This window comes from Rhinatrema bivittatum, chromosome 8, assembly GCF_901001135.1.
Source record: "Rhinatrema bivittatum chromosome 8, aRhiBiv1.1, whole genome shotgun sequence".
Taxonomy (NCBI): domain Eukaryota; kingdom Metazoa; phylum Chordata; class Amphibia; order Gymnophiona; family Rhinatrematidae; genus Rhinatrema; species Rhinatrema bivittatum.
Genome location: NC_042622.1, coordinates 141,766,317 through 141,883,250, shown reverse-complemented (window position 1 = coordinate 141,883,250; position 116,934 = coordinate 141,766,317). Strand labels below are relative to the sequence as shown.

The 116,934-nt window shown below is 47.0% G+C and overlaps 3 protein-coding genes and 1 long non-coding RNA gene across 10 annotated transcripts; 2 read left to right on the top strand and 2 right to left on the bottom strand.

Annotated features, from left to right (window-relative positions):
• Window positions 1-12,397: 12,397 nt before the first annotated feature.
• FAM89B (family with sequence similarity 89 member B) lies at window positions 12,398-26,237 on the bottom strand. The gene is made up of 2 exons (XM_029614937.1): window positions 25,359-26,237; window positions 12,398-13,893 (listed from the first exon to the last, which is right to left on the bottom strand). The coding sequence occupies exons 1-2, from the start codon at window positions 25,599-25,601 to the stop codon at window positions 13,609-13,611; spliced, it is 528 nt and encodes a 175-aa protein (XP_029470797.1). The 5' UTR covers window positions 25,602-26,237; the 3' UTR covers window positions 12,398-13,608.
• On the top strand, window positions 25,170-32,062 carry LOC115098372. The gene is made up of 2 exons (XR_003858478.1): window positions 25,170-25,335; window positions 31,783-32,062. It is a non-coding gene; the product is annotated as an uncharacterized LOC115098372 (long non-coding RNA).
• A 1,705-nt stretch (window positions 32,063-33,767) lies between these two features.
• ZNRD2 (zinc ribbon domain containing 2) lies at window positions 33,768-78,380 on the bottom strand. Of its 4 annotated transcripts, none has more exons than XM_029614936.1 (4): window positions 78,255-78,380; window positions 36,514-36,665; window positions 35,071-35,155; window positions 33,768-34,696 (listed from the first exon to the last, which is right to left on the bottom strand). In XM_029614936.1, the coding sequence occupies exons 2-4, from the start codon at window positions 36,661-36,663 to the stop codon at window positions 34,209-34,211; spliced, it is 723 nt and encodes a 240-aa protein (XP_029470796.1). In that variant the 5' UTR covers window positions 36,664-36,665; window positions 78,255-78,380; the 3' UTR covers window positions 33,768-34,208. The 4 variants fall into 4 exon arrangements, with proteins under 4 accessions (XP_029470796.1, XP_029470794.1, XP_029470795.1 ...); XM_029614934.1 differs by lacking the exon at window positions 78,255-78,380 and adding an exon at window positions 67,616-67,745; XM_029614935.1 differs by lacking the exon at window positions 78,255-78,380 and adding an exon at window positions 64,130-64,320.
• Window positions 67,428-113,463, top strand: PDCL (phosducin like). Of its 4 annotated transcripts, none has more exons than XM_029614932.1 (5): window positions 67,428-67,448; window positions 84,143-84,211; window positions 97,475-97,640; window positions 109,156-109,337; window positions 112,718-113,266. In XM_029614932.1, exons 3-5 carry the CDS (start codon window positions 97,481-97,483, stop codon window positions 113,264-113,266), a joined length of 891 nt encoding a protein of 296 aa, XP_029470792.1. In that variant the 5' UTR covers window positions 67,428-67,448; window positions 84,143-84,211; window positions 97,475-97,480. The 4 variants fall into 4 exon arrangements, with proteins under 4 accessions (XP_029470792.1, XP_029470791.1, XP_029470790.1 ...); XM_029614931.1 differs by lacking the exon at window positions 67,428-67,448 and adding an exon at window positions 67,731-67,966 and having other exon boundaries at window positions 84,146-84,211; XM_029614930.1 differs by lacking the exon at window positions 67,428-67,448 and adding an exon at window positions 67,731-67,966.
• Window positions 113,464-116,934: the final 3,471 nt, after the last annotated feature.

Below are 116,934 nucleotides of genomic sequence, written 5' to 3'. Positions count from 1 at the left end.
GCAGATCAGAGAAGAGCTCTCTACTCCAGGCAGCAGATGGGGGGGGGGGGGGGCGGGGGAGGGAACTGGAGCAGGGAGCTGAGTGGCATTTCTTTGCTGTCTTGTCAACTCCAAACTCACCTAACTCCTGTCCTCCACTGTTGCTGATTACAAATGGAATGGGGGGGGGGGGGGGGAGAAGAGGGATGAGTAGTAGAGCAGGGATAAGCAGAGAAAACCCTCTTATCCCTGCTCCAGCTCCTCCCTTCTGTCTGCAGCAACTAGCAGCACTGTCAGATCAGCATCTCCCTCAAGTCAGCAATGAAATTCCCAATAGGTGCTGAAGCTGGGGCAGAATGGCTCTCTGGTTCTGTTTTATTTACTTCCTGCTCTGGCCCCTCCCCTCTGTTCTCTGCAGTGCTACTCAGCTGTCATGTGATCAGGAAAGCAAGAGCCACATTTTGCATATGAAAGAGGCACAGTTGGCCACTCCTGCACTGGGGCATATTTAGATGACACTGATGTAACAGTCAAATATGGGATGACCATCTGACCCATTTAGCTAGGGTATTAGATTGGATCCGGGAGGGAAGCTTGACAATTAAACCCAGCACGTGTCAGATATAAAGAGTAGAAGACTAGTATCTACGACATAGAGTGGACATCAGAGCCTGAAACCAGCTAAACCTGTACCAGACTACAATGAAAGATTTGTGATGTAGACTGACGCCTCAACTTATGGCACTGGGGCTGTATTAAGTTAAATGGGTGAAAAGGGAGAAGCGCACCGCCTTGAGTGCTTAAGCTGTAAACTTGTGGTCAGAGAAGTGGCCTTTGCCACTACTGAAAAGTCATGTGTGGTCTTAGTGTGGGCCCTCAGAAAGCTGCAGATCACAACCTCTTGATCTGGCTGAAGGGCGTCTCAGGAGAAAATGGAAAATTGCTGTGCTGGAGTCTGTCATTGGAAATGTATTTATTTTCTGCTTTTTCAGGCACTTCAAAGTGCATTATATTCAGGTACAGTATTTCCCTATCCTCAGAGAGCTTACAATCTAGGATGATAATTTTCATACTGGTGCGTCGGCCTGCGCACAGGGATGTGGCCATTTTATAACTTGCGCATGTGTATCCACGCATGTTATAAAATAGTCTGGCTGCGTGCATACGTACACCAAATTTGGCAGGGGATCTCGGCGCGCAATGGGGTGCATATTTATAAGCGTATTTCTTGGTCAGGTCTCGACAGTCCCATGGCCTACGCAGACCGTGCTCACGCCTTGCCCCTTTTTGAGATGTGAGCGTTGCGGCATTTATGCATGCATCTGAGCACTTTTTAAAATACGGTTGGCGTGCACAAGCCCAACTTATTCTTGCATCCTGTAATTAATGCACATGCCAGCCTTTTAAAATTCACCTTTAAGTTTGTACTTGGAGCAATGGAGGGTGAAGTGACTTGCCCAAGGTCACAAGGAGCAGCAGTGGGGTTTGAACCCTGGCATTCCTGGCTCACAGCCTGCTGCTTTAACCACTAGGCTACTTTGCTCTGAATGTACTATAGGGATGGCCTATGTTTGTCCGACAGACCAAAACAGAAAGGTGTGCTCAGCTGAACGCACCTTTCTGCCTGCACTTAACGCACGTTTTCTGTGCGCAAGCCTTACTGCTGATGTAGCAAGGAGTTCTGCATGCAGAAAATGTGTGACCCTAAATGGGAGTACCGCTTTGCACCCTCACCTGGAAATCCCATGCAAATGAAGGTATTAAGCAGTACTCTCCCACGCAAAGAGGTGCGCAGGCCAAACACAGTCTTTCTTAGCACTGAAAGTGAACTCCTGGGTCAGAGATGGAGTTTAGTTTCCAATGCTACTGCGCTGGCATTTAAAACCCTCTAAAAAGGGGAAAAAAAAAGTTTAAAAAAAACCCCAATGTCTGGACTTATTGGACTTACCGCTGCCACTTAGCTATATAAGTTTAAGTTTAGACGGATAAGTGGTGGCTAATGGGTCTGCATCGGCCTGTCAGGGACGGGCACCCCCCCCCCCCCCTTCTCAAGCTAAAATGTGCGTTCAGCCGAACGCACATTTTACATTCAACCCACTTTTTTTTAAACTCTCAATGCATTTGCATAGCAATAGCTCACCTCAGCAGGAGCAAACATTTTTTTTTTTAATCTGGGCATTAAAAAAGTGCGCTGAAATCCAGTGCAGTGTTTTCATGCACAGATTACTGAATCAGCCTCTGAGAAAGGAACCAGGATCCTAGCTGAACGGCTCAGATCCTACATTATCAAGAATTTAAACTAGATGCGGAAGGGAGGTGGCACATGGAAGCTGATTAAATTGGACTGTCACACCCATCAAACAAATGAAGTTATGGGTGAGAAACACACACACGTGCCTCCCAAGATTACCTGTAAAGAACAGAGATGACCAGGGCTCAAGTATGAGGATAAGCAGAGGGAAGGGGGGAATACCTGGAAGACAATGAGCACAAATGTTCTTACTCAATTCTTAGTTACGTATTTGTCAGACTTATTGTTCACGTCCCCAGCAAGCGCTCAAAGTGAATCAGATCACATTACTAGGTAGAATCTCAGACTTGTACACTCTAATGGCAGAGACAAATCTAGATCAGGGGTTACTCAAGTCTGCTGTGGTGATCCCAGAGTCACTCGGGTTTTCAGGATATCCACAGTGAATGTGCATGAGATATACTTGCATATCTTAATCCCAAGCATATTCACAGTAGAAATCCGGAAAGCTGAAATGGCTGCAGAGTCATCAGGGCAGTTTTGAGTAACTCTGAAATAGATATTGCTGTGGTCACAGAGGCGTGGCTCAATGAGTCCCATGACTAGGATATGACCACACCAGACCATAATCTTTTCATGAAGGACAAGACAGTCAGAAAAGGGGAAGGAGGAGCATTATATGTAAAATAAGATACTATGAAAACAACTGAAAGCAGAAAATATATAGACAGAAGGAAGTGCTGTGAATTATCTTGGAAAGGGAAAATGGCACTTCCATCTACATCAGAGTAATCTGCAGATCTCTGGCACAGGTGGAAGAGCTGGACAGAGATCCAAGATATCCATAAGAATACAACGAAGGGGGAGGTGATGGTGGTGGGAAATGTTAATCGTCAGATGTGGAAAATTGGGCATCCAATTGGCAGATGAAATTTAATGTGGATAAGTGCAAGGTGATGCATATAGGAAAAAATAACCCTTGCTGTACTTACACGATGTTAGGTTTCATATTAGGAGCTACTGCCCAGGAAAGAGATCTAGGCGTCCTAGTGGATACTTTGAAATCGTTGGCTCAATGTGCTGTGGCAGTCAAAAAAGCAAACAGAATGTTAGGAATTAATAGGAAGGAAATGGTGAATAAAACGGAAAATGTTATAATGCCTCTGTATCACTCCATGGTGAGATCGCACCTTGAGTACTGTGTACAATTCTGGTCGCCGCATCTCAAGAAAGATATAGTTGCGATGGAGAAGGTACAGAGAAGGGCGTCCAAAATGATAAAGGAGATGGAACTGCTCCCCTATGAGGAAAGGCTGAAGAGGTTAGGGCTGTTCAACTTGGAGAAGAGACGGCTGAGGGGGGATATGATAGAGGTCTTTAAGATCATGAAAAGTCTTGAACGGGTAGATGTGAATCGGTTATTTACACTTTTGGATAATAGAAGGACTAGGGGGCATTCCATTAAGTTAGCAAGTAGCACATTTAAGACTAATCGGAGAAAATTCTTTTTCACTCAACGCACAATAATGCTCTGGAATTTGTTGCCAGGGGATGTGGTTAGTGCAGTTAGAGTAGCTGGGTTCAAAAAAGGTTTGGATAAGTTCTTGGAGAAGTCCATTACCTGCTATTAATCAAGTTGACTTAGAAAATAGCCACTGCTATTACTAGTATCAGTAGTGTGGGACATACTTAGTTTTTGGGTACTTGCCAGGTTCTTATGGCCTGGATTTGCCACTGTTGGAAACAGGAAGTTGGGTTTGAAAGAACCTTGGTCTGACCCAGTATGGCAATTTCTTATGTTCTTATGACTGACACATTCTATCTGTGGTATCAGTTAGGAGAGAAATGTGCGCAGGCCCAGTGGTGGTACTGCTCACTGACGTGTGAAGGACCTAAGTTCAATTCTTGAGTCAGGTCTTCTGCTTCAGGCTAGGAATGTCGCCGAGGTAGTGATCACAGCCTCCTTGATGGAGAAAGCCCCAGTCAGCATGCAATGGCAACACCTAGTGGCCAGGGTCAGATTTTGGTGCCCGTAGGCAGAATGCCTCAGCCTTTGAAGCTGTGCCAGCACATGGCCCTAAAACAAGCAGAAATAGGCTCTTTGGCCTGGATATTTGGGACGCTTGGCAGTTGCCTATGCCTAAATCCAGGCCTGCTAGTGGCCAGATTTAGAGCTTATGTTTGAAAGGTTCGGGAAGGAGTGCTGGTGTGTGGCTTCCGGCTAAGGATCGTCGCTGCAATGGCTGAGCTAAATGAGCTGGGGGTTGGGGTGGAGAGGGTATATAGAACTAGGAAAATATTCCCTGGAATTTGCAAATGAAGGCTCAGGGCACGGGATCCCAGGTCCGGTTCCACTTGAACTGGAAACCCAGAGGTGCAGGAGGAAAATGCCAGATCCAAAAAAAACATAGAAGTCGAGGGATCTTGGATTCCCTTTAAGGCAGTGGTCTCCAACCCTGTCCTGGGGGGGGCCCCCCAGCCAGTTGGGTTCTCAGGATATCCACATGCAAATTTTCTCTCATGCATATTCATTGTGGATATCCTGAAAACCCGACTGGCTGGTGGGGGTCCCCCCAGGACAGGGTTGGGGACCACTGCTTTACGGGACCCTCCGCAGGGAGATGGAACCCAGGAGAGAAGTGGCAGCACTGGACCTGGGGAAACCGAGAAAAGTGTTTATATTGTTCAAGCAGACAGCAATCCGAGCAGTGGTGAGCATCAGGCAGTATTGCTTTGATAAAACAGCTAAAGCAGAGAGAAGTCACAGAAATGTCAAAGTCTTGGACTTCAGGAACACCGACTTTGCTAAGATGGGGAAGTATCTTTGGGTGGGCGGGAAGATGTTTGTGAAACGGAAGAGTGGGCTAAACTAAAAGAGGTTGCACTAAGGGCTAGAGAGCTTTATGTTTGGAAGCTGTTTAGACGGATAACATAAGTTATCCGTCTAAATAGCAAGGTTTTGTATATTCAGCTCCTTATCCCACTAGATTTTTCTATCCGGCTAAAATCTAGCTGGATAAAACAAAGAGGCGTGCCAGAGGCGTTTCGGGGAGGAGTTAAGTTATCCAGCTCACTCAGCCAATTTTAAACTAGAACCGGCTAATTTAGCTGGCCTCATGTGGCTGGGTAACTTGCTACTCATCATTATCAGGATATCTTCAAAATGTATCTGGGTAGGTAGCACTGTTTTATAAATAACAAAATAAAGACATAAAAAGGTCTGTGTCCCGATCCCCTCCTCCTTGCACAAAATTTCATATGGCCCCCATTGAGTTGTGCATCCCCCTCCCTTCCAACCCCATAAACATTCAACATAGATCCCAGGGCTCACAGTGGGGTCCCCCCTACTTCAACTGTTCTTTTCAAAAATACAAATCTGTATGGCCGCCCCCCCCCCCCCCCCCCCCCCTCGCTGACCCACCCACTCTCAGTCTCCATAAGCTGCTTCCGCCCCACCCCACCCCCCTTCGAAGTCCCCTGAAACTCCCGGACTGGGAGCAAGGTACACATTTCTCCACTCCCGGCGCTGCTCTGTCAGAGGCTGGGCTGGAAGTGACGCAATGCAGCTCCGTGACGAGCAGAGGCTGCTGCGCTAGAAGCAAAAGCTATGGAGTAGCATACGCTTCCAGCCCAGCCTGACAGAGCAGTACTGCAAGCACCGAGAGCAAGGAAATGTCTACCTCACTCCCAGTCTGGGGATCCGGGATTCTGGGGAGGGGGCAGGACAGACTATAAGGTCTGTGGGTGTGTTGTCTGGGGGAGGGGTGGAGCCAGATTTATATATATTTTTTTAAAGAACGGGCGGAGGACCTTGTTGAACATTTAGGGTGGTTTGGAAGGTGGGGGGGTGCATGACCTGACAGGGCCATAATGAAATTTTGTGCAGGAAGGAAGGGATCAGACTACAGGCCCTTTTACATCTTTATTTTGTTATTTAAATAAAACAGCACTACTTACCCGGATATCTTTTGAAGATATCTGGATAAGTAACAAGTAATCCAGCCACACAAGATCGGATAACTTCAAAACTTAAATGGCTATATTCAAATATAGCTGGTTAGGTCAGTTAAGTTTTGAATGTAGCCGGATAACTGTTCAGCTGGACGTTTATCCAGCTGAATATAAGGGACAAATTATCCGGCTAACTTTAGCCAGATACCTTGTCAACTAATTGGCTTACTGAATATGGACCTCTAAATGTAAAAGGAAAGATAGACTGCTATGGTTCACTTAAGGCCCAAAAGATTAGCATTCAGAAGGTACAAGGGATCTCAGACAGGGAAGAATATCTGGAAAAGCTGACAGAAGCAGGTAAGGTTGTCAGGACAACAAGGGCGTGAATGGAAGAAAACAGCCAAGGCACATGATGGGGGTAAGATACTGAAGCAGGAGAGAGACCCAGAAGTGATCATGTCTGATCATCTGCCAGAGGGATATTAGGATTCAAAGGAAGAGGCATAACCAACAGGAACAAGATTGCAAAGGTATACGCCATGGAGTACAAAAATTGGCCAAGATGTTCTTGACAGCCAATTCCCCTTTCGTACCCCAGTTCCTAGATGCCCCTCAAGCCAATGTCCCCGTCATCCCCAGCCCTTTATCACCACCCCCAGCCAATTCCCCTCTCACCCACAATTCCTCCCCCACAAGTTGATTCAACTCTTATTGCCTGTTCCCCCCTCACCTTTCTCCAGGCTCTCATCTTCCCCCCTCCCCCCTTCCCTCTCCACTGATCTGGGCTGACAGTAAGAGGAGGGCAGCAGTGGTGGCCCCTCCTGTGCTACCTGCGGCCAGACTGGCACTCTGAACCACAAGGAACACTGTAGTGCCACGAGATTCAAACCATGACTTGGACTCCAGGCAGTAAAGGAGGATGTGGCCCAATGCACCACTGCTCTCCTTCTCTTACTGCTGGCCTGGATCAGCAAAGGTGAGAGAAGTATCAGCAGGGATAGCAGGAGAGGTTGGGGAATTGTTAATTGACTGGTATAAGGAGTGGCAGTCTTCTTCAGCTGGCAGTGGGATGGGCTCTGTTAGGAGTGTGTGTTTGTGTGTATATATAGGGGGAGAAGGGAGGAGCTGTATATCTGCCAACCATACTGCTTCCTCTGCCAGCTCCTCCCTGTTATCTGTTCTTGCATATTTCTTTTTAAACGTACCTGAAACATTTTCTGCTGATGGTATGGTTACATTCAGATGAAAAATAAGTCTGAGAACTGGTCAAGCACATAGAGTGTTCTTACCGATACTATAATGAATGCTAAAAGGGAGGAGATAATGTCTGTAGAATATTTTTTTTTCAGTATCTCTGGGTGGATATAGACAGGTTGGATGCAGTCCAGAGAATGGCTGCCAAGATGGTATGGAGCCTGCACCGAAGCCCTGAAACCTAGCAGTGGCACTCTGGTGTGCCTTCAGACCTGATCAGGAGTGCCACGGAAAAGTCAGATCCAGGCCAGCACCTAGACTCTGCTCTTAACACCTTGCAGCAACAAGGGATACCAGTGGTGGCTTTTAAAACACATAGGAGCTCTTTTCTCAGCACTTATGGAATCAGGCATTCTTCCTAGCTATGGCATGAGCACGGGCAACATGCGGGGCATGGATAGCCTAGAGTAGACCCACTTTGTGCAGCACACGCAGGGCACACAGCCTCTCCCCATCTTCTCCCTTCTAAGCCTCTTCCTCTGAGACCTGCTAGCCTCTGTATTATCCCCAGGTGTGGAGGGCATGCATTGGCAGCCACATGCAGCAGCCAAGACAGCTAACTGAGCCGACTGCCTGCACCACACTAGCATCTCCCTTATCCTGCACTGGTCCATCATGCCGGGTTCAGGTCACTGTTCCCTCTCTCAGTTTGTTTCAAAATTTAGAAGAAAGACCGGTGGAGGCTTTGGGGCTGCTCCAGCTGGGTTTTTTTTTGGGGGCATACGAGTCCTCTCCATGTTGCACTGCCTGCTCCATGGAGATCGATGAACCACATAAACTTTTTTTTAACTGAGGTGTGCTTAGGCTTGAAAAAGCTGGGAAATACAAGCCTAAGAGGTGAGTCTTAAGGACCTAAATATATATAGCTAGAGGAGATGCAGGGAGAACATGACACAGATATTCAAATACCTCAAAGGTGTAAATTTATGCATAAAAGACAAACCTTTGTCAAAAGGGAAGAATGCTGTCTAACAGTGCTTCTCAGCGCCTGGGCCATAGACTGGCAACAGTCCCCGGCAATAATTTGTGTTGGTCAACAGAGTGGCCGTTGTTCCAGGAGGATACAGACCCGTTTTGCAGCCGCTGTCTGCATCGGCACAGGTACTGGCTCCCAGCCAGTTGCTGCAGCTAAGAGCAGGACATTCCATACTGCCCCTAAACCTCCAAGCCAAAACGTCACAGACTGTGGCTCCGCTCCAGACCCCACAGCACTGCATGCTGCTTCTGGGTGCAGGAACCCCCAGGAGCAGCACTGCTGGCATGCTGCAGCGCGTCACTAAAACTGGCACGGAACAGCTGAATGAGCCGGTAGAAGATCGGGCGGATGATTTGAGCACCCGTTCTCTTAACGCACACCGATCCACCTCTCCCAGGCGCCCGATTTAATATTTATAGGGGCTGCTGCGGTAGAAAGGGTGGCTAGCACCGAGGAAGGGTGCTAGCCACCCTTCCTCGGCATCGGGCGCCCAGGAAGGGTGGCTAGCAGTGTGGGTTAGGGAAAATGGATGCTCAGTTTTACGAGCGTCCATTTTCCTAACCTGTGCACAGCCACCGGTTAGGACCCTGACCTAATCGCCGGCACTTTTTTTTTTTTTTTTAGGGTTCTTTTTCAGTTCCTCCGACTTAATATTGCAACACTATTAAGTCAGAGGAACTACAGAAAAGCAGTATTTTCTACTTTCCTGTAATCTTTTTGGACTCCTCAAGAATTAATGCCTGCTCTGGGGCACACGTTAATTTTTGACGGTAAAAATGAGCATGTCGGGCGCACATTTTGTTTTCTGCGTTGGGGGGAAATAGCTAATAGCCTCATCATCATGAATTTACATGGGACGAGCGCTTTTAGCTATGTGCTCGGTTGGATGTGCATTTTGGATACGCTAACCCCTGTTTTGCATTGGGGGGGGGGGTGTTACGGACGCACGACCAATCATGTGTTGAGCTGTGGCCAGCGCAGGGTATTGCATTGGCCTGCATATATACGAAGCTCAAGCTCAGCTCGGCCCCAGGCTACCCCTGTAAATAAAAATCGAAAAGGATTGCTGGGTCTGCAGCCACGAAAGCTGCTGCAAGCACCAGGTCCCCTACAGGACTTTCCTCCCACTGCCATCGGTGTTTTAGCCCCTGCCTACACTATCCTCTGAAATGAGACCTGATTTTTTTTTTCTCTCCCCTGCTCTGGGTGCCACCCCCCCCCCCCCCCCCCAAGAAGGGATCCCCATGCTCTTCAGCCACCGATGGGAACTCCTCTCCCACTTTTCAGGTGTCTCCAGGTCAGTACAGGAGCTCAGCCAACCCAGTTCCCGGGATGGAAAAGGCTGAGGAACACTGCTCTAGAACAAGCGATCACACGACGAGGCCCCAAAAAGGGAGACTCGAGAATATAAGAATGGCACAGAGAGGAAGAGAGGTCTTTCCCAAGCCTATCTGCTCGGAAGCATCATCAGAAAATATTTCTTCGTGGAATGTGCAGCGGATGCACAGAATGGTGGGGGGGAGGTAAAAAACAGTGAATTCAAGAAATCCTGGGGATAAGCAACGAAAAGCTGGAAGTGAGGGGAAAGCTGGAGCTGTACCTAGGCCAAAAGCACTGCACTTGGAAAGAAACTAGCCCCAAACGATCAGGCGGATACAGTAAGAAGCGAGGGTGCTCCGTGTTGAGCGCCCACTCGCCCGACGCGTGCCCAGCCCCCTCCTCTCCTGGGCGTGCAATTCTTTATTTAAATAAGGGGAGGTGCTAATAAGGAGGTTCTAAGGACTACAGCGCATCCCTAGCACCTCCTTATTAACAGTAGAGCTCAACCGATGCTCTATTGTACCGGCGTCAATTTCCAAACCCGCTGACAGCCACGGGTTAGGAAAACGGACGCTGGTAAAATTGAGCATCCATTTTTCTGACCAGCGGGCAGATTTTTTTTTTAAATTTTTGGTTCCTCCGACTTAATATCTCTAGGATATTAAGTGGGACGGTGTATAGAAAAGCAGTATTGTCTGCTTTTCTGTACTCTTTTCCGGGTTGCTCAGAAATTAATACTTGCCCTCGGGCAAGCATTAATTTCTGAGCGCAAAACGTGTGGCTTGGCTGCACATTTTACTTTCAGTATCCCGGAGACTAACTAATAGCCTCATCAACATGCCTTTGCATGTGATAAGTGCTATTAGTTTTCGGGGTTGGCCACGCATTTGCGACGCACTAAACCCCTCACTGTATGAGGGGTAATAGCTGAGCGCACCATACTGTATTGGCCTGTATATTTATTATTGTAGTTGTTCTTGGATTTTTTTTTTTAAAGCACCTTCTCTTCACGGTACTGAGTTGCTGCCATAGTCCCCGTTTCTGGGGGAGTACTCAAGAGCTGGGGTGGGGGAGGTAACACCTGGTGTTTGCGACCCAGGCTTGTCCTCAGATTTCCCTTTCCTGCTCAACTCCAGAGGCTCAGAATAAGAGGAAACGGCCACCATTGTGTGGGAAGAATGGAGGGCAGACAGGAGGTCACCAGCTTTGCTACAGACGCATAACAACAGCCTCAATATTCCTCCCCCTCACTCGACAGTGAACCAGCCCCCAAGAAGTCAGAAACAAGAGGATTGTCCTGAAAAAAAAGGCATCAGGATACACATCCTGCAAAGGGGGAGTGCTGGTTACACAGGGAATCTATAGAGTTACATTTATCAGTAGCTGGGAACACGGGGAAAGGACTATTAAATCTATAGAGTAACATTCATCAGTACCCAGGGAGAGCAAGACTCTATGGGTAACATATAGAAAAGAGCATTAGTACCCAGGGCAGAAGAGGACTGCAGAGGTAACACAGGGAACGGAGCATAAATCTATAGAGTAACACTAAGCGGGATAGACAGGCTGTGCAGGGAAGAGAGCATGAATCCAGAGTAACCCTGCTTAGTACTCAGGGAACAAGCACCTCACTCCCCCTGCCTCCTGGCCCTGCAGAAGTCCCTTGCTCAGACTGGTTCTCCAAGCCTAGCCTGCCCCCTGCAGCTGCCTCCCCGTCACTACCGCAAAGTCAGGAACTGCACAGCCTCAGGCAGCAGTCGCAGTCAGGGCAGAGCTGCGCTCATGAACCAGACAATGGAAGAGCAAGAAAAATCATCCTCAGCAGGGGGGGAACAATCCTTTCTGACCTGTTGCCAAAAAAAGAGCAATAATGCTAGTAGGGCTGTTAGCACTGTTGGGGTTTGGGGGAAGGTGGGGACTCACCCTTGATAAAATGATACAGAGGGGAGTGTCGTCCCCCCCCCCTCTGATACGGATGCTCCACAAGGTCCCTTTCCAATCGTGAATGCTGTGGGAGAAGGTCCACCGATCTTGGCACATCCCCTGCTACTACCGGTACTCACTGTTCAGTGGAAAATGATGGGACTGCAAGTATTTTCAAAGCTCACGGGCCGCTCCGCTCGTCTCTGGCACCACCAGAGCCAATATGTGAGTTTTAAAGATGGTTCGTAGTGCCAGCAATTTACAGGAAGTGCCATGCTAATAAGGAGGGCTTCCTCTGTCACAAAGGCGGTCACTGACTTCTGAGCTATGGGATGCTGGGCTTTTCATCCCCAGAGAGTCCAAGTGGGCTTTGGGCTTTAGACTTTCAGAGCGGATGGCCATCTGGCCCAGCAGCACACAGTGCATGCCTGCTTCTGAAGAGATTAATGGGATTTGGATGGATCAATGATACTATTATTCTATTACCAAGCACCACCTGTAAAGCAAGATACAAAGAAAACTGTGTGCTAGCAGGGGGCGCTAGCTGTGGATCGGGGCCTGCAGTCTCAGCTTCTTCCAGCAGGCGGTGCTATAGGGAACACTGCACGAGCATGGACTGTAGGGGGAGATATAGGATGACCTGGGAGGTCCAAACAAAAAAAAATAAATGTGTTTTTGCCTCCTCTTTTTCTTTCCATTACAAACACACAGATGCAAGATCTTCAGCAGACTTTTCTCTCTTGCCTTCCTCCACAATCACCTGGTGGAGCAGACGGTTTATTTAGGTTTTACTTTACACTCTCACCATGCACTGGTGCTGGGGAAGTTGGACTGTCTCCGGCAGCCCCACATCACAAAGGGAACAGACACTGGGGATGGAGATTTTGTCCGCCAGACTGCTAGGTGGACCTCCCTGGGACCAGCATCCCCCCCCCCCCCCTCTATAGCACCCTCCCCTTTTACCTTGCACCCGAGGCAGGCTCAGTTCTAGCTGCTAGTAAGATGCTGAAAGGAAACTTCCAAGGTGCCTTAAATATGTCAGATTAAATACATATAAGATGCTGTGAACACACAGACTTTATACACACACACATTTAAATACTGGCCTAAGACAGCCAATGGTAGGGGGGGGGGGGGAGAAATCTAGAATAGCATGGCTAGATTTTATATATTTCCCCAGCCGGCAGAGAGTGAACAGAAATTCTGGCCCATCATGCACCGCCGTACATTTCCAAACGTTATCACTCCGCCAAGAAAAAACACTTAACATTAAAAATAATTATTCGTAATTCTTTAAGACACTGAATGAGGCAAACATGTTTGTAAAATCCTCACACATGGCATTGCACACAGGCTGCGACAACGCTAGCCTGGGTACTGGGCGCTGGTGACCCACTTCTGAATTTGGCCTCCCCCCTTTCAGGGCTGGTGCACAGTTTAAAGAGAGTTATTTTCGCACAAAAATGGAGGAATTTCAGTAGGGCAAGTGACATGATCCCTGCCCCACAGGCATTTGAGAATATTATCAAGCGGGCAGCACGCTCTTGTTAAAAGTCTGGCTTAAAAGTGCTCAGTTCAGGGTCAGGGGTTTCCTTCTGGGAGCAGCTAATAGGCACTGTTGGATTTGGCGCTGTTATAAAAATCTTGTGGTGAGAGAAGCTGCATTTTTGCCTCTGAACACTGCTCGCCTCTCCCTTCTGGGTCAGTCTTCTTGTCTTATGATGTGCTGAGGTGGCTCTGGTGTTAATCCAAAGTGAAGGCACGGAGGTACATCGGTTATCAAATATACACCAGCGTCTGCTGCAGAAGCACAGGCTGTGGAGGGAGGGAGCTCACAACTCCTGCAGTCCCAGCTTCTTCCAGCAGGAGGAGCAGTAGGGAATGGTGCAGGAGTACGGGCTGTAGTGGAGGGGGGGGAAGCTGGAGGCGTGCTGGCTGTTGGGGATGAGGTTTATATGGTAATATGGAAGGAGTCCTGCATCCATTGGTCCCGCGAGTTGCGTGGCTGAGCCAGGCCAAGAGTGTGCAGTAAGGGGTCTCCCTTCCTGACGTCCGGGCTGGGCTGGTCCGTCTCAGAGTCTTCTTCCTCATCAGAGAAACCGTTCTCAGCAACGTAAGAGCTCTCGGAGTGCACAGAGGAGGACATGTCCTGGAACAGGCCCTTGTACTCCTGGATGGACTCGTAGAGAGACCAGAGCTGACAGAGCAGGGACATGTCCAGCTGCCGCAGGCCCACCTGTGAAGGGGAGAGAGAGAGAATAAGTCCCCACACTGTAAAGTTCAAATCTGCTCAGTTTATCTGTTAATCCTTGCTTTATGAGCAGTTTTCAACATGTGATGGTTGGTTCAATCTGCCAGTAGATACGATACATTTTGTTACATGGACTGAGCGCTTTCACACTGTGTGAAGGCCAGCCTTGGTCTTGGAATGCACCCTAGTGAAATCCACCAGAACCTGAAAAATGAAAGGTGCTTAAAATCCACACATAACTGTGTTTCTAAGTGCCTTGGTTTTTTTTTTTTTTCTGAAGTTACTGAAAATGAAGTTGCAGAGTGGGAACAGTCAGGAAAGTTGAGGATGTCTTCTGCCCTTGCAGAGACTTCATCCAGCCAGTGATGCCAGCTATCTCAGAGCACTGCAGGACAGAACACAGACCCCCAGAACTGGATCTCACTTTCCATTCTACAGTAACCAAGCTGGGCAAAAAAAAAAAAAAAAAAAAGAAAGAACTGAACCAGTAAACTGTGGTTGCAGATAACTGTGACAGTTCAACTTTAGGGTTATCAGTGGAGGAACATCTTGGGCAGTAACTCTACCCAGAAACACACTTCTTCCTTTGATAATGACATCTGCCTCTGTACATGGGGAGGGTTACAGCACAGGGCTGAAAACGTGGGCTCAGACCCCGCTTCTCCCACTGACACTCCCTGAGGCCTTGTTTCCCATCGCTTCAGGTACCCACGGAGATTGGAAGTGCTGCAGGGAAGGAACTTACGGTGCACTGACCCTGGTTAAGACACCATATAAATGCCTAAATTAAAAAATATATATATGCTTTGAGGTATTTGCCAGCCTGGTGGCATGCAGAATGGAAGAGTCCAATTCCCAAGCCAGGGCAGGTCTTCCGTTTCCTCTTCCAGTCAGGGCTGGGGATGTTGGGAGCAGGGCTGGTTCTTCTATTAGGTGAACCAGACAACTGCCTAGAGCAGGAGATAAGCCAAACTGGGGGGGGGGGGGGGGGGGGCAGCAGGCCCATCAGTTGGGGGCTCAAAGGGGGCCACAGTGGCTGCCCAATCAGGATGAAAACAAAATGGCTATGCTGTCACGTTTCGGTGCCATGGGAGGGAGGGGGTTGCCAGGATATAGTGACATCATTGTAAGCAGACCAGTGGAGAAAGGAGAGGAGTTGTATCTGCTGTGGCGGGCCTAGGCAGGGTGCCACTTACTCTGCAGCAGAACTGGGCATGGACAAGGGACTCGCCAGCGTGTTGTTCCACAGCCCAGGAAGAGCTCCTGCTGATGCCAGATCCCTACTCAGGGAGAGAGATCACATCTGTTCCCCATCAGGTGATAAAGAAGGGACGGGAATGGGCAAAGAAGCCAGAGAGAATGAGGACAAAATGTGTCAAATAGTTATAGAAGCAAATCAAAGCAGGAGAAAAAAAAAAAAGATGCGTAAACTAAGAAAAATACAAAAATAGGAAAAAACAGTAAAAAAATAAAATAAAACTGGGGGGGAACAGGATGGAGTTGTTTTTTTTCTAAAATATTTGACTGGTAATTATGTTTTTTTAAATAATTTTCAGCCCTTATTATTGTGGAGTGTGGCCTCTGTGTCTGGCTGTGTTGCGTCTGCCTGTTTTTGTCTGGCTGTGTCTTCCTTCTGTCTTGGGTGGTGTGTCTCTGTTTTTCTGTGTCTGGGTATGGGATAACTATCTGTTTCTATCTGCCTGGGTATCTATTTCACTCTCTGTTGGTCTGAGTGTGAGATATCTATGCCTGTCTCAGTATGAGGCATGTTTCTCTTTGTTTCTCTGGGTACAGGGTGCCTCCTTCTGTGCCTGTGCGTGTATGCATGAACTTACCCTTTTCAGCAACTTGAAGAGAAAAAAAAAATGAGGGCTTTGAGCCAGGTGTATATATTCGTCCATATTTAAAAGCCATTTACACGTATAAATTAATAGTTATCCATCTAAATGGCTTACCCTGCTATATTTGGCCCTTATCCGGCTAAATTCTAGCCGAGTCACTAGATAAGAAAGGAAGATTGGTTCTTACCTGCTAATTTTTGTTCCTGTAGTACCACAGATCAGTCCAGACAAGTGGGTTTTGCATTCCTACCAGCAGATGGAGACAGAGAACAAAACTTTGAGGCACTGCTACATTACCACCTGCAGTCCCCTCAGTATTAACTGGTACCCAAGCCAAGATAAATCTTAAAACCCCTCGCATGGGCAAATAGATCTAAAGGGCTGGAAACCCCCCCAAAACTGAAGACTTTACTCCTCCACAAATAAAAAAAACCCACTGGAACTGGAACACGTAGGTCCCGCCCAAAAAGGATTCCTCTTTCTTATTTTAAGGTAAAACTTGAGTATCAACCTGGCAGGAAATTCTGTCTTTTGGCATCAAAAGGGTGAGACTCTGGACTGATCTGTGATATTACAGGAATGAAAATTAGCAGGTAAGAACCAATTTTCCTTTCCTGAACATACCCATATCAGTCCAGACAAGTGGGATATACTCAAGCACCCCTAAACTGGGCGGGAATCCGAAAGACCCGTGCACAGAACACTCTCACCATAGGCCGCCTCGTCTTGCGCCCTCACATCCAATCAATAGCGTCTGGTGAAAGTATGAATCGAGGACTACACCGCAGCCCTACAAATCTTCTGAAGTGACAGGAGCTGACACTCAGCCCAGGACGCTGCCTGCGATCCTGTGCAATGCGCTAAAACCCACAGGAATCTGGTGACCATTACAGACGTACGCTGAACAAATCGCCTCTAAGGCTATCATGAAAAATGGTAGCCTTAAAGGCTTTGTCCCCTTTCTTCACTCTTCCGTAGAAGACAAAGATGATCTGACTGGTGAAAATCATTCGTAACTTCTAAATAATGCAATAGTGTCTGCTGCATATCCAAGAGATGCAACTCTCTGTCCTGTGGGGAATCTCTCGACCACTCTGGAAACCTCAGTAGCTCTCCCATCTGATTGACATGAAGACACCACTTTCGGCAAAAATGGAAGGCACTGTGCACAACGAAACCCTGTCACTATCAAGCCGCAAAAACGGATCCCTACAAGACAGGGCCTGCAGCTCCAGACTCCACCTAGCAGAACAAATGGCCACCAGAAACACTGCCTTCAGCGTCAAATCCTTCAGGGTTGCTCTCCTCAAAGGCTGAAAATGGGCCTGCACAAAGGATCCGAAGAAGAACTAAGTTTAGACTACAATCCAGGCAAATCCTTTGAACCGTAAGGCGCACATGCTTCACCTCCTTCAGAAACCTGATTACATCCGGATGAGCAACAAGCATCCGACCACAACACTTGCCCCTGAGCGAACCCAAACACAGAGACCTGCATGCGAAGCGAGCTGTAAGCTAAATCCTTGGACAACCCCTACTACAAGAACTCCACTATATGGGGAACATCCACCACCAGAGGGTTCAACTGTCGCTGAAGACACCACGCTTCAACAGCTCTCCAGACCCTAACATATACTAGGGACGTGGCAGGCCTCCTAGCCTGCAGAAGCATGGAAATGACCTGCTTAGAATGCTTCAGATGCTGTCTCCGCCGCTCAAAAGCCAGGCCGCAAGACAGAAGTGATCCTTCTGATCCGAGAATATGGGTCCCTGATTCAGCAACCCTGGGAGATGAGCTAGTCTGAGGGGTCCCTCTACCACGAGCTGCACCAGATCTGCGAACCACGGCTGATGCGGCCACTCTGGCGCCACCAGCACCACACTTCCGGGATGCATCTCTATGTGCTTCAGGACCCGACTGACAAGAGGCCACGGAGGAAAACGTACAGCAGCACACCAGAACATAGAGGCCCATCGAGCCAACCTCTTTTTGTTGACTGAAAAATCTCTGTCTGAGTTGACCCGCGTTGCCATAAGATCCAGCTGGGGAACGCCCCACCTGGCACAGATGTGATTCCAAGCCTCGTAGGACAAATCCCATTCCCCTGGATCCAGCTGTTGCCTGCTGAACAAATCCGCCTGCACATTGTCTACTCCTGCTACATGTGATGCTGCTAGCCTTCGAGATGGCGCTCCACTCATGCAAACAATTGCCAAGCTTCCAGCGCCACTGCATGATTCTTTGTACCGCCCTGCCAACTGATGTACGCCACCGCTGTCGTGATGTCTGAGAACATATGAACCATCCGCCCCTGGACCAGGGACAGGAACACTTCCAGGGCCCACCGGACTGCCCTCGTCTTGAGGTGACTGATGGAACAAGGACTTCTCCCCTGGTAGCCAAAGGCCTTGGGCCGACCGACCCAAACACACTGCCCCCCAACCTGAGACCGGCGTCCGTGGAAACCACCACTCAGTCCGGAGACTCTAGATCCATTCCCTTGTCCAAATTTCGATGAGACCGCCACCATGAGAGATTGGACCTAGATTCTCGTAGAAGGGGCAAAGGAAAATGTTACTCGTCCGACAATGGAGTCCACCTGGACAACAGCGCACGTTGCAGAGGTCTCATGTGCGCAAACACCCAGGGAATCATATCCAACGTGGAAGCCATGGATCCTAGAACTTGCAAATAGTCCCACACAGTCAGAACCGCCACCTGAAGGAGGCGCGTCGCCTGTGATTGTAACTTCACCACTCGGTCCACTGCCAGGAAGATTCTGCCCTTCTGAGTGTCGAAACAGGCCCCCAGATATACCAAGGATTAGGTCGGCTCCATGTGACTCTTCGTCACATTTATAACCCAACCCAGCAACTGTAAGAGTTCATCACTTGTTGAAGGGACCTCTCGCATTCCTCCTTCAACTTAACTCGAATGAGCCCATCGTCCTGGTATGGATGTACCAAAATCCCTTCCTTGCGAAGGGCCGCTGCCACCACCATCACTTTGGTGAATGCGCATAGCGCCATCACCAGCCCAAAAGGGCGGGCCTGGGACTGAAAATGATGATCCAACACCATGAAATGAAGAAAGGTCTGATGTTCCTTCCGAACAGGAATGTGCAAGTATACCTCAGTCAGGTCGAGAGATGCCAGGAACTCTCCTTTGTGAACAGCCACCACTACGGTGCGCAGCGTCTCCATTCGAAAACGCGGAACCCGAAGGGCCCGGTTCACCTTCTGTAAATCGAGAATGGGACGAAATGTACCCTCCCTTCTTGGGAACCACAAAGTAAATGGAATACCTTCCCTGCCCTTGTTCCGCAAGCAGGGATTGCGACTATGGCCTTTAGAGCGAGCACCCTTTGCAGCGTCCCCCACACCGCCTCTCATTTGTTGCAAAAGACCACATGGGATTCCACAAAGGCCTCATTTACCGGGCAGGAAAATTCTGGAGCACAGCCCTCTCTCGCCACCTCCAGGACCCAATGGTCCGAGGTAATCTTTACCCATTCCTCGTAAAAGCTGGACAAGCTGCCTCCCACGGCTTCTACACAGGAGTGGGGAACACTGGCTTCATTGTGCTGACTTTCTGCCTCCGGTGCCCTGACCGGCCCCCATCTCTGGCTGATCTGCGGGCTCCATAAAATAACTGCTAGTGCCCGCCATCCTGCTGGACCAAAACCTGCGGGAATCCCAAAACCGGGTACGAACTGGAAAATCCTTCCTGCTGGGCCTCTTGTCTTCCAGCAATCCAGTCCCCTTCGACTTCCCCAGCACCTTCATCAACTGATCCAAATCTTCCCTGAACAGGAGGTTACAGAGCTGAGACTTGGATGACAAATTGGCCGACCAACTGCGCAACCACAGAAGTCTATGGGCCGCCACTGCCAAAACCATGCTCCCAGCTGAAGAACACACCAAATCATACAGCGCTGAAACTGGGAAGAGATGATGAATTTGAAAAGAATAAAAGGTCTGAGGGACCCGCCCCTCCCCTGACGTCATCGCTCACGGAACTGATCCGCTAAAAGCACCAAGCCAGCAGGCGCCGCGCACCGTGCGTCGCGCAACAAAGGGGCATTCCCCTTTGTGCACCCCTTCGTGCATCCCCTAGTTTTAAATATTCCCCTTGTTATCTTTTATCCCTTGTTAACAATTTCTTCTTTATAATTGTTTTACATTTCTGACAAAGGTAATGTATGCTTTTTAGTATAATTTGTTGATTGTTCTATGTATATATAGAATTTGTATCCACTCTCAGAACTGCTATTGTCTTAGATACTATTTAGTTTTTGTGTTGGTTTGTTAAGGTTTAATAGTTACATCAATATTTTAATTGTATGTTATACTTTATTGGATGTTCCACAGTCTGTTTAGCCTGTTTTTCGTCAAAACTGTTATATGGAATTTAGTTTATATAATACCTATTAATAATGTCAATGTAAAGCCTGTTGCTAAGTTATTGTTAAATGTAAACCGCGGTGATGTATTTCTTTACGTACTGCGGTATATAAAAACCCTTAAATAAATAAATAAATAAATGTAACGCTCACAGGCGAAGTTATGTTTTATTGTAAACCGGTGTGATTTGTATTTTATACAGGAATGTCGGTATATAAAAGTTAAAAATAAGTAAGTAAATAAATAAATAAATACAGCGCATCTGCCACATAAGTGACCGCAGCCTCCAGTCGGGCTTCCTGCAAGGGACTGCTGTCTCCTGACACCGCACAGTCCAGAGCTATCTGCACCCAACACAGACAGGCCCTCTGCATCAAACTGGCACAAATGGCCACTCAAAGACTCAACGCGGAGACCTCAAACATCCGTTTTAGCTGAATCTCAGGCTTGTGGCCCTGACAATCCTTCAACGCTGCCACCCCCGCCACGGGGATGGTCGTCTTCTTGGTAACGGCCTATACTGCAGCATCCACTTTCGGTACCTTCAGAAGGTCCAAAGCCTCTTCCATCTGCCCACCTTCAGACCTGCATCCAGGAAGTCCCGCTCCCGGTTCACCAACTGCCGGATCTTCTTCAGAAAAAAGGAAAGGCGCTTGTCGGACCCCTCAGCCCAGCAGGACCAGGTTAACACCCTCGCTGTCAGACTCCTCCTGAGCCACATTCACACCCAGTTCCTCCAGAACCTGGGGAATAAGGGGCCGCAGCTCCTCTCGCTTAAACAAAATGCACCACTCTCAGGTCATCCCCCTCAGGTACCGGAAACTCATCTGAGTCAGGGTCATCCTTGGTGCCATCAGGTTCTGGCAACGGGGATTGGCGCCGCATCCAGATCCACCCATGCTGATCGAGCAGGACCTCCTGCGGCTCATCCGAAACATCACCATCCTCTCGATGTAACCCCAGGTGCTGCAGGTTATTTCTGGACCCCCTCTGAAGCCACCCTGGACTTCTTACCAGCGGGGCACAGCAGCCACTCCACGGCCTGCTTACTCTTTGTGCCCTTCCTGACCAGGAAGGCTTTATGCATGAGAAGCACAAACTCCGGGGAAAAATCCCCCAGATCATCCTCCCCCGGTTCCAGGAGGCTGACATCCAAATCCCCCCTCCTCATTAGGGGCTCCTTGCCCCACCAGAAAAAAAGGAGTAGGGGAATCACCGCCTCTCACGGCCAAAATCTCCTGGTCCTCATCTCCCTTGGGGTTGGCTGCCGTTCAAGGAACCCCCGATCCCCCTAACGCGGGCCTGGCCAAACGGAGGCCTTGTTTCCCTCTGAGGCCCCCCCCGACAAGGTTTCCACACAGAGGGTCCGGGTGTCCAGCCACACCGCATATAGGCCACAAGTGCAGCACACCACCATTTTCTACTTCGGCATCATTTTGGCTCACACCTGTCACGTGGCACACAACCAAGCTAGGCCGCATGATTGGCGCCAGCAAAGCGTGGCACACAACTCAAAGCCCTCGCAACCGCCGCCTTGCTGAAGCCGGCTTAATCTAGCATGCTAGCAGGCCCATGGTCACCTTACCAGTCGTTTGCTGCCGGCCTTCCGAAGGTGCGAGGGAAACCACAGGTGCCTCCGCAGTCCCCCCGAATGTATGCCTGTGCCTGTCGCTGCACTCACCCAGGTCCCCAGGCTGTTGGCACACCAGCGAAAGCAACGCTCCCTCCTCCCAGCACAGACTGACAGCTCCCGCCGTCTAGTCCCACCAACGTCGGGGCCAAGACAGCATTCCCTGCTGTTATCGTTCTTTTTTAAAGAAAACTTAAATGACTGAAATACTTTCCTGGCAGGACCAGTGGCACCAGAGAGGGAAGCCTTGGCAGGTCGAGGGAGCTAGTTCCCTGGCTATCGGACCCTCTGGCACGATGCAGGCGAAGCCCAGCCAGAGGTATCTAACCCCCCTGGTTGCTCGGCTCCACCTGAGGGATAGCCCACGAAGGCACCTAACACCTCAGGGAGCATCCGCCGTCCTCTTCTGACCTAACTCTATCTTTCACTTTTTTTTTTTTTTAAACTAGACTGCAGGTTTAGCACCTCTACCATCTGCTGGAGTCAGAGAAATACCGAGGGGACTGCAGATGGCACCCTCGGTTATGTAGCAGTGCCTCAAAGTTTTTGTTCTCTGTCTCCATCTGTTGGTAGGGATGCAAAACCCACTTGTCTGGACTGATCTGGGTATGCTCAGGAAGGGAACGTTCCGGGGGTGAGCAAGAGGCATTCTGAGGCGGAGCGGAATTAGCTGCATAAATTAAGCGGCTAACTCCAATATTCGGAGTTAGCCACTTAACTTATGTGGCTAACTGGTCAGGCCGTAGGACTGTCCTAAAGTTAGCCCTAGAGATAACCAGCTAACTTTAAGATATTCAGCGGCGCAACTGTACTGCTGAATATACCCTGCTAGTTAGCTGGATACGTTTATCCGGTTAACTAGCCAAGCCACACAGCGGCTGAAAATGGACCCCATAGTAAAACATCTTGGGGGGGGGACCCCAACCAATTGCATGAATGGAAGGGCAGGGGGGCCACAGCTCAAAAGGTTTACTCATCCCTGGCCTAGAACACAATTTAGGGGGTGGCAGGAAGGGCAACTCTTCTTTTAGGCAGCAAGAAACAGCTGTCTCACGTACTGCTCCAGTCCTTCCCATCCCAGGCAGCCTGCAGAGAATAGGAGGAGAAGGAGCGAGGCTGCCCTGCGCAGAACACGGCAAAGAGTTTCTCTGCTCCCTAATCCAGCCCCCTCCGCACACACTTCCGTACAGGGGCCAGGGTGAGGCTGGCGTGCACAGAGCAGGGCAAAGAAGAGCTGATCTGCTCCCTAATCCAAGCCCTCCTCTTGTTCCCCACCCCTTTCCCTTCCTATCTGGAGGGAACAGGTGAGCTTGGAGGGCACATCAGAGCACATTCAGGTTTTGTCTGCATACTTCTGTTTCTAATTGTGGTCACGTATTCCACAAATTTGTGACCAAGGTGAGGTATTTTGCCAGCGTGTTGTTTCTGGGTAGGGATCTATAGTAGTCTGGCTTGTTCAGTTTTCTAAATAGGAGGTGTATGGGTGTTCTAGGATCCAGCAGGTTTGTTATATATCTAGCTTCTGAGTGTCTTATGATGGGTTTTGTGTTACTTTACAAAGTGCTTGGTAATGGAGAGAGTTTGTGTTATTGATACTGAGGCGTCAAAATAATTTTATTTTTTTTTAAGTTCTGCCAGACAAAGTATGTTTAATATTGAACACACTTTAAACTCTTATGGTGGAAAAGCATGACAATAAATAAATGATGATGATAAAAATGTATAATTGCTCTAGGAGGAGTGGTAGCAATGGTGCCATCCTCATGATTATTGAATCATCATAATCTCGGGATGGGGGTGGGGCCCTATGGGCTTGAAAGTCAGTTGTGGGATGGGATGCAAGGCTGAAAGTTCGCCTAGTGCGCCCAATACCCTTGCACAGACCCTGAAGGAGAGGGGGTCTCAGTCACTGCTCAGTGACCAGACTTAGGGTCCACCTTGGCTGGGTTGTGGCCCAGGGCCAAAGACCTTCATTGCAATGACATGACTAACGGGCCAATACAGTAAAAGTCGCAGGAGAGCTGGCAAGCTCTCCCGGCGTGCGCACAGGTCACTCTCCTGTGCGCGTGATTCACTAAATTAATTTAAATTAGGGCCCGTGGCAAAAAGAGGCGCTAGGGACACTAGCGCGTCCCTAGCGCCTCTTTTTGGACAGGAGCGGTGGTTGTCAGCGGGTTTGACAGCCGACGCTCGATTTTGCCGGCGTCAGTTCTCGAGCCCGCTGACAGCCACGGGTTCGGAAACCGGACGCTGGCAAAATTGAGAGTCCGGTTTTCGACTCACGAGCCCATTTCAAATTTTTTTTTTAAATTTTTAACTTTTTTTTAACTTTGTGGGCCTCCGACTTAATATCGCCATGATATTAAGTCAGAAGGTGCACAGAAAAGCAGTATTTACTGCTTTTCTGTGTACTTCCCCAGCACCGGCAGAAATTAACGCCTACCTTTGGGTAGGCGCTAATTTCTTAAAGTAAAATGTGTGGCTTGGCTGCACATTTTCCTTTCTGAGACGCACGGGAATACTTAATAGGGCCATCAGCATGCATTTGCATGTTGCGGGCGCTATTAGGTTCAGGGGGGGGGTTGGACGCATGTTTTCGACGCGCTATTACCCCTTACTGACAGGCCAATACAGTACAGTGCGCTCCGGCGGAGTGCACCGTTAACCCACGATTGGATGTGCGTTTTCGACGCGCTAGCGTTACCCCTTATTCAGTAAGGGGTCAAAAACGTGCGTCCAAGCCCCCCGAACCTAATAGCGCCCGCAACATGCAAATGCATGTTGATGGCCCTATTAGGTATTCCCACGTGATTCAGAAAGGAAAATGTGCAGCCAAGCCGCACATTTTACTTTCAGAAATTAGCGGTAGGCGCTAATTTCTCCGGGCACTGGGAAAGTGCACAGAAAAGCAGTAAAAACTGCTTTTCTGTGCACCCTCCGACTTAATATCATGGCGATATTAAGTCGGAGGTCCCAAAAGTTACAAAAAGGTAAAAAAAAATAAATTTGAAGTTGGCCCGCAGCTCACGGGTTGAAAATCAGACGCTCAATTTTGCCGGCGTCCGGTTTCAGAACCCATGGCTGTCAGCGGGCTCGAGAACCAACGCCGGCAAAATTGAGCGTCGGCTGTCAAACCCGCTGACAGCTGCCATTCCTGTCCAAAAAGAGGCACTAGGGACGCGCTAGTGTCCCTAGAGCCTCTTTTTACCGCCGACCCTAATTTGAATACTGAATCCCGCGCACAGGCCACTCTCCTGTGCGCGCGCCGGGAGAGCGGACTTTACTGTATCGGCCCGTGAATAAGGGGTAAAGCTAGCACGTCGAAAACGCGCGTCCAATCGCGGGTTAACAGTGCGCTCCGCCGGAGCGCACTGTACTGTATCGGCCTGTTAGTGAGTTGGAAGGGAGATATAATACAGAGGGAAAACCCAGGTAGCTACGAATGAAGGCTCCACTGTAACCCAATATCAGCCAGGTCCAATTAAACTGGAAGCCCAAAGGAGCAGGAAACTGCCGGACCAAAAGAAACGTAAACAATAAAAATAATTTGAGGTAAGACGTGGCTAAAACGTTACCATTTCCTTGCGAAGAATGGCCAAGGCCGCGTCCAGGTTGACAGGCTTGCTGCGGACCAGCTTCTCCGGCGGCACCCGGGACTTGCTCAGGTCGTCCTGAATGCGGGACTTCTTGCTGTAGACCTTCTCGATCTCCCTCCAGGACCCTCCGCTGGAGTTGAGGATCCCACTCAGCCCTTTGGGGAGCGGGGGCAGGCCCTCGATGGGGCAGAGGCTGGCTTGGGGCTGCGGCAGCCCGTTCATGATGACCCCCACCACCCCCGCTAGGGAACAGACTGTAAAAATTATAATTCTAGTCTAGTGCATTAATAAAAAAAAAAGCCTGGCATATAATACGCAACCTGGCAAACTGCTGTGTTGGCGATGAGTGCTTCTTTGGCATTCCCCTGGAAGTTTATAAAGGGTGGGGATCTTCACCGCACTGACCCCCTAGCAAAGGCACGGGATTCTCAGCTCTAATGGATCGGATCAGGGATTCGCAGATATCGCTCCCCTGTAGGCACCTACAAGACCTTTCTACTATCCCCTTACACATCCGCCCCTCCCCCTTTAATGAATATTTAGCACAGATCAGCCCCAGATCCCCTTTCAGACGCAGTTCTCCGAAGACCCCCTCCAGCATCCCAGGGCTGCCATCAACCTGGGCACTCAGCTGCCTCTTTTCCAGGATAGGGACACTCTGCAGCAAGGACTCCCAGGCCTTGCCGTTTCGGGGTGGGGAGCATTTAAAGCCCTTGCATTGTTTGCATTTTCTGAAGGGGGGTGGGGAGGGTTCAAGCTCTCCCGCCCGGCGCAGTGAAACGTCCGGGATGAGGCCCGCAGGACTGCGAAAAGGTCTCTTTGTCTGCGGCTGCGGCCACACCTCGCAAGGATCCACCTCCCGCCTCTCCGCACCATGCGCAGCCTCGGCAGAGGGGAATTAAAGGGGCGATGCCACAGCAGGCAAGTTTAAAAGGGCAACATCCTGATTACAGGGACCGGGGAGGTAGAGCAAATTTAATAGGGCGATAGGCTTAGATGAGTAAAAAAAAAAAAAAGCAGGGATGGTAGAAGAGGAGGGAGGAGTGCTTAGCTTCCTCTGATTGTTGTGGTGGCCCCAGCTCCTTCTGTACAGATTCTGCAAAATAATTAAAAGTGCCATGTCGGCGGGAGAGTGAGGTGGCAGGGTTTATCGCTTCAGGTCCTTGGTGTGAGGAAAAGGAGGGCTTGATTGGGATGAAGCAGATGGACAGGAGGCTCCTTATAAAATGTAATCCATAGCACTTCCTGTTTTATTTGAGGGGAAGGGGGGAGGGGGAGGGGGAGAATCAGCAGATGTACACTCAAGCTCTGGCCAGAGGATTTACTCTGTCCTTAAAACACACTCAGGCCGATACAGTAAAGGTTGCTGCTCTCCAGGCACGCGCAAAGGCCACTCTCCTGTGCACGCGATTCAGTAAAAAAAAAAAATTCAAATTGGAGCCCGCGGTAAAAAGAGGCGCTAGGGACACTAGCGCGTCCCTAGCGCCTCTTTTTTGACAGGAGCGGCGGCTGTCAGCGAGTTTGACAGCCGACGCTCAATTGTGCCGGCATCGGTTCTCAAACCCGCTGACAGCCATGGGTTCGGAAACCGGACGCCGGCAAAATTGAGCACCCAGTTTTCAACCTGCGAGCTGCGGCCGATTTTAATTTTTTATTTAATTTTTAAATATTTTTAACTTTTGGGACCACCGACTTAATATCGCCATGATATTAAGTCGGAGGGTGTACAGAAAAGCAGTTTTTACTGCTTTTCTGTGCACTTTCCCGGTGCCGGCAGAAATTAACGCCTACCTTTGGGTAGGCGCTAATTTCTGAAAGTAAAATGTGCGGCTTGGCTGCACATTTTACTTAGTGAATCGCGCGGGAATAACTAATAGGGCCATCAATATGCATTTGCATGTTGCAGGCGCTATTAGTTTCGGGGGGGTTGGACACGCGTTTTTGACACGCTATTACCCCTTATTGAATAAGGGGTAAAGCTAGCGCGTCCAACCGGAGCGCCCTGTACTGTATCAGCCTGACTGAGAAGAGGGACACTCCATTCCCTGTCCTACACCGAGGACAGGATCCTTGCCCTTATCCCACACTGGGAAAGGGGCTCTTCAGTCTCACACTGAGGGGGTTGGTCCCTCTATCCCACACTGAGGAGGGGAGGGGGTTCCTTGGTATCACACTGAAGGGATGGGTCCCTCTATCCTTATCCCACCCAGGACAGGGTCTGTCCCTGCCCCTCACTGGGGACAAAGGTTCTTCGGTGTCATACTAGGGAATGGATTTACTCTGTCCCTGTACCACACTGTCTATCTTACAATGGGGAAGGGATTCCTTGCTCTCATACCGAGATAGGGAAGGGGTAGTGTCTTTACCATACATTAGAGAGGGGTCCATCTGTCTCTCACTGAGGACAATTGGGCCAATTATTTGGTCCCTGTCCCACATTGGGGAATGATTTGATGGGGAGAGGTGTCCTGTAACCCTGTCCCACTGAGAAGGCGGGATTTACTGTCCTTATCACATGGTGGGAAGGGGTCCCTCTATTCCTGTCCTATGTTGAGAAAATGGGTGGTTTCTCCCACTTTAGGAAAGGGAGTTCTCCATCCCTCTCCCACACTGGAGAAGGTGTCCCTTTCCCACAGCCGGAAGGGAAGTCATTTCTCTGCCATCCTGTGTGGCTATCTGCCCTCTCTCTTGTAAATGCTCAGCTATGGTTGGTTACCCTTCCATCTCTCAATCCCTCACACCATATCCTTAGGCCTTTTCTTCAGTACCCACAACAGACCTCACTGGTACCTGCTCTCTCATGGGCCTCCATGCTGTGTGGCCAGACTGCTATCTCCTTATCAGCATCCTGCAGCCACGCCAGCAGCATCGCCCTGACATTCACCCTGGTAGCTTTGTGCATGTCCTAGTATGACTCAAGTCTAGCCCAAGAATAGCAGACCCAGCCAAGCAAGCAAGCAATGTGACAAGGTGGACCGGCTATTAAAGAGTATGTTTTTAAAGCGAGAGCACCTCTAAATGTTTTAAAATGCCCAGTCACCTCTTTAAGCACAACAGCTGAAAAATGTAGCCCCACCCCACAAAAAGTGTAGTCATTACACAAAAATGAATAAGGTGCTAATCAATCAGCACGCTCCATTATGCAGTCTGGCACCAACACATCACTGTGATGGCTAGCGATGTACAGGTGCTGGTGGTGATTAGCTGGGAAGTACATGTATCACTAATTTGTTGTATGGTACTCAGAATTTCCTCCTCCATGGCGGCAGGAGTGCAAATCCCCACCTGTTCCACAGCCTTTTGGGATTTTTTTGGTGGAAGAGAAAGCAGGGTTGTGATGTCAGTGTAAGACAGAGACAAGACGTGTCTTCCCTCCCTCCACCTCCTGAAATCATAGAACCCTCAACGATCCCAGAAAACAGGCGGCATCAGCTTTGTGTTGGCTGTTACAGACCATTTGATAATACAGGAAATCAAGGAATGCCTCCCATTACTTAAGCCCAGAAAAGCATGTGGCCCTTACTACGGTACTAAACACAATGCTCAAATAGAGCAGTGTATAAGTCCAGGATGCACTAGTAAAACTATTTAATCCAATTCTACTTTCTGGCCATTTCCCTAAGATATGGTTAGAGGAGTTACTTAGACTAATCTATAAAGATAGGGATACCACTAACCTAAATAATTACTGAAGGATCTGTCATGACGGATCTATTTTTTTTGCCAACCTCCCCCAGGCATTATTGCTGCCCTGTCCCATCTTAGACCTTGGTTTTGATGCCCTAATCCCCATTCCTCCTCCCAATTCCAGGGATCTCCAATCTTGATTTCCACTCCCCTGCCAATCTACAGTGTCCTTTCTGCCCCCGTGTGGCCCTCTAATATTCGTTATCCCTTGCAACCCCCACAGCTGTCCCATCCTCCCTTGTGGCCCTCTAATGTGCAATCCCTAACCCGCCAACACTGTGAACGGGGCTAATGTAATAAGACCTGGGGCAAAACAGATGTTCGTTATGTGTGGTTTTCATCATCGTGCATGGCTGGAGCTGCCACTTCTGCGGGATGTAAAAAAAATAAATTATGCAAATGACTTGCGTGCAGAAACTCACACACGTATGGAAAAATGCACGTACCTAAGTGTGGTACAGGGCCTATGTAATAAGCGGCTGCATCCGCACTCAAAACCCACGCCAATAATCCGCACCTAAAAGCGAGTGAGCGAGCAAACGGGTCTCCCTATTAAGTGAAAGTAAGACCCTGGAAAGTATTTTTAATATTTCAGTTAACCGTGCTGCGGAAAACATGGCAAATATTTTCACGGGTGATAATTCAGAACAATCTTGCCGCTCTTCTGGCCGTGTTTCAGTCCACCCAGGGAAGCGCCTAGCGTACCTTTCCGTTTGGGTGCTCAGCTAGGCACTTAGTTGCTCGCATATGTGCACGATCGGGTGCCCAGAAAGGCACCTAGTTACCATTGCCGCGATGGCACGACCAAGTAAGCACCTAGCTCAGTGCCCGAGCAGCAATGGTAGCACTGTGAATGGGGGCCCGACGGCATACATTTGTGACCCAGTAAAGCGCTTAGGGGTAGATTTTCAGACGAGCGCGAATAGCCTACTTTTGTTTGCGCTCCAGGCGCAAACAAAAGTACGCTGGATTTTAGTAGATACGCGCGTAGTCGCGCGTATCGGCTAAAATCCTGGATCGGCGCGCGCAAGGCTATCGATTTCGTATAGCCTGCGCGCGCCGAGCAGCCTACCCCCGTTCCCTCCTAGGCCGCTCCGAAATCGGAGCGGCCTAGAAGGGAATTTTCCTTTGCCCTCCCCTCACCTTCCCCTCCCTTCCCCTACCTAACCCACCCGCCCGGCCCTGTCTAAACCCCCATCCTACCTTTGTCGGGGGATTTACGCCTCCCAGAGGGAGGCGTAAATCCCCGCGCGCGAGCGGGACTCCTGTGCGCCGGGCCGCGACCTGGGGGCGGGTACGGAGGGCGCGGCCACGCCCCCGGGCTGTAGCCACGCCCCCGTACCCGCCCCCAAAATGCTGCCGACACGCCCCCGAAACGCCGCGACGACCGGGCCCGCCCCCGACACGCCCCCCTCCGAGAACCCCGGGACTTACGCGAGTCCCGGGGCTCTGCGCGCGCCGGGAGGCCTATGTAAAATAGGCTTCCCGGCGCGCAGGGCCCTGCTCGCGTAAATCCGCCCGGTTTTGGGCGGATTTACGCGAGCAGGGCTCTGAAAATCCGCCCCTTAATCTTTCTGGGCACCTAGCTACTGTTGCCCCTTGGGTGCTGAGCTAGGCGTTTACTAGGTTGTGAAGCTATATGTTCCGATACCCAGAACAGCGCCTAGCTAAGCTGGCCACTCAGACGCCGCGATGGGTGCTCAGCTATGTGGTTTTCAGGACACTTTGACGCCAACGTAGGCCCCCCCCCCCCCCCCTCACATTGGCACTGACACTTAACTTTTGCCTTGACCATGGCAGTAAAAAAGCCGCACTAGCACGGCTCCCTCCATTGCCTACGATTAGCTAATTGCCTCCTTTGCATTCTATTACCTTGCATTCATGTAGGATAAAAATGCAGGTCTGTGTGTTTCCAGCGCCCAAAACCCTTATTACATCCCCCTATAGGGCTTTGTGCAGGAAACCGCGGGCACAAGTGCACACAAACCCGCAGCAGCTTCAGCACACCTTATTACATCAGCGCCGAAAATGAGGCTGCATTGTGTATGAGTGGCACTCAGCAGAGACCTAGAATTAACCTGCAGCTTCAGGCTCACTCAGTCCTATCCATTTCCATAGGAGGTTTGGATAGGGATGGGATTGGTTTGTGGGATGGTAAGGGAGAAGAAAATGTGCTGCCCCCAGATTTCCACCACTCTGGGCACCAGCCTAATTGGCCTGTGTATAGATTCAGGCCTGGAAAACTGTGTCAACAGCAACATTAGTAAATTATTCTGTAGTGCTTTCAACAAAAAAAAAGGAACTACAATTCCTAAGGCACCGCAAAAGCCTGCAGAGAAGTTGGATTGGCTTTCTCACCTAAACCAACTGACTGCATCTTTACTTTACAGATACTGATTACAAAGTATGTTTTACTGGCATTAAAAAAGCTTTTGATTATATCGGGCACCCAGCCTCAATCTTAAAACTACTGCAAACTGGAATCAGGGAAAAATCTAAGATATAATTAAATCCATCAGCTGAAAGTAAAGAAAAACAACCTGCACATAGCTTCAGGCTGAATGAGGATTAAGACAAGGATGCAGTCTCCATCCCACCATCTTTAATAACTACATCAATGATTTCCCCATACTAGTGGGGAGATCTTCAGTCCCAGGCCTGAAATTAAATGACTCAAAGATTAAATAGCTGCTGTATGCTGTATCCCCTCTCCCAGGTTTGCAAGAGATCTACTGCAAATCAGAGACTCTACAGTTGAATCTGGAAAAGACAAGAAGAAAGGTTCCAGTCCCAGAGAGGCTGCATGGAAAGGCCCCAACATGTGTTTCTGGCGAATACGGCCTGTGGGAGAATCCTGGCTCCCTGCCTTCACGCGTGTGGCAGCCCTCTGTACTCCCTTCGGAGACTTGGTAGTAGGCTTTGCTTTATCTGTGGCTCCTGGGCTGCTGCTAATTTGCTAGGCTTGCTCAGTGCACAGACCCAACCAGAACATAAAATAATGCTTTGTTTTCTTTCAGAAAAGGCTTAAAAAAAAAAAAGTGATTTTCTAGAGAAAACAAAAAAAAAACTCCAACATAAATTTTACCTAAATAGCCAAGAAAAGGGCATACCTTAGGCTATGCATATATGAGCCTGGTAGTAAATGCATTTGAGAATTTTAAAGACACTAGAAGAAAAAATTTTAAGAGTTCGATATGTAATAAAGTTTCCACCCTCCAATAGCACTATTAAATTTGTGAGGCCAGTGGAATGGCAGTCTTGTGTACTATCTAGCAGAGAACTTAGGTTCAGTTGCTGGCACAGGTATTCTGCTCTCTGGGATTGCTGAGGCTCAGAATGTCTTGCAGAAAGAGAGCATGCTTACAGTCCCCTGAAGGCGCAGTCCCATTCACAGTGCAATGGAGACACCTAGGGACCACGGCTGCAGGATTCTGGATAGAGCCCTAGTATGTGGCCCTTGTCTGAGGACTCTCACTGCAATTACTGAACATAAAGATTGGTCTGACTCAGCATGGCCTAACAATCATCAAGCCCAGGATCGTGGCTCTGCCAGTGGCCAGTCCTGGTGATTAGGAAGTACCCAGCAGATCCCAAAAAGTAGATCTATTCCTTGTTGCTCACTTCCAGGAAACAGCACTGGCTTTCACCGAGTTCAGCTGGCTAACAATGGTTTATGGACTTTTCCTCCAGGAGCTTGGGCAAGCCCCTTAAATCCCACCACTGCTAGACGCTTTGATCACATCCTCTGGCAACAGATGCCACTGCTTAATGAAAAAAATATTTTGGTAAATTGGTTTTAACTTTGCTATCAGTTATTGCATGAGGTATTCCCTAATCAGCACTATCTGAAAGGACAAATAACTGTTGCCCATTTACCGATTTCACCCAAGTCATGATTTTATAAACCTTTTATCATACCCTTCTTAAACTGAAGAGGCCTATGCTGTTTAGCCTTTCAGAGGGGATCCTTGTCACTTTTTGTTGCCCTTCTCTGCACCTTGTCTGGTTCTGCTATATCTTTCTAGAGGCAGCCCAATCTGAGGCAGAGTTGGGAGGGGACACAAACAGGAAAAAAAATCCTGATTATGGTCAATGAAGGTTCATAGACCAGTTGAGCTGGATACCCAAAGGAGCAGGAGGAAAAATGCCAGGCCCCACCCCAAACTGAACTGGAAACCTCAAGAAGCCAGAGTCTGCCTGAGGCGCAACACCATAGAAAGAGAAATGCATCTGCTCCTGTACTGTGCCAAATACAAAGACAGCAGAGATGCACACTTCCCAAAGCCGAGAGAGAAAAATCCAAGATTTCCCCACAAAAGAATGAATAATCTTAGGGGAAAGAAGAAATGGCAGCTACAGCAGAAAAACATGCCCTATCCTGCCACCCAGCCAGAGACAAGAGAAACCAGCACCAGACCCCGGGACTTGGCTTTGCTATCAACCTTTCTGTACATTGTCATTTTATTTTACTGTTACTATTAATATGTCTTCTATTCTTTTCTAAAACTAGTCTTTGGAATCTGCTGGGAGACAGGATTCTGGGCTTAATGGATCTTGGTCCAACCCAAGCACAGAAAGAGAGCAGAAGAGACAGAAAACCCACACAGAGAGACAAAGGCAGAGAGAGCCAAGCAAACATGCCCCAAATGGCAGAGGAGACACAAAAATAAAACTGAGAGGCAGCAGTGAGCCCCCACTGACCCCATACAATATAATAACCTCTCTCTCTCTCCAGACATTCTGCCTGTTTTTAAATGCAGCAGATCCCATCCCACTCCTCTTCAGCTTCTAACAAAACACACCAAGAGACATTTATATAAATAACCAGATTTATGCAGTGGCCGAAAACTGTTCCAGCAACCAATCAAAATACAAAAAAAGAAATCTACTCTGAAGGGTGGGATGGGGAAGAAATTTAGGTTTTTAAACAATTTTTCATTCAAACTGTAAGAAATAGTGAGAATAAATCAGGCGCTTTGTGGGGAAGGAACTGAAATGACCCCACTACCACCCCCATCCAGCTAGGTGTGTCCCTCAATGCACCTCTTCTGCCTTTTAGTAAGAAGCTCAATGAGACAGTCCAGGGAGGGAGGGATAATGAAGCTTCCCCCCCCCCAGTGGGTGACTTGCCTCCCCCTTCCCTCATTGCAGCAGTTCCTTAATGCCCTGCAGGGAGTTGGTACAGGTGCGAATCATGGAGCAGAGCTGCACGGTCATCTCGATGGAGGTAGTCTGACGCAGCTCCCGGGCTGCCCAGTCGATCTTCTGCAGAATGGCATCCTCGGCTGCTGCCAGAGCCTGCGGCATTGGCTGCCCACGCCAAACCCGCTCGAGAGCAGAAAGGGATGTGCCAGGTGAGGAGGAGGAGGCAGTGGTGGTGGTGGCGGCGGCGGCGGCGGCAGCAGCAGCAGCAGCAGCAGCAGCAACAGCAGCTCCACTGGGGGGTGGAGGAAGGGGAGGAACAGGCCCGCGGAGCCCAGCCGCAGCACCCTCGCAGTGCTCCGGTCGTGGGACGTGCTGCTGACGGGAAGACGGGGCTACAGGCACTGCCAGGACAGGTTCACCTTCTGCCACATTTGACGCTAGCTGGCATTCGCGGACCTGAGATAGAGCAGCCTGGGCATTCAGGGCTGAAAGAAAATACAGAGAAGGGAGGAAAAAACAAACAACAGACATTTACATCTTTAATAGTGCCTGATGACATCAGCTACAAAAGCACAGAACAAAATGTAGTGCCACTTTCTCCGCAATAAGTGATTGCACAAGGAAGTGAGTTTTGGGCAGGTAACTAAGCAAGCCTGAAGTGAGTTTCACAGAGCAGTTGCACACACACATGGTGTTTTATCATAAGCTGCACTGTCCATATCTCAACGTGCACCCGTTTATACTGCTGCACACCAAGTGAAGCAAGGGCAGAGAGCAGCTGTTTACTAAGGGAGGATATACGCTGCTGCACTCCTTATCACACCTGCTAAAGGGCAACGTAAGGCAATCTGGTACTCACCAGGGTTGTCCTTATCTATGTCAGAGTCCAGCTCTTGGCATGCCACACAGTAATTCTTCCGCTTCTTATCTTGCAGCAAGATGGTCTGGAAAGGAGAAGAGAAAAAAAACCCTTTACTGACCCACAAAATTAACAAAGCACAGGATGAAAATACCTTCCACCCACTTACCCCCCGCCCCACAACTCACTGCAACTCCCAGCTCAGGTGGATTTCTAACCCAGGCTCCTGGGTGGGGGGGGGGGGGGGGGCAGGGAGTCAGGGTTTATTCGCCCCCATTGTGCCTCACCTCCCTCACCCCAAGATTGTGCACTTTTATTTTGACCAGTACACAACACAAAAATGAAATGTACCTGTTACAATTATCAGCTAAATGCACTGTGAACATTTCTACTTAGCACAGATTGAAATGGGACAAACATTCTCAAAGTCATATATAAGTTTAATTTATTTTTTATAATAGTTTATGACTTATAAGTAGAGAGAGAGAGAAAAAAAAAGTAGAAGACAGAAGATCCACCCTGAGTTTAAATTCTAATCCTCAGCTCTTCACTTACTAACAGCCTGATACAGTACAGTGCGCTCCGACGGAGCGCACCGTTAGCCTGCTCTTGGACGCGCGTTTTCCCTTACCCCTTATTCAGTAAGGGGCCGAAAACATGTGTCCAACCCGTGGCACCTAATAGCGTCCTCAACATGCAAATGCATGTTGAGGGCGCTATTAGGTATTACCACGCGATACAGAAAGTAAAATGTGCAGCCAAGCCACACATTTTACTTTAAGAAACTAGCGCCTACCCAAAGGTAGGCGCTAGTTTCTGCCGGCACTGGGAAAATGCACAGAAAAGCAGTAAAAACTGCTTTTCTGTGCACCCTCCGACTTAATATCATGGTGATATTAAGTCGGAGGTCCCGAAGGGTAAAAAAAAAAAAAAAAAAAAAAAAAAGAAAAAATTTAAAACAGGCCGGTGGCTGTCGGGTCGAAAACTGGATGCTCAATTTTGCCGGCGTCCGGTTTCCGAGCCCCAGCTGTCAAACCCACTGACAGCCGCTGCTCCGGGCTAAAAGGAAGCGCTAGGGACGCACTAGTGTCCCTAGCGCCTCCTTTTGCCTGTTTCTACCGCACCACCTAATTTAAATATTGAATCGCGCGCGCCGGGAGAGCGGGCGTTCGTCCGCTCTCCCGCGGACTTTACTGAATCGGCCTGTAAGTATGTTACAGGGTAAGGCACTTTATTTCCCTAGGCCTTAATTCTAATCCCTGCTCTGTCACTGACTTGCTGCATGAGACCCTGGAGAAAATACTCTATCCCCCTGTGCTTCAGTACACACACTGGTAATTAGTCAATAATACAAAAGCATGCCATCCCTGTCCTGGGCACTCATCCTGTGCACCTAGCAGCACTACCCCAGCATGCAATATGCCTTCTGCCCCAAGCACTCACCCCGCATTCCTGGCAGCACTCCCCCAGCATGCGGTATCCCTTCAACAGATACTCTCCCATCAGCTTGCTGATTTTATCCTGCCGCTCCCGCCTTGCCTGGATCACTTTCATCTCTGCCTCCGAGGGTGGCTCCCATTCGCAATCATCCATCGCTGGAGAAGAAGGCAGAGAAGTGAGAAAACGTATACATGCTGCTCCACACATATGTCATGTTTGTTTTCCTGAAGCAGGGTGGCTGTGCTCTTTGTTGTGCTAAGAGTGCCATATTATTCTTTTATAACTTGCTAGTTTCTTTTCTTACCCTTCTCTCTCGCTCTCTTACTTTGGCAAATACATAAGATCATAAGATATGCCATACTGGGTCAGACCAAGGGTCCATCAAGCCCAGCATCCTGTTTCTAACAGTGGCCAACTCAAGTCACAAGTACCCAAACATTAAATAAATCACAAGCTACTATTGTTTATTAATTACTGTCATAGCAGTTTATGGATTTATCCTCTAGGAACTTATCCAAACCTTTTTTAAACCCAGTTACACTAACTGTTGTAACCACATCCTCTGGCAATGAATTCCAGAGTTTATTTGCTGAGTGAAAAAGAATTTACTTTGATTTGTTTTAAATGAGCTACTTGCTAACTTCATGGAGTGCCCCCTGGTCCTTCTATTATCTGAGAGTAAATAACCAAATTTACATTAATTGTTCAAGTCCTTTCATGATTTTGTAGACTCCTATCATATCCTCCCTAAGTCATCTCTTCTCCAAACTGAACAGCCCTAATTTCTTTAGCCTTTCCATGCCCATTATTTTGGTCACACTTCTCTGCACTTTCTCCAGTGTAGATATATCCTTTTTGAGATGCAGTGACCAGAACTGAACACAGTATTCAAGGTGCGTTCTCACCATGGAGCGATACAGAGGCATTATGACATCCTCTGTTTTATTTTCCATTCCTTTCTTAATAATTCCTAACATTCTGTTTGCTTTTTTGATCGCCACAGCACACTGGGCCGAGGATTTCAATGTATTTTCCACTATGATTCCTAGATCTCTTTCCTGGGTGGTAACTCCTAAGATAGAACCTAACATTGTACAACTGTAGTAAGGGTTATTTTTCCCTATATGCATCACTTTGCATATAGGGAAAGTGGGAAAATCCAAATACTTGTCCACATTAAATTTCATCTGCCATTTGGAAGCCCAATCAACCAATCTCACAAGGTCCTCCTACAATTCATCACAATCCGCTTGAGATTTAACTACTCTGCATAATTTTATGTCATCAGCAAATGTGATCACCTCATTCATTGTACCCCTCTCCAGATCATTTATAAATGTTTTTCCATTTCCACTGTGAAAACTGACAATTTAATCCCACTCTCTGTTTCCTGTCTTTTAACCAACTTGCAATCCACAAAAGGACATAGCTAAAAAGTTATGGGATAGGAGCTTTCTTAGAAGCCTCTCCTGCAGGACTTTGTCAAACACCTTCTGAAAATCCAAATACACCACATCTACCGGTTCACCTTTGTCCACATTTATTCACCCCTTCAAAAAAATGTAGGAGACATGTGAGGTAAGACTTCCCTTGGGTAAATCCATGCTGGCTGTGTCCCATCAAATCATGTCTATATAAATGTTTTGTGACTTTATTCTTTATAACAGTTCCCACAATTTTTCCCAGCACTGAAGTCAGGCTTACCAGTCTATAGTTTGCCGGATCACCCCTGGATCCCTTTTTAAATATCAGGGTTACATTGGCCATCTTCCAATCTTCAGGTACATCGGATGATTTTAATGATAGGTCACAAAATTTTTACTAATAGGTCTGAAATTTCATTTTTTAGTTCTTTCAGAACCCTGGGGTGTATACCATCCGGTCCAGGTGATTTACTACTCTTCACTTTGTCAATCAGGCCTACCACATCTTCCAGGTTCACCATGATTTGGTTCAGTCCATCTGAATCATTACCAATGAACACCTTCTCCGGAACGGGTATCTCTCCAATATCATCTTCAGTAAACACTGAAGCAAAGAAATTGTTTAATCTTTCTGCATTGGCCTTATCTTCTCTAAGTGCTCCTTTAATCCCTTGATCATCCAACGGTCTAACTGACTTCCTTGCAGGCTTTCTGCTTCTGATATAATTTTTAAAAGTTTTTATTGTGAGTTTTTGCCTCTATGGCCAACTTCTTTTCAGATTTTCTCTTAGCCTGTCTTAATGTCTTACATTTAACTTGTCAATGCTTATGCTTTATCCTATTTTCTTCTGATGGATCCTTTTTCCAATTTTTGAATGAAGATCTTTTGGATAGAATAGCCTCTTTTACTTCACCCTCTTAACCATGCCGGTAATCATTTTGCCTTCCTTCCACCTTTCTTAATGCATGGATACATCTGGTCTATGCTTCTAGGATGGTTTTTTGTTTGTTTGTTTGTTTGTTGTTGTTTTTTTTAACAATGCCACGCCTGCTGCACACTTTTTACCTTTGTAGCTACACCTTTTATGTATTTTTTCTATTTTTCTCATTTTATCAAAGTTTCCCTTTTGAAAGTTCAGCACTAGAGCCGTGGATTTGCTTACTGTTCCTCTTCCAGTCATTAATTCAAATTTGATCATATTATGATCACTATTGCCAAGCAGCCCCACCACCATTCCTCTCACCAAATCCTGTGCTCCACTGAGAATAAGATCTAAAATTGCTCCCTCTCTCATCAGGTCCTGAACCAATTGCTCCATAAAACCTTCTTTTATTCCATCCAAGAACTCTATCTCTCTAGCATGCTCTGATGTTTCACTTACCCAGTCAATATTGGGGGTAATTCAAATTTCCCATTATTACTGCACTACCAATTTGTTTAGCTTCTCTAATTTCTCTTAGCATTTCACTGTCTGTCTCACCATCTTGACCAGGTGGACAGTAGTATAAACTCTTATCACTATTCTCTTCCCCAACACACAAGGGATTTCTACCCATAAAGATTCAATTGTGCCTTTAGTCTCATGCAGGATGTTTATCCTATTGGACTCTATGCCATCCCGGACATAAAGCACCACCAAGATGCTCCTCTCTGTCATTGCGATATAATTTGTTCATCAGTATAGCACTGTCCCATTTGTTATCCTCCTTCCACCATGTCTCAGATGTTAAGTCTATGTCATCATTCACTGCTATACACTCTAATTCTCTCATCTTACTTCTTAGACTTCTGGCATTAGCATACAAATATTTGAAAGTATATTTTTTGTTTGTATTAACACTCTGCTTTTCAGTTGTAAGGGATAAATTGGAATCTTTTAGCACAGGTGAGTTTTTAAATTACAGGCACTTGTACTTCTTTTTTTTATTATTGGAACCTGTCTGGGATGCCCTAACTCTAATGCTTCATTAGTATCCTTTGAAGATGCCTCCCTCCAAACCATGTGCTGCTGAGCGACTTGTCTGCTTTCTCCTTTGTTCTAGTTTAAAAGCTGCTCTCTCCTTTTTAAAGGTTAGCGCCAGGAGTCTGGTTCCTCCCTGGGTAAGGTGGAGCCCATCCCTTCAAAAAAAAGACTCCCCCTTCCCCAAAAGGTTCCCCAGTTCCTTACAAAACTAAATCCCTCTTCCCTACGCCATTGTCTCATCCACGCATTGAAACTCTGGAGCTCTGCCTGTCTCTGAGGACCTGTGCATGGAACAGGGAACATTTCAGAGAATGCCATCCTGGAGGTTCTGGATTTCAGCTTTCTACCTAAGAGCCTAAATTTGGCTTCCAGAACCTCCCTCCCACATTTTCCTATGTCGTTGGTCTCCATATGTACCATGACAGCCGGCTCCTCCCCAGCACTGTCTAAAATCCTAAGTGACGTGTGAGGTCTACCACTTTGCACCAGGTAGGCATCTTACCAGGCAGTCCTCATGCCCACTACCCACCCAGCTGTCTACATTCCTAATAAATCAAATCACCAACTATGTCAGCCGACCTAACTCTTTTCTCCTTGGCAGAAGCCCTGGGAGACACATCCTTGGTGCGAGAGGATGATGCACCACCTGGAGCACAGGTCCTTGCTACAGGATCCTTTCCTGCTGCACCAAGTTGATGCTCTCTGATCATGAGACCTTCTTCCTCCAAAGCAGCACCAGGTATGCCCAACTGGAGTCGAGACTTGGCTACTATGTCCCTGAAGGTCTCATCTATATACCTCTCTGTCTGCCTCAGCTCCTCCAGGTCTGCCATTCTAGCCTACAGAGATCAGACTCGTTGTCTGAGAGACAGGAGCTCTTTGCTTCGGATGCACACATACAACTTCTCATAGCCAGGTAAAAAAATCATACATGTGACATTCACTGCAGAAGACTGGAAGGGCCCCCTCCTCTTGCTGCTTGACTGCTGCCTTCATCTTAAATTTGTTCAGTTCCTAGTTAAGTTTTAGGTTGCTATGAGTATAGGATTGCATACAATTAGGGTCTTTTAAATGTATTAGTGTATTCACTATATATCTGGTAGTGACCTACAAGGGAATGACCAAACTTTTGATAAAGTGTGGGGAATTTCTGAGTTTAATTTAAAAGACTGATGATTTTTTTTTAAGTGTGAAAGTACCACCTGCCTATAAATTAAAGGATGAGCTGGGGGTTGGGAAATACAAACACACAAACTTCTGTTTGCTACCTGATTTTCCTGACTATTTAAAATAAAACACATGAACACACTAAATAATATACCCCAATAGTTTACTTCTCCCCAATAATTTTAAGTTTTAAAAATTTCTCCAAGCAGCACTTACTGATTTTTTTCCAGCCACCAGCAAGGTGATCCTCTCATCTCAGTGCTCCCACTGGATTGTGGAAGCACTGAGAGGATGTCATGCCAATAAAGTTATCTGAATCCATGGATCCCAAAGCCTGGTGCTGCTGATTTCCAGACCATTTTAATACTCTCTCGCTCCACTTCCCCATTACAGTTGGTGTATCCAACAACCTTTTCCCTCTTCTCCGTGAAGGTCCCACAAAACTAGAAGGGGGATGGGAAGGGTTTTAATAAACCACTTTTCCTCCTCTCTCTCCAACTCACACCAAGAGGCAAGATATCTGTCAATCCTCTCTATCCCATGAGGTCCCAGAGAGAGGAGATGGGAAGAGTTTCAGGATGACATCCTACGAAGCTCAACCACGCTCCTTTTCCCTTCTCTCCCCTTATTTCATACTGATCCTCCCCAGCTCTTTTCCCTCTTCTCCCTCACCCCTTTCCTCTTCGTGACCGACAATACCTGCATTCAATGCCATGCCGCAGCAGCACCCGGCTGCCCCGCCCACCTTCTGTCGTCGGGAAGTGACGTTACAGGGCACCTCCGCTATTTGTTGGAAGGGAAGCGACGCTACAGCGTAAAAAAAAAAAAACAACGGAACGAATATGAACGGGCCAGTCCGGTTGGGAAACGCATCATGTGCGAATTAGTTCCGGTGCAGCTCTTTAGAGGAGAATAAAGGACGGCTCTAAATATTATTCAGAGTACTTCACAAATGGCCGGTTTAGTGCAGCTGGCATCACCTCACTCACATCAACCCAGAGAGGGTAATCCAAGCTTGGTTTTGTTTCGTTGCATGCTGGGAGATGTAGTAGCTGCATAAGGAATTCGGAGCTACAATTCCTGCATATACTGGGGTAAAAACAGGACTGAATCAGTCTCTTCAAATTTATTTTGAAGAGATGACAACCCGTTTCGAATGGGGCAAGCGATCAAGAAGGCCAAGACAAGCCCTTCTTCCCCCCCCCCCCCCAAAAAAAAAGTGATTTCATTGTTCTGTTCTCAGGTAGAGATACTATACAGCTCCATGTCTGTATGGAATGGCAGAGGCAGTCCCTCCCAAGCCTACACTGGCAACCCGAAAAAGCCATGCAATACAACCTAACACTGGAGAAACAGAAATACATTTCTTCCTAGCTGTGCATGCTACAAAGATAGAAGAGATGCACATTTCCCAGAGAAAATCAAAGACTTTCCACAAAAGAATGAGCAGGAAAAACTCTTTATACTCCTAGGGGGAAAAGGAGAAACAGCTATTTTTTAGCATCCAGGCAAATTAATCTAAAACCAGTGGGTTATGCACATCTACCAGCAGATGGAGATGGAGCAAAGCTGACATCACAATATATATATACCCCTGCAGTGACATCAGCTCACCAGTATTCATCTCCAGCAGATGGTGGATGTGCATCTCCCTACTGGAGATTGCTTTAAGTTTTAGGAGAAAAAAAAAAAGAAGGAAATTCAATTCACCCCACTCTCCTGCAGTGTAACGAATTACCAAATGGCCCCTCCCCCAGATGAGAATTCCTGAAATGATTTCCGTAGTCCCTCAGATGAGTTCCTTGTTCCTGTAACTAGTTTTTTAGGCAATGTGGATTTGGGTGTTGAAACAGCTGAAAGGTAGTGGTGCAGGAAGCCAAGTGCAGTGGTGACGGTATATGCCCTCCCTCCCCGCAACTGGAGACCGACTCTGTATGCAGCTGGGATGGGCTGAGCTCAGGTAAAGCTTAACCCCCCCCCCCCCCCAAAAAAAAACAGCGAAGGAGGGTTTTTTTTGTAGGGCTTTCTCCTTCCTCTGGTCTCCATGTTCAGCACACCGATCTGACGTTCGTTCCCGCCTCCAAGGGAGTTTAAGGGACATGGATAGCTTGGCAGGTTGAATAGCTCTTTTGGGCTAGGCCCCACTATTAGGCTTTTCTCTGTGCACAGCGTAGTAGGCCGCGTTAGGCTGCCCTCTTCAGGACTGTGACTTCATGCGACTGCATCAAGTTCTGCGCCCAGTTTTTGGATGTTTAGTTGGACGCCTGCTTGGATGTCCAGTCATTAGTGGTGTCTAATTAGGCACACGCTTTCCTGTACGCACAATCTGGGTGGCATTGAAGGCACTCATCGAGGCACAGGGTTGTACGCTTAAATTTTGGACACCTAAACTTTGGATGTCTATTTTTTACAGCACGAATTCAGCTGGGTTAACACCTTTCAGTTGCCTGTTAAGCATACTGACAGACTGATGGTGCTTCTAGCTAAGAAACCGAAGCACCTTACCCTCTGTGCTGCTTGTCATATTCGGGTATCCCTTTCTAACGTGTGCCAGCACTGCTTGGAGGCTGAAGCAGAATTGCCTTCATCTGATTTTACTAAGCCCGGATTTTCCCAGCCTGATGAGGGTTTGGGTAAAGACATGTCAGACTAGGCGCCTGTCCTTGGAGCTCCCTTAATTGGTTTGTCAGCAGGGGAAGGTAGTTCAGTGGGCACAGGACAGGTGCCTCCTGGTTTTGGCATGGCTCATTCTGCCTTTTCTTGGGTTGAATTTTTTTCAAGGATTGCAACCTTCCCTTCAGGTACAGTCCTTGGCCCTGCCCAATCTTGCCAGGTCAGAGTTGCAAGTGGTACCTCCAGCATGCTGGGTGCTGTGGTTAAGTGTCAAAGTACACCTAGATCAGCAGTCAGTCTTCGTGATAGGGACCCAGATGGCATGAATGATGAAACTGATACTTACTCCCTGGAGGACGGGGAAATTCCTCCAGGATTGGAACTGCATATGACTGTGTTGCGGTTCTTTCATAGAGATGAGTTACTTGCTCTGATTTCCCAGACATTAAAGATGCTGGGAGTCCTGGGGGCTGAATCTATGTCTGAACCAAAGAAAAATCCCATTTTGATTTCTTTGAACAAAGCGTCTTGTTTTTTCCCTGTTATGGAGGCCATTCAAGGCTAATTTCAAAGGGAGACGAGACTTGGAAGGCTTGTACCCCCTGGATCCAGTTGCAAAAGAGCAGTTGCGTTTTCTGAAAGTGGAAGCGCTTGTGTGTGCCGTCACCATGTGGATGTCTATCCCCGAGGAGGGAGGAGTGGCCTTGAAGGATGCACACGATAGAAGGATTGATGCCATCCTTAAGCAAGCTTTTGAAGCAGTGGCAATGACTTTGCAAATAGCTTCTTGTTGTTCCCTGGTGACTCACTCCTGTTTATTTATCTCAGGAGGTCGCTGAATCTGGTGTGAATTCCAGGGCAGTGATGGAACCAGCAGCCATCTTTTTGGTAGAAGCAGGCTACGAATTGGTCCATACCTCAGCCAGAGGGGTGGCTTCGGTGATAGCAGCTAGACATCAGTTATGGCTGAGAAATTGGTTGGCCAATGTGACCTCCAAGGCTAACCTTACAAAGTTGCCCTTTAAAGGCTTGCTCTTGTTTGGGAGTGAGTTGGAGAAAATGGCCAATAAGTGGGGCGAGTCCCCGGTTCCTCAGATGCCAGAGGATAAGAAGCGGATGCTGTGCTCCTTTAGCATGAGAGGTCATGGTAGAGGATCCAAGCATTTTCGACCCTACAGAGGAGCAGCCTTTCAGAGGACTTGACCTTTTGGTAAGTCTCAGTCCTTTCTGCCCAGACGGGACACAGGCTTGGGTAGTGGTGCCCCCTTGAGGCTCTCAGTGAAGGTGTGCCGACCCACCTCCGGGAACAGGAGATAAGGGGTCGCTTTTCTCTCTTTTATCAGAGGTGGGTCAAGATCACTTCAGACCAGTGGGTCTTGGAGGCAATACGAGATGGATATGCACTGGAATTTTGCAGTGTTCCTCTGGACGTGTTCACGGCATCTCCTTGCCACTCCCCACAGAAGAGGCAGTCAGTGGAGTGTACATTGTCAAGGCTCCTCAGTCAGGGCTGTGGTTCCAGTGCCCATGTCTCAAGAAAATAAGAGCCAATATTCCATTTATTTTGTTGTGCCCAAGAAGGAGGGCTCTTTTCCTCCCATCCTGGATCTCAAAGGGGTTAACCGTCATTTGCGGGTGACTCATTTTCATATGGAAACCTTGCACTCAGTGATAATGGTCTTGCAATCGGGGGAGTTTCTGACCTCCTTGGATCTGTCCGAGGCATACCTGCATATTCCCATATGGCTAGAGCACCAATGTTTTCTGCGATTCATGGTTTTGGGATGTCATTATCAGTTTCAAGTGCTGCCTTTTGGATTGGCCACCGCGCCCAAAACTTTTTCCAAGGTTCTGGGTGTGGCGGCAGAGTTAAGAAAGGATGGGATTCTGGTACACCTGTACTTGGACAACTGGCTGATTAGCGCCAAGTCTCTGAAAGAGAGTCTCCTGGTGTCACACAAGGAGATCTCCTTGTTGCAGGAGCTCAGTTGGGTGGTGAACCTGGCCAAGAGCAGTCTTCACCTATCTCACTCGCTAGAATATCTCAGTGTTCGGTTCAACACAAAGCAAGGTAGGGTTTTCTTGTCAGAGAGTCATATTTAGAAGTTGCTTGGCGCAGGTGTGTCTGTTGATGACCACAGTGTGGTCCTATCTTCAGTTGCTTGGATTGATGATGAAAGTGGTGCCGTGGGTGAGAGTGCCTATGCGTCCTCTTCAGCACTCCCTGCTGTCTCGTTGGAGCCCACACTCTCAGGACTATTTGATTCGGCTCCACCTGCTTATGAAGATCTGCTCTCAACTACAGTGGTGGTTACAAGCAGATCATCTAAGAAAGGGGGTTTCCCTAAAGTCACCGGACTAGCTAGTACTCTCGATAGATGCGATCCTCCAGGGTTGGGGAGCTCACTGTCAGGAACTGACAGGCAAGGATGCTGGAGTGCAGAAGAATCCCTCTGGAACATCAATCGGCTGGAAGCCCGGGCGGTCCAGTTGGCATGCTTGCAGTTCAGTGACAGATTGCAGGGACGAGCAGTTGGATAATGTCGGACAATGCAATGACAGTGGCCTACATCAATCAGCAGGGAGGAACCACGAACCAGCAAGTGTCGCAGGAAATAGACCAACTTATAGAATGGATGGAAATGCATCTTCAGGAGATCTCAGCCTCGCATATTGCAGGAAAAGACAATGTAAGAGCAGACTTTTTCAGCAGGCAGAGTCTGGACCCAAGAGAATGGGTATTGGCAGACAAGGCGTTTCAGCTAATAGTGGATCGCTGGGGCCTTCTGTTTCTGGACCTGCTGGCGATTTCTCACTTTGTGAAGGCTCCTCGGCTCTTTAGTCACAAGGGAGATCCAAAGTTATTGGGCATCGATGCTTTCATGCAGGAATGGCCAGAGTTCAAGCTGTTGTATGCTTTTCCCCAAGGGCCCATGTTGGGCAGAAGGGTTCGGAGGGTCGAGAATCACAGAGGGATGGTACTTCTGGTGGCACCAGATTGGCCCAGTGTACCGTGGTATGCGGATCTGCGAAGGCTCCTGGTAGACTTCACCCCTCTGGTTTCTGGCGCACAGGGATCCGTTGTGGCAGGGGCCTATTCTTCATAAAGATCCAACTCGATTTTGTCTTTGGATATGGCCCTTGAAAGGGTTTGCTCGCTGAAGTGTGGATATTCTACTGCAGTGTTTGCCACCTTGCTACAAGCTAGAAAGTTCTCCACTTCCTTAGCCTATGTGCAGGTTTGGCGAGTGTTTGAGGCTTGGTGTGAAGATCGAGGGGTTCTTCCTCGTTAACATCCCGCTCATTTTGGAATTTTTGCAGGATGGATTGAATTGGCCCTTAAATTCCTTAAAGGTACAGACAGCAGCTGTTGCCTATTTCAGGGGTCAGGTGAATGGTGGACCCTTGTTGGCTCATCCAGATGTGGCCCGTTTCTTGAAAGGAATGAAACATCTTCGTCCTCCCTTGCGGTTACTAGTGCCCTTGTGGAGTCTTAATCTGGTTTTGGATTTTTAGCAGGCCCTACATTTCAACCGATACATAACCTTTCCTTCCAATTACTGACCTTGAAAGTGGTGTTTCTTGTGGCGATTTGTTCTGCGCATAGAGTATCCGAGCTGCAGGCTTTGTCTTGCTGGGAGTCGTTCCTTCAAGTGTCTCCATGGCCAATACAGCTGCTTACTATTCCTTCCTTTTTGGTCTTGCATTTTCACTTAAATAGGTCCATTTCCCTGCCGTCTCTAAATAGGGAGAGAGACGCGGAGGAATATCGCCTGTTCGACCCTTGGATGTTGAGATATATCGTGAGGGATCTGGATATTTCTAGACCTCTGAGGGAGACGGATCACCTGTTTGTCCTCCATGGTGGTTCCGAGGGCTACAATGGCTCGCTGGATTAAGGAGGTAGTCACGGCCGCGTATGTGGACACTGAACAGCTGTTGCCTAGTCAGGATAGGGCTCATTCCACTAGGGCCCAGCCAGTGTCATGGGCAGAAGTTAGATTGTTGTCTTCCGTCGACATTTGCCGAGCTGCAATGTAGTCCTCCTTACACACTTTTTCCAGGTATTATTGTCTGGATATGTAGGCCCGGAAAGACGCAGCCATTGCACGTGCACTTTTGACTGGACCGTGGGCAGCCTCCCGCCCTATTCCGGAGAGGCTTGGGTAAATCTCACTGGTTCTGGATTCATCAGTCTGGATGCTAAGAAATAACTACTTACTTGATCATTTCCTTTTCTTTAGGACAGACAGATGAATCCAGCTTCCTGCCCTTGGCTGCTAAATGATTGTGTTATGGTCCTCCTGCATGGCTATGTGTTCCAGGGGGTACTGATGTTAATCCAGTTCCTAAACTAGTGTTAATACATTCTTTGTCTGAGCTCAGTGTTTCCTGTTGGCTGAGTACTGGAATGGTTATTTGTTATTAATCAAGTTTTTTGCTAGTCTGTCCACAGTTGTCTTTTGCAGATAATACTGGCAGGCTGATGTCATTGCAGGGGTATATATACTGTGATGTCAGCTTTGCCCTGTCTCCATCTGCTGGGAGAAGTGCATAACCCACTGGTTCTGGATTCATCTGTCTGTCCTAAAGAAAAGAAAATTATCAGGTAAGTAGTAATTTCTCAGTATAGCAGCAAAATATATGGTATTCTCCCATCAGGCCAGTTATGAAACCTGATGAGGGACAATACAGACCAGTATTAAAAGCTGAGGCAAGACCCTGATTCTATATTTTTCATAACCTGTACCTTTACTTGACATTTTGCACAGAGAAAATATTTAACAAAAACATATATATCGTCTCCAGCGGCTTCACCACCGACGACAACCCCTCCTAGACCAACTGACCCAGCCAACCTTCTGTCTCCGGCTCCAGTTCCTCCACGCAGCCCAGATTCGCAAATCTCGTCCACATCATCTCCAAGTTCCTCTACAGGCATGCCCTCAGATCCACCAGAGGGATTACCAGAACCCTATTCACCACCAGAGGACCTCGCCTATGCGAAGGTCATTGAAAAAGTGGGAAATCTACTTAACGTAGAGACTGGAAAAACTCCGGATCCATGGAGTGAGGTGCTAGGCATATTAAAAATCTTTGAGATGCCACCGGAACCAATGGCTTTACCGCCCCATCCAGTTTTGGACGGAGTCCTCCAAAAGGTGTGGGAAACCCCTTTTTCAACCATGGCTGCATCACGAAAGACGGATCTAAAATTTCGAATGAGGAACTCACCCATCTATGACTCGACCCAACTACCGCACAACTCTATTGTGGTGGAGTCTGTGTTGGCAAAGGCAAAATGGTCGAAACTTCACACGAATGCACCTCCCGGTAAGGATCATAAATACTTAGATGACTTTGGACATAGAGTTTATCATGCTTCCATGTTGTCTACCAAAATCCACCACCATCAATTCTACATGACGCAGTACTTGTACGAGTGTCTACAGAATTTGCATCCAGTTTGTCTCTCAGCTCATGACACCTTGCCACAGCCCTTCCTGGATATGGAAGAGGGTCTACGCCATCTGCTTCAGTCAATTTATGAAGCATTTGAATCCTCTGTGAGGTCTTCAGCTGCCATCGCTGCACGATGCCTTGCCTGGTTGAGGGCAAGCGCGATTTGCGACGATGTCCATGACAAACTAGCGGACATACCTTGCAGGGAAGATAACTTGTTCAGCGACAAGTTTGGGGAAACTGTTTCCCACCTAAAAGAGCAAAGTACTGCAGTGCTCTCTCTTACTTCCCCCTCGGAACATCACACAGCGTCTCAAAGGTTTTACCTTTCCTTCAAACGAAGGTCCTTCCCGAGAGGACAGTTCCGACCTTTTCCTACGTATTGGTCGCCACATTACAGTTAACCAAGACCCTCAAGTCAACCCCAACAGTCATGGGGACATCCACGTCAACAGAGATAGCCTAGGCAAAGCCCGGCAGCTCTGCAAAAACAGCCGCCTACTTTTTGAGTCTTATCGAGCCACCACCACCGCCTTTTATAGGAGGTCACCTCCAATATTTTTACAGCAATTGGGAGTCAATTACCTCAGATCGCTGGGTTCTTGAGATCATCCGAGAAGGTTATCGCCTGAATTTCATAGCTGTTCCGTCCCTTCCTCATGTAACCCCTCTTCAAAGTACATTGTCCAGGTTACCATCACTCCGGACAGAAATCTCAAGCCTTTTACTACAAATCAAAAGATTCCACATCAACAACGGAGTAAGGGATTCTATTCCCAATACTTTCTCATTCCAAAAAAGTCAGGGGGTCTTCATCCCATTCTAGACTTACGGAACCTCAACAAACATATTCAGAAAGAGAAGTTCAAGATGACCTCTCTCAGAAACATCCTGCCTCCTGCAACCCAACGACTGGATGTGTTCCATCGACCTGAAGGAGGCATACTCACATATACCCATGCACCCCTCCTCCTGGTGCTACATCTGTTTTCGAGTTCAGAACAGACACTATCAGTACAAAGTCCTACCCTTTGGCCTGTCCTCAGCCCCGAGGTTGTTTATGAAATGTTTAGCAGTAGTGGTGGCTCATCTTAGACAACAATCAATCCAGATCTTCCCCTATCTGGACCTCTGGCTTCTGGTAGCATCAGACCCGACTACTCTATGAGAGAACATAAGAACATGCCATACTGGATCAGACCAAGGGTCCATCAAGCCCAGCATCCTGTTTCCAACAGTGGCCAATCTAGACCATAAGAACCTGGCAAGTACCCAAAAACTAAGCCTTTTCCATGTTACTGTTGCTAGTAATAGCAGTGGCTATTTTCTAAGTCAACTTAATTAATAGCAGGTAATGGACTTCTCCTCCAAGAACTTATCCAATCCTTTTTTAAACACAGCTATACTAACTGACTAACCACATCCTCTGGCAACAAATTCCAGAGTTTAATTGTGTGTTGAGTGAAAAAGAACTTTCTCCGATTAGTTTTAAATGTTTATTTATTTATTTAAAAACTTTTCTATACCGTCGCTAAGTTATATACCATCGCAACGGTTTACAAATAGGCACATAGACTAAGGTAAGTAAATGTAGGATATCGTACATTCTAACAGGTGCCAATAAAGTTCGGTTACAATTTCATAAATAAAATCATTATTTGAGTAATGTTGGTCAAGTCCAGGTATATTATTGAGTTACTATCGCTTTGAAATATTACTTCTTAAATGTAGGATTGAGTAAATTCATTCTCATCTGCATTACCCTGTACTTTCATTCTCTACCCTCCACACTCTTTAGTGAAGGCTTTTTTAAAGATGTGCCACATGCTAACTTCATGGAGTGCCCCCTAGTCTTTCTATTATCTGAAAGAGTAAATAACCGATTCACATCTACCCATTCTAGACCTCTCATGATTTTAAACACTTCTATCATATCCCCCCTCAGCCGTCTCTTCTCCAAGCTGAACAGCCCTAACCTCTTTAGCCTTTCCTCATAGGGGAGCTGTTCCATTCCATTTTGGTTGCCCTTCTCTGTACCTTCTCCATCGCAACTATATCTTTTTTGAGATGCGGCGACCAGAATTGTACACAGTATTCAAGGTGCGGTCTCACCATGGAGCAATACAGGTAATAGCTAATAGCTAATCTCCTGTTCCCTTTATTTCCTTATCCTCCCTTTCCCACCACCAACCTCTCCCCCTCCCTTTATCCCTCCCACTGTTATTTTTTGCAACTATGTTTAATTGTCTATTTTATGTTTGTTTCTTGTAAACCGTTATGATGGCTGCACCGAATGACGGTATATAAAACCGAACAAATAAATAAATAAATAAATAAATGTAAATGCCATGTTGATGCCCTGGTTTGGAAGCAAATTTTGATGTGCTGATCCCCTTATTGCATCAGGGGTTATGGATGCATGTCCAAAATGTGCATCCAACCACTGGTTAACCTTTGTGCTAGCCTGAGCACATGGTATTGCATCGGCCTGTAGCTGTTTTAGGAAGAGAGTAAATATTGTACACAGTAAGCACGATCAATTGCCTTCAAACCCTGGGTTTCCTAACAAACTACGAAAAATCGCATCTACAACCTACCCAGTCACTACAATTCATTGGGGCCCTCATCAATACGGTGGCAGAGAGGGCCTACCTTTCACAAGACAGATTCCTGACTCTCTCCGGCCTAGCGTGAAGTTTGTGCAGCCAATCTCATACCTCTGCACATCAGATACTTCAACTGTTGGGACACATGGCAGTGGCTATTCATGTGGTACCACACACGAGACTACACATGAGCCACTTATAATGGGGCCTAAAACACCAATGATCTCAGTTCCTGCAACCGCTAACAACCAGGATACACCTAACCACACCAATGATCACAGACATTCAATAGTGGCTCTCTCCCACCAACCTATCCACAGGCACCCCCTTCAGAGTACCTCCTCATCATCTAATACTCAAGACAGATGCCTCCAGGAAGGGTTGGGGAGCCCATCTGGCCAATCTCAAAACTCAAGGATTGTGGTCCCCCGAGGAATCCAATTGACAGATCAACCTACTAGAGCTCTGGGCAATCTGGAGAGCGCTACAGACCTTCTCCTCTCAAGTCCAAGGGAAACGCCTCATGGTGTACACAGACAACCAAGTCACTATGTTTTACATAAACAAAGAAGGAGGGTCCGGTTCATAGACTCTCTGATGAGAAGCACTTCGGATACTCCATTGGGCGAGCGCAGCCAAGATATCCCTTTAGGCCACTTACCTACCGGGTCTGGTCAACGTCATGGTGGACCGCCTGAGCAGGGTTTTTCACCCACACAAATGGACTTTAAATTGAGAGGTAGCCCTCACCATTTTACAATAGTGGGGCTTCCCAATAATCGACCTCTTTGCCACGGAGGAAAACCGACAAGCACGTCTTTTGCTCCAGTTACCCCAGCAGCATTCGATATGCCCAGGATTCCTTCCTCATTCTATGGACAGAGGGCTTGCTGTATGCCTACCCTTCCATACCTCTAATCTCAAGGACTATTCAGAAATGTATTCAAGACATAGCAGACATGATTCTCATAGCTCCAGCCTGGCCGAGACAACCATGGTAGGCGTATCTCATTCGGCTTTCTATACGCCCACTGATTCCTCTGGGGACCCACCAACAACTACTTACACAGGAAGGAGGCTCACTTCTCCATCCAATGCATCAATCCCTCCATCTGACGGCATGGAGATTGAAAGGCAAATATTAAACCACCTCAGGCTATCTTCACAGGTAGAAGATATACTTATAGCATCAAGAAAGCCTTCAACCAGACGCAACTATGAAGGAAAATGCTGAATGGTGCAAACCACAGGATCTAGATCCATTCTCCTCTACTGCTACACATCTACTGGAGTACCTCCACTCTCTATACTAAGCTGGTCTGGCTACCACATCAGTTCGAGTGCATATCAGTGCTATTGTGGCTTTTCATCATCCTCACAATGGCCTTCCCATTTCCAATCATCCTCTAATCTCCAGATTCATGCGAGACATGCTTCACCTTCGACTGCCAGTGACAAAGCCACCTGTACCCTGGGATCTTAACATTATCCTAGAGCAGCTAATGATGTCTCCCTTCGAGCCTTTAGAGACTTGCCACGTAAAATACCTCACCTGGGAAAATTGTATTTCTGGTGGCCATCACATCAGCTAGGAGAGTGAGTGAATTCCAGGTCTTGGTTCACTACCCTCCTTACTTAGAGTTTTACCACAACAAATTTACCCTTCAACCTCATCCCACCTTCCTTCCCAAGGTGGTATCTGCTTTTCATCTTAATCAGACCATCACTTTGCCAATCTTCATGCCAAAGCCTCATCACAATGAGCGAGAACGCCTCCTACACTCGCTAGACTGTAAACGAGCACTGGCTTACTATAAACAAATAACTCAATCTCCTTCCAGACCTTCTCAGCTCGTCCTTTCCTTCAACCCGAATGACCCTGGTCAACCAATCTCTAAAAGAACCATTGCCAGTTGGTTATCACAATGCATTCAGTTCTGCTACGACAAGCGTTCAATTAAACTCAACAAGAAACCTCATGCACACCAAATACGGGCCACCGCAGCATTGGTTGCCCACTTAAAAAAAGATTCCATTACTGGACATTTGCAAAGCAGCTACTAGGACCTCCATTCATACTTTCATATCGCATTATTGCTTGCAGCAACAAGCGGCCTCTGATGCAGCACTGGGCTCAGCAGTCTTGTCAAACCTTCAACACCGATAGGTCTGTACTTCTTCTACTGGTTAGTGTCCTGAACTACTAACACATACTTACATGGACACAACCCGGAAGCTTGGGACTCAGCCCTGCTATCGATGGGAAAAAGCAAGTTTGCTTACCGTAAACGGTGTTTCCATAGATAGCAGGATGAATTAGCCGTGTGATCCCACCCGCCTCCCTAGACAGTCACAAAAGGACAATTTCAATATTACTTCTGGCTTAGCTACAAAAAGACTGAGAGGACGAGGTACATTCGCGCGGGAAGATGACTGCACAGCCGCACAGAGTCAAAGCTCTGTGACTCACTGAGGAAAAGTCCGCCTACTTCGGTTGTGTGCACGCTCCCAGACAGCATGGCTAATTCATCCTGTTATCTACGGAAACACCGTTTACGGTAAGCAAACTTGCTTTTTGTCATCCACTTCTCATTCCCACTCACTCCTGTCACTTCCTTAATTTCCAGACTGTATCAAAAATTACATGTATCTGGAAAAAGATCCAGTCAGTGGAAGTTACGTCCAGAAACCACAGCACTAAGAATAACTTGCTCACCAAAAATTATATCTTATCTTTTTTAAGATATGACCATCATAATAGGGCACATGTCATATTGTGACAAGACACATTCAGTAACTATGCCAGTATTTTGTAATCATCTGTCATTTTAAATTAATTTTTCTTTTTGCATCAATAAAATTCACCCAAATGTGTTCTAAGTGTCCAAATAAATATCTTGCTTATTCAGATTAACAATATTCCGGAAAAGTTACTTAGCTGTGCAAGCTAAAATCCATTTTTTCTTATTTTGTTTCTTTTAATTGAAGTTCATTCAATCGACTACATGCCCAAAGCCGACGTTGTACTCTAAGCAGTGAGTTGGCACATAGTACAGTTGTTACATGGCCAATGTCCCAGAGGACAATCATTACTTATACTTTTGCCTGATGGGAGAAAAGAATGAACCACCATGTCTCGCAAATTTTTACCTTTGCTATGGACTTGAAAAAACTGGGTGAATTTTCAAAATTGATCAATGTTGTTTTAAAATACATGCAATTCGCCTTGATTTGGTGGAATATCGAAGCGTGCATACCACAGGAGTAACTGATGTATTGTCAGTATTATCTAGCAATAGCCATTGCCTTTCTGCATGTTTCGCCCTTTTATAGGCTTGCTTTATAATTTTGAAAGGGTAACCCCGCTGGAGTAATCTATGAAACAATCGTTGTGCTTGTATTTCGAAGTCCACTTTTTCTGTGCATAAGCATCGTAATCATAAAAACTGTCCTATAGGTAAACTCCTCGTGTTGGTATGGATGATAACTGGAAAAAATCCAGCAGTACATTCCTATCAGTCGGTTTGCGAAAAAGATTAGTAGTTTATTTATTTAATTTAAATCTTTTCTATACCGTCGTTTGGTGGGGACCGTCACAACGGTTTACATTAAGGCACATAAAAAGTAATGATACTACAATTTGTCCATTTACATAGGTGCCATAAGGTTCGGTAACATAGTTTGTGATCAATGTTCATTGTTAAATGTGTTGAATCATGTCCATGTCTCTCTATCTCAGTTTTAAGTACAGAACTAACTTTATAATTGTAACTTGTCCTTTAGTGATGATGCGCTATCTTTTAAAAACTACATACGTAGTGATTCTGCAGTGTGTGTGGTTGTTTAATTGTTCATGCTTTGCTCATCCCTGGCTTCTATTCTCCCTTCTCTTTTTGAAAAGCTTGTTTAAAGAGCCAGGTTTTTAAACTTTTTCTAAAGGTTTTGCTGTCTCTTGGTGATGAGTATATCAAGAAAATTCATATTTGTAAAATGATATTGTATAGCAAAATATAAGTTGCTATCTAATGAATTTATTCATCTAAGGAAAAGTTGAAGAGATGACTTATTCCCCTCCCATATGAAAAAAATATTGTCAATATATCGTGACCAGTGGTGGACTTGATTGAACATGGATGATGAATATAAAAAATGTGATACAAAATGTGCCATATAAAGATTGGCAATACTGGGGGCCATGGTCGCCCCCATGGCTGTCCCATGGTGTTATGAATGAGCGGTGTTTGGGTGGATCCTTGGGTACTAGGGCAGATGACCACGCCCATGGGGAGGAGCTCCGTGAGGAGCCACAGTACTAGACTAGACTCAGAACGCACGAACAGCTTTGAAGACAGCTTTGAAGAGTATCACCAGAGGTGGCAGTAGTGAGGCAGTCTGGTAGTTGCAGTCTCAGGTACCTCGGCAGAGGGAGCCTTTCTCACCCCGTTGGTATTGGGAGGTTCCGAAGCAGGTTTCCCAGCAAGAAAGTACTGTGGATGAGATAGACTGAGAGTTAGTGTACTCACTAGCAGGTCTATCCAGTAACGAGCAGTAGGAAGAGCTGCGTTAGTGCCCGGTGCACCCACGGTTGCCGCACGCACAGTGCAGCTCACCTACCGCTGGATCCTGTATGTAAATAGCTTGCAAATGCAAGCTGCGTCTAAGAAGCGTCCGTGAAGCGTTAGGCCCGCGCAACCCATTTTACTGGATAGAGCGCCTATACAGTATCCTGGGTGCGCGGGCCTAACGATTCACGGCCACGCTGGTATCTGTCATTTCAAATGACGTTTAGCGTCAAATGACGTTTAGCGTCACGGCATGTGACGTCACATCTTCAGCGGCTGTGCAGGCGTCCATCTTCGCGAGCAGCTGGAGGCAGGAGAGGTCGTCCGATGTCCGGAGGGGGGTGCAAAAAGTAAGTCGTTTCGCCGCTTAGGAAGCGGTAAGGGTAGGTTAAAGGGGGTTGTGGATCACAGGAAGGGCTAACGCGGCCGGAAAGTGAGTAGAATGCGGGTTAAGAGCGGGGTAAACGCGGCTGCACTTTACTGGATAGACCTGTAGCTGTTTGCTGTAGATAGGCGATTCCACCAGGTTGTAGAAGTAAGTGCAGGCACTGAGGAAGGGAGAGCAGGCCCTCGAGGAGCGAGTACCTGTTCCCTGTAAGGCACCTGAAATAAAGCAGAGGGCCCCCGAGGAGCAGGTACCCAGGTTAGCAGTTACCTTGAAGGGCAGAGAGAGAGCTTCCAGCGGAAGCGGCAGAGTAGCGTAGTCAGGAACGGAACGTATCCGGAGTAAAGTCCTTGCTAACTCAACGAACTAGCAAAATAGAAGATGTTATGTACCCGGATGGCGTGACGTCAGTAAGGGGGAACACTCCCAAGGTTTGCGCCAAGGGTTGCATAAAGACATGGGTGACGCGCATGCGCTCACACCCTAGTACATACCTGGGAGGAGCATGGCGGGAGGTAGCACCATAGCCGTTCCGGGGACGCCGGAATAGGTCGGCTTGTAGACGCGGTGGTAGCCATCTTTCCTAGGTAAGCGGGAGGAGCCATGAATAAGATGAGGCAAACGGGGCCAGTCCTCGCGCTCCACCCCTAAGCCTGCCACACAATGAAGTTCAGTCGACCCATTCCTCGGTCCCTTTTCTGGGCGGCCGCCTCTTCTTCGAGGAATGGGTCAAAATTACATCGGACCAGTGGGTCCTCGACATTGCGACCTACCAGATCTCTTTGTATTCTCCCCCTGCGGTCGGCTCAAGCGGGAAGCGGTAGAGCAAACTCTCGTCAGACTATTGAGTTTGGGCGCAGTTGTCCCGGTTCTGAAAGCGGAGCGAGGCGCAGGCCAGTATTCTATTTACTTTGTGGTTCCCAAGAAGGACGGGGCTTTTCGGCCGATCTTAAACCTCAAGAGGGTCAACCGGGCCCTCAAGATCTCACATTTTCACATGGAAACCTTGCGAGCGGTCATCGGCGCGGTTCGCCCCGGAGAGTTCCTCGCCTCGCTCGATTTGACAGAGGTGTACTTCCATATTCCGATTCACCACGATTACCAGAAGTATCTTCGCTTCCACATCCTCAACCGGGATTTCCAGTTTTGGGTGCTGCCTTTCGGCCTCGCGACTGCACTTCGCACCTTCACCAAGGTCATGGTGGTGGTGGCGGCGGCGGCCCTTCGCTGGGAAGGAATCCTAGTCCACCCCTACCTGGTCAACTGGCTCGTGAGGGCCAAGTCGGAGGGTCTTTGCAGACAGGCGGTGGATCAGGTATTAGCTCTCCTCGTGACACTCGAGTGGGCAAGGTCTTCTTCAAGTTGATCGGCCAGATTCAGAATCTGCTCTCGCTGCCTCGTCCAACGGCCTGGGACTACCTGCAGGTCTTAGGGTCCATGGCTTCCACCATCGACCTAGTTCCCTGGGCTTTTGCTCATATGCGACCGTTACAGAAAGCTTTGCTATCTCGTTGGCAGCCGGTATCGGAACAGTTTCACATAGTCCTCCTGCTTTTGGACTCTACTGTCGCCGCCTTGCAGAGGTGGCTTTCGCTTCCTCATCTTCTCCGGGGAATGCCTCTTCAAGCTCCACAGTGTACAATAGTAACCATGGACGCCAGTCTCTCGGGCTGGGGTGCGGTCTGCCTGTCCCAGTCCACTCAGGGGATCTGGTCGCCGGTTCAGACTCGCTAGCACATCAGTCGCTTGGAGGCCTGGGCGGTGCGTCTGGCTCTGCAAGAGTTTCTGCCCCTGATACGCGGCAAAGTGGTGAGGGTGCTGTCCAATAACTCCACCACCGTGGCTTACAACAATTGTCAGGGGGGCACCCGCAGTCGCCTGGTGGCCCTAGAAGCCAGCCGTCTCTTCGCCTGGATGGAACGACATCTGGATTGCCTGGCGGGCTCCCACATCGCGGGCAAGGAGAATGTTCAGGCTGATTTTCTCAGTTGCCAATCGCTCGATCCAGGAGAATGGGAACTCTCGGAAGAAGCCATGGAGCTGATTGTCGACAGGTAGAGTCCCCCACCTGGACCTCATGGTGACCTTGCGCAATGCCAAGGCAAATCGGTTCTTCAGCCACTGGAGGGAGCACAGTTTGGAGGGCGTGGATGCTCTGGCTCTCCCTTGGCCCACGGATGTCCTTCTATACATTTTCCCCCCCGTGGCCTCTGGTGGGAAAAGTTCTCAGGAGAATAGAACTCCACCAAGGACCCATGGTTCTGGTAGCACCTGAATGGCCTCGCAGGCCATGGTTCGCGGATCTCATCAACCTGGCGATGGACGGCCCTCTTCGGCTAGGCCATCTTCCTCATCTATTTCGGCAGGGGCCTGTATTTTTTGACCAGGCTGATCGCTTTTGTCTAGCGGTCTGGCTTTTGAACGGCGACGCCTGAGGCGTAAGGGCTATAAGGAGGAGGTTATCTCCACCTTGCTGCGAGCCTGGAAGCAGTCAACTTCTCTAGCTTACGTGCGCGTATGGAAGGTTTTTGAGACTGTTTGTGAGGAGTCAGGTGTCTCAGCACGCTCTGCCCCAGTCTCGTTGGTGCTTTCTTTTCTACAGAGGGGTCTCTCCAAGGGCCTTTCCTTCAGTTCCCTGAGCGTGCAAGTTTCCGCTCTCGGCTCTCTCCTTGGACGGGTCGAGGGTCATCCCCTAGCGGGCCACCCGGACGTGGTTCATTTCCTGAAGAGAGTCAAACACCTGCATCCGCCCGCTTGCAATACTTGCCCATCGTGGAGTCTTAATCTGTTCCTCCGGGCCCTCTGTGCTGCCCTGTTCGAACCCCTCCGTCGGACTACGTTAAAGGACCTCACTCTCAAGGCAGTTTTCCTTGTTTCTATCTCCTCCGCTCAGCGGATTTCCGAGATTCAAGCGCTGTCCTGTAGGGAACCTTTTTTGCGCTTCTCTGATTCAGGTGTTTCCCTCAAGATGGTGCCTTCTTTCTTGCCAAAGGTTGTCTCCACCTTCCATGTCAACTAGTCGGTAGAGCTTCCAGTTTTCTCTCCAGAGGAGATTGCAGGTACCGCTGGAGGCGATCTTTGTAAACTGGATGTCAAACGAGTTCTACTCAGGTATCTCCAGGTCATCAATGACTTTTGGGTCTCGGATCATCTTTTTATCCTTTGGAATGGTCCCAATCGGGGCAAACCGGCTTCTAAGACCACTATTGTGCGATGGTTGAAGGAGGCCATATTCTCGGCCTATCTTTGTCAAGGTCGGGCGGTTCCGAAGGGCCTAAAGGCTCATTCGCTACGTTCTCAAGCTACTTCCTGGGCGGAGAGCCAGTCGGTCTCTCCACAAGAGATTTGCAGGGCTGCCACATGGACGTCCTTCCATACTTTTGCTCGACACTACTGTCTGGATGTGCAAGCACCGGTTTTTGGTTCTTTTGGGCGGCAAGTGCTTCGAGCGGAACTGTCTCGGTCCCACCCAGGATAGGGAAGCTTTGGTAAATCCCATGGTCTGGACTGATCCGGGTATGTACAGGGAAAGGAAAATTAGTTCTTACCTGTTAATTTTCGTTCCTGTAGTACCATGGATCAGTCCAGACCCCCTTCCCTGTTTGTCTCTCTTTTCTGTCCGTTCGAAGTTTGTTCTTGCAGATTCGCAGATTTTGATACTTCATTCTTTGCAAGAATACTGAGCAATTACACCGGAAGCCTTGGTTGTTCAAGTACCAAGTCTATGCAAGAGCGGTTAGTTATACCATGTTTCTTACATTGTTCTACAGTTGCTCAATTTAGCTTTATGGTTACTTGCTTGATCCTATTCTGGTTTTGTTGTTTTCTGCTTTGACAATGGTTATACTGAAGGGCTGCAGGGTAGGCTCTGTCCTCATATAGGATACCCTTTCAGTTATGGTCTGTCTCCACCTGCTGGAAGGGAGGTTCAACTCACGGTCTGGACTGATCCTTGGTACTCCAGGAATGAAAATTAACAGGTAAGAACTAATTTTCCTATACTGGGTCAGATTGAGAGTCCATCAATCCCAATATTCTGTTTCCAACCCAAGTTCCAAGTACCTGGCAAGATCCCAAACAGTAGATAGATCCTATGCTGCTAAAACCCAGGGATAATTAGTGGCTTTCCCCAAGTCTACCTGGTTAATTATAGTTTATGGACTTCTCCAGGAACTTGTCCAAACGATTTTAAAACCCAGCTATGCTAACTTGCTAACTGCCTTAAAACTACATCCTCCAGCAATTAATTCAGGAGCATAATTGTGCGTTGAGTGAAAGAAATTTTATGATTTGTCTTGAATGTGCACTTACTAACTTCATGGAGTGTCCCCTAGTCTTTGTATTTTTTGAAAGAGTAAATAACTGGTTTACATTTATCCATTCTATTCCACTCATGATTTTATATCCCCTCTCAGCCGTCTCTTCAAGCTGAGCAGCCTTAACTTCTTTAGCCTTTCTTCATAGGGGAGCCGGTTCCATCTCTTTACCATTTTGGTCACCCTTCTCTGTAACTTTTCCAATGCAACTATATCTTTTTTAGGGATATAGTCCTCCCTGTCGTGTGTCCCCCCCCCCCCCCCCCCCCCCCGACGTAAGCATAGTAGCTGCCATTCTTCTCTTCATCACCCAGGGAGGAGATGATAAAATAAGAAATGCCATGCTGGGTCAGACTAAGGTCCATTGAACCCAGCAACCAGTTCTCAAGGACCTGGCAGATCTCATATCGTTACTCACTCCCAGGGGCAGTAGTAATCCATTATTGACTTTTCATCTAGGAACTTGCCCAAACCTCTTTTAAACCCTCCTATGCTAGGCACCTTGATCATAACCTCTGACAACAGATTCTAAAGCTTGATTGTGCACTGAGTGAAAAGTACTTTCTATGATTTGTTTTAAATCTGCTGATTGTTCATTTCATGGCTGTTCCTTAATATTTTTTGAAAGGGTGAATAACCATCCTTTCTTTATACATTCCACCCCAATTATGATGTGTTTAAACTTCTATCTTGTCCCCTTTCAACTATCTCTTTTCCAAGCTGAAGAGCCTCAGCCTATGTAGCCTCTCATCATAGGAGAGCCATGCCATCCCCTTTATCATTTTTGCTTTCCAGTTCTGCTGTGTCTTTTTTGAGATGAAGTGACCAGAACTGCACACAATACACAAAACCATGGCTCAATACAGAAGCAATGTGATATTTTCCATTTTATTCTTCATTCTTCTTCAGATCATGTCTAACATTCTATTTGCTTTTTTAACCACCAGCGCACACTAAGCCAAGGATTTCAACATATTGTCCACACAGACTCCAAAGTCCTTTTCCTGGTTGGTGACTCCCAATACAGAACCTAGCATTGGGTACCTGTAGTTGGGATTATTTTTCACTATGAGCATCACTATGCACTTTTCCACATTAAATTTCAGCTACCATTCAGTTGCTCAGTCTTCTAATCTCACAAACTTCCTTCTGCAGTACCTTGCAATCTGCTGCTTTGAATATTTTTGTATCATCTTCAAATTTGATCACCTCACCTGCCCTCCTATTTCCAGGTCATTTATGAAGATGTTAAACAAGTCCTAGTACCAATCCCTGTGGTACTCCACTAATGATCTTTCTCCATTTGGATCACTGACCATTTAGTCCTACCTTCGGTTTCCTGTCTTTTAACCAGTTACCAATCCACAACAAGACACTGCCTCCTATGTCATGGTTTCTTAATTTCCTGAGGAGTATCTTGTTGGGGACTTTTTCAAATGCCTTCTGAAAATCCAAATATACTATCTCAACTGGCTCATCTTTATCTTCATGTCTATACCTTAAAAAAAAAGTCTAAAAAATTGGAAGGGCAAAACTTCCCTTTGCTAAAACCATGTTGACTCTCTTTCATTAAGTCATGTCTATCTATATGGCCTGTAATTGTTATGAAAGTGGACCCTTGTTTCGAGGCAGATGACCACTGTCGAAGGGTGAGGCCTCTTGGACTGTAGAGACTTGCTAGAAGTCTTCACCCTGGAAGCACGCGACCCCCCCCAGGAGGAGCCCATAGGGGTCCGGCCGCTGGGACTTAGGTGACTCCTCTGAAGACTGTAGAAGGTCTGGATGCAGGCGCCTCCTGCAGGTCGTGGGTTCCAGACGGCTGGCGCCTCCAGCAGGTCGAGACAGTCTGAGGACGGAGTCGAGGAAGAGTCCAAAACCGATCCGAGAATCAATATACCAGCGGGGTCCGACTCCAGTCCAGGGTCAAAGCAGGAGAAGAGTCCAGAGCCGTACCGGGATCAAGCCAGGAGAAGGGTCCAACGCCGTACCAGAATCAAGCCAGGAGAAGACACGTCCACCAGTCCAGAGGTCAGGAACCAAGAATCAATCCACGGAGCAGGGGAGAAGAGCGGGATGAAGAACCAAGAACCAGGAGCCAGGAACACACTCAGGCAGGAATCTCAATACCAAGGCAAGGTCTGAGGGGCAGACCTTGCCCTAAAATACAGGAACCTGGAGGAGGTGCTTCAGAAGGGAGCCACGACACTTCCTGTCGTGGCCCCTTTAAATCCTGTCTTCAGCCGCGCGCGCGGCCCTAGTGCAGCAGAGAAAGGGGCGGAGTCACCACATGGACCAGAGCCCCGCGGCCAGCCAAGCAGCGGCCCAGGCCGCGCGGAGAATATCGTTGGAGGCTCCCTGCACCTGCAGGAGCCTCAGCAGAGACCAAACGCCACGGGTAAGTGCTAGGTCCCAGCCGCGGACTGCTGTGGCCGGCGGCCATGACAGTCGGCCCTGGTCGCGGCCTGCTGCGGCCGGCGGTCATAACAGTAATTTTGTTTTTAAGAAAGGCTTGCACCATTTTGTCCAGCACAAATGTCAGGCTCACTAGTCTAGTTTTCCAGATCATTCCTGTAGCTCTTTAAAAAAAAAAAATCAGCGTCACTTTGATTACCTTCCAGTGTTTTAAATGATAGGTTACAGATCACTAAGTAATAGATTAACAATTTCATGTTTTAATTCTTTTAGAACTCGAGTGCATGTCTCTGGTTTCTTTACAGATTGAACTCTAGAGTGGATGCCAACCGGTTCTTGTGATTTCTTACTCTTTAGTTTGTCAATCTGATCTACTACATCCACCATTGTCAGATATTTTTTGTTGCTCAGAATCTTCACCATTAAAAAATGTGTCAGGTATAGATAATATTTCCAACATCCTCCTCTGTAAAGACTGAAGCAAAGAATTAATTCAGTTTTTTCTGCTATTATCTTGTCTTCCCGAGCACCCCTTTTGCCCTCTTGGTCATCTAGCAGCCCAACTGACTGCCTTAGAGGCTTTTTGCTTCAAAAGTACTTGAAAAAAGATTTTAATATTTTTTTGCCTCACTGGGAACCTTTTTCTCAAATTCTCTCTTGGCCTGTCTGTTACAACCATCCCTTCCCGACGGCTTCACTCTGCCTACCTTTCTTTCTTTGCACCTCCTCTCGCTGTGGATGGACGCCTGGCTGCCGTAGTGTCTGTCTGCCGTCCTCTCCGGCGTCCCCGGACCGGCTTGGGAGCTGCTTCTCGCCATGCTCTGCTGGTACCTTAGGGCACGCGCGGCCCTCACTCTTATTTCCTACTTGGCGTGAACTTCAGGGGCGTCCCCTTGTGATGACATCACGCTGCCCGGATATTTAAAGCCTACGATGTTTGTTAGCCTTTGAGTTAGCAAGGGGGATTCTTACGGATGGGATTCTCTCTCCGTACCCAGGTACTCTGCCTCTCCAATCTTCCATTGGACTCTTAACGCTAACGGGGTACCCACTCCTCTGGGGCCTCACTTGCTTTCCAGGTCGCTATCAGGAAACTGGTACTCGCTCCTCGAGGGCCCATGTTCCCTGACTCGCTGCCTTCTCCTTCCTTCTCTTCTGCCTGGAAGGATTCGCTATCTTCAACACCAGTGAATACTACTATCTTCACCTCAGAGCTGTTCCCTGGAACCAGGTACACGCTACTCGAGGGCCTGCCTCCATTCCAGCCCTAGTGCCATCTCCTACGTGGAACCGCTGTGTGAGCACATTACCTTCAAGACTTTCAGCTCTCAGGGATCAGGTACTCGCTCCTCGAGGGCCTGCTCTCCCTATCCTGGGGTTCTCCATACTGGGGCTTTGTGCATATTCCACTGTACTCATTATTCTCAGTTCTTTCCACTACAGCACTGCTACCGGAGGAATCGCTGTTCCAGCGCCTGAGGGATAGTAGCCCAGCCGGGCTACTTCTGCTGCTCACTACTGCCACCTCTGGTGGCTTCACCACATTGTCTAATAAAAGATCAATCTCTGTGTTTGTTTATTTATTTAAAAATTTTTCTATACCGTCGTTTAGTAATATACCATCACAACGGTTTACATTTCGGCACGAAATAGGTTGGTTTGGTTTCTAAGTTATCCATGGTGTGCCAATATTTTACGGTTACATAGTTCAGTAATATACTCTAAATGAGAGATAGGTTGGGGTTACCATTTACATGATTTTGGGAAAATCATATGTGTATACTGTTTCAATTTAATATTTAATAATGGGTAATAAATAATAAAATTGTCAATTTTCTGTTTGTTGGTGACTTTCAGCTGTGTCCTAAGCTGAGCCTGACCTGTGGTCCCCTCACGGGACTTCCCCCCATGGGCGTGGTCAGCTGTCACAGTGTCCAAGGGTCCACCCAAACCTCACTAATTATAACAGATTGCTAACTCCATGGATCCGGCACAGCTCAATGCCTTGCAGGCCATTCCAGGCCTGGCCCTACGCACTATTGAACTACAAGACGCATTGGAGAAACTCACTTCAATGGAACCTACTCTGAAGACAGAATGGTGATAAGCGGAATGCCGCAAAGATCGGTAGTGGGACCGGTCCTGTTGAATATTTTTGTGAGGGACATTGTGGAAGGAATAGAAGGTAAAGTTTGTCTTTTTGCAGATGATACTAAGATCTGCAACAGAGTGGACACGCCGGAAGGAGTAGAGAGAATGAGACGTGATTTAAGGAAGCTTGAATGGTGAATGAAAATAATACAGCTGGGATCCAATGCCAAGAAGTGCAAAGTCATGCATCTGGGGTGTGGTAATCCAAAAGAGCTGTATGTGCTGGGAGGGGGGTGGGGGGGGGTGAAGACCTGTTGTGCACGGAGCAAGAGGAGAACCTTGGGGTGATAGTGTCTAGTGATCTAAAGATGGCAAAGCAATGTGATAGCTAAAGCCAGAAGAATGCTGGGCTGCACAGAGAGAGGAATAACCAGTATGAAAAAGGTGATAATCCCCCTTATTAGAGGTCCTTGGTGAGGCTTCACCTGGAGTATTGTGTACAGTGTTGGAGATTGTATTTGAAAAGGGACAGAGACAAGATAGATGCAGTCCAGAGAAGAGTGACAAAAATGGTGGGGGAGCTCCATCAAATGACTTATGAGGAGAGGTTGAAGGACTTAAATATGTTTACCTTGGAGGAGAGGAGGTGCAGGGGAGATATAATACAGACCTTCAGATACCTAAAATATTTTAATGATACGCATTTTGACAAACCTTCTCCATTGGAAAGAAATCGGTAGAACTAGGGGTCACAAAATGAAACTTCAGGGAGGACGACTCAGAACCGTCAGGAAATGTCTTCACGGAGAGGATGGAGGATGCCTGGAATGCCCTTCTGGAAGAGGTGGTGAAGACAAAAACCATGAAGGATTTCAAAGAGGCATGGGATAAACACTGTGGATCCCTAAAGGTTAGAGTATGGAAATGAGGAAAAGAGCTCATGGGAGTAACTTGCTGGTGTGGCTGTGACTACCCTTAACCAACAAGCTTTTATACTGTTGATGCAATTCATTATTGCGCTCTACTTTAATAGCATGGGGAAAAGAGGAAATGGGGAATTAGTTTTGGACAGGAACCAATAAGGACATGAATTTTATCGTCTGGAAAAACAGATAAATATGGGAGTAACTTGCTGATGTGGCTGTTACTACCCTTAACCAATAAGCCTTATACTTGTGATGTAACTCCAACATTGCTCTCTGCTTCAATGGCAAGTGATAACGGGGAATCGGACTCATACAACAATGAACAAGGGTCTGACTTTAACAGTTTGGGAAACTTTGGAGGTAACTTGCACAGCACTTGCCATCCCCTGAAGATACCTTTATGGGGGAGACCTGTATGGCACAGCTGGTGCTACTATAAGCTTGCTGGGAAACTGGATGGTCCATTTGGTCCTTTTCTGCCGTCATTTCTATGTTTCTATATTAAGAATAATCTATTAGTACTGATTCTGTACTCCCTCAGCGATAGCCAATGAAAACAAACTAGCAAGCACTTGACACTTTTTTCGTCTGCCACAGTCATAAGAGGAAGAGAATAAAAGGCTTGCTAGCAAAGGAATCCGGGAACGAGGCTCAGCCTGTGCCTGTCCCCCGGTCTCAGGAAGTGCCCTTGTGGGAGAAAGGCAATCTCCCCTGTCCCAGCAGCACAGTAATAAAAAGGATGGCTGCTGCTGTCAATTTTTAGCCTTCCCGCACAGACAGTGAGACTCATGTTATCCCGGGAACCAGCGTGAGAGGGACAGCAAAAGCCTGTTTTAAGGAGTGAGCAACTGAGGCAGGGGGAAAGAGGCACGACCAGTCACTAACTTCAACATTTTAGTCAGAGGAGGTCGCGCTCTCTTCTTGCACTTGGGACACTCTAGCCAGAGGACTTCGCAATCTCGCTTGCACTTTCCCGTCACCAGAGGTGCCCGATGGAAATTTTAGAGCTGTGAGGAAGCCATTATATTTGTAGCTAAATTGTTCAAACGTAGTTAAAGTAGCTCCCTGTCACGTTCACAGTTCTAAAATCGTCAGATTTAGCGACAAAATCGCTAAATGGGCCACAGGCCTGATCCCCATCACTTGCCGTAGCAAAATTGCCGGAAAGGGCGTTACCTGTGCGTTTGTTCTTTCTGAGCTCTGTCTTTACTTTATGGGCTCAGAACTTTACCCAGTGATTGCTGTCTTTAGAATAAAATTTGAGTAGTGAGACTATTAATATAGTAGCCACTCTGGTCACCTACTCCGGCCCGCTCTGTCGGTTCCACGTTGTGGCAATAATGACTGGCACAGCATGCGTTCCAAGCCTCGCTCCCAGTCTAAGCCGCCCCCATGCTCCCACTCTTAACGTTAAAGAACTTATTGAATAAACCACCACCGAAGATAAGCGGCGGTCTGATTTATAACGAGGCTTGGAACGCAGGGCCCCTGGGCCGGTGAATGGGGCGGTGCGGCTGGAAGCAGCAGGTAGGTGCGAGAAGGTGGGGGAGTCTCATGTCGCGATCCTAATGATAGTGGCAGAGGGACCTCCTGTGTGAGAAAGGGGCAACAAAGAAATGTTGAAGGGAGAGAATGTAAACAAGTGTAGAAATTACGCTTATGCGTTTGGCCTGAAAACGGCAAGCAGGATCTTTATATATAAATAATAGGCCTAGAATATTAACCCCAATTCTGTGAAATAAACTAAGAAATGCTCTCCTCAGTGCAGAGCACAGATTGATGAATCTGTTGCATGAGTGGGAGAACATGCTGTTTAGGTGCTAAAAGCAAATTCGAAGAAGTGAGCTTTTGGGATGAATCTGATAAGGGAAGGCACCCTGGCAAAGGTGTTCAAGGAAGGCTGATCTGTTTGATGAGATGATGCAAGTCCTCAGCTATCTTTAAAGATGCCATTAAGACAAAGGTGCTTTAAAAAACTGAGGGATTCCCAGATCTACAATGGATGTGACTTTTTTTTTTATATGAACCTGTTTCGAAGGAGAGATAGCAAGTGGCCTAGTTGAGTTGAGTATTGTTAGTCTGTGCCTAAATGTATCTGTTTTATGAACATTTTTTTAAAGTGTTAAGAGATACACAACATCTCACAAAAAGCCTGTCACATAACAATACTACTTCATGTAACATGAGACAAAGCTTTTTATGACATTTTTGAATGTGGCTAATTTACACATGTAACTTGCCTGGCATATAATATGCATGTAGAAGAATTTTACTAAATAAATTTGATGCAGTGAGATGGAAAGTGTGGAGTCGAAATTTTGGCATTGGAGGTGGAAGGGCATAGATAGGAGCAGCTTGCCTGAGGAGTGATTGGGGAAATAGAAGCAGAAGTAACGAGGAACTGCAATGTGACTGCCTAAAACAAACATAAGCTTTTTGAATCTTATAGGAGTGGATGGAGAGCCAATGTGGCAATTTGAGAAGAGGGGTTATATAGTTATAAGCAAGTTAGAGGAAGATAAGTTGTAAAGCCTGATTTTGAATAATGGGGTGAGATCATTCATCAGTAGACTTGTGAGGAGCAGATTGTAGTAGTCTAATTGAGAAATAAGAGTTCTGGATTTTGTACATTGGAAGGTATAACTTTTTTTTTTTGAAGTATTGAGGATGTGCACAGCGAAGGGAAAAAGTCCAAAATGTTACGGGCCAAGGGGACTGGAAGGATAGTGGTTGGTCAAGCCAAGCAGTTGTCCAAGGTGCCATGGTACAAGGAGTAGCCCAGGACCACCGACATAGCCCATTGGACTGGGCAGATCTGGCAGGAGGAGCAGCGCTTAATAGTATGTTAGCTTCCTCTGCTGTGTAGAACCAGTCTCACAGTATGCAGTGCAAGATCACAGGACTGCTGGCTGGTGAGCCCAAAAAAGAGCTGGGGATATGGTGTTGCGTTCGGTGGCTCAGGGGGCCTTCCTGCAAGCTGGTGCACTTAGGTCCACCCCCAAAGCCCAAGATGCGGAGGCAGGCCATGTCATGGTCCAACAGCACATCGTACAACATAGGCGGCTTCATAGGCGGCTTCATAGGCGGCAGGACACAGACGTCTTTGGCCCTGCTCCTCTTAGGGCGCATGCTGACCTTGTGTAATTTAAAAGGCCAGCGGAGGGAATACCAGCAGAGATGCATCTTGGTAACATCGTAGCCCCCACACTATATAAGACCTTCCTGGATGTTCCTTGGATGCCTTGGCAATAGGTAGACTTCCTGGAAGTAGTGATTTGCCTTAGCATATTCCTGTGTTCCTGTTCCTGGCATTGTTGTTCCTAATCCTGTTCTTGATTGGCAATCTGGTCCGTTTTTCTCCATTTCCTTGTTTTCTTTGTGGTCAGTCTTCTGTGTCTTTGCTCCTACTCATTTTGTTCCTTGCCTCTCATCAGTCTCTCCATTTCCCTTGGTTCCTTGGACGGATCTTCTGGCTTTGACTGTACCTGAAGACAGACTCTGACCTCCACCTGCCACAGACCATTGCCTGAACTCTGTCTCGACTCCACCTGCATTCTACCTTCGCTAAACCCTGGCCTGTGCCCTCTCCACCCCTACAGAGGCCCGTGCCCAAGTCCAGCTAGCCCTGGCACCCAAGGGCTTCATCTAAGGGGAATGTGGGATGGCATTGGTGAAGCTCCAGTTGGGCCTCTGCTCCCGTTAGCTACGCCTGCTGATGTGGGGATCTGCAGGGCTCCTCCCCACAGGTTGAGCCAACTCCACCTCAGCACAAGGGTCCATGTGTGCTACAGATGGCCATGGACCTGGCGGATGCGACTGCCTTTCACGCCATTCTGGGTCTAGCCCACAAACTCCAGGAGCAACAGCAGTTCCTGGAGATTTGGCATCTTCCTTGGAATGCCTAAATACCTGCCTGGATGCAAGGGCAGCTCCAGCAGCTCTGACTCTTCTGCGGCAGCAGCCCTCGCTCTTGCAGCACTAAGCAGCCCTACACTGCATCTGCCTGCTCCTCCCTGGTATGCCAGAGACCCGAAGCAGTTTTGTGGTTTCATTAACCAATGTTTTATGCACTTTTCCTTACAGCCAGCACTATTCACACAGGATTCAGTCAAAACTACCTCCATACTTTATCTCCTCGACGGTAAGGCCCTTGCCTGGGCCTCACCAATGTGGGAATGCTTTGATCCGCTACTCCAGGATCTAAGCTGATTTGTTGCAGTCTTCCAAACAGCCTTTGAGCCTGGCCAGCTGGCAACCTCAGGCTCAGACCTCTTCCTCTCTTATGGACTATGAGTTCTGGACCCTAACTTCCGAGCTCAATTGGAGAGAAGATTGTGTTTGTACTATTTTCTTGGAAGGTTTATCCTACAGGATAAAAGATGAGTTTGCCACCTGTGAGCTTCCGGAAACCCTGGATGTACTTATTGACCTCACAGGCTGCATTGATCGTGGTCTTTGGTGGGGCCCTAATTATCACGCCTCCTCTCTGGAGCAGGTGAAACCTCCACTCAGCCTTCCCTTGGCCACCATCTTGCCGGGTATTCCTCCACAGTTCAGTGACTATGCTGACGTCTTCTCTTAAAAAAAAAAAAAAAAAAAAAAAAAAAAAAAGTGGAGAGACTCTGCCTTCCTAGAGGGAGTACGACTACACCATAGAACTGCTACCTGACTCCAAGCCACCGCAGGGCAGATCTACCCCTTGCCTTTCCCAAAGACCAAGGCGATATCCGAATATATTCAGGAAAACCTTGATCGAGGCTTCATTTGACACTCCATGTCATTGGCCGGAACCAGTTTCTTTTTTTGTCCCCAAATCACTCTGTCCCTGCAGAGACTACTGCAGACTAAACGCTATTACCAAGAAGACAGGTACCCCTTGCCCTTGATTGCTGAGTTATTAGACTGCCTCAAAGGTGCAAGGATCTTCACAAAACTAGACCTCTGTGGAGCCTACGATGTAATCTAGATTCCCTCTGGAGATGAATGGAAGACAGCCTTCAACCCATGGGATGGGCAGTATGAGTACCTGGTGATGCCCTTGGGGATGTAGCACCCTGGCTGTCTTCCAAAAGATGGTGAATGAGAGATTCAGGGATCTCTTCTACGTCTGTGTTGTCATGTACCTTGACGATATCCTCATCTTCTCTCGAGATCTCAACGCCCATTGCCAAGACATACGTCAGGTGCTGCAGCAACTGAGAACTGATTATATGCAAAATTAGAGAAATGTCTGTTCAAGAAGGAGAGCAGGTTTGTTTCCTTGTTGAAATCATTAGTACTGTCCTGGCCCTCCAGGGCACCACCTATACCACCTGAGCTCAAAAGCGAAGATAATCCAGTCTTCGACGTGGATGAGATTATGGACATCAAGCAAAGGGTTAAGAGATAGTAATATCTCATTTCTTGGAAGGGGTATGGCCCCGAGGAAAACACATGGGAGCCAGCCTCCAATGTCTTGGATGCTAACCTGCTAAGAACACACTTATCAAATTAACGTTTATATCTCGGCTATTAAGCAACTATCTCAGAATTTGGAATTAACACTTATTATGAATAAAACTGAAGCAATTCTTTTAGAGAGAAAATGTAGTTATAATTGTCTTCCTGATCTGATTCTTGACAAAAATGTTAAAATAACCCCTTCTTATTTTGCTCGTGATCTTGGGGTTGTCTTAGACACAGAACTGAACATGAGAAAGCATATTGCAATTAAATTAAATTAAAGGAAGGATACTTTAAATTATTAACATTGAGAAGACTTAAGCCATTCTTGGACCACTATGATTATAGGACAGTTCTTCAAGCACTTATTTTTGCAAATCTAGACTATTGCAATACACTCTCTTGGATTGTCTGCCTCAACAATTAGACCATTACAGGTCCTGCAGAATTCGGCAGCTAGAACTACTCTTACAGGAAAAAAGAAATTCGACCATATTACCCCTGTATTGACTTCTCTTCATTGGCTTCCAATAAATCACTGAATCCATTACAAAACCGCATGTATAATTCATAACCTAATCTATGGAGACAGAACAGAATGGTTGAACTTTTCATTACAGCTACATGTACCCCAGAAGAATTTAAGATCTGCTAACAAGGCTTTACTGTCTATTCCAACCATAAGATCTGCAAGACTGAGTCGAGTGCGAGAGCACGCAATGTCTATAGTGGGATCCAAACTGTGGAATACCTTACCAACACATGTGAGACTAATGTCAGATAAAAGGAAATTTAAGGCCGAACTTAAAACCTGGCTTTTTAAGTGCGCATACACAGAAAATGAACTACAGGCAGTTGTCTAAAAACGTTTTTAATGTTCGTTATTAGTTTTAGTAGAATTTATTTTAGTACTATCTTATGAACAAATGTTATCCTGTTTTTACACTGCTTTTTATCTTTAATAGCTAAACTTTCTATTGATGTTCCTTTTAAATTTTTAGCTGTTATCACTATTTATTGAATATTTTGTTGTATTTCCTAAATGTATTTAAACTGTAAACCGTTATGAAGGCCACGGCTAATGTGACGGTATATAAAACAATAAAACCATAAGTTTCATGCTCTCAGGAAACAGACCCTCAGGGAAAGGGTTTGGGGGGGGGGGGGGGGTACTGTTGCATTTGGCAGCTCGCGGGATCCTCCTGTGAGCCACTGCACTTACCTCTGCCTTGAAGCCCGGTGATGCATCGGCCTCCTGTAACAGGACGGCGTGCCGTGCAGCACACGTGACAGGACGCAGCTATCACTGGCCTTGCTCTTCTTTAGGGTGCGTGCCGACCTTGTGCAATTTAAAGAGCCAGCGGCAGGAATCCAGCCGAGGCGGGTCTTGTTGACATCATAGCCCCCACGGTATATAAGGCCTTAAGAACATAAGAACATAAGAAAATGCCATACTGGGTCAGACCAAGGGTCCATCAAGCCCAGCATCCTGTTTCCAACAGTGGCCAATCCAGGCCATAAGAACCTGGCAAGTACCCAAAAACTAAGTCTATTCCATGTAACCATTGCTAATGGCAGTGGCTATTCTCTAAGTGAACCTAATAGCAGGTAATGGACTTCTCCTCCAAGAACTTATCCAATCCTTTTTTAAACACAGCTATACTACCTGCACGAACCACATTCTCTGGCAACAAATTCCAGAGTTTAATTGTGCGTTGAGTAAAAAGAACTTTCTCCGATTAGTTTTAAATGTGCCCCATGCTAACTTCATGGAGTGTCCCCTAGTCCTTCTACTATCTGAAAGAGTAAATAACCGATTCACATCTACCCGTTCTAGACCTCTCATGATTTTAAACACCTCTATCATATCCCCCCTCAGTCGTCTCTTCTCCAAGCTGAAAAGTCCTAATCTCTTTAGTCTTTCCTCATAGGGGAGTTGTTCCATTCCCCTTATCATTTTGGTAGCCCTTCTCTGTACCTTCTCCATCGCAATTATATCTTTTTTGAGATGCGGCGACCAGAATTGTACACAGTATTCAAGGTGCGGTCTCACCATGGAGCGATACAGAGGCATTATGACATTTTCCGTTTTATTCATCATTCCTTTTCTAATAATTCCCAACATTCTGTTTGCTTTTTTGACTGCCGCAGCACACTGAACCGACGATTTCAATGTGTTATCCACTATGACACCTAGATCTCTTTCTTGGGTTGTAGCACCTAATATGGAACCCAACATCGTGTAATTATAGCATGGGTTATTTTTCCCTATATGCATCACCTTGCACTTTTCCACATTAAATTTCATCTGCCATTTGGATGCCCAATTTTCCAGTCTCACAAGGTCTTCCTGCAATTTATCACAATCTGCTTGTGATTTAACTACTCTGCACAATTTTGTGTCATCTGCAAATTTGATTATCTCACTCGTCGTATTTCTTTCCAGATCATTTATAAATATATTGAACAGTAAGGGTCCCAATACAGATCCCTGAGGCACTCCACTGTCCACTCCCTTCCACTGAGAAAATTGCCCATTTAATCCTACTCTCTGTTTCCTGTCTTTTAGCCAGTTTGCAATCCACGAAAGGACATCGCCACCTATCCCATGACTTTTTACTTTTCCTAGAAGCCTCTCATGAGGAACTTTGTCAAACGCCTTCTGAAAATCCAAGTATACTATATCTACCGGTTCACCTTTATCCACATGTTTATTAACTCCTTCAAAAAAGTGAAGCAGATTTGTGAGGCAAGACTTGCCCTGGGTAAAGCCATGCTGACTTTGTTCCATTAAACCATGTCTTTCTATATGTTCTGTGATTTTGATGTTTAGAACACTTTCCACTATTTTTCCTGGCACTGAAGTCAGGCTAACCGGTCTGTAGTTTCCCGGATCGCCCCTGGAGCCCTTTTTAAATATTGGGGTTACATTTGCTATCCTCCAGTCTTCAGGTACAATGGATGATTTTAATGATAAGTTACAAATTTTTACTAATAGGTCTGAAATTTCATTTTTTAGTTCCTTCAGAACTCTGGGGTGTATACCATCCGGTCCAGGTGATTTACTACTCTTCAGTTTGTCAATCAGGCCTACCACATCTTCTAGGTTCACCGTGATTTGATTCAGTCCATCTGAATCATTACCCATGAAAACCTTCTCCATTACGGGTACCTCCCCAACATCCTCTTCAGTAAACACCGAAGCAAAGAAATCATTTAATCTTTCCGCGATGGCCTTATCTTCTCTAAGTGCCCCTTTAACCCCTCGATCATCTAAAGGTCCAACTGACTCCCTCACAGGCTTTCTGCTTCGGATATATTTAAAAAAGTTTTTACTGTGAGTTTTTGCCTCTACAGCCAACTTCTTTTCAAATTCTCTCTTAGCCTGTCTTATCAATGTCTTACATTTAACTTGCCAATGTTTATGCTTTATCCTATTTTCTTCTGTTGGATCCTTCTTCCAATTTTTGAATGAAGATCTTTTGGCTAAAATAGCTTCTTTCACCTCCCCTTTTAACCATGCCGGTAATCGTTTTGCCTTCTTTCCACCTTTCTTAATGTGTGGAATACATCTGGACTGTGCTTCTAGAATGGTATTTTTTAACAATGACCACGCCTCTTGGACATTTTTTACTTTTGTAGCTGCTCCTTTCAGTTTTTTTCTAACAATTTTTCTCATTTTATCAAAGTTTCCCTTTTGAAAGTTTAGCACGAGAGCTTTGGATTTGCACACTGTTCCTTTTCCAGTCATTAAATCAAATCTGATCATATTATGATCACTATTGCCAAGCGGCCCCACCACCGTTACCTCTCTCACCAAGTCCTGTGCTCCACTGAGAATTAGATCTAAAATTGCTCCCTCTCTCGTCGGTTCCTGAACCATTTGCTCCATAAAGCTATCATTTATTCCATCCAGGAACGTTATCTCTCTAGCGTGACCCGATGATACATTTACCCAGTCTATATTGGGGTAATTGAAGTCTCCCATTATTACTGCACTACCAATTTGGTTGGCTTCCCTAATTTCTCTTAGCATTTCACTGTCCATCTCACCATCTTGACCAGGTGGACGGTAGTATACCCCTATCACTGTAGTCTTCCCTGATACACAAGGGATTTCTACCCATAAAGATTCAATTTTGTATTTAGTCTCATGCAGGATGTTTATCCTGTTGGACTCTATGCCATCCCGGACATAAAGCGCCACACCTCCTCCCGACTGCTCCTCTCTGTCATTGCGATATAATTTGTACCCCGGTATAGCACTGTCCCATTGGTTATCCTCTTTCCACCATGTCTCTGAGATGCCAATTAAGTCTATGTCATCATTTACTGCTATACATTCTAATTCTCCCATCTTACTTCTTAGACTTCTGGCATTAGCATACAAACATTTCAAAGTTTGTTTTTTGATTGTATTTTTATTCTGCTTTTTAATTGATAGGGATAAGTTAGAATTTTTTAGCTCAGGTGAGTTTTTAGTTACAGGCATTTGGACTACTTTTCTAATTATTGGAACCTCACTGTCGGGATGCCCTAATTCTAGTGCATCATTAGTATCCTTTAAAGATACATCTCTCCGAACCATGCGCTGCTGAGCGACTGTCGGCTTTCCCCTTTGTTCTAGTTTAAAAGCTGCTCTATCTCCTTTTTAAGGGTTAGCGCCAGCAGTCTGGTTCCATCCTGGTTAAGGTGGAGCCCATCCCTTCGGAAGAGACTCCCCCTTCCCCAAAAGGTTCCCCAGTTCCTAACAAAACTGAATCCCTCTTCCTTGCACCATCGTCTCATCCACGCATTGAGACTCCGGAGCTCTGCCTGCCTCTGGTGACCTGCGCGTGGAACAGGGAGCATTTCAGAGAATGCTACCCTGGAGGTTCTGGATTTAATCTTTCTACCTAAGAGCCTAAATTTGGCTTCCAGAACCTCCCTCCCACATTTTCCTATGTCGTTGGTGCCCACGTGTACCACGACAGCCGGCTCCTCCCCAGCACTGTCTAAAATCCTATCTAGGTGACGCGTGAGGTCCGCCACCTTCGCACCAGGTAGGCATGTTACCAGGCGATCCTCACGCCCACCAGCCACCCAGCTATCTACATTCCTAATAATCGAATCACCAACTATGACGGCCGACCTAACCCTTCCCTCCTGGGCAGTAGGCCTTGGGGAGATATCCTCAGTGCGAAAGGACAATGCATCACCTAGAGAGCAGGTCCTTGCTACAGGATCCTTTCCTGCTACATCTGGTTGGTGCTCTCCCATTATGAGACCTTCTTCCTCCAAGGCAGCACCAGGGCTGCCAGTCTGAAGTTGGGACTGGACTACTATGTCCCTGAAGGTCTCATCTATATACCTCTCTGTCTCCCTCAGCTCCTCCAGGTCTGCCACTCTAGCCTCCAGAGATCGGACTCGTTCTCTGAGAGCCAGGAGCTCTTTGCATCGCGTGCACATGTACAACTTCTCACCGGTGGGTAAAAAATCATACATGTGACACTCGATGCAAAAGACTGGGAAGCCCCCCTCTTGCTGCTGGACTGCTGCCTTCATCTCAATTTTGATCAGTTCCTAGTTAAGTTTTAGGTTGCTATGGGATTAGGAATGTGTCTAAGTTCCTTTAAATGTATTAGTGAATTCACTATATGTCTGGTAGTGGCCTACTGGGGTCTGATCGAATTCTCAATAAAGTTTTTGTTGATGGGGTTTTTTTTTTTTTTTTTTTTTTGTTTTTTTTTTGGGTTTTTTTTTTGTGCAAGTGGCACCTGCCTATAAATTAAGGGATGAGCTTGGGGTGGGTGGGCGAGGGGTGGGAGGGTTGGGAATTACAAACAGTCTAACTTTAGTTAGTCAGCCTGAGTGACTCACAGCTCCCTTGATTAACAAATGTTGTTCCCTATTCAAACCTAATCACACTACCTCAACACCTTTCTAAGGTGAGTAACTGAGCTGAAATATTCAACTTTTTTACTTTGGTATATACTGCTCCTAGCTTATTTCTAGCTTCTGGCTACTTTTTTGTTGGGTTTTTTTTTTTTTTTTTTTTGTGGATTTTTTTGTTTTTCAATACAATGCACTCAGTTATTTATTAAATAAAACACTTAGCTCTTTAAAAGTCTGGAGGACACTTTAATAGTCAGGCAGACTTTTTAAAAAATAAACACACTACCTACTGCTACCTTATTGACTGACTATTTAAAAATGCAAACAGTCTAACTTGTTTTATTTACTGACTGACTATTAAAGGCACAAACACACAAACACACTAAATAATATTCCCAAATAGTTAACTTTGCCCCAATACTTTTAAAAAAAAAGTATCCTTCCTGGATGTTCCTTCGGCGCCTTGGCAATAGGTTAACTTCTGGAAGTAATGACTTGCCTCAGCGTGTTCCTGTTCCTGGCTTCGTTGTTTCTTATTGTGTTACTGGATTGGCAGTCTGGTGCATGTGTCTCCAGTTCCTTTTCTTTGTGGTCAGTCTTCTGTGTCTCCGCTCCTACTCGTGTTGCCCCTCACCCTCCCGCCTGTCTCTCCATTCCTCAAACGGATCTTCTGACTTTGACTCTGATCTCTGCCTGGACTCTGACTCGATTCTACCTGCACTAGACCCTGGCCTGCACCTTATCCTCGTCAGATCTCCACCCCTACAGAGGCCCGCGCCCAAGTCCAGCTGGCCCTGGACCCCGAGGGCTGGGTCTCAGCTCCCGATCAGCTCGCCTGCTGATGGTGGGAACCTGCAGGGATCCTCCCTACAGGTTGCACCAATTCCACCTGAGCACAAGAGTCCACGCGTGCAACAACTGGGAGGGGAGGAAAAGATTGAAAATACTAGGAATCAAAGGGAGGAGGGAAGATCTACATTTATTAGATTTTTTAGGTATTTATTTTTATGCATTCAACATTTAGTGGTGGCGGGGACATGGGAGAGAGAGGCACTACAGACAGGCCGATGCAATAAGGTGCGCACAGTTTTACATCTGGTTGCGCGTGTGTTTTGGGCGTGCACTAATAGCGTCCAATGCAGCAGGGAGATTATTGCATTTAAAATGCGCTTTCTGACAAATGTGTACCAGATAGCGCCCATCGCATTTAAATTCCATGTAAAGGAAGACCTTAGCTATTACCATCTGATGCAGGAAAGTGTACCCAAAGCCTTGTTGCCCGAAGCACATTTTTTCCACGCTTGAAAATTAACTCCAGCTCTGGAAATGGGAGTAAAATGTGCTCGCAGTCAGGGGATGTGAAAACACGCGCATTAGGAAAATGGACTCTAAATATGAGCACCCCCCTCTCTTGTGCGTTTCTTATTGCATCGGCCTGATGGGTCTCCTTTTCTTGTCCCCTCCACCACCCTATGTGGGGGGAGAGGACGAGGAGACCTACGTGGGATAGAGTGGAGGTTAAGAAGAGAGTATTTGGGATGGGGAGATGAAATGGAAGAGAGAAGGATCCAGGATGGAAAGACAGAATGGAGGGAGTCAGAAGAAGAGAGAATTCCTGAAGGGGTCTTGCCAGGCCTGTGAGCAATAAAAGGGGGGAGAGTAGTTGATGCAGGGCATGGGCCCTGAGGTAACTCCTATCCCCTTTGTATCTGGGTGGTGGGAGTGCAGGGAAGTGGAGGTACCAATATTTGTATATACATTGTTGTGTCAATCACTGTTACATTACTCACAACTTTATTACATAACACTTGCATTTTTATTGTTTGAAGTCACTAATGTTTTCTCACTTGGGAGGAAGTTTTTTTTGTTTACATGTTTGGGTTGAAGAAGAAAATACACTCATTTTTATTGTTTGTTTTTCATCTTCTCAGATGTGCACCATAATTTTGTACATACTTATTCCTTTTTACTGATAGACACAGAAATGTAAATAATGTAACGATGTTTTCCAGATACATTTATGGGGTATCAGGCCTTAGGAGCCAGGGCCTGTGCTGCTGAGACTGGCTTCTTGAAAGCTAGGGCAGACTTGACTAAAGCTGGAACTTTAGCAGGCTTGGGAGAAGCTAGGGGTGACAGATTTAGAGTCTGACACAAGGGCTGTGAACACAGAGGGTGCCTTTCCTGGTGCTAGGGCAGGTTTCATTAATGCAAGACTTGAATCAGCTGATTGAGCTGAAAGCAGCTAACGGAGTCTCAGAAACTGAAGGTAAGAAGCCCATGGCTGAGGCTGGAACTAAAGCAGACTAAATCAGAGAAGAGTCAGCAAAGAGGCTGTAAAAAGAGCAGAAGCTGTTTCCTGGTGCTAGGGAATGGAACAATTCCCCTATGAGGAAATTCTAAAGAGGTTAGGATACTTCAGCCTGGGGGAGATATGACAGAGGTCTTTAAAATGAGTGGAGTGGAGTGGAAGGGGTAAATAGGTTGTTTACTTTTTCAAAGAGTACAAAGACCAGGGGGACACACAATGAAGTTACTAGGTAATACATTTAAAACTAATAAGAGAAAATATTTTTACTCAACACATAAATAAGCTCTGGAATTTGCTGCCAGCGGATGTGGTGAAAGCTATTAGTGTAGCTGCATTTAAAGGTTTGGACAAGTTCCTGGAGGAAATCCACTGCTTAATCTTGGAATCTGTCTACCCCCTGGGATCCTAACAGGTACTTATGACCTGGATTGGCCACTGTTGGAAACAAGATACTGGGCTTGATGGACTTTTGGTCTCACGCAGGTCTTATGTTCTTAGTGTAGGATTTAAACCCATGTAATGTGGTATCAAAGGTGGACAATAAAAGGATCTCTGTGCTAAACCCTTCTGTAAAGCTGTACTGATGAGGGTCTAGAATAGCATGGTCTTCAATGTATAGTGCCACTGTCTCAAGTATGTTTGAGAAAAAAAAAAAAAAGGTAAGGATGATATGGGGGAGGGGGAGTTAGTGAAATTGTTATAGTCAGCAGGGGATTTTTTAGGTATTGGTGCGACAGTGGCTAGTTTTAACTTGTCAGGTATTGTACCGAAGGATAGTATGGGTGGATATATCACTACTGACATTTTAAAACTGTTATTGGGCAGTTACTTTGTGGATAGATTGAAGTGTTCTTGTTGGTTATGATCTGTTTCATAGTGTCTGAATTTACTGACGAGGAGTCCCATTTTGTGTCAGGTGAGAGACTTGTAGTATGCACAGGGATGGGAAGGTGAGAGAAACTGTCATAAATCTTTAGTTCTTTGAATGAAGAAGGAACCTGTTTGATTACAATGTTCAGGAGATGATAGGTTGTTAATAGAACATTTTGTAGCCAGTGATCTGTCTATTTTGAAAAGTTGAGCATAGTAGCAGACTGGATTGTTTTTTTTTTTTTTGTTTTTTTTTTGCGGTAATTCCTTAAATGGATATATTCTGTTTTTTCTCTGCAGAATGGGATTTTTTTCTCCAGTGATGTTTCAAGATGTATTAATCTTCTGTTTCATAGTTTTTAATTCAGTGGTATACCATGGAGCATAATGACTTCTTTTTGGCTGAGACTTTTTTTTTTTTTTAAAGGGGCAGTTTCATTGATGGATAGAATTAAAGTTTCTATCCAGGTTTTAGTAGCTGTTTCGATGTTTGTATAGTCAAAAGATTGCATATTATTGAGTAATGAGGCCTTTAAATAGATCAGGGTCAGTATGACTCCTGGAAGTTTCAGACCTGGGAATTTGGTTTTGGGGTAGAAGATATTGACAGGGGATATTTTGAAAGAAATCAGGCTGTGATCTGATCATCGCACTACTTGATGACTTAGGATGGCTGTAGAAGGATAAATAAAATTAGAATTTTCAAAAAATAAATCCAGAGTGTGGTTATGCCTGTGTGGAGGGAATGTGATCAATTGTTCCCAGCCCATTCATGATAGAGCTAGGAGAAGTGTTTCAGCTGAAGCGGAAATGGGGACCGCATCAAATTGAAATCACAAAGAATAATGGTTTTATTGAGGTCCACTGGTAAAGTGGACAAACTTCAATCAGAGGAGAGACATCGTGGAGGACAGTAAACTAGGCAGACGTTTAAGGAGTTTTATAGAAATTTAGTAGGATTTCATATGGATCACAGGGCTCAAGATTTACTTTTACTGGGGATATGTTTTTGATGTTAATAGACTGCCCCCTTGCTGATTAGGTCTAAGTCTTGATATAGCTAAGTAACCTGAGGGAAGTAATAAACTGAGTGTAACAACATCAGAATCTAGTACCCAAGATTCTGTTCTCATAAAATCAGAATTTGGTTGCTGGCAAATCAATAGGGAAATTTTTTTTTGCTTTTTACTGACTTGAGCATTCACCAACAGTATAGAAAGAAGAGATGTTATAACAATGGAACTGAAATTGTAGATATGTGTTTAATATAGGTTAGTCTTCTAGTTTTTTAATCTCTTGAGGGTCTCTGACCCATGATTATCGGAATAGCCATTATTCAGAATATGAGAAACAATAATACACAACAGTCTTTTAAAAAAGAAAAAAATGACCGTATAAAATGAGGATGAGAACTAACCGCTGTAATGTAGAAAGTTAAAGGAATTAAAGCTCGCACAAAGGGGGCATCTCCATGGAATGTAGTGGATGAAATCCAGACTGAAATGGATTGAGTGTCCTGAACCACAAATACCTTGAGGTAGCGGAGTTAGGCTGCAGTGAAGAGACTGTTTCTGCTAAATCCCTTTTTTAACAATTCTAACACCGCCCCATAATTTTCCTCCTACTTCTGGGAGCAGCCCTGTTCAAAGCAATGTCACAGATGAACTTGTAGTGAGGTGCAAACTATCTGCGTGGTATTTAGATGACATTTTTAGTAACAGAAAAGCAAAAGCAGATGGGTTTAATAGAATTTTTGGTGGGTATTCAGAGTAAAAACAAAACTGTCATGCAGGTGAGAGCTGGACTCTGGGTGCATCCCTATAGGAGTAGGGCAGAATTGCATGGCAAGTTTTGGAATTATCTTCTGCCTAGCCGGTGCCCTCCCCTGCAGGTTGAGCCCTTGGTTTCTGGGGGCCAGTAGGGCTTGGCTGCTTCGGCAGAACATGGTTGAAGGTAAGTGGGGCTGGATGAGATGGGATAGGCAGGGCAGACACAGATGGACAGAGATGGGCTAGAAGTTGAAGACTGGATATTAGAGGAGGCTCGACAGACCCAGGCTGGAACTAAGGACTGAATACAGACACAGGCTGGGCAGGATACTGAACAGGGATTGGGACTGGGGGCTAGATATAGTGTCAAGCTGAAGCAGGGACCAGGGCAATGACTGGAAAACAGACAAAGAACTGGTCAGGGTGGTGCAAGACAGAACAAGGACAGGGAAGCCCAACGGCACAAGGCTGGATCTGAGAACCTAGCAGGCCCGGAAGACAGAAGGTAAGGCAAGGAGACCCAGGGGGGCCAGAAAGCATGGCAAGGAGTTCCCAGGGTGGTCAGAGTAAGGCAAGGCACAAAGTGTGTGGTCAGGGAACCAAGGTGACTCGAGGCAATTAGGTAATGACAAGGTAGCGTTAAATGGGGCTGAGGCTGAGGCTTGGGCATGGTGTAACCAGTGAGGAGCTACTTGGCAAGGTCTAGTGAGGATTCCTGGTGGAAGGAAGTCTGCGCAATAGGCTGAACCTTGGCATGGAGAGCTGGTGTAACAGGCAAAATGGTGAGAGTACCACCCCCCCCCCCCCTTAGGCCCCATCTTTCTGGGTCCCATTTACCATGAAGGTTGCGGCTGGCAGGTACTTGATTCTTTTGGATTGCAGTCAGTGGGGTCTATTTACATCTGGAACAGCGCCACATGATGAGGGTGCACAGAAAAGCAGTAAAAACTGCTTTTCTGTGCACCCTCCAACTTAATATCTTGGCGATATTAAGTCGGAGGTCCTGAAAGTTTAAAAAAAAAAATAAATTTTGAAATAGGCTCGTGGGTTGAAAACCGGACGCTCAATTTTGCCGGCGTCTGGTTTCCGAACCCGTGGCTGTCAGTGGGCTCAAGAACCGACGCCGGCAAAATTGAGCGTCGGCTGTCAAACCCACTGACAGCCGCCGCTCCTGTCCGAAAAGAGGCGCTAGGGACGCGCTAGTGTCCCTAGCGCCTCTTTTTACCGCCGGGCCTAATTTAAATACATTTTTTTACTGTATCGGCCTGTTAGGGCCTGATTCATCAAGACATTTTCCCATAGACACAGAATGGGCGAAATGCCTTAGTGAATCAGGCCCTTAATTGTGCTGCTTAGGAAGGCTGTGCTCATAACTGGCTGAGAAGCAATTTTTATCTCTGCATGAATTGATTTTAACTCCTTGTGGTTGTTTTGTAGTAGTGCCTGGATGTGCTGAGGGTTCCCGACAGTCAGAACTGGAATTAAAAGCAGGCCGTGTCTTTACAGGTAAGTTTCTCTGGCAGTTTAGGTTTGCTATAGTGGGTTTAATGGTGCCTAAGGGTGCTGCTGATTTTTTTTTTTTTTTTTTCCCCTGAGGTTTTTTACCTCTCCCCTTAATAGGATTAAGGAAGAGTCAGTGGGAACAGGTAGGAAAAACTGGGTGATTCAAACTTTGGCAGATAGGGTAGCTGTAAAATACATTATCTAGAATGTCTTGTAGTGCTGAGGCAGACACATAATTATCCATGTCTGTGCTAAGAAAATTAAAAATCAAACTCACTGACTGGGCTAGGATCCCTGCCCCAACTTCTGTGGAGGTTTTTGGGCCTCTTCATACTGTCATGCGGATGCAAGCTGGGTGCAGGACAAGGTTCAGGTTTATCTTCTGCCTAGCCAGCCTCTTCCCCCATAGGTTGAGCCCTTGGGTTCTGGGGGGCGGTAGGGCTTGGCTTCTTCAACAGGCAGGACACACTGGACAAGGCAGGTCAGGCACAGGCTGAAACTGAGGACTGGATACTGGGCACAGGCTGGGACTGGATTCAGACAAGGGCTCGGCAGGATACTAACAGGGACTTGGGCTGGATAGAGACACCGAGCAGAGACTGGGGATTGGATAAATGGCTCTGGCTGGGGTCTGGATATAGCGTACAAGCTGAACCAGGGACAAGGGCAAAGACTGGGAAACAGACAAGGAACTGGACAGAACAAGGGTTGGACAGGACAGGGAAGCGTAACAAGGCTGGGTATGAGAACCTAGCAGGTCCGGAGAACAGAAGGTAAGGGTAGGAGGCCTGGGAGACCAGAGAGCAAGGCAAAACAGGATAGTGAGAAGGTGGCCAGGTCAGGGAGTCAAGGTTACTCAGACAACTAGATAATGACAAAGCAAAGTTAAATGCGGCTGAGGCTTGGGTATGGTGTAACCAGTGAGGAGCTCCTTGGCAAAGTTTATTTATTTATTTTATTTTATTTAATGAGTTTTATATACTGTCATTCGGAAACGTCAAAATAACGCCATCATAACAATTTACAAAATAAGGTTATAGGGATAAAGGGGTTGACAAGGGTGAAAAAACATAACATGTTATTAGGCTTAGTAGTAAACAAATTCATGCTAAAGGTCAAAATGAGTTCATTCTTAATTTTTTTTTTTTTTTAGAAAAGTATAGTTGTGCTGATCTTCATTTAATCATGGGGTTGTAATGGAGGGCGGTGATGATTAGTTGATTCTTTGGGTGGTTTGATATGCTTTGTTGAACAACCAAGTTTTTAATTCTTTTTTGAATGTTTTTAGGTTTTCTTGAATTCTGAGTTTAGTTGGGAGGGAGTTCCAAAGTTTTGGGCTACCAAGGGATATCGCTCTATTTTGAGTAGAGGTGAGTTGATTTGAGTCCGTTGGTGGTGTTTTAGGAGTCCTTTATTTGCTGACCTCAGGTTTCTACTTGGGGTATGGAGATGAATGTAGGGGCTTAGCCAATTTTTCTGTTCTTCATATATAATTTTATGTGGATGGAAAGGACTTTATATTCGATCCTGTATTTTATTGGCAGCCAATGAAGTGATATGAGGGTTGGGGTGATGTGGTCATGCTTTTTGGCACCTGAAAGGATTTTTGCAGCTGCATTATGCAGGATTTGGAGAGGTTGAATGGTGTTTAGAGTAAGTTGAGGAGTAGAGAGTTGCAGTAGTCTATACTGGAGAATATTAATGATTGCAAGACTGATCTGAAGTCATTATTTGAGAGAAATGGTTTTAGATGACGGAGTGTAAGTAGTTTATGATAACCGTCTTTAATTTTTGTTGATATATGGTTTTTAAATGAAAGTTCTTTGTCGATTATTACTCCAAGGTTGCGGGCATGGTTGGTTGGAGATAAGGTTGAATTTTGGTTCATGAGATTTAGAGTCTGTGTATGCAGAGAGTTCTTTCTGTCAAGTACTATTAATTCAGTTTTGTCAAAGTTGAGGATGAGTTTTATGTTTAGTAATTCCTTGATGCTGTTTAGGTAATAGGCAGTTCCCTGTACGTACCTGGATCAGTCCAGACCGTGGGTTATGTCCCCAATCCAGCAGATGGAGTCAGCCAAAGCTTTGAGGGGGCGTCACCATAAGTAGAACTACCCCCTCTGCAGGAGTTCAGTATCTTCTGACTCCAGCAGATGCGAGTAGGGAATTTGGAGTGCTCCCAATTCAGCATAAGCTTTTAACTTTGTCTTTGACTGATTTTTCTTGGGCTATTGCCTATTTATTTTGAATCAGGTTTGAATCAAGTTTGTTTAAAAAAAAAAAAAAAATATTTGATTGGGTTAATTAACTAATTGAGGGGTTCAGCTTTGGGGAGGCGTGGCTTACCCTCTGTTTGTGTCTTCTCTTTTCTATTCTACAGACGGGGTAAGTTGGTGTTTCTTTTGCCTTTCAGCTCCCCAAAAACCCCTGGTACCTCGCGGAGGCCGGCAGCACCGGCCTCTCCGCGCTTGCCACACTGACAGCGGCCATCTTGAGCGCCTCGTGGGCGGCTCGAGAAGGCAGGCAGGCAGGTTTTTGTTTTTGGCGGGTAGTGCGGCCAGGAGGGCCCCCCCGCGCCGTCTTACTCCTCACGTCGGCGGGCAGTGTAGGCCATCGGGCCCCCCCGCGGCGGCGGCGTTTTGACTCGCGGGACCCCGAGCCTCACTTTTTTATTCTTTTTGAGAACTTTCGTTTTTCGCGGTTTTTTTCGGCGATACGATGCTGCGGCCGACGCGCTGCGCGGCTTGCGGCGAACCGGGGTCCCGCATCTCCAGGGAGGGCATCTGTGCCCGGTGCCTTCCCGGGGGGGAAGGCACCTCACAGCCCGTCGCCGATTTCTCTTTTCTCGCTCCTCTGCCCGGGCGCGGGCCCCTCCCCCAGGCCTGGCGGGAACGGCGGCCATCTTGAACACTCGGCGCCCCGAAGTATCTCAGGAGAGGTCGACTGACAGGGAGTCGGAGCCGGATTCGCCCCCGACCTTGCTGCCGGAGCAAGGCCCGCAGGGGCAGGAAAGCGCAGACGTGCCCCCCTCCAGAGCCCCCGCGGCGAGACCGGGGTTTTCCCCGGAGTTTGTCCTGCTTATGCACACGGCATACCTGCAGGGTCTGGATGCACCGGTGGACCCCCCCCCCCTGCCAAGACATGCCGGACCTCGCCTGCGGCTCAGGCCCCCCCCGTTGCGGCGGGAGCGGGGGCCCCGCGCCTTCCCGCACGTGCTCGGGTTTCGCCAGCGACAGGGGGAGCGGCGCCGGACCCAGTGGACACTGACCCGGACGTCATGGATCTGGGGCAAGGGGACGCCACGACGGAGGGGGACGACCCGCGTACGCTGCGCCTCTTCCAGAGGGAAGAGCTGGACGAGCTCATTCCACGCATCATTCAGGAGCTGGATCTGGATCCGCCGCCTGACCCGCCTGCTCCAGTAGCGCCGGCGGTGGTCACATCCTCGAAGAAAGGAGATCCGGTCCTGGCGGCCCTGTGCCCGAGGGCGCGGGCTTTTCCCATTCACGACTCGTTCCTGCAGCTCCTCACGAGGGAATGGGATACCCCCGAAGCGTCTCTGAAGGTGGGTCATGCCATGGAACGGCTGTACCCGCTACCACAAGATTTCCTGGATCTCATCAAGGTTCCGAGAGTTGACTCCGCAGTCTCGGCGGTCACGAAGAGGACGACAATACCGGTGACAGGGGGCACGGCCTTGCGGGATACGCAAGATCGCAAATTGGAGATCTTCCTGAAAAGAGTCTTCGAGGTCTCCGCGCTGGGTATGAGAGCAGCGATGTGCAGTTCACTCGCCCAGCGGGCAAGCCTCCTGTGGGTTCAACAACTTCTCACCTCCCAGGACCTGCCAGCGGCGGAGGCCGCCCAGGCGGACAGGTTAGAAGCTGCAGTGGCGTACGGGGCGGATGCCTCGTATGACCTGTTCCGCGTCCAGGCAAGGGCTATGGTCTCGGTGGTGGCGGCCAGGCGGCTGCTGTGGCTTCGCAACTGGGCGGCAGATACGTCTTCCAAGTCGAGTCTGGGCTCCCTGCCCTTCAGGGGTAAGTTCCTCTTTGGGGAAGATCTGGACCAGCTCATCAAGTCGCTGGGGGAAAATGTGGTTCACCGCCTCCCGGAGGATAGATATCGCCCTTCCCGGGCGTTCGCTTCGTCCCGGACTAGAGCCAGAGCGCAGCGGCGTTACAGGAACTACAGGCCGGGGGGCTCCAGGCTGCCCGCTCCCCGGTCCCAGCCCTGGTCGCGCTCCTTTCGCGGCCGCAGGCCCGTGCGCCCCGCTCTCGGGACAGGTAACCCCTCCCCCAAGTCCTCACAATGATGCCAGAGGCGCCCACTCCGCTGTCCCCAGGATCGGGGGGCGGCTGAAGTTTTTCTACAGGGAGTGGGCGCGGATTACCTCAGACCAGTGGGTCTTGGACACCGTAAAGCAGGGTTACGCATTGGAATTTGTCCGGCCACCGAACAGTCGTTTCGTATTTTCCCCTTGTGGCTCGGCCCTCAAGCGGCAAGCGGTTCAGTCAACGCTGAACAGGCTTCAGGAGATAGGCGCTATTGCGCCCGTGCCCTTCGGAGAGGTGGGCTTGGGCCACTATTCAATCTACTTCGTTGTGCCAAAGAAGGACGGGTCCTTTCGGCCCATTCTGGATCTCAAGGAGGTCAACAAGTCCCTTCGAGTGCTCCGTTTTCGCATGGAAACGCTGCGGTCGGTGATCGCAGCAGTGCATCGGGGGGAGTTCCTTGCCTCCTTGAACCTCACGGAGGCTTACTTACACATCCCCATTCGGCCGGATCATCATCGTCTTCTGCGATTCAAGAGAGGGGGCGTCACCATAAGTACTACTACCCCCTCTGCAGGAGTTCAGTATCTTCTGACTCCAGCAGATGCGAGTAGTAGAATCTGGGTTGCTCCAGATTGCCTGAAACCATTTCTTACAGTGATTACTTGTCTTCTCTGTTTTTCTCTCACTGTTTCTGTTGGATCAAGTTTGCTTTATTTAAAAAAAAAAAAAAAAAAAAGTTAAAGAGGGTTCAATTTGGGACGGCGTGACTTCCCTCTGCGTTCTCTCTCACTCTCTTTCTCTCTCGGTGCTAGCTGTAACTTGTGAACCGGGGTAAGTGCATTCTTCTGTGTTTCTCTTTGCAGCTGATTTTGCTCGCGGCTGCTTCGGCTTCACCGCGTTTTTCTCCCTCACCAGCAGCCATTTTGCCGGTTCCTCGTGGGCTGCGGAGGTGAGCGGGGAGATCTTCGTTGGCGGGTTGTGAGGCCAGGAGGGCCCCCCCACGGCACCGTTCATCGGCGGGCAGTGCAGGCCGCTCGGGCCCCCCCGCGACACCGTTCTTCATCAGCGGGCAGTGCAGGCCGCTCGGGCCCCCCCGCGGAACCGTTCTTCATCGGCGGGCAGTGCAGGCCGCTCGGGCCCCCCCGCGGCACCGTTCTTCATCGGCGGGCAGTGCAGGCCGCTCGGGCCCCCCCCGCGCCGGCGTTTTTCCTTCGCGGCCCCCCCCGAGGCATTTCGTTTATTTTGCCTGTCTCCTCCGTTGCCAGCAGTGCTCACGATGCCGCGGCCAGCACGTTGCTCGACCTGCGGTGAGCCGGGATCGCGGATTGCCCGTGAAGGGATCTGTGCCCGGTGCCTCCCCGGGGGGGAGGGCCCATCGCAGTCCCTTAGCGAATTTTCGGTTTTGACAGGCATGCCCGGGCGGCGCGGGCCCCTCCCCCATTACTGGCGGGAACGGCGGCCATTTTACATGCCCAGCGCTCTGAGGGGACTCAGGCAGCGCTGGATGACAGGGACTCCCCCGAGGTTTCTCCACCGAATTGGCTGCCGGACAACAGCCTGACGGGCCAGGGTCCCACGGGGTCCCCCCCCTCCGGGGCTAGGCCGGGATTCTCCCCGGACTTTGTACTGTTAATGCACACTGCGTATTTGCAGGGCCTCGTCGCTCCCGCAGCACCGTCTCCAGCCAAGGTCCCGCGGCTCTCGCCTCCCTCTCAGGCCCCCCCCCCCGTCCCGGTGGGTGTGGGGGCCACCCTGCCTCCCACCCGCACCTGGATTCCTGCGGGCTCCGAGGGAGCAGTGACAGGCCCGGCGTCTCCTGGGCCGGACCTGGGAGAAGGGGGCCAAGGGGATTCCACCACAGAGGGGGACGATCCGCACACGCTGCGTCTCTCCCAGGGGGAAGAGCTGTACGAACTTATTCCAAGTGGGTCTTGGATCCAGGAGCTGGATCTCGATCCGCCGCCGGACCCGCCCGCTCCAGTAGCGCCCGCCGTCGTCACGTCGGCCAAGAAGGGAGATCCGGTGCTGGCAGCCCTCCGGCCGAGGGCTCGGGCGTTTCCCATCCATGATTCCTTCCTGCAGCTTCTTACTAGGGAGTGGGACGCCCCGGAAGCTTCCCTTAAGGTCAGTCGGGCCATGGAGAAGCTGTATCCGCTACCAGAGGATTTCCTGGATCTCATCAAGGTTCCGAAAGTGGACTCCGCGGTGTCGGCGGTCACGAAGAGGACGACCATACCAGTGACGGGTGGCGCGGCCTTACGGGATACGCAGGATCACAAGTTGGAAGTCTTCCTCAAGCGGGTCTTCGAGGTCTCCGCAGAGGGCGAGTCTTCTCTGGGTGCAACAACTTCTCACCTCTCAGGTTCTGCCGGCCGAGGAGGCCGCCCAAGCGGATAGGCTGGAAGCTGCGGTGGCTTACGGGGCTGACGCCTCCTATGACCTGCTTCTATGACCTGCTTCGGGTCCTGGCCCGATCCATGGTCTCGGTAGTGGCAGCGCGTCGCCTTCTATGGCTTCGCAACTGGGCGACGGACACTTCCTCCAAGTCGAGCCTGGGTTCCCTGCCATTCAGGGGTAAGTTCCTGTTCGGAGAGGATTTGGACCAGATCATCAAGTCACTGGGGGAAAGCGCAGTCCATCGCCTGCCGGAGGACAGGTACAGGCCCTCCAGGGCGTTTTCGTCCTCCCGCACCAGATCCAGGGCGCAACGGCGCTATAGGAACTACAGACCGGCGGTCTCCAGGCCCTCTGCCCCCAGGTCGCAGCCCTGGTCCCGCTCCCTTCGCGGGTGTAGGCCTGTGCGTCCCGCCTCGGGAACGGGACAACCCTCTCCCACGTCCTCCCAATGATGTTCGGCTCGCCCACTCCACCGTCCCCCGGATTGGGGGACGGCTGGCATTCTTCTACAAGGAGTGGGCGCGGATCACCTCGGACCAGTGGGTCTTGGACACCATAGAACACGGCTACGCGTTGGAATTTGTCCGCGCTCCAAAGGGACGGTTCATCTTCTCCCCCTGCGGATCGGTCTCCAAGCGAAGGGAGGTGCAGTTGACACTGGACAGGCTTCGGGAGATTGGCGCCACTGCGCCCATGCCCTCCAGAGAGGTGGGCTTGGGCCATTATTCCATCTACTTCGTGGTACCCAAGGGCGGCTCCTACCGGCCCACCCTGGACTTGAAGGAAGTCAACAAATCCCTCCGGGTGGTTCGGTTTTGGATGGAAACGCTGCGCTCGGTGATTGTGGCGGTGCATCGAGGGGAGTTCCTAGCCTCCTTGGACCTGACGGAGGCCTACCTTCACATCCCCATCCACCGGGAGCATCATCGTCTTCTCCGGTTTAAGATCCTGGAACAACATTTCCAGTTTGTGGCGCTCCCGTTCGGGTTGGCGACGGCACCGCGCACTTTCACCAAGATCATGGTAGTCGGGGCGGCGGCTCTTCGGAAAGAGGGTATTTTAGTTCCTTCTTACCTGGACGGTTGGCTCATCCGAGCGAAGTTTTTTCCTGGACGAGGCGCACGCCCTGCGAGAACACATACAGCGGTTCTCTGCATTACCAGTTCCCACCTCCTGGGATTACCTGCAGCTCCTGGGGGTGATGGGCTCCACCATCGACATGGTTCCTTGGGCGTTTGCGCACCTCCGGCCCCTACGAAGAGCACTTCTCTCCCGTTGGAAACCGCTGTCGCAGGACTACCAGATGCTCCTCCCCCTGCCGCAGTTTGCCAGGATCAGCCTGGGCTGGTGGCTGGATCCGAAGAATCTGGCTCACGGCGTGTCCCTCGACCTGCCAGATTGGGTGGTGGTCACCACCGATGCCAGCCTCGTCGGCTGGGGAGCGGTCTGCGGCCGCGGCGCCACGCAAGGGACATGGTCCGCGGAGGAGACAAAGTGGTCCATCAATCGCCTGGAGACCAGAGCGGTCAGACTAGCTCTGCGACACTTCTTGCCACTCCTTCGGATTCGGGAGGTTCGGATCTTATCGGACAACGAGGCCACGGTGGCCTATATCAATCGCCAGGGCGGCACTCGCAGCCCGCAAGTCGCGCTCGAGGCAGCGATGCTGATGCAGTGGGCGGAACGTCATCTGGTCCGCCTGGCGGCCTCGCACATCGCAGGCGTGGACAATGTCCAGGCGGATTTCCTCAGTCGCCAGCTCCTGGATCCCGGAGGATGGTCCCTCTCCGACGAGGCGATGCAACTTCTGGTCCAGCGGTGGGGACCTCCCCACACGGATCTGATGGCGTCCGCACAAAACACCAAGGCTCCCCGTTTCTTCAGTCGCAGAAGAGAGCGAGGAGCGGAGGGAGTGGATGCCCTAGTGCTCCCGTGGCCGACAAATCTCCTCCTATACGCGTTCCCGCCTTGGCCACTGGTGGGAAGACTACTCCGCAGAATAGAGGCTCATCAGGGGACTGTGATCTTCGTCGCCCCAGAGTGGCCAAGACGGCCCTGGGCTGCGGACCTTCTCCACCTGGTGATCATCGGACCCATCCGACTGGGACATCTCCCCCGCCTCCTGCACCAGGACCCGGTATTTTTCGATCAGGCAGAACTCTTCTGTCTTGCGGCCTGGTTTTTGAGAGGCACCGTCTTCGGCGCCAGGGCTACCAGGAGGCGGTAGTGTCCACGCGGTTGCGTTCCCGACAGCCTTCGACGGCCGTGGCCTATGCTCGGGTCTGGAAGGTTTTCGAGCTGTGGTGTACTGACCAGAACACGAGACCTGCTTCGGCTTCTGTTCTCCAGATCCTTCAGTTTCTACAAGCGGGGGTGGACAAGGGGCTCGCCTGCAACTCGCTCCGGGTTCAGGTGGCCGCCCTTGGTTCGCTCCTGCGCGACGGGGGCTCTCTGCTGCAACACCCGGACATTGGAGTCTCAACCTTGTGCTCCGTGCCATGTCGGGGCCCCCGTTCAAGCCACTGCGGAATGTGACGATCAAGGACCTCACCCTCAAGACTGTGTTTCTGGTGGCCATCTGCTCCGCTCGACGCATCTCGGAGCTGCAGGCCCTGTCGTGTAGAGAGCCTTATCTCCGTTTCTCCGACTCTGGAGTTTCTCTTCGCACTGTTCCTTCCTTCCTTCCGAAGGTGGTGTCTACGTTTCACGTCAATCAGACGGTGGGACTGCCGTCCTTCTCCTCCTCTGAGCCGAGGGCTCTCCGACTCCTGGATGTCAAGCGCACACTGCTCCTCTACCTGGAGGCTACGAATGACCTCCGGACTTCTGACCATCTCTTCGTACTTTGGTCCGGCCCTAGGACAGGATCTCAGGCCTCGAAGACGACCATGGCTGAAGGCCGGCATTGCCGTTTGCTACGTTGGGGTGGGGCGGACTCTCCCGCCTGGCATTGTAGCGTACTCTACACGCTCTCAGGCGGCTCCCTGGGCGGAAGCTCGCTCGGTTTCCTCTCAAGAAATCTGTAGCGCAGCCACCTGGAAATCGTTACACACGTTCTCGAGGCACTATCGTCTGCACCTCGCCTCTTCTGTCTCTGGACACTTTGGCGAACAGGTTCTACGAGCAGGCCTCGCAGGACCCCACCCGAGTTAGGGAAGCTTGGGTACATCCCACTGTCTGGACTGATCCAGGTACGTACAGGGAAAAGAAAATTATTACTTACCTGCTAATTTTCGTTCCTGTAGTACCATGGATCAGTCCAGACGCCCACCGCGTTTGGGTTCTAATCCTGCTTGGCTGTTGTTCTAAGATACAGTCGTGTTTTCTGTCTTTCACGATTTCTCAGTTTTCACTGTTTGTCACAGTGCCCTGTTGGGTTGACACGCTGTATTCACCACCTCCTACCCGTTGGTGGGACGGTTGCAGTTCTTTACTTAGGTTAAGCGGCTTATTGTTGCCGTTTACTTTCAACTTGATCCAATGCAGAGAGTTCTTTCTGTCAAGTACTATTAATTCAGTTTTGTCAAAGTTGAGGATGAGTTTTATGTTTAGTAATTCCTTGATGCTGTTTAGGTAATAGGCAGTTAATTTATGTTTCTTCAATTGATTTTTTTATTGGCATTAAGATTTGAATATCATCAGCATAGATGAAATGGGTTAGATTCAGATTTGTAAGGAAGTGGCATAGTGGGAGAAGATAAATGTTAGAGTGTCGCTGAAAGGGCGGATCCTTGGGGAACTCCGTTGTCTAAGTTGATTTTCTTTGATAGGGAATCATTAAGTAGTACTTGGTAGGATCTTTGTGACAGATAGGAGGAAAACCATTGAAGAGTTGTTTTGTTAGCACCAATTTCAGAAAGACGATTAATCAGTTAGAGTGGTTTACAGTATCAAATGCTGCTGATAAATTGAGGAGGATTAGAAGGTAACTTTGGCCTTTTTCAAAACCTTTGAGTACGAAGTCATGCATGGCAAGTAGTAAGGATTTTGTGTTAAGTTGTTTTCTAAAGCCAAATTGAGAAGGAAGGAGGATGTTATTTTCATCAAGGTGATCGGTGAGTCGAGTATGGACGATTTTTCAATGATTTTTACAAAGAATGGGAGGTTTGATATGGGTCTGTAATTCAGTGGATTTTCTGGATCTAGATTATTCTTTTTTAGAATGGGTTTGATGATGGCCGATTTTAGGCTTTCCGGATAGTTTCCTTCAGTGAGGGAAAGGTTTACAATTTTTGTTATTGTTTTGGTGATTGATGGATCGAGATTTTTTATTGCTGTAATGGGAATGGCATCAATAGTGTGTTTGGCTGGGTTCATTTTTTTGATGATCATTTGGGTTTCTAAGGAAGATGCTGTTTCAAAGTTGGACCAGGTTTTTGTTTGAATGTTCAGTAGTTTCTGGTCTTGAGTCATTTTTTAGGTTGTTATTTATGAGTAATTTGATTTTTTCATTAAAGAAGTTGGCGAAGTCATCACTGCTGATCTTGACTCCTGGTTCACTCTTGACTCCTGGTGGAGGGGCCGTGTAGCAAGCTGGACCTTGGCACAGATAGCTGGGGTAACAAGTGAAACTGACAAACATCTCACAGCCAGTAAATCCTCCGGCCCACTCCAAACACATTAATCAGATGTATGCAATGAAAACTGGACACACCCATGAAAATTCATACACCCTGGATAATATTTTGAAATAAATGGAAATGATGGCCAGAGGGTGGTTATTCATAAGAGCATAAGACTTGCCATACTGGGTCAGACCACAGGTCCATCAAGCCCAGTATCCTGTTTCCAACAGTGGCCAAGCCAGGTCACAAGAACCTGGCAGGATCCCAAGGGATAGACAGATTCCAAGCTGCTTATTCCAAGAATATTTGTTTCTTTATTGTCATCATTGCAGTGCAAATTAGGCACATCTATAACATCTTACAAATTTATATTAAGCAATGAGATCCTAGTCTGTGCAAGGGAATTCCTGACAGTTTTACTAAATGGGGCTGTATCCAGAAGTGCAGTGAAATAGTGGAGCAGCTGCTAACAAATTTTTAAAAATGACTTAGCGGTAAAATAGTTAATAGCTGGGGGAGGGGGTGAGGAAGAATGACTTGCTGTATCTAGTTTTGAAATACTAAACCAGTGCCCAGAACATACAAGTTTTATTTGAAATCCGCTCTGACTGACTCTCTGCTTGGTGTTCAGTCGTGTCTTAGCTATACATTTGTGTACCCATGAAGCCATGCCCAACAGGTGAGTTTACCTATGACAAATCACTCCAGAGCAGCAGAGAGGGTAAGAGACCATGACCTGCTGTCTAGTAATTTCACAGATCAAATTTCACATTTACACATCGAGGAAAAACAATTTACTGAATTAACAAAACTTTAAGGAGGAAAAAAAACAAAACCATAAGCATAACAATTTTCTATCTAAGTCTCCTATAAGAAGATTCCCAGAGATAATACATCCACAAAGTATTACAATATGCAGAGTAGTTGGTTAAAAAGAAATAGGAGTTGCTTTGGCCATAGCCTGTCACCAAAATTCAAGAAATACATGTGTAATCAAAATGACCGTTGAACTGAAACTACACTTCAAAGCTGGGGGTAAAGAGTCAGCAGATGTTGAATCAGGCTGGGTGGGGTCTGTGTGCATTCAAGGAGATAAAGCATTTTGTGTCGTCAAGCATATTTGATCAAATACAATTTTACATTTACACAGATAACGGAGATTAAAAGAAGTCCCCAAGTCAAGAACCTGCCTGAGGGCTAAAAATGCCTATCTGCAGAATAACCATCAATATTTTTTATTGGGGGAGTGGATTTTGCAGCTAGCAAGACTGCTCTGGGAGGAGCAATCTGTGACATCTTCAGCTGCAGTGGGGGGGGGGGGGGGGTCTCAAAGGGAGTTGCTGAGGGGAGAGGAAAACTGCATTAGGATGGAGAGTGAGAGGGCTACGCCAGTCGAGCGTGTGCTCTATCCAGGGATGAAATGGCCTCACCATGTACTGTTGCCAAATCCCCAAAACAATTTGAGCAGGAGTATATAACAAGTGCATTTTGTACTTGGCATGTCAATCCTGGAGGAATTTCTCCAATTCCTGGCTCTTATCCTTTAAGCATGCTCCACTATTTCCTTTGTGGCATCAAGAGAAGGCAGAGCATGAACAGTGTTTTGGTAAGGGATTTCAGGTATTGTAAGACAATTGTATCAGACATCTGCTAGAGTTAAATAGTTGCTCCATATTTATCAATTAAAGTCTATTTGTAGTGGGGGGAAACCACCAGTACAAAAGCTATGCAGAATATGCCTGGAGCAGAAGTCTGACACTTTTTTTTTCTTTTGCTAAATCTTGCAATGATTTAGTTTATTCCTGAGATCATCTCTCCCCCCCCCCCCCAAATACTTCTAGCATCTCTGAATAATGAGAATTTCATTATTTTTTTTTTTGTACTGGGCAGAAGACTGTTTTGCAGGTATAGTGCTTATTGTGAACTGCTCAGGAAAGTGAGTGGGGAACATTTTCAAAGATATATTAATCATTTTGAAATCCATGTTAGAAAGCTTGTGTGGTTATTAGCCTATATATTGCCTTTTAGGTTACGATGACCAATCTAGATGACAAGTTACTTGGAGAGAAGTTGCAATATTATTATAGCAGCAGTGATGATGAAGACAGCGAAAAAGAGAATCGAGCATCAACTTTCCATGAATCTGGGGTTGGAAACCCCAACCCGAGCAAGGATAGCAGTTCAGTCAATACAGGTAATATCAAAGCCATCAGTGCCATGGTTTAAGACAGTTTATCTTTATTTCCAGCAATAACATACTGTCAAATGTGTTTGAAGAAACTTGATGTCATATTTTGAGCAAGCTAAATATGGAACAGTGGTTTTACATATAGCTATTTTAAGTAGAATGTGTGGAAGGTTTATTACTATTATCAACTAAAACAGTGAAAAGTAAATCTGTCTCTATCCAAAGCTCTACTCTGAGAAGCAAATGAAGAGTAGAACAGGGAATGGCCCTGGGAGCACAAGTTCCAGGGCCATTCCCTCTGCCCAACCACTGACTCAAATATAGGGGCAGAAATTCTTAGGACGATGTCATCTTAAAACTGTTCAGATGGCCTCCATTCCAAGAACTGTGTGCAACCCCTTAATTGCTGCTGGTATCTGCCTTGTGTTTACCAGCTCAAGGCCCTCCGAATCCATCCAGAAGCTTTCCGGACCATCTGCCTCTGCTAATCCAGTAGGATTGTTCATCCCGTCCACTTGTGACATCATCAATCTGGGTGCTGGGCTAAGTAGAGAGTGACGATGCAGAAGGAGTGGGTCCCTTTGTGTGCCCTTTCATGCTACACCTTGTGACTGAACTACCAGCTTGCTAGAGATCCTGATCCTGTAACGCAATACGGCGCTCAGTTGGAATGTGCAAAATATACAAATGGTTATCAGTCAAGGTAAACATGGTCACTTATCTACTCTCGCTAATCAAAAACATTAGCGTAAGCAGCCCTGGATTTGTCAGTAGGCACACTAGGCTTGTGCCTAGGGCGGCAGCAGGCTGGCTGAAGATTTATTGCCTTCCAGCTTTGCTGAATTTCACTCAGCAGAGAAGAGCCCTCTGCTTCCTGATCCAGCCCCACCCTTCCCAGCACAGACAGGAAAGGGGGATTATTTTGGTAAGATTAGAAGGGGCTGAATGGGGATTATTGGGGGCAAGAAGAGAGGCTGGGGAATGAGAGTGGATCAGATGGGCGTGTGTGTGTGTGTGTGTGTGTGTGTGTGTGTGTAGGGATTTATACTGATATGTGTGTGCCAGATTGAGGTTAGAGAGGGAGTTGTAAGAGGAAGTAGGACCAGAGCACAGAGGGAATACCTCCCTTCCCACTGACTGCAATTCAGGTTCTCTCTCCCTTGATCTCAGATTCTATCCTCCAGATCCTGGAACCTCCTCTCTTTCTTCTCCCTTCTCTCCCACCCCCCCATCATGTCCTAGTCTCTTTCTCCATCCCAGAATCTCCATCCCTCTCCCTCTTTTCCTCCCATCTCAGATTCCTGATTTTCCCCTTTCCTCCCCATCCCCGTTACTTTCTACCTCTCCTCCCCCCATCCTTAGTCCTCCATTCCTTCTCGTACACCTTCCTCCTGTTCCAAGTCCTTTCATCTTCTTCTCATTCCAATCCTAGTCCTCCTCCTTTCCTCTACCCATCTCTGGTCCTCTCACTCTTCTTCTCTTTTGCTCATCCCTGAGATCTTGTCCCTGTAGCGATACTAAAGATCCCTTTTCCTCCCTAATAAAAAATAAATAAATAAATTATACAGACGCAAGCAAGGTTGGAAAATTACTTCATTTTTATTATATAAAAGATGGAAATGTTTGCCAGTGTGCTTCGGATTATTCCAGTTTTTACCTCCGAATCTATTCCCGAGCTGTCGCAGCAAACTGTGGGACTGTGCCTTACACCTCCTGCTCACTGTTGTCTGACCTTACCTGGGGGTGGAAGGGAGGGCGCAACGGTGCCTAGGGGTGGCAAACTCGGATCATAAGCGACAATTGATATATCATAAGCTTGTCAATCAGTGTGCTGTAGTTGGCTCTCTTATATGGTAGTTTCTATGATCTTGTTAAATGTACAATCTATTTAAAAAAAGGTGCCTTAATGATATATTGAGAAGAAAAACCCTCAGGTTTTTTTGTTTGTATAAATGAAACCTGGTTAAAAGAAAGTGAAATTGTATTAGTGAACCAAATTCATTCAGTGATTACAATGTCTTATCCATTCCTATACAAGGGAGAAGGGGAGGTGGTCTCATGGTTATAGCAAAGAAATTGCTTAGTCATTATCCATTGCATCTCCATTCGAAGTTACTATTCTTAGAGCACAATTCTTTAACCTCAGTCTAGTTTACTGTCCTCCTGGATTTACAGAACATAACTGCTCACCTTTAACTGAACTCCTTGCCAGTAATTCTATTGACCCATATTCCACTTTTTGTCATGGGTGACTTCAGTTTCCAGTTGATGCCTGTCCACTCTCACTAGCATGTGAAACATTTTTGGAATCTGTGAGTGCATTAGCGGCCGATTCTTCTGTAAAGTGCGCTCGGCCGTGCACACAGTTTAGCACGGGTTTTGCTGCATGTTTTCGAGGGGCGTCTATCACCCCTTGTACTGTAAGGGGTTTAGTGCCTCAAACACACAGCCAAACCCCCTGGAAACTAATAGCACTCATCACATGCAAATGCATGTTGATGAGGCTATTAGTTAGTCACCCGGGATTCAGAAAGTAAAATGTGTGGCCAATCCGCACATTTTACACTCATAAATTAAAGCCTGCCCATTATTAAGTGGAGGAACCAAAAATATGTTAAATAAATAATGGGCCGTCCGGTTAAAACAAACACTCAATTTTACTGGCATCCGTTTTCCTGGCCAATCACTTTCAGCGGGTTTGGAAAACTGACGCTCATAAAATTTGAGTGTCAGTTTTCTGAATCCGCTGATAGAGCCACCTCTCCTGGGCCAAGAAGACACTAGGGGTGCGTATTCATCCCTAGCACCTCCTTTAAATATAGCATCGCACGCCCAGGAGAGGTGGCTGGGCGTACATTGGAAGAGCGGGCGCTCAACATGGAGTGCCCATTCTCCCGCAATCGTTACTGAATCTGCCTGTAAATTGGGAACAAGCTAATTTTGGAACCTTCATACAGGACACATTCTTGATTTACTATTTATTAACAAAGAACATGCAATCGTAACTGATAGTAACCAAATTTCTATACCTTGGTCCAATCATAAATTTAATTAATGCCTCTGTTTCTGTGATGAATGTGCCACATAATATTCCTTTCATAAGAAAATAATGATCTTAAATCCATCTTCCTGATTGCCTTAAAGCAATATATTTTGATATCTGCTCCTCTGAGATGAACTAGTACTTACTGTAGATGATTAGATTAGCCCTATTCAAAACAAGACAATAGTTGATAATAAGAGGAATAACGCCCTGTGGTATAATGAAGAACTAAAAACAAAATGTATTTTATGCAGGCGAGAGAGTAAATGGAGAAAAGCCCATCACAACAACAGAACACTCCTATACGAATACAGATCTTTCATTGATCAAGCTAAGAGATAATACTATTCAGGCAAGGTTAATGACATTTGGCTTAACCCAAAATTTCTATTTTCAACAGTTTAAATATTTATCCAAATCTCAGGCTCATATTAGTTCTGATAAAAAATATTATTTTACTATGTTACCATCATACAACTGAGTTGGAATTGGAGCAATATCAGCTGGAGGAAGATTTGATAGTTAAATATTCAATTTTATTACTAAAGAACGAAATGAAAAATCACCACATTTTGAGGGCAATAACAGCATGTTGGCAGCAGAAAAAGACCAAATGGTCCATTCTGTCTGCCCAGCAAGTTTCAAAATGAACTATCTGCGGCTCTGTGCAGGTTACCCCCATGTTTCTGTTAAGGGTAGTAACAGCCACTCCATGAGGGTTATCCCCCAAACCTTATATTAAGAGTAGTAATATTAATCAAAACCAAGCACTGTCAAACCCATAACAAAATTACTGCTAGCAACATTTTTACACCCTTGATACTTCAGGCTGCTAAAAAAAGTGACCAGCAAACAACTAACCAAATGGCTTGCAGACCAAGATGCTTATTCTTTACACTGACCTGCTAGGACACTTTTTTTTTTTTTTTAAAAAGAAGCAAAGAAAACGAACATGTCAGATGTGGATGCACAATGGCAGGCTGATCTGGTTGACATGTCTGCCTTGTCCGGTTATAACAGCAGTCACAAATATATCTTGTCAGTGATAGACATCTTGTCAAAATACGCATGGGTTGTGAGCCTAAAAACACAGGCCATGAAGTGGTTAGGGTGTTTCAAAATATATTTAATGGCAGCCATGTTCCTAAAAAAATACAATACAACAGATAAGGGTAAAAAATTCTTAAATAGCTCTGTGAAGAGATGTTAATTATTTTGTGACCAATAATGATGTTAAAGCAGCAGTAGCAGAGAGATTTAATAGGAACTTAAAATCCAAAACGTGGCAGCACTTTACTTCACACCACTTTTAGATATGAGTAGGTGCTGCAGGCTTTTGTGCATAGCTATAACCATACAGGTTAGGCCCATCGATGTAACAGCCTCAAACTTTGCAGGTCTGGAAAACAGTCTGTGGTTAAATTGCTAAACTGTTATTTAAAAAAGGTGGGCAGCAAAGTGGACTCTTGTGTTGGGGCTTGGTTGGTGCAACCTAATGGGTGAACCCCCGAGGCTCCTGCCACCAGCTGGCGAATGTGCCCTGGGTTGGGATTGATCTGGAGATTCACATATACCAGCCCTGTTCTCCACAGGTTGAGCCTTTGGGTTCCAGAGGCCAGCAGGACTTGTGATAGTTCCACAGAGCTAAGACTAAGAACGAGTCCAGGGCCGGGCTGAGGTCAAGGCAGGCAGCAATCAGTCACCGGATACAGGCCAAGGATCCAGGCAGGCAGTAAGCAGAGCATGGTCCAGGTCAAGAATCTGCTGACGGGCAGCAAGCAAGAGAGATTGGTCCAAGGCAGGGGTTGATACCAGAAGAAGGCCAAGATGGAAAGGACTGGAGGACAGGACATGGAGGACCACAGAAAAACAAAATGACCAGGCAGAGCATGGAGGTAGGGAACAGAGGAAGAACAGCAAGGTAGATAACTAGAGAGGTACATGGAACCACAGGAAGCAACACACACTGCAAGGCAGAGGGACCTGTTGCTGAGGCAGCATTTAGGAGAGAGATTGGCTTAAAAGCAGGATGGTGCTGACTTGGTAAGTGCCTCTCGTAGAGTTCCCGCGTTGGGGCCTTTAACCTGCACCCAGTGGCGCACACGCGTGCCTAGTGAGGCTCGCAGCCAGGGCAGCATGGCAGCAGTGACATGGTGGGATGGTCCCCTTGGGCCTCAGATAGTGTCTAGGGACCCTTTATCTCTATAAAACATAAAAATAAAAACAACCTCTGACATCCTGGGCTCCTGTTTAAATCCTAAATACATTAAGATGAAGAGCGCTGAGTTTCTTACTGACAATTGCAAGATAGTCTAGTTTGGCCAAACTCCCAGGACTTGTGCACAAGTTAGATACATTGTTCAGACTTGAGAGAAAGAAATAGTTCCCTGTACATACCCAGATCAGTCCAGACTCCTGGGTTTATTCATCCGTGCCAGCAGATGGAGACAGAGAAAGTAAAACTGACACTGAATCATATACCCTGGTGCCACCTGCAGTTCCTCAGTATTTCTCTGTCTCCAGCAGATGGTGGCTGGAGAATAAACCTGCAGATTCTTCAGTGGGCCCAGTATTTTTTTCTTTTTTTTTTTTTTTTAATCCCTTTTGAACCTTCCTCCCAGGGGTCGGGGTTCCTAGTAAGGGATCTCTACCCTGTTTGGTTAAGGTGGAAGGGCTGGAGGTTGGTGATCCTTTTGTATGCCTGGTCCTGGAGTAGCTGTGGGGTGTACAGCTGGTGGTCCAAATCCGTCCCCTCATGAAGTCACTTAGGTGACTTTTTTTCCTTTGGCTTTGTTAGCTGCTCTGTTTGCCTGTCCCCTCTCCTTTCTTTAATTTTGTTGAATTGAGCTGGACAGCTCTCTTTAGCTTTAGGAGCAGGGAAAGCGGTGAGGCCGATTTAAAGTTTAAAAAAAAGAAAGTGAAGCAGGAGGCAGCGGTAAGGACAGCTCTCTCTCTCTCTCTCTTTAACTCCCCACCCTGTGCGTTGCTTCCCCCTCAGGGTGTTTTTTTTTTGTTTTCAGCTTGATGTTTTCTCTGCCTTCCCGCAGTTCAATGGTGTGTGGGTCGGCCTGCACGCATGTGGTACAGCTCCCGGGAGGGGTCCTCTGCTCTCCCACTGCCCACGAAAAGGAAGAAAGCCGGTGCTAGCACGGCCGCCCCGACTTCAGTTCAATTGAGTGCTTCGGGCCTTGAGCAGCTGCCCAATCCCTTAACCGTAGGAACGGCGGACATCTTAGGATCTCCTGCTGTCATGCCCGCACTTTCAGGGCCGGATGGAGATTTCCCTCCTCCACTTTCCCCAGTCCACCCGGGTCCTGGGTCAAGGTCCCCTACTTGCGGGTGGGGAGGTATCGAGCTTGCAAGCTTTTCCCTCGGCCTTTCTCACCAGAATTTATCATGCTGCTCCACCAGGCCTTTTTGACACAGCAGGAAGGGCTTCCTTTGCAGCAGGGGGGTCAGAACCCTCTTGCTTTGGCCCCGGAGCTGGCCACAGGGCTGGGCGGGCCTGGGCCATCGCGGGATACCTCAGGCACCAGAGTTTTGCATTTGGCCTGTCCAGCTCCGCTCAACGAGGTCTCGGACTTGGGGGCAGCGCTGTCGGGAGAGCCAGTGGTGACTGACACCATCCAAGGGGCTGATTTGAACCTGGTCCCGGCAACTGAGGAGAACGACCCAAAAATCCTCCATTTGTTATGCAGAGAGGAACTTGCCTAGCTCATCCCCCAGGTACTGGAGGAGCTGGGACTCCAGCCCCCGCAGGAGAAGTCTAACAAAGATGGGGTGGATCCGGTTCTGGAGGGCATGCGGAACCCTCCCTCCGGGTTTCCATATCATGCATCCATTAAGAAGATGGTGGATCAGGAATGGGGCGCTCCGGATGCCAGTTTGCGCATAGGTAGGGCAATGGCAAAGCTTTACACCTTACTGGAACAGACCTTGGTGCTCTTTGCGCTCCCCAAGTTGGACGAGGCAAGCTCGGCGGTCACAAAAAAAGACAAACTATTCGAGTGGCGGGAGCAGCGGCACTGAAGGATGTTCAGGACCACAAGCTGGAGGACCTTCTCAAAGAAATTTTTGAGGGTTTCGGCTTTGAGCCTCGGGTGGCCATTTGTTCCAGTTTCATGCAGAGAGCTTGCTTGCACTGGGTGCAGCGTCTCCAAGATGACAGGCGACAATTTGATTCCCAAGGGAGTCAGGCGGAACGTTTGGAAGTTTCAATAGCTTATGTGGCGGTTGCCTTATATGATTTTGGTGTGGACTTCTTCCTGTATTATGGGGGCTGCGGTTCTGCACGGCATCTCTGTGGGTCCGTAACTAGTCCGCGGATTTTCATTTAAGTCCCAGCTGGCAGCTTTGCCTTTTTAAAGGATTGTCTCTTATTTGGGGAGGACCTGGAACAACTAGTGAAGCAGTTAGGTGACAATAAGATGCATAAATTGCCAGAGGACAGACCTAAGGGTTAAACTTTCCTTTCCATCGCGTCTGCGTTTTCTGGACAGTCAGAGAGCTTGTCAAGTGAGAGGGGGCTTATGTGGCGCAGAGAGAGATCTTTTTCTTCTCGTGAAATACCTGGGGGCAGTTCCTTTCGCAGAGGTTGTTGGCCTTTCAGAGCCCCCATCGGGTGGGCATCCTCGGGATCCAAATCTGCGTAATGAGGCGAGGCTGGTCCACTCAGTGTCCCTTTTATAGGGATCGTCTGACTCGTTTTTACGAGGAGTGGGCCAAGGTCACCTAAGATCAATGGGTCCTCAGTGAAATAAGAGTCTGGTACGCGTTAGAATTTGCTCGTTCCATACGCGACCTGTTTCTTGTCTCTCCCAGTGGCTTGTTGCAAAAGTGCCTGGCGGTGCGGGAGACTCTAGACCAGTTGCAGTGCTTGGGGGCTGTGGTCCCAGTGCCTCATGACTAGATCCGTATGGGTCTCTACTTCATTGTTCCAAAGAAGGAAGGGACCTTTCGCCCTATTCTGGACTTGAAGTGAGTGAATGCGGCATTGAAGATTCCCAGTTTTCACATGGAAACTTTGTAGTTGGTGACTGTGGCTGTACGTGCTCAGGAGTTCCTGGCATCTCTAGACTTGACGGATGCATACCTGCACATTCAGATTCAGTGAGATCATCAATGCTACCTGAGGTTTATGGTCTTAGGCCGACGTTTCAAGCTTTTTGGACTGGCCATGGTGCCCCATACCTTCACCAAGGTCATGGTGGTCGTGGCGGCACCTTACGGTGCCAGGGAGTCCTGATACATCCTTATCTCGACAATTGGTTCATATGGGCAAAGTCGAAGAGCAGCTGTCGCTCCACCGTATAGACAGTACTTTGGACTCTACCATCCCTAGGCTGGGGGTAATGAATCTAGCCAAGAGTCACTTAATCCTGTCCCAAACTCTGGAGTACTTGGGGGGGGGGGGGGGGGGGGCGCGTTTCGACACTAATCAGGGCAAGGTCTTCCTGACGGATGTGAGTGAACAAGTTGCAAGGTCAAGTTTGGCGCCTGTCAAGTTTGAGGGCTCCCAGAGCCTAGGATTTTTGCAGGTCCTAGGCTCGATGACGTCTGGATTGACCACTGTTGGAAACAGGATGCTGGGCTTGATGGACCCTTGGTCTGATCCAGTGTGGCATGTTCTTATGACATGGGATCTAAGGAGAGGGAGTAACCTATAAGGAAAATCCTTATTAACATTTCCCTCACTTGGATCTACCTGACAGAGTATCAAGCCCAAGACAGCAGCATCTCAGCCTTGAGGACAGGCTTCTTGTATTGGCAGCTGTCTGGGGCCAAGTGTGGCTGGTTGCGGAACCCTTCTGTGGCCGGCCAAATGAAACATTAGACTGTGTGCACCTGGTGTAAAGAGCTCCTGGCTCTTAGTGAATGAGTCTGATCTCTGGAGGCCAGAGTGGCAGACAAAGGTATATAGAGGAGACCTTCAGAGACATACTAGAGCGGTCCCAACTTAGGTCAAGCAGCCCTTGTGCTTCTTTGGAAGACCGAGGTCACCTGGCCATCACCTTGGTGTAGCAGGAAGTGATCCTGTAGCTTGGACCTGTCCTCCAGGTGATAGCTTATTCTCGCACCAAGGATGTCTCCATGGCCATATACCCAGGAGGAAAGGGTTAAGATGGCCATTCTAGTGGGCATTGTGTTCTATGGAACACAATGCCCACTGAACTCAGATTACAGAGTGACATCAAATCCTTTAAGAAAACCTTAAAGACATGGCTCTTTAAGCAAGCCTTTCCAAAAGAAACAGTGGGGTAGAGAGGGAGATAGAGAACGAGAAATACAGAAAACGCAGCTAAGAATAAATGGCATCACAATATTATAAATACATAATACGGTAGAGAAATAGACCGAAATAAAGTACCTCAAACTTTACCAGACTAATCCATCACTACCCAAATATTTAACTTTATTAATGATATTGTAACCATTTTTAGTTGGCACCTGTTAGAATGTACGATACATACCTATATATACCTATTTGTGCCTTTTTGTAAACTGTTGCGATGGTACATAACTTAGCGACGGTATAGAAAAGTTTTTAAATAAATAAATTTTTAAATAGGTGGCTGGTGGGCAAGAGGATAACTTGCCTGCCTGGTGCGAAGGTAGTGGACCTCGCACGCCACTTCACTAAGATTTTGGAGAGTGCTAAGGAAGAGCAGACTGTCGTTGTACATGTGAATACCAATAACAGGAAAGTGCAGGAAGGAGGTTCTGGAGGCTATATTTAGACTCTTAGGTAGGAAACTGAAATCCAGAAGCTCCAGAATTGCATTCTCAGAAATGCTCCCAGTTCCACACACAGGACCCCAAAGGTAGGCGGAGCTCCAGGGTCTGAATGCGGGATTTAGATTTGTTAGGAACTGGGAAACATTCTGGGGAAGGGGGAGCCTGTTCAGGTGGAAGGGCTTTACAACCAGAGTGGAACTAGGCTGCTGGCACTAACTTTTAAAAAGGAGAGCAGCTTATAAACTAAATGCTGGGGTGGGGAGGAAGCTCAGAAGTGCATGATTCGGGAATGACTTATCTTTTTGAAAGCCAGTAACAAATCAGGGATGTTAGGGCATCCCAATAGAGTGTAATAAATGCTAAAATAGCCCAGATGCCTTTTAAATAAAGAGCAGATAGAGAAGAAAGATTTGAAATTACTCCTGCCAACTGATAAGCAGATGGTTAATACATACTTTGAAATATCTGTATATAAATGCTAGAAATCTAAAAAGTATGTATTTATTAAAAACATTTATAAATTGCAAATGACAGAATCTGTTCTGAGTGATGTACAGCATAAAAAAAACCAATAAGACTTACTTATCACGGTAAAACAAATAAGATGGGAGAGTTAGAATGCATAGCACTGAATGAAGAGGTAGATATAATTGTCATCTCGGAGACCTAGTGGAATAAGGTCATGGGACACTTTCATACCAGGGTACAAATTATTTATTTATTTTATTTATTTAATAACTTTTCTATACCGGCATTAGTAGGAGACATCATGCCGGTTCACATGACAACAAAAGAATGGAAAATACATATCGCAATGAAAGGATACATCAAATTGGGGGGTGGCTATGTGTTAAAGAGGGCATAGAGTCAGACAGCATGAAAATTTCTGCAGGAAACAAAATGCCCTGTAGAATCTTCCTGGATACAAATTCCATGTTAGAAGGGGAATAGAATAGCAGAGGGGGTGTTCTACTGTCTGTAGTCCTGGCCAGAATGAACAGATTAGGAAAGCTAACCATATAATCAATACGGTATTAATGGGAGACTTCAGTTATCCCAGTATTGACTGGGTAAATGTCACATCAATGGGAAGTATCTAGATGAAATAAATGACTGCTTCATGGAGCAGTTTGTACAAGAATAAGGGGAGCACTATTTTAGACCTAAACCTTAGTGGAACACATGAGTTTGCGAAAGAAGTAATGGTGTTAAGACCACTTGGCAATAGTGATCATAATGCATGGCCACTTGGCAATAGTCTAATCTCATATGGCTTTTGGTGCAGCACCACACCATTTTGGTTGCTGATATGGCTTCCAGAACTGAACACAGTATTCCAGATGAGGCCTCACCAGTGCCCCTGTATAGAGGCATAACCTCTTTTTTTTTTTTTCTCTCTCTCCACGTTTTTTGCAATGAATTTTAACTGACCAAGCTTTTGATCACTTCTCATTCTGCTACTTTGTCAGAGGTGTCTTCTTTGTTGCAGGTTTTGAAATGTGTAAGGTAGGGTTGTGCCAAACTGTAATGTAGAAATTGATCAGAGAAACCATCCCAAACCTCAATATTTTAAAGGCTTTGATAAGTTTAAAATAAGCAGTCTATTCTGTTCTCTTTGCCATCCAGGGATTGATTTAGTGCATTTTGGTAAGTATGCCTCAATCTCCGTGGTACCTGTTTGTGACGCTGTATTTTAATAAGTGTACCTCTGCAATTGCTGAAGGAAGCCCTTTGTTCTTTCAGGTCCAAAAGGCGTAATTAATGACTGGCGGAGGTATAAACAGCTGGAGACAGAGCAGCATGAAGAGCAGTGCAGAGAAATGGAACAACTTATCCAGAAATTATCGATGACATGCAAGTCTCATCTCCAAGAAGAGAAGGATAAGCAGAAGCAGAAAGATCTAGAAGAAAAACTCAGTGGGAAGGTAAGTGCTTTATTTTCATTGACTTATTTACCTTTGTTTTGATACTGAGAAATTGTATCAAAGTTAAGTGCATCCTAACAAGTTCTGCTTCTGCACTACAAGGTACAGAGTCCTGTTAGCTGCACTGATCCTGGACAAAATGGTATCTTTGCAGGTTATGATATTGTATCCTATCTCAGGCTTATCCTCTCGTGGCAACAGACAGTCTGGGTGCTTCTGTCTAGTCTGAGAATGCTGTATGCTGACCATGAGTGGATTAAAAAAAAATGCAGTAGTTCAGTGATTCATGCTAAAGAAACAGGGTTTGATTACTGACTCAGGCTGTATGACTTACAAGGTCGGCCAGTGCTGGGGATGCCATCCTGTATTTTCTATACCTGCAGCTAAACCTTCCTTCTTTGCAGGCATACAAAAAAGGAATTTCTGAAGCTTCTAAGCCAGATTGAATTTATGTTCAAGAATGTGGCAAGATCAAGCAATCAGACATTTCTAAATTCTGTGGGGCCTTGCTCTCTGGCTCTGTTCTCTGAAAAGTTTTATCCCATTATAAAGGGAAAAATGATTTTAAACCTTCATTTTGCACTTTTTGCCTAGACACACAATAGAAGATTATATATCTATCTGTGTCTCACCTCTCCCTTGTTGAATAAGATGTGGCCAGATAAAATATGCCCCCACCTCAGGAGCTGCTTAGAGAGACTAGTTTCTTCAAGGACTTGTATGGTGAAACTGCTCATCCGTTCAGATGTATTTAAGGAGATCAGCTTTGATCGTTTTATGAAGTTAATCTGAAAAATAAATATAGATAATTTGTTTGAAATCTTGATTTAAGAATAAGATATAGACAATTTAATGTACTATTAGAGGAAGGATGAGGGAACAGAAGAGCTGAAATTAAAACTGTTATGATTAGGATTGATGTGTAAGGTCTGTGTAATTTTTGTTTCGTTGTACATGTTTATATCTTACGGAAATGTGCCAGTGTTAAGGGCTCGCACTCCATGACAACCATTGAGCTGTGGCATGGTTGGTACTACCCAGCACCTAGGTACAACCTGAATCCACATCAACAGTATGTAAACATGCTATTGGCTGGGACTAAGAGAAAGCTTCATCTCTACCAGCAGGGTTCTGAGGCTGACGGGCCTTAGGCAAATGTCTACAACAGGAAGAGCAGTCCGAGGGTCGAGGCAGGCAGAGAGCAAGGCAGTGTTGGTATCCAGGCAAAGGCAAGGCAATGAGAGATCAATCACAGGGGCATAGAAGACAAAACACAGACATGGAAGAACAAGAACAAGCAGGAAAAGGCAAGGCTGGACAGAAACAGGTGAGGAGGGAGCAAGGAAAGGACATAGGATCAGGAACCAGGCGAAGCAACCAACACCAGCGAGGCACAGGAAGACCCATTGCTGAGGCATTGGCTGGGAGCTCATATGAGGTTTAAATAGCTGGGTTAAAGATGTCGTCATCCAGAGGCATTGCAGGAGAGGTTTTTTTTTCCCTGCCGCGGAGCCTACTTGAAAATGCTGAGTGTGTGCATGCCTAAAGAAGTTAGGGTTGGTTGGGATGGCAGCATACCACAGCTTTAGAGGCCGGTGGTGTTCCAGGGTGAGTGAGGCCACCTGCAGTGGCCAAACATTACAATAATGATTTTTTTTATTTCATTTTTGGCAGAAATTTTAATAAAATCTTCTAAGCATCAAAGCTGATTCTTGAATTCTCTGATCATGCTAGGATATGACTTTACTGGGCCAACATTCATTTTCAGAAATAGCCTTTTGTAGTTTCTTGTGATAGCTACTAAACCTATTGGCCTTTAAATGTAAATGATGTTTGCCGCTTCTGCTCTCGCATTGGAATTCAGAAACATGGAAAATTCTGCAAATGGAGTATGTGACATTTCAGATCAGAGACAAATCCCATTTTTAGTTCAGAAAATATGGTCACTCTTCCCTTATTTGTAGAGGAACAAGCCTTAGTCCAAAATCAGACACAGAGCATTGCTGTAGGCTATGCAGGGATTTCTTGATTTCTTTCCCTGGTAGAGGTAAGATTGGATAGCAGTTGCTAGCTTTGTTTAGAAAATGGTTATCCTGCAGTGTGGATAATTTCTATATTCTGAAACCAATATTTACATCATGTGCTCTTTCAAATGTGGCATTCATCTGTAGTTCTCTTTGTAATTACCTTTTAGTGAAACATCTGTACAGTTAATAAAAACAATTTCCCCTTTCCTACCCCTGAACTGCCTTCTACGACGATTTGTTTTCTGAAGACCAAGCCAAAAATAAGACTTCTCCTGCAAGAAAAATTGCTGTTTCTTCCAAATACTTATCCTAAGAGAAAAATGTAAGAGCCCATGGTAAGTTGGGCAGCACAGAAAATGGTGCTTGTGGAGTCAAAAGAGGACCTTCCATCGCCACAGAGGTTGGTTGCTGGTGAAGAAATGGAAATCTCCCCTCATGCTCAGGAGGGACTGTAGTCCCTAAAGGTACTAATGCCAGAGAATCGTGACATGACTAAAGAAATTTAAAATGGAGCAGTTTGCTTTATTTCCGAAGTGGATGAACAGGTGGAAAGATCTTCCTTGCTAGAATATACTTGTGGTATAATCTACAAGTTTCCAGACTTTTTCTAAATTTTCTAAATCTATTTTTTGGTTGTGACAATTTCATATGTATCTCTAGGAACAAACTCTTCTTCCTTTATCAAAGATGAGTTGTACGGCTAAGGATATTACTATAGGCAGCACCATCTTCTCTAATTACAATTGACTTGCAAATAACTTGAAAATGAATGTTCACAGTGGATATTAGTATATCCTTAATCCTTCCCCCAAATCTTCTAGGATTGTTACAGAAATACTGTATAACATATGTGAGACTGCACCTATTTCTGTGTGACAAAATCAACATTTATGATCTTTCTAAGCAGGTTTATAAAATTATGAATGAGGTGGAACAAGTAAATAGGGGAAGATTATTTACCCTTTCAAATAGTCTTAAGACTAAAGACTAGGGGGCACTCCATGAAACTAGCAGATTTTAAAATAAATTGTAGAATTATTTTTCCTCCCCACTGAAAGCATGATCAAGTTATTGTTTGCTGGTCAAGGCATCCAGCATAACTGGTTCTAATAGGTTTTTTGACACATTTCTGGAAGAAAAGTCCATAAACAATTATTAGCCAAGTAGACTTGGGAAAGCCACCACGTAACCTTGGGGGTGAGCAGCAAGGAATGGATCTGGTTTTTTAGATCTGCCAGATACTTTCCAGTGACCCAGATTGACCTCTGTCAGACAGGATGCCAGGCTTGATGAATCTTTGGTCTGATCCAACATGGCATATTTTATGTTCTTAACACTTTGATTGTCTTGTAGATGATAGTGCAGGAATACAGTCTTCAGGATGGAGGAGAAGATGATGACTTTCTACAGCACTACAGAAAACAGAGAATGGAAGAGATGAGAAAGCAGCTGTACAACGGGCAACAATTTAAACAGGTTTTTGAAATTACCAGTGGAGAAGGATTTCTGGACATGGTAGATAAAGAACATAAAAATACTCTTATAATGATTCACATTTATGAAGATGACATTCCTGGCTCGGAGTCTGTAAATGGCTGTATGATCTGTCTTGCAAATGAATATCCAATGGTCAAGTTTTGTAGAGTCAAAAGCTCTTTGATTGGTGCTAGCACTAGATTTACCAACAACGCTTTGCCTGCTGTGCTCGTGTATAAAGGTGGAGAGCTCATAGGTAATTTTGTGCGAATTACTGATCATCTTGGAGAGGATTTCTTTGCCGTGGATCTGGAGGCATATCTCCAAGAATGTGGTCTGCTTCCAGAAAAAGATCTCTCCATTCTTTCTTCCATACATAATTCATCAGCTGCCTATAGTGACGACAGTGATCTGGATATAGACTGAGACCATTAACAAAGGGGACTCAAACCATTTTTATTTATAGTGTTTGCAGACTAAAATTTGTTTAGCTTGCCTTTGTTTTTCCCTCACTTTTTTTCTGTCCTTTCTCTTTGTAAAGAGACTGAAATAGTTAATGCTTTGAAATGAATTTTGTTTCAAGTAACTGTTTATACACTGAGGCAATAAAATGTTTGTTAGTACATTTGTCTGATTTCTGTCTTGCTAAAATCGGTAGAAATGCAAAAAGGTTGTCACCAAAGAAAAGGGAAAAACACAGGGTTGGAGAGTAACGCTTTATGCTACTTCTCTGTATTCCACTAACTGTTTACAAAGTTTTTTTCCCAATGGGTTTGACAGTGCTTGGTTTCAATTGTTAGTATTACTACCCTTAACGTAAGGCTTGGGGGTAACCTGCATGGAGCAGCAGTTACTACCATAAGAAACTTGCTGGGCAAACTGGATGAATCAATTGATCTTTTTCTGCTGTTATGTTACCTTCTCTTCCAATCTAAGCAACGGCACAAAACAAGATATAACCTAGTAATGACAGCAGAAAAAGACCAAATGGTCCATCCAGTCTACCCAGCAAGCTTCATTTTTTTTTTATTTAAAACTTTATTAATTTTAACATATACAAAGCTGTTCCAAAACTATAACATCTAGATGGATACTTCGTTCTAAAACAAAAATACAATGAATCTTATTGTTCATCCAACAAAAATGCATCCACGTAGAACAGTTATCTCTAATGCTTCCAATATTGCTCCCCACCTTAAACACATTGGTCAGAGAGGTCGCCACAGAGTAAAATCATAATGAAAGATAAACCTCATAAAAAAAAAAAGAGAAAACATTATAAAGAGATATCCTAAATCTGCATATACATTGTCCAGAAGTATGTAATCCAGTCTACTCCTACATAAAACAGGCAGGCCCAAAACAAAACGGAGGTTACTTTCTATTTAGCCATCCTTCGAAGACTCCTTTGCCAATTATATCTTCTCAGACTTCCCCAAAGAGTCCCTTCTAATCACTGTAAGTCTTCATAAGGTGAATTTGCTCAATACAGGAACACAATTGCGCTTCATTTGATATTTTAGGTGCCTCTCCAACACGTGGCTATTTCACATTTCACGGAGTGATAATATACCCTGTCAGAGATATTACATTGGAATTCGCCTCTGTATCTAACATGTTACAATAGTAGTAATTTTGGGTCTGTAGGCATTTTACAGTTGTAGAGCAGGCCCACCAAATATAAGATCCTTTAGCTCCACAACCCCACCAACATTTCTCCTCCACCTTCGGAAATATCTTATGAAGGCATTCTTGTGTCAGATACCATCTAAACAAAACCTTATGCCCATTCTCTATATTTATAGGAAGAGACAGAACTCCTACTAATATGTGAAAAACATATCCCAAGAAGTCTTGTCTAACTGCTCATTGAAATCTTTTTCCCAAGATACTGCTGGCCACCTAGCAAGCTCACCATTCAATATCCCATACAATTTCAAAATAACTCTCCTTCGATTTATCTGCCTGATCACAGTATCCTTAAATTGTTTTACTCTTGTGAAGATCAGTAGTTTGATAACTAATAAAATAGTTGAGCTGCATATAAGGAAAGACATCACTTGACAATAACTTATAATTTTGTTGTAATTTTGCCAAGGAAGTGACAACAAATCTGTTCTAATATGGACAAGCCTGCTTTTTGCCATTTCTGAAAGGCCAAGGAATCTAAGATGCAAGTAAAATCCTTATTGGATAGGTTTGAGGACTTAGAAATTATTTTTATAACTCCCATTAATAAGGGATTTTCCACTTATTCTACACATCCATAGTAAAGCAAGAGATAGGGGAAAACTCTGCAATGGAAGATTTAGCCTCCTCTGCCATGAGGTGGTACAAGTGTGGACTTGGGCCCTTTCGTAGGCAATGTCTCTGCGAGCGACCTACCTGCCAGGACATCTCAATGTGCTAGCGGACTGCTTAAGCTACTCCTTCCAGCCACACGAGTGGTCCCTCAAGCCGGAGGTAGTGGCCGAGCTATTTCACCAATAGGTACGCCGGATGTGGATCTCTTCGCCTCCCTACACTACCACAAGGTGAGCAGGTATTTCTCCCCTAGTATTGGAGGACAGCCATCTGACCTGTGATGCCTTCTCCCTCCACTGGGGGATGGGCCTGCTGTACGCATACGCCCCTCTATCACTCTTTTTGAGGACTCTGCTGAAGCTTCAGCAGGACAGAGGGACCATAATACTCATGGCGCCTTCTTTGCCTCGACAGGTCTGGTTCCCGCTTCTGCAGGACCTGTCAGTGCGGGCACCCATCTGGCTGGGGATGGCGCCCTGATCTCATCTCGCAGAATCAGGGCACCTTGCACCATCCAAACCTCTGGGTGCTGGCCCTCACGGCTTGGATGTTGAGCGCGTAGTCCTCCAGCCTTTAGAGCTCTCTGACTGTGTCTCCCAGGGCCTGGTGGCATCTCAAAAGCCCTCCACCAGAAAGTCCTACAGCTTGAAGTGGGAAAATGTTTTTTTCTGGTGTGAGGGTCAAGATCTGGACCCTTTCTCATGCCCCCTCCCCCAGCTGTTGGACTACCTGTGGCATCTGTCTGAGTCGGGCTTCAGACTAGCTCAGAGCGCACTTCAGCGCATACCATCGGGATATAACTGGCACGCCAGTTTCGGTCCAACCTTTAGTGGGCTGTTTCATGCAGGGCCTTCTCCAGCTGAAGCCCCCTCTTCAGCCTCCAGTTGCGTCTTGGGACCTCGGTGTTGTCCTGGTACGGCTCATGTGTCCTCCTTTTGAGCCGCTGCAATCCTGCGACCTGAAGTTCCTCACCTTAGATCCTTCAGTGGCGGTGAATTTGGGGACATGCCTGCCCTTGTGCATTGAGGCATGATGCTGGACTCTTGCCCTGTTCTGTTCATGCTCACTTCAGAGTGTATTGCATTTGATTACACAACAAATGCCTTTTTCTGAAAAAAATAAAAAAGCCTAAACGTATAGGAAGGAACGTGATCTTGTATAGTGCAGTATAGAAACATTGCTGATGCATTTAGAGACCGGCTAATCACAATTTGGTTTCTTTCTGTATGGTGAGAATGTGTTGGCCAATTGTTGAATAGAAAGCCTGGGATTGAACTGCTGCCACTAAAGAAAGTGAGAGAGAAAAGTGGTAGTAAAATTCACTCCTTGTCCACAAATCCCCACCCCCACCCCTAGAACCAAGGAAGAAACTAGCACTGGTGTGTTTTTTTTAGACTTAGTATTAAATACTACATGAAAGAGAGAGTAAGAATAGAAGAGTGATAGTGATTTTTTTTTAAATTGTATGTGAGTGTAACCCCCTTTTTTCTTGGGATCGTCTTCAGAGCTGAATAGGGAGGTGAGTGCCACTGCTGCAGCCCTAAGAACAGGTAAAGTCCACCAGAGATTGCCAATTAGGGACCAGACTGTCTCTGGAAGGCCCAAGGAAAGACTTACCAGAAACATAAAGCCCAATGTCCACGCCGTACATTTGGTTCCAAAAGTGACAAATTTATTTCAGAAATCCTAACTTTTCGGAAAGATGATCCTTCAATTAGCAGTAACAACTTACAGTCCAGCAAACTCCAATTTCCCACATATCTTCAAATATTTCTTTGCAAATTAATCCC

What these genes read in the sequence shown, in the direction of transcription:
- FAM89B (XM_029614937.1), bottom strand. Translation starts at nt 25,601, where the DNA reads ATGAACGGGCTGCCGCAGCCCCAAGCCAGCCTCTGCCCCATCGAGGGC. An exon ending in CCATTCTTCGCAAGGAAATG is followed by an intron (nt 13,894 to 25,358) that starts GTAACGTTTTAG and finishes TCCCCTTCACAG; the next exon opens with GTGGGCCTGCGGCAGCTGGA.
- ZNRD2 (XM_029614933.1), bottom strand. An exon ending in AGTGCTGCCAGGAATGCGGG is followed by an intron (nt 35,156 to 36,513) that starts GTGAGTGCTTGG and finishes TCTCCTTTCCAG; the next exon opens with ACCATCTTGCTGCAAGATAA. An exon ending in CATAGATAAGGACAACCCTG is followed by an intron (nt 34,697 to 35,070) that starts GTGAGTACCAGA and finishes ATTTTCTTTCAG; the next exon opens with CCCTGAATGCCCAGGCTGCT.
- PDCL (XM_029614928.1), top strand. Translation starts at nt 67,940, where the DNA reads ATGGGGCGGTGCGGCTGGAAGCAGCAG. An exon ending in GGTGCGGCTGGAAGCAGCAG is followed by an intron (nt 67,967 to 97,474) that starts GTAGGTGCGAGA and finishes ATTGCCTTTTAG; the next exon opens with GTTACGATGACCAATCTAGA. An exon ending in AAGAAAAACTCAGTGGGAAG is followed by an intron (nt 109,338 to 112,717) that starts GTAAGTGCTTTA and finishes ATTGTCTTGTAG; the next exon opens with ATGATAGTGCAGGAATACAG.